General features: G+C 47.4%; 1 protein-coding gene across 4 annotated transcripts; it reads right to left on the bottom strand.

Moving 5' to 3' along the window:
* Nucleotides 1-15,739: 15,739 nt before the first annotated feature.
* On the bottom strand, nt 15,740-116,038 carry CADM3 (cell adhesion molecule 3). 4 transcript variants are annotated; one of them, XM_079957618.1, is made up of 9 exons: nt 115,605-116,038; nt 47,127-47,267; nt 40,724-40,876; nt 39,964-40,101; nt 39,555-39,725; nt 38,043-38,133; nt 36,145-36,314; nt 32,404-32,529; nt 15,740-30,630 (listed from the first exon to the last, which is right to left on the bottom strand). In XM_079957618.1, exons 1-9 carry the CDS (start codon nt 115,684-115,686, stop codon nt 30,482-30,484), a joined length of 1,221 nt encoding a protein of 406 aa, XP_079813744.1. In that variant the 5' UTR covers nt 115,687-116,038; the 3' UTR covers nt 15,740-30,481. The 4 variants fall into 4 exon arrangements, with proteins under 4 accessions (XP_079813744.1, XP_079813745.1, XP_079813746.1 ...); XM_079957619.1 differs by having other exon boundaries at nt 15,740-30,600; nt 115,605-116,037; XM_079957620.1 differs by lacking the exon at nt 32,404-32,529 and having other exon boundaries at nt 115,605-116,037.
* Between the last annotated feature and the right edge of the window lie 9,248 nt (nt 116,039-125,286).

Below are 125,286 nucleotides of genomic sequence, written 5' to 3'. Positions count from 1 at the left end.
GAATTAAATGTATGCCACCTTGAGCTCCTTGGAGGAAAAAGGTGGGATAGAAATGCAATAAATAAATAAAAATTAAAATACCACCACATTGTCATGGGTAAATGCCCCAAACAGGCAGCATGTTTCTGGTTATTATCACCAGGAATGGCAGAAGGGAAGACTGGAGGGTTGAACTGGGCAGTGTTGGGTGGGATCCACAGCCCCAAACTTCCCACCCTATTCTTTGTGTTTGAAGAAGCATTATGGGGCATTTCACAAAACATTCTCCCCCCACCTGAGGGGGAGTGGGGGACGATGACTGAACTCTCCCAGCAGTCCAGGAGAGCCTGACAAGGAAAACCCTCAGACGATTTCTCAGGCAGGAAAGGGAGGCATTTTGACCAAGAGCAGGTGGAAGTCTGTGCCAAACAACTAAAAGGGCAGGCTTGTATGTGCTTGTGATTTACTCACAGCAGGTGGTGGGCAACTTGCAGCCCAAAGGCCATGTGCAGCCCCTCAGCCTCATTATGCAAAGCTCTCTGCCCAATTTCCAAAGCTGTCAGTTCAGACTTCAGGGAAAGGGGAACGTTTCCCTGCCCTGGCAGCCCACTGGGTGGGGAAGAGGAGAGAGTGAGGGCAAGGGAGAAGAGCGAAAAAAGAGAGGCAGCAAGAAAGGGGAGGCAGAGAGAGCATGCAAGCGAGGAAGGAGGTGGAGGAAGGAGTGAGAAGGGAGGAAGGAAGGAGGGTGTGGAAGAAACAGAGGGAGAAAGAGACAGGGTGGCAGAAAATGCTAGAGAGAGTGGAGTGGCAGAAAGGGTGAGGAAGGGTGTGGCAGAAAATGAGGGGGGGAGAGTATAGAATCATAAATGACCCACAAGGATCATCTAGTCCAAACCTCTGCAATGCAGGAATCATTAGGAAATGTCTCAAGAATGGGATACTGTTTTTCATTCCACTTCCTTGATACAGGAGACATAGAGTTAACCCGAAAAAGATTCGAGTACAGTATTTTCATTGCCGAAGAATCGATGCTTTTGAATTCTGGTGCTGGAGGAGACTCTTGAGAGTCCCATGGACTTCAAGAAGAACAAACCTATCCATTCTTAAGGAAGTCAGCCCTGAGTGCTTACTGGAAGGACAGATCCTGAAGCTGAGACTCCAATACTTTGAGAAGAGAAGACTCCCTGGAAAAGACCCTGATGTTGGGAAAGATGGAGGGCACAAGGAGAAGGGGACGACAGAGGACGAGATGGTTGGAAAGTGTTCTCGAAGCTACCAGCATGAGTTTGACCAAACTGCGGGAGGCAGTGGAAGACAGGAGTGCCTGGCGTGCTCTGGTCCATGGGGTCACGAAGAGTCGGACACGACTAAACAACTAAACAACAACAATTTCACACTAACTAGGAGCCCTCATGATAGCTTCCCAATAGTAGCCGATTGCTGCAATCGAATGCCCATGTATTGAACTTTTGCACCCCTAAAAAAAGAAAGGAAAAGTGGGTACCTTTGACCACGCTTGGGTCTGTGCCTCTGTCTTGCTGCTCAATGGTTGCCCACACATGCCCTAGAGCACTGGACGTGTGGTCCCCCCATGCCCGGGGGATCTTAGTGGTACCTTTGGCTCCTCTGCTCCGCCACCCCCTACCCCCCTCGGGCCTTGGCCTGGGCCTTCCCTGAGCCAGCGTTTTATTATGGGCACTATTGAAATTCATGTTGAGCAGCGGAGCGCAGCCGAGAGTGCAGCCGGAGCACGCCAGACGCTAATGCTGCGCAGCCGAGATTGATAGAGGTCTGGAGTTTAATAGAGCACCCTCGCTTTTCTTTTGTCAGCCGCGAATGGGTTCCTCAAGGTCCAGGCGGGAAATTGCTTTTGCAAAGGGAAGGAGAAGAAGAAGAAGAAGAAAATGCACGCACGCACACACACACACACACATGGGCGCAGTCACAGCCAGAAATTCAAAACACCAAAAGCGCAGAGATAAAGAGCTACGCCAAGGCTGGCGGTTCCTCCTCACCCCCAAGGAGGGGAAGAGATTAAGGAGGTGGTGGCAGGCAAGTGAGCTGAAAATGGGCGCTCCCGTCCATCTCTGCAGAATACCGTGCAAGGTTGGTGCTTGTTGTGCAGAGGCCGGTGCAGAGGCTGTCCTTGGATGCCTCTTTGATCACAAAATCAAACAGGGGAGGGGGCTCAGCTGAGCGGAAAAACACCTGCTTTGTATGCAGAAAGTCCCTGGTTCAATTCAAGGCATCTCCAGGTAGGACAGGGACGGTCCCCTTGTCTGACACCCTGGAGAGTCTCTGCCAGTTACCAAAGTAGGTAGACCAATAGTCTAACTCACTGTACATTCTTAATATTTGCTGATGAGCTCTTTTTGGGAGCGCTGGACCCCGGCTGATAGATATTTGGCCTTCGTTCCTGCCTGGCTCTTGGTTCTGAATATCCCCAGTTGCCAGATTAAGCGAAGAGAAGTTTTGCTTATTGCTTCAATATCTTGCCTGTCGTAAATGCCTGGATCAATTAGATTTCTTTATAAGGAAACAGGAGCGGTTCTCTAGTAGCGCATCAGCATTTTGCAGACATTGTGCATTCCGATTTTGAATGGGAAGGGGTCTCGCCGTCACCATCCCAATTTGAAATTCTAGAATTCAGATTTGCCTGCGTTCAAGTGTTTCTGTGAACAAATAGGACCGGGATCTTATTTGAACGAAATCTCAACTTCTTAGGATGTGGTGTTTATTGTGTACTAGAAAAGTTGTGCTGGAGAGACTTCTGGATCAGACCAAAGACTCATGAGGTCTAGCATCCTGTTCTCAGGATTGAGAGCCAGTGTGGTGTAGTGGTTAAGAGTGGTAGTCACGTAATCTGGGGAACCGGGTTCGCGTCTCCGCTCCTCCACATGCAGCTGCTGGGTGACCTTGGGCCAGTCACACTTCTTTGAAGTCCCTCAGCCCCACTCACCTCACAGAGTGTTTGTTGTCGGGGAGGAAGGGAAAGGAGATTGTTAGCCGCTGTGAGACTCCTGAAGGGGAGTGAAAGGCGGGATATCAAATCCAAACTCTTCTTCTTCTTCTTCTCACAGTGGCCACCCAAGTACCACAATGCGAACCCACAAGCAAACCCTGAGGGGAACAGCAATTTCCCCTCTTGTGATTTCCAGCATGACAGTGGAAATCACAGCCATTGTGCCTGGAAATTGTTCATAGCCTTCCCCTGCTTCCTGAATCAGTCTAATCCTCTTTCAAAGCCCTCCACATTGTTGGCCACATCTAGTGGGAGCGAGTTCCATAGTTTAACTAAGCCCTGCTTGAATAAGTCCTTCCTTTGGTCTCTTCTGAATTTCCCAACTTTCAGCTTCGCTGGATGACCTCAGATTCTAGTCTCATGGAAGAAGAAGAAAAACCTAGCTCTATTCACTTTCACCACAGCATGCAAGATTTTAAGGCGCCTCTTTCTCACCTTTTTTCTAAAGAGCCCCAATGTTGTAACTTTTCCTTACCCTTTAATAATTTTCTTGCCCTTTTCTGAATGTTTTCCAGCTCTACAATACCCAGAGGCGGCCAGAACCATACACGATATTCCATAGATTGGTATAAAGACTTGATGAAACCAGCAGTTTGGTTTTTTGGTCCCATTTCTAATGATCCCCAACATGGAATGGACTTTGTTCACAGCTGCTGTGTTGTGGGGTGACATTTTTAGCAAGCTTGACCCCTTGATCCCAAGGTCTCATCGGTCACCTCCAGTTCAGACTCGACTAATGGATATATGATGTTACGTCCCATTGTACCTCACTATATGCCCAGGCTGAATTGTATTCACCATTTTACTGCCCATTCTGCTGGAGAGATCCTTTTGGAGCCTTTCACAATCCCATCTTGTTTCAATGTTCCTGAACAAAACTGGTATCGGCAGCAAACTTGGGGGCCACACTGCTCACTCCTAACTCCAGACCATTTGTGAGCAAGTTAAAAAGCACACATCCCAGCAGTGGCCTAGCTGGGGGGAGGGGCTGGGGGGTGTTGCCCCAGGTGCGTTTTTTTGAGGGGGCGCAACCAGGTGCCCCCATGGCAGGGGAAGCTGGGTCTGGCCTTCAGGGCAGGGACAGCGGTGACAGCAGCTCCTTCCCCTAAGGTTCAATCCGTTTGTGATTGATTGGTGGATAGAAAAGTCCCCGTGAGAATTTGCCAGCAATATTTTAGCATGAATGCATTGTGGTAGACCCACTTTTGGAGGCAATGTTATCTAAGATGCACAGTTTTGGAAAGCAATTTCCCCCAATATAATGCATCTTGTCATAGTTTAATGAATGTGTATGCATTTTTATGCCGGCGTTACCTGCGCACATGCATTTTTTGCACACATATCTTGACTGGAGAGCTGCATTGCAAAATTCGGAGACGTGCAGATTTCGAAGGATGGCTGCGGTTCAAATCATTTTTGTTTTGCAAAGTGCAAATCGGGCAGGCTTCCCTTTCCATGCAGACTGAATGGGATTTCTTTCCCTTTGCCCCTTTTAGCTCGACCCAAATGTTTGTACCGGGATCCCTGTGGGGTTGTGGTCTCTTCCAACTCCACGATTCTATTAACTCCCAGCCAGATGCAGTTGGCTCCCTACTTCCTTACCAATTTGATTTATTCTTTTTCTCTGGAGAGGGGGAACTATTTCTCAGCCTTAATCCTAACTTAGCCTGAGGCTCTCCTGCCTGCTTGGAATTGGGCCTTCCTTTTTAGTCCTTTTCCCCACCCTTGGCTCCCTTCACTGCACTAAGCCAGATTTGCTTCTCTTAATCTTTCCCTCCAGAACCAAGTCCCTCCAGAACCCTTATTATTTCGGTAGGTCTCCCCACACTCCCTTCCGCCTGCTGCAGTCTCTCTCTCTCCCTCTCTCTCTTTGAACTGCCTCCATCCTGTCAGTCGTTGCCAATAATGAGATGCCCAGAACACACTATGCACAGTGCGTGCGATGCGCTCTCTCTCTCGCTCACTCGTTCACACACACACATCCCTGCCTCTCTCCCAGGTGTGGTTCAGCTGCAGAGAGATGCGGTCTCTCTGCCTCTGTGCTCTGGAACGTGATGGTTCGGCACGTGCCGCTTCCCCGGCTGCTTTGACAGGTCGGCATCTTCGTCCCCTCCCAACCAGCCTTCCCTCTTTGCAACGCGATGCCTTTTCCTCTCTCCCTTGCACCCTTCCCTCAGCACCCACAACCTTCTTAGCAAGCTTAGAAGGCTGGATAAATTGGCACAGGGGTGGGGAGACCCTAGCATCACCCCAAGCCTCTCTACCTGGCCCTCGGGACTCGCCACACCCCTCCCTAGTCCTGCGTCACACCCTCTTTGAATGTTTTGGCCTAGCTGAGGGGCCGGCCTGTCCACGAGGCAGAGGGAGGCAGCTGCCTCAGGCGGCAGAATCCAAGGAGAGCTCCCACAAGTTTGACAGGGTGAAATCTGCCACTACCAGAGGTGGCATTATTATTACAGTCGAACCTTGGAAGTTGAACGGAATCCATTCTGGAACTCCGTTCGGGTTCCAAAATGTTCGAAAACTGAAGCGAGGCTTCTGATTGGCTACAGGAAGCTCCTGCAGCCAATTGGAAGCCACGGAAGCTCCATTGGACATTCGGGTTCCAAAAATAGTTCACAAACTGGAACAGTCACTTCCGGGTTTGCGGCATTCAGGAGCCAAAACGTTCGAGAACTAAGCTGTTTGAAAACCAAGGTACGACTGTATTATTATTATTGTTGTTGTTTAGTTGTTTAGTCGTGTCCGACTCTGCGTGACCCCCTGGACCAGAGCACGCCAGGCACTCCTGTTTTCCACTGCCTCCCGAAGTTGTTGTTGTTATTATTATTATTATTATTATTATTATTATTATTATTATTATTGGCCCACCCTTCCCCATCAGGTCCCAGGGTGGGTCAAAACAATTTTACTTACTTATATGTTGTATTTATACACTGCCTTTTCTTCCAAGGTTCTCTCCCTCCTCATTTAATCCCCACAACCACCCTGTGAGGTAGTTTAGGCTGAGAGGTAGTGACTGACCTTGCAGTGAGTCTCATGGGGAAGTGGGGATTCGAACCCTGGTCTCCGAGGTCCTAGCCCAACACTCTAACCCCTGCACCACATTAGTGCAGCAATGAAATAACTGACTCCAGTTCACAGGAACTTGGGGCAGAGCTTCCAATGTGGCTGCCCCTTTCTGTGGAACAGCATCACTGTCGAGACGTGATATGAGTGGCCCTAGTTGTACTTTTTTGGGGGGCGGAGGAAATGAAGACATTTATGTTTCAACACACTTTCCCAGGAGAGAGAAAAAGAAAAAGGTGTTTGTGTTAATTACTTTAAAAGCTATATGTTGTAGTGGGCTTTCTTTAAACTGTTTATAAAGCTTCCAGTATTTTTAGGGTTGTTGTATTTAAGGTAAAAGACCTTGAGAGTCATGGGGAAGGAAACCAATTTGTAAATTAACAAGATGATGATGATTTAGCAACATCTGCCTTCGGTTTAACAATCCCTGAACTTATTTTAACTTCTGATTGACTTACACAGTCAAGGGGTGAACCTGAGGTTGCAAAGAGTTATAGGTACGGCTGCGACGTTTAATCGATTTAGATGAATTGATCGGAAACATCTCGATCAGCTAAAAAGCTGCCCCCAATTAGTTTTGCTTGTTTGCTTGCTTTTGAACCTTATTAACGACACAAGTCCTTACAAAAAGGCCAGAGAGCAAACGCCAACGAGCAGCAGAGGTGTCCCTGGGGGTTTGCGAAACCAACCCTTGATAGGGGCACAAAAACCACCTATCAGACTATGGCGTGTGTGTGATGTTTACGTGTGTGATGGAGCGCTGCCGCCATCGTGGCAAGATCCTATGTAGGCGAAGCTTCCCATTCTTCCCATACTGTGGCACAAAGGCACCCAGCAAAGTTTTGTGGCTGGGTGGGTGTGCTGACACAGCTCCTAGCAAGGGACCCTAGACATGCCATCTCTTGCACAGGTACATTTGCAGAGCCTCCTGCGACAGCCACAAGGCCAACACACAGTTCACCAGCCTGCTTTGTGCTTCAGGATTCTTGTCTCCAATCAGATGCAAACCTAATTGATTATTTAACTTTCCATCCTCATCAACTGATGGCACAAACTTCAGCATTTCTGCTTAGAAGTCCTGCTTGGACTGGCTGGCTGGCTAGCTGGTCCTCTGCTGGGGGTGGGGGCACACTGAGATCAGAGGCAGAGCTACCGGCACCCGGAGTGGTGCAGGGGCGGGGCTAGCTGGCCCACAGGGATGGGGCTAGCCATCCACATGGCGAGCGCCCCTAGCCGCCTGCTGCCTGCACGGCGAGTGTTTGGGGCACCGCTAGCTGCCCACGGCAGCATCGTCCCTAGTGGCCCGCCGCCTGCACAGTGAGCTGGGTGGGGTGGGGGTGGCACAGCAATGTCACCCACTCTTATGGCTGACACCCGGTGCGCACCACACCCCTGCACCTGCCTTCCTTCGCCAGTGACTGAGATGCCTCTCAACTCAAAATTCTATGATTTAAGGACTCCTGTTGGACAGTAGAAGAGGCTGCCTCAGGAGGTGTGCGTGGGGAGAGATCTCTCCTTTGCCTGACAGACTTTGAGAAGACGTCTGAAGGCACCCCTATACAGTGGTACCTCAGGTTACATACGCTTCAGGTTAAAACTCCGCTAACCCAGAAATAGTGCTTCAGGTTAAGAACTTTGCTTCAGGATGAGAACAGAAATCGTGCTCTGGCGGCGCAGCGGCAGCAGGAGGCCCCATTAGTTAAGTGGTGCTTCAGGTTAAGAACAGTTTCAGGTTAAGTACGGACCTCTGGAACGAATTAAGTACTTAACCCGAGGTACCACTGTATAGGGAAGTTTTTAAGGTTTGTTGGAAGTCTCCCAGTGTGGCAACCCTCTCAGATGGGCGACATATAAACAATGATGATGACTGTTGTTGTTGTTATTGGTAGGTTGAAACAATCGCTGTCCTTGAAGCAAGTCCTCTGTCCAGCGACAGGTGGAAAGAGATTAAACAGCTCTGTCAAGACAGTCTGTTTGAAAGAATTTCAGAAGTAATGGCTAAGCTACACCCTCCTTGGGCGTAAACAAATGAAGTTCCTTTTAAAAGTGCCTCGTCCTTACTTAGACCCTCTGGGTCAGGGGCGAGGAGTCACAGGCTCCCCTTCTCCTGCTTGTAACATCCTGCTAGTAGTAAACAACCACACTACCATGAACAGTTAATACAAAACCTCTGCTGGGATTTAGCCAATAACACACCCTAGCACCCATCCCTACGTGAGGGAGCTTGTTACATCAGTGTGACCATTTCCCTTAACAGACCAGCATCTACCAGTTTGGGCATGTTTTTGGAGCCGAGAGATGCCTTGTAAATTACCTTCCAATCCACACCTTGGTCCGGGAGGAGCAGATCAGGTCAGTTTGCATTGGAATTCACAGGAAGCAAAGCCCTTGAGCATCTCTCGTATAAAGTACATTGAATGCCTGGTCTCTGTATCAGATGGTGTGTTCAGCCCCAGCCTCAGGAGGATAGCAGTGTCTTTGCTGCACAAATAGGCACTTAGATGATGCAACTGAGAAGTGTTGACCTTGTTTTGCTTTGGCACGGTCAGCAAAGACATCCGTGTTCATGAGTTGGAAAATTCACCCCTTCCCACTAGCGAACATGGAGCACAATCTGCAGACTACCCCATTGAGCTGAATGGGTGGGGGCAATAGCCGGCCTCTTGCACAGCTACCATTTAGTGATGTGCACAGGGGTGCCCAATCCAGTTCAGGGCCTGATCCAGAGTGACTCCACTTTGACATACCCACCCTGAACTGGATCTGAGCCAGGAACTGAGTTTAATCATGGTTAATTAGATATGTGGTCGAGGGAAGTAGCCTGTGTGTATCTCCTTCTCTCCCCTTTCCTTGCAGCCTAAATCCGCCCCCTGCTCAGTCACTTTGCAGCCCTGGATCACTCTGGGCAGATCTGAGGTGAGCCAGAGTGATCCGGGGCTTCCTCATCCTGATGTGGCCAGATCTCAGTTGCCAAGCGTGCCTTCCTCTTAGCACATTTCTCCCTTGCGTCCTGAGTTCCAGCATCTTGAAAGCCCATGACACCTTTGGTAAAAGCTGTTCTGCAATTGGAGCGCTCACAGGCCAGTGTTTCCCAGTTGTCAGTGTTTATACTACATTTTTTTAAAGATTTGCCTTGAGACAGTCTTTAAACCTCTTTTGTTGACCACCAGCATTACACTTTCCATTTTTAAGTTCAAAATAGAGTAGTTGCTTTGGAAGACGATCATCAGGCATCCGCACAACATGACCAGTCCAACGAAGTTGATGTTGAAGAATCACTCAAACTCAGGACGCAAAGGAGAAACATGCTAAGAGGAAGGCACTCTTTGCAAATCCACACCGTGATCAACTCCCGCCTGGAAACCAATGTCCCCACTGCGGAAGGACGTGTGGATCCAGAATTGGCCTCCGCAGTTACTTATGGACTCATTGTCAAAACCGTGTTTATGGAAGACTATCTTACTCGGCTACGAGTGATTGCCGAAGAAGAGGAGAAGACCACGTTGGCCTGACTTGGTTCAGGATATGGGATTTGGCCAGATCTGATGCAAAGCCCTACTACCATTCTTGAACATGGTGAACTCTTTTTCATTGGAGGTTTTAAACAGATGTTGGATAGCCACATGTCAGGGATCCTTTAGTTGTGATTCCTGCATTGCAGGGGGTTGGGCTAGATGACCCTTGGAGGACCCTTTCAATTTCACAATTCTATGATTCTGTGATTTCACCTTGGATCTGTGCAGGATAACTTTCCAGTGCAATACCATTTTTTTGTGCTGAGGAAGGCCTGGAGCTGGAGCTGACCCACAATTTCCCAGGAGACATTTGTTTTTGCAAAAAAATCAGACCACGTTCAACCATACATTTTGCTAGATGTAATACAGCAATCACTTAACTCAAGTCAACTTAATATTGCTTTTTTTACCCGCTCAGTCACGGATTTTATTCCTCCTCCCTTTTTATTTTTGTAAGGATGTCAGAGAATTCCGCTGGAAAAGGAATTGCTGCGGTTTTGCATCTTTGTGGTCAGCTGTGGAAATACAGTCCAGCCGATATGATCAGTATTTGTTCAGGTGGTTTTTAAGTCCATGGATGATACATAATTAATGACTTTCTTTACATTGTTTCAGTGTTTCCTTTGCATTGAAATGAATGCAGACTATTGTAAATACTTACGTAATAGTGGGCAGTGAGAAGAATAACATAGTATCTGACCAAAGCTGAACTGCAGCAGAATGGAAACGGCGCCAATTGTGACGAATACGGGATGGAATGGAAATTGCAGTCTTCTTGCATATTGTGTGAGAGATAAAGAAATGGCCATTTGCTTATGATCAATTCTTGCACATTTGTTATAATCAGTAAAAATCTTGAAGCAGGAGGGAAAAATCAATGGGCTTGAGTTGTGGCTATTGAATAGGATTTACTTGGATGTCATCCTCTGCCCCAGTTCCATGACCAGAGTGACCACCTACCCCTTATTCCTTGGTGAGACCATCTCTACCTCAGAGGCAGAAGAAGAGCAGGGATAAACCTGATGGATCATGTCAGTGGCCCACCTAGTTCATCATCCTGTTCTCACAGTGGCCAGCCAAACACTTGTGGGAAACCCACAAGCAGGATTCGGGCACAAGTGCCCTCTCCTCTCCTGTGGTTTCCAGCAGCTGGAATTCAGAAGTGTTGCTGTCTCCAGCTGTGGAGACAGAGCTTAGCCATCACAGGGGCAGTTGTAATAGTCATCTCCTCCATGAATTTGTCTATTCCTCTTTTAAAGCCATCCAGGTTGGTGGCTGTCACTGTCTCACATGGGAGCGAGTTCCATAGTTCAGCTATGTGCTGTGTGAAGAAGTAATAATAATAAGAATTTATTATTTATTTCCCCAGCCACTCTGGGCAGCTCCCAACATAATATTAAAAACACGATAAAACATCAAACATTAAAAACTTCCCTAAACAGGGTTGCCTTCAGATGTCTTCTAAAAGTCAGATAGTTGTTTATTTCCTTGACATCTGATGGGAGGGCGTTCCACAGGGCGGGTGCCACTACCAAGTAGGCCCTCTGCCTGGTTCCCTGTAACCTCATTTCTCACAGTGAGGGAACCGCCAGAGCTGGCCCTCAGGGTCTGGGCTGAATGATGGGGGTGGAGACGCTCCTTTGGGTATACTGGGCCGAGGCCATTTCTGTTACCTGTTATGAAACTTCCAACGTTCAACTTCATGGGATGGGCACGAGTTCTAGTGTTACGAAAGAGGAAGAAAAACTTGTAAGAAAACCAGTTGTCCCGTCACAACTCGCTCTGCCCTTTGAGGCAGGGAAAGCAGTCAAAGAAGACGGCAGGGTAACATGTATAATCCAGATATATTTATAGGTTTTATCTTCTGAGATTAGCACAGGATATTTAGAAAGGTTATAAAGTAACATTGACATTTGTTGTAATTCATTTGTTCTCCTCCCCACACCCCTGAAAGTTTTATGCACATACAAGATCACAACACAACAATCCAAGACCGCCATCCTCTCTTGTCCCCACTGCCCACCCAGAAGAAGATTTTGTGTGTCAGTGTGTTTTCTTTTTCGTTTTAGCTCAGTACAAATATGGCTTTTGTGTAAATATTGGGAGAGTCTAACTCCAACTAGGAAGCATAGAGAGCCTGTTCCAGTAGGGGGCGCCAGTTGCCACAGGTAGAGGACAAGACGATGTTTCAACTAGTCCTGTTTCTCATTTCCACCCTCCAGCCTGCCTCTGCTTCTCTGGGAGAAAAGGGAAGACCTAGATGTGAAGCATAAGTAAGTTATTATCCTCTGACCCATCTTGCCTCTCATCAGCCCTATGAAAAATTATTCTAGGGTGTGCATGTTTTTCTCTTAGCAATTATAGCACTGCAGCCATACAGATGTCAGCCTTGCCTTTGGACACAACCTGGTGTGAATAAGAAACAGAAACTGAAAAGAGATTTATGCAAAAGAGCAGGCCTGATTCTCATCAGCAAAGTCCTCGGGCTGGTAGTCTGTCTGCTCCCCACAGCAAACATAACCAAATGGTGTCTTTTTATTCCCCTCTCCCCAGAAAAAAAATTAAAATGGCCTGCTATTTTTTTGGCCGACGCTAGAAAACAAATGAGGTGGAGATTGTGGAACTTCTGGCGTTGACTGACAGATCTCATGGCAAAGCAGGAGGGGTTCAATGCATCTCTGAGCATAGGTGTGGTGCATACATTGCCTCCCCACAACCCCCCCCCCCAGGAGTCCTTGAAACATGCAAAGATCCCTTCCATGTTTGCCACATAGAGACGGGCATTCCAGGGTTGGCACTAGTGCTTGACATTATTGAGTATCCGCTGAGGCCCCAGCCAAAGCAAGGGGTGCCCACTGCCACCTCCATCGCAGAACCTCCCAACCCTGCCGCCGCCACTTCCTGTCCACTCTCCAAGAAAGAGGAAGGAGAAAATGTGGTGTTTCCTTTTGCCTTGCTCCTGCCCTTTGGCCAGAGAGGTGGGCTGGCCTCAGAGTTAAAGACTGCCTCCTGGTGGCATCTTGCTCAACATCCCCCCTCCAGAAAACAAGCAAACATTGGAGCATGTTTACTGGTCAATAATAAGACATGATGTGTCTTCCCTTTGCTTTGGGATAGCACACCCTGGAAAATCTCTGGTCGATGCACCTCAGGAATGGGGAACTTTGTGCCGTTGTTGGACTCCCAACTCCCATCAGCCTGGCCAGTGGTCAGGGATGATCACAGGAGCTGTAGTCCAGCAACATCTGGAGGACCACAGACTCCCCATCTCTGATGTACTTGCTCAAAGGGTGTATCAAAGACTGCAAAGCATCCTAAGGTGGCCAGGTAAGCGCAGCTTTGGTGCTAAGTCAGGGCGAGAAAAATACCTAGTGTAAAATGATGTGCAGACCTTCAGTCTGAAGAACAAACACATCCATGGGCATTGCTCCCTGGTTCCAAGAATGAGTCCCTGCTTATATGTTTCAAAAAGCAGAGTGGACCCCCAAAGTAATGTACCCCTGCCCCCATCACACCTGGCAATGTTCATAATATGCACCTGCCTAAGGGCATGCACAACTGATGGCAAAATGTTTGTGATCATGAAAAAGTTCTAGTATCCAAACTTGCAAATATTGCAGGATTCAAGCAAAGGGGATCTTAGTAGGGAGGCACAACCTTGGAATCAGACCAACTTTTTTGGGCGGTGGGGACTTATGGAAGCTACATGATTGGAACAGGGTGCGAGGACTGCCTACCAGGACACCATGGATCCGGAACAAAGATCACAATGGACGTTCACTACCATCCCCTTTGTGTCCTACTTGCAAATTTCTCTGGTTGATCTCTGTTGAATAAAAATGGATTTGCTCCCCCTCCCTCAACAGGTACCCTCTAACATCCATCAGCCCCGGCTTGCATGGCCGAGGGTCAGGGGTAGTGGGAGTTGCAGTGCAAAACCTTTGAAAGACACCAAGTTGGGAAAAGCTGAACCAGGTGCACCTTAAGAAGAGTCTTGTTGCTGGATCGAGCCAAAGGGGACTTCAGTGTCCTCTTCTCAGTGGCCAACCAGGTAATTCTAGAAAACGTGCAAGCAGTACATGAACACACTGCCCAACTTGTGATCCACAGCAGCTGGCATTCAGAAGTATACTGCCTCTGACAGTGGAGGGAGGACATAGCCATCATGGCTAGTGGTCATTGATAGTCTTCTCCTCCATGAATTTGTCTAACCCCTTTTGAAAGCCATCCAGGTTGACGGCCATCATCACCTCTTCTGGGAGCGGATCACGTCACTGAACCATGTACTGTGTGCCTGTCCTGACTCTCCCAACAAGGTATCCCCAAGTTCTGGGATGATGCGAAAGAGAGAGAAAGGCCTCCCCATCCACTTAATGTTCTTCTGCATCCATCGCAATAATCGCCACCCTGTTGCTTAAATAAAACCACAACCACCACCCACTGAGCAGAAGAAAATAGAACGCATACGCAGACTTCGGGTAATCTGCACTGTCAGCCCTACTCAGAGTAGACCCATTGAAATTCATGGACCAAAGTTAGTTCTGTCCCTTCATTTTGATGCGTCTACTTTGAGAAAGACTGATGATGCATGTAGCTTATCTGGCTCAACATCGCTGGGACCGGCTTTCTATTCAATCAAAGTTGGGTTCTTGCCATTTGCCTTTGAGTCACCAAGCCTATGTAGACTTTCTAAAGCTCTTCTAGTTATCCAGCCAGGCTGGGAGGTTTACAGAGAAAAAACAACACCCTCAACAATGGGCTTTGAGCAAACAGTGACAAGAGAACTGATAAAAAAAAAAACAGCCACGGTATGGCCGCCAGCCTTCGTTTTCCCCAACCTAAGCATTTCCTTTCTCCTGCTGTCACACGGCGGGTTCCATCTTCCTTGATGATGGGGCCTGTTATCCGTGAAACAGAAGCCTCGCTCCATTGGAGTGTCACTGGCTCCAATTCCCCCTCAGCTGCCCGCCTCCCCTAGTTTTATAACCAAAGTCTGGAATCTCCACTCCTAGCTTGCAAATCTCCCCAGCTGAGAAATTGCAGTGGATATTATTTTTTCTGTATGTGTGTGTGTTGCAGAAATACATACAAACAACAGGCATGCTTGATATAAAATCAATGCACCACAGGCTGGGCCAAAGCAGACTCGACACAAACGAGTTCATAGCCTCTGGCAGGTTGTGGATGAAGAAAGAAACACGGTTGTGTCCCCGAAACAGCCTGATTCTCATATCAAAGCCCATGGCTGCAGGCCTTTGCACATACCCATGCACACACACATCAACAGCTTGCCCTGTATGGCTGGTGCCCTTTGAGACTGGTAGGGCAGAAGGCAGGGAGTACAACAGTAGGGGGCGCCAGAGTGAAGTACAGGCAGAGCCAATTTATTCCAAGTCTTGCCCCCAGCTCCTCTCTGCTAAGTTTTGCAAAGGCAACATTGAGACTGAGGAGGAGAAGGCAGATAAGCAGCTCCCCCCCCCCCCACTAGCTGTACTGGTTATAAGGAAGAAGGCAGGCAGCTCAGGTCTGGCCAAGGGCAGACTGAGGTTGGTGAGGCAATGCTCCATTAGCTGCAGTGGACCAGCCTCCACTGTGGGCTTCTGGAGTGCCAGTAAAGTGGTTGGAATAGCCTCTCCAGTTTGCAAATGTTTACTGGAAGCTTGAAATCCTACGACACATCTTATTAGAACTGCAAACACATTCACATGCACATCCACCACCTGAATATGGGTAGAGGGCATGAGGCGTCTTGTGTTCATGGGTGTGCAATCATGTGTATCTTGCACTAGCGTTGAGGCGGATCACAGAGATTTCAACTTGGAAGGAAGATCCATCATGACACATATCCAAAGGAACGATTTTTTGTTGGGTGAGTTTTGATCTGTACGAGGGCTTCCCAAACTTAGGTCGTCCGCTGTTTTGGGACTACAACTCCCATCATCCCTAGCTAGCAGGACCAGTGGTCAGGGATGATGGGAACTGTAGTCCAAAAACAGTGGAAGACCCAGCAACTCTTCCATCTCCTCCTACTTCCCCAAAAGAGACACCATTAGAAAAGAGAGGTCAACTATGTACCAAGAGTTCCCCCAAAAGATGAGAAGAGAGTAGGAAATGCATTGCCCCTCCCCAAAAAACGGACAAAGGAGGACACCAATTTGCATATGTTAATTTATGTGTACTTATGCAAATTTAGAAAGAATCACTATAATTCAAACAGAAAGAAAATACATCTTAACTTAGTGGGGAACAAGAATTGGACCAGGTAGCCTCTGTGATAGCTCAGTTTGCAGTCTAGGTGTTCAGTGTTGAGGCACAACTGCAAGACCTCCCCCTTCTTAAATTGCTTTGGGTTGTCGCCAATGTTAGCCCTACTCAGAGTAGACCCAGTGGCATCCATAGAGATGGCTAACTTAGGTTTCTTAATTCTGATGGCTCTACTCTGAGCAGAACTTCGTTGGACACCACCTTTTATCTACAAGCTGGACTTAAGACCAGACAGCTGCTCTGCCAGATGACTCCTTCAAAGAGAGGACCACCCTCTGTAAAGTAGGACACACAACCACCTTGTAGTAAAGAGGTCAATGTGAAGAGCCCTGCTCAAGTGACACCCCCAAGGAATTCGAGTCATAAGCCAAGGGTGGACTTTTAGCCTGAGGGCTGCCAATCCTTCCGGGCAGTGAGGACCAAATGCCAGTGGTGGGCGTGGCCAGAGGCAAAAGTGGCCAGAGCAACAACATGCACCGTGCATTTTACAGTAGGCAAGATTCTGCACACGCACAACTCACACACCCCTCCTCTCTATCATCCTTCCAGGCAAGCAAGAAGCATCATCAGAGTCCAAAGACACATCCCAGCCAGGCAAAAACACTCAGGTGCAAAGCTGGGCCAGAGGGGTGTGGCCCAGAGAAAGGGGACGTGGCCTGGGATAAGTTCTGGGGGGCTGCATTTGGCCCCTGGACCTGAGGTTCCCCACCCCTCTGTTAGACATACGGCATGGACATTGACCATTAAGGAACAAGGGCAGACAGATCTCCTCGTTGTGATCCAGAGAGTTGTGTGTCTAGGCCTGCTCCTGTTCACCCATCACTGTGGCTTTGGCCATCTGCTCCTAAGCTACTGTCAAAAGTGAAGGATACTGGGGGGCTCCAGTTGGGACACAAAACAGCCAAGTGAGTTTGGGTGAAGCTAATTGAGTTTTGGGGGACCCTTGGGCAAAAGGTCTTCAGTGGGTTCCCTTCTAGAGTGGCCCAACTCTTCCTCCTTGCAGTCACCACCTCCAGGTCACCTGCCTTTTTCTTCTAAGGCCACATTCGCACCATGTATTTAAAGAACTATGATACCACTTTAAAGAGTCAGGACTTCAACCCCCACAGAATTCTGGGAGCTGTAGTTTGTTAACGGTGCTCAGAATTGTTTGGAAACCCCCTAGAGCTACGATTCTCAGAGTGGTTTAACAGTCAGTCCCTCTTCCCAGGGAACTCTGCAAATTGTAGCCCCGTGAGGGGAATAGGGGTCTCCAAACAACTCTTAGCACCTTCAACACACTGCAGCTCCCAGAATTCTTTGTGGGTGGAAGCCATGGCTGTTGAAAGAGGTAGCGTAGGGCTTGAAATGTTTGGTGGGAATGTGGCCTGAGTCCAACCGATTCAGCTCTGTAGACCAGGGATAGGGAACCTGTGGTCCTCCAGCTACTGATGAACTCCAACTCCCATCAGCCCCAACTGGGATGACCAGTAGTAAGAGGTCAATTCTGGTTCAGCAACACCTGGAGGGCTGCAGGTTCCTCACACCTGCCCTAGATGGAGAGGTGAATGGAGGTCGTTTTCCTCACTGCAGATACTGCTTGCTACTTGACAGTGCGGTGTAGCAGTTAGGGTGTTGGACCAGGACCTGGAAGACCAGAGTTCCAATCTCCACTTAGCCATGTAACTTGCTGAGTGCCAATGAGCTATTCACAGCCTCTCAGCCTGACCCACTTCACAGGGAGAGAACCTTGAGCCGTTTGGAGGAGATGTGGAATATGGGTGCCATAATGAGAATGAAGTAGAATAAAGCAAGCGGGTGACTAGGTAACAACAGCAGATTTTAAGAACAGTAGCGATATGGGGAGATGTCTGGTTGTTAGTGGGCCCTGCGCTGCGACGGGGGCCTTGGCAGGTGCCCAACTGTGCCAATCTGTGATGCCAGCCCTGGGGCCATTGGGATAACTTGGCTGGGTAGTTCTACACGTTCCTAGACTTCTAAAAAGTGCCAAGAGCAGATCGGCTCCAGAAAGTGTGATATACAATGATTATGAGAGCCAATGGTGGTGTTGGACTAGGACCTGGGAAATCAGGGTCCTAATCCCCACCCAGCCATGAACCTCGCTGTGTGATCTTAAGGGGCCAGTCAGAATCTCTCAGCTTAAGCTACCTCACAGGGTTGTTGTGAGGATAAAATGGGGAAGAGGGAGAACCTCATTTGCCACCTTGAGCTTCTTGGAAGATAGGTAAACTATAAATATAGTAGTGCTACTACTACTAATTATGCATACTTTTAAAAAAAGTAACATATATATTCAAGAAGGGGAAATGTTATTCCGATGACTAGAAAAATAGTACTGTTTTCATAGAACCATAGACTTGCAGGGTTGGAAGGCACCCAGGAGTCATCTGGTCCAACTCCCTGAAATGCAGGAACCACCGTTTTGTGGACTTTGCAGATCCATCATATAGAAATGGTAGGATCCTTCCCCATATGTTGTCTTTTTGCCATGTGAATGTTATCGATCAGTGATTTTCTTCCTCTGAACATTAAAAACAATGGGCTGTGTTCAACTAACGTTTACTCAGAGTAGACACATTGTAATTAATAAGTCTAAGTTAGCCATGGCCATTAATTTCAACAGGTCTACTCTGAGTAGGCCTGGCAACCCAATATTTAAAAGAGATGAGGTAGGGGAAAACTCCAGTCTGCCTTTAGGCTATTCGTTCATTGTGGGATTCAATCCAGAGAGCTGTGTCTCATATTCTTGAAGGCTTGTGCATGACTAGTGAATCATTGTGCTCATTCCCATGAGTGACAGATTCCCAGGCTGTAGGACTACCTGATGTTGAGGTTCAAAATTGTGGACTGGCTTGTAGCACAGGGATTTGACAACCACCAGGTAAAAGAGCCACCTGGTGGCTAAGGATGGAGTTTGTCCCATGGTCCTACAGAGGGAGGGAGACTGTAGGAAGTAAGTCATTGCACTTTGTTCTTCACTAGCCATCCTTGTTTGGAGGTATCTTTCCAGCTGTTTGAAGGGTTGTAGTTCAGTGTTAGAGCATCTGCTTCCTATGCAAAGGTCCCAGGTTCAATCCCTGACTGGGGAAGATTTCTTGTCTGAAATCACAGAAAGCTGCTACCTGTCAGTGTGGACAATACTGAGCTAGACAGACCAGTTGCTTCTCTGGGCACCTCCAAATGTTGCACCACTCTTTAAGAAGGACATATAGAAAAAGTGGTTGACAGGAGGGCCACAAAGAGGGCTCAGCAGGATGGAGAAAATAAGCTGTATGAGGAAAGAGAGCAGAAGCTGGGCATGCTTTTCACACAGAGAAGAGAAGATTGAGGGGAGACAGCACTCTTCAAAAACCAGAAGGGCTGTTATGCAGAAGAAGGCAAAGATTTGTTCTCTACTGCTTCAAAGGGCAGAACATGGGCTAATGGGTTTAAGATGCAAGGAAGTAGGTTTCAGATGAACATTTAAGAGAGATTTCTTGATGGTAAGAGCAGTTCCACCATGGAACCAATGACCAACGAGCCTCTTGAGAAGTTCTACCATTGGAGTTCCTGCTTAGAACAGGAAGTTGGGCGACTAGATAGCTTGCCAGGCCCTTTTCATCTCTATGGCAGTATTCTACAGTCAAGGCAGAAGGCCACTCTGTCACTGTTGCTTTATGGTTAATCTATGCTCCGCAAGTGCAGGAAGGGGCAAAATCTTCAGTCGTCCATTAGTGGGGAGTCCTTTGGTCTGTTTGCTGTCTCTGTCTAGGAACGAAACCCAGCCACATTCAAAATCCAGCAACATCTCCCACTTCTGTCGCACAAGCATGGAATCTGCCATTTTCAAGATTTGACACCGGGATTTTAATTTTCGACGGGGATGTGCTTAACCTCAAAATAGTTCAAGAGGGAGTTTAGTGGCTTCCTGGAATCTCCTGGGTGTTTTGGTTTGATATAAAATCTCATAAGCCGTCAGCTGCCAAGGTCTAAATGCCAACGTGTGTCAGCTATCAAATACTGCCAAACGTCAAATACTAGCAAAATGCTCTGTCATGGATGATGGGTGGAGAATATGAGAATGTTGCAGAGATCCCAGAAGAGGGTTACACAAACGTATTTCAACATATAATGAATTGCCTCCCTCCCATTACAAACTGAATCACCCACTGCCAGGGTTTGCCCTCCCTGAAGTCTTGGGCCTGCTACTATTAACATCAGGAGTCGGGGAACTTTTTCAGTCTAAGGGTCGGGTCCACAACTGGCCCAGTTTGGTAGTGCCACTGACCTGTCAATCATCTTATGTCCTCTGATGCCAGGTTGTTCAAATTTCAAGTCAAGCGCAGGCACAGATTATCTCCGATCTCACCACCCATCTAGAAATAAACCAGGCAGAGGGCCTTCTCGGTAGTGGCACCTGCCCTGTGGAACACCCTCCCATCAGATGTCAAGGAAATAAACAACTATTTGACTTTTAGAAGACATCTGAAGGTGGCCATTCAGAAAAAGAAATACTGTCAAAGGGCAGGCAGAAGCTTATCTCTGATCCTAGTGCTATGGTGGTTAGTGCTAAGATCAGAGATAACAGATCTTTGTGCCTGGCATCATAAGATGACAGATACCTGACAGGTAGGGATGGGTGAATCTATCAATTCTAGTTTTTCTCAGACCTCATCCACATTTCTGCTTGTCCTGTACCTAGAAAGCACGGAGTCTGAGCAGTTTTCCCCTTGCTCTGCTCCTCTCCCAGGGAAAACCCACTCTTCATCTCTAAATCGGAGCAGACATCAATCAGGAGAAAACCCAAATTGCCATTTGCTCTGATTGAGTGCTAAAGAGTGGTATTCCCCAGGGAAAGCAGAGCACAAGAGGAAGTGTGGGTAAGCCCTCTGTTTCTCATTTTCCTGATCTTAAGTTCAGTTTTCCACATTTCCACATTGCTTTAATAATAATAATATTTTTTATTTATACCCTGCCCTCCCCAGCCAAGGCCAGGCTCAGGGTGGCTAACAAGCAATAATAAAAACAAGTTGAATGAATACAACTTAAAAACAAGATTAAAATACAACATTAAAATATTGAAACATTAAAATATTAAAATGCAGCCTCATCACAGGAGGAGAAAGGAAAAAGAAAGAGGGGGAGGGAATCAAATTGGCTCCAAGCCAAAGGCCAGGCGGAACAACTCTATCTTACAGGCCCTGCGGAAAGAAATCAGATCCTACAGGGCCCTGGTCTCATGAGGCAGAGAGTTCCACCAGGCTGGAGCCAGTGTTGAGAAGGCCCTGGCTCTGGTTGAGGCTAATCTAACTTCCTTAGGGCCCGGGACCTCCAGGGTGTTGCTATTTATGGACCTTGAGGCCCTCCGTGGGGCATACCAGGAGAGGTGGTCCCGTAGGTACAAGGGTCCTAGGCTGTGAAGGGCTTTAAAGGTCAAAACCAGCATCTTAAATCTGACGTTGTACTCCACCAGGAGCCAGTGCAGCTGGAAAAGCACTGGGTGAATACGCTCCCATGGCAGAGACCCCATGAGGAGCCTTGCTGCAGCATTCTGCACCCGCTGGAGTTTCTGGGACAGTTTCAAGGGCAGACCCGCGTAGAGCGAATGACAGTAGTCAAGCCTGGAGGTGGCCGTCATATGGATCACTGTGGCCAGGTCGGGGTGGGAAAGGTAAGGGACCAACTGCTTGATGCGGCGAAGGTGGAAAAATGTCGCCATTTTTTTTTTTAATTGAAAAGGTCCTCCTGAAAATTTAACAGCATTTTAATGCAAGTTTCCCCTAATATACATGTTTGTACGCAATTTTAAACAATAGCCACATTTTTGTAAAGCAAAGTTCCGTAATATGCATTTTGGTATATTATTTTCACTAATATATGTGCACACTTTACTTGAGAAAATGCATTTTTGTACACACTACTTGGCCAGAAAACTGCACTGCAAAAATTCAGAGAAGTGTGAATTTCAAAGGATGGCTATTTTTCAGTTTTTGCATTATGTGAAGGTATTATGTGAATTAGGTAGGTTTCCCTTCAATGCTAATTGAACCAAATTTATCCTATCCCTACTGACAGCTGGCAGGAGCGAACTTTGGTCTGTCAAATTTCAGCCGTGACCTGTGCGATACCAAAACCTAGCACTGCCACCTCTCACCTTCCATTCTGCTCAATTCACTATGTCATCCTTGTGATGCCCTGTGACCCCCCCCCCCAAGCTCAGTGTCCAGTGTGGTAGAACTGGTCACACTGCCCTAAATCAGCTGCTGCAGCTGGGTTTGGATTTCCCCAAATGGGATTGCTAATCGGGCCAACAGGACTGAATTTTCCCATCCCTGATCTACATAATAGCTCCACTTTTTAATCTGTACGGCTCCACCCAGGCTCCATTTCTTGGCCACACCCAACATATAACAAAGGGAAATGATTGAGGAACTGGATTATAAAGAAAATGGTTTTATATACTCCGGAAGTAAGTATGGAGCTGAAGAAAAAGTTCAGGGGCTAAGCATAAGTGAGCTCTGATGGCACTTTTTTTTTTTTTTTTGAAATGAGAAAGCAGATAGAGAAGCATGATGAAAGGAAAAAGGGGACACAAAAAGAAACTTCCGCCATATGTAAAATGCCTGCCCAGTTTCTCCAAAGCAAGCCAGATACAGATGTACAGTTAGCCTGTGGATGGAAACCACTGAATGCCACACCCCTGATCTGAATAGCCCCACCTCTCAGATGGCTTAGCCCCACCCTCAAATCTGCATAGCTCCACCCACATTCTGTTTCTAGGTGTGATCCCAGCATATGGTGGAATCTTGGGCTTTAAGGGTGTGTCAGAGTGCATGCTGGGAATTGGAGAAGATAGGTTAGGTAGATCAGGAATGAGGAACCTTTGGTCCTCCAGATGCTGTTGAGCTCTAGCTCTCATCAGCTCCACCCAGCATGGTCAATGGTCAGGGATGATGAGAGTTGTAGACCAGCAACATCTGGAAGGCCACAGGTCCCCTAGCCTGGGGAGAGAGCAGGAGAGACCCCTCAAATCTTGTCAGATGTCAAGGCCGGTATTTGGTGAATATTCAGAGAATATCCAGTGAATATTTGACACAAGATTATTTGAAGGTGAGCAAATCCATTTCAGCTCTTGGAGAATGAATCGTGTAACTCCAAAAATGACACCAACATAATTTTTTTAAAGTTATTGGACAACAGGCCGGGAAACACCATTGAGCTGAATCTTTCCACGCTCAGCTAATAAAATGGTCAATAAATCTTTGTAGCTTTGCAATTTAACAGCTTGTCTCTAAGGAACGATGTCGTCCCTGTGTTTGAATGATATGTCAAAACAGAGACAATATTGGCATGTCTTTCTCTCTCTCTCTCTCTCTCTCTCTGTGTGTGTGTGTGTGTGTGTGTGTATATATATATATATATATATATATATATATATATATATATATATATCTCCTGTGAATGACATAGTAAGGCCTATCACACCTCACAGAGTTCTTGTGAGGAAATAAATTTGGGGGAATAAAAATGTGATAAATCACAATAATAAAAAAAAAGTAAGGTTAGTCATAGTCAGGGACACTTTTAAGTTGTTGCTGCACCCTTGGCGAGATCAACCAAACTTAATTTCTATGCCCTCCTTTTCACCAATAAATATTTCTGTACAGTGATTTGAGGAAGGGCCTGGTTCAATCTCTGGCATCTCAAGGTAAGGCTAGGAATGCCTGTAGGCTAACCGAGAAAGGTGGACCAATGGTCTGACTCTGTATAAGGCAGCTTCCTAAGTGTTTAAAATGTCTGAAGAACAATCATTACCCCACTGCCCACATCAAGGGAAATAATAGGACAACTTTGTTGTTCTGCATTGGCCAGACCCCTTCCGGAGTATTATGTCCAGTTCTGCTCAGCACAGTTTAAGAAGGATATTGACAAGCTGGGATGTGTGCAGAGGAGGGAGACCAAGATAATCAAGGGTTTGGAAACCAAGCTTATGAAGAACGGTTGAGGGAGTTGGGCAATGTTTAGCCTGGAGAAGACTGAAAGCTGATACGATATCTGAAGGGCTGTCCAATGGAAGATGGAGCAAGCTTGTTTTCTCCTCTTCCAGAGGGTATTAGGACCAAAACCAATGGATTCAAATGGCAAGAAAGGAGATTCCAACGAAACATCAGGAAGAAATTTCTGAAGGTAAGAGCTGTTTGACAGTGGAAGAGACTCCCTCGGAAGGTGGCAGACTATCTTTCAATGGAGGTTTATAAACAGAGGTTGGCTGTCAGGGGCTCTTTAGCTGTGATTCCTTCTGCACGGGGTTGCTCCCTTCCAACTCTACAATTATATGACTCTGTGCTATGATCACAGTTCAGTTTTACATTTCAGTTCACTCCTGTAGCGGCTGCATGAACTAGAACCTTTGACTCTGTTTCTTGAAGGGCAGGACACATGAATTCCACAGTATCACAGTTCCCCACAAGCTATATCTTTACAAATCTGAAATAACCTTGGTACTAGTTCATATGAGTGCAGTTATAGAAAAGTTTATACAACAGGAGTTACCTGCCTGGTTTCTTTTCATTGGCTCATTCCAATGTTTTCTATGTGAAAGAAACACAAGGCACCTGTGTGTTTCAAAAGTTTAGACGGCACACTTTTGATTTGAACGCTCCTAACAAAAAGATTTCAGTTCATTTTCCATCTGTTACAAAGACCTGCCTGAGACAACCTCCCTGGACAGGTCTGTCTTATCAAAACAAGGTTTGCCAAGCTGGTGCCCTCCAGATATTTTCGATTATAACTCCCATCATCCCCAGTTCAAAACATCTGCAGGGCACCAGCTTGACAAATGCTGTTGCATTAAAGCAGCAGCAACAGCAGGGTGCCTCCAATCCTACTCAGAGTAGACCCATGGAAACTAATAGACATGGTTCACTTAGGCTTGTTCGTTTTAATGGGCCTACTCTGAGCAGGACTTTGCTGGACACAACCCTGTGTCCATGCATCCCATTTTAAATGGTGCACGAGGGGCAGTCAAGTCGCCGAGGCTTTGTCGAAATAATATTCCAGTTTGCCTGGCAGGAGGACAGAAATCGAAGCGGCTTAGTCACCCAGGGGAATTGGGAGGGGAGAGAAAAGAACATTGGAGGGTTAAACGTGAAGGCATGACTCCGTTGTCAGTTCAAAGGAGGTGACTGCTTGCCAAGTGCCAGGTTAAAAGGGAAAAAAATGCTAAAGGTTTTGTCAACATGCATGTTGGCAGGCAAAGCTTCAAACGACAAGTAATTGTTTCGTGCTGGAAGAGACAACAAGGGCTTTAAAACTGTTGTTAACCCTGCTGAGCTGAAGATATCACCTTTAATTAGTGCAACGTAAGAGCCCCATCTCTCTCTCTTTCTCTTACACACACAGAGATAAAATTCCTTCTCTCTCGCTTTCTCTCCATCACGGCTCATTGCTACAGCACATGCTGCCTTGCCCCAGGCTCAAACACCCACAGCATCTCCCGGTGGGGCTCAGAATATCCCCTCTGAAACCCTGCCAGTCCGTGTAGGCAATACTGAGCTTGATGAAGACAGTATAAGGCAGCTTCTCTTGTTCCTATTTAATACAGTCCTTTCTCTGGAAACATGACTAGAATCTTATTTAGAAAATGGCCGCAGTTCAGGGGCAGAGAATTTGCTTTGCATTCAGAATGTCCCCAGTTCAATCCCCAGCATCTCCAGGTAGGGCTGGCAGAGACACACCTGCCTTAAATGCCAGATAGTCCATCAGCTCCAGCATGCTGGTCAGTGTAGACAGCACTGAGTTAGATGCATCAATGGGTTGACTTGGTCAGGTTATTCTGCTTTCCTTCTCACGTGCACAAGGCAAATTTCCCCCAGCCAGACAAATCTTCTCACATGGATCAGCCACATGGTAATCCAACCTAATCCATGATCTATGGGGTGGCATCCAACTAAATATTGTCCAGAATAGACCCGTTGACATTAATGGACTTAAGTTAGCCATGTCCATTAATTTCCATGGGTCTCCTCTGAGTAGGACAAACATCGGCTGCAACCCCAAATAAATAAATAGATCCCACCCCGTGCTGAAAACTCAAGATGCCCAGCAGTTATAGAAAGGCAGACCTCGTGTTAGAACCTCCATGTCCAGGGGCAGTCTAGCTCTAAAGATCAGATATGGGGAGGATAGGGAAGAATAGAGGGGAGTCTACTGTCTTGTAGGCTCCCTGAAGGCCACTGACATTGATACAGCCTTGATTCCATCTGCAGAGGTGCTGATAATCTGTTCAGTCACCAGGCGAAAGAAGGGAGCAGGGGAGATCCCACAGCGCACTATGGCTCTGTGGATGTTGTTGGACTCCTGCTCCCATCATCCCCTGCTGGCTGGGGCTGATGGGAACTGGGGGTCCAACAACATCTACAGGGATCCATCCATGGCTGGGGTCCGACGGAGCGGCGATTTTGGTGGTGGTGGGGAGGTCTCAGTCATTGGCTTGATCAAATCGAAGAGCCAACACTTGCATCAAATTTCCAATCAGTTCAGAGACTGGCAGAGGCAGGAGCAAGATTCCCACCACTTCAAAGTAATGCACTTGCAGGAGGTTGGACTAGGTGACCCTTCCAACTCTACAAGCTTGTGATTTTATGATTCACTGCAGGAACCCTGGGAAGTTCCCACCTGATGTCAGCTTTTGAGCAGGTGAAGGTGGACGTGATCCATAAAAGGCGGGGGAAGGTTGTGCTGTGGACTGTGCTTTGAAGTCCCAACAATCAGCTGATTGTTGGTGCTTCAAAGCACCCATCAGTGCTTGCAGAGCAATGTGTGGTTTTCTTTAAGCCCCCAACAATCAGCTGATAAAGTTTGCCTAGCCTTGCATCCTCCTGCCTTCCTTCTCCCTGAGCCCCACTTTCCATAGGCACTTAAGAAGGTCCTCTTACACCAGGAGTAGGAAACTGGATCCAGCTCTTTACCTATCTTCCCTGCCACAGGCCAAGTTTGCCACACCTGACATCACAGGTGAGACCCATTTCTGCCTGCAGGGTTTTGAAATCAAACCATACAGGTGCAAATGCAACCAGCTGATCGTTGGCGACTTCAGAGGATTGCACGCAGCTCTTGCTGCAAGCACTGATGACCAGGGTGCTTTGAAGCCCTGGTGATCAGCTGGTTGCCAGGATTTTCAAAACACAGCTCATAGCACAAATTCCCTGCCTCCTTCTTGGACTAGGCCCATCTTTACCTGTCCAAAACCTGACATCAGGTGTAGGATAGGTGGGCTTAGTCTGGTCAGAACAGCCTTGCAGGCCAAATGAGAAATGCTTGCAAACTCAAATAGGCCCATGGGGCCAAAGGATCCCATCGCTGCCCAAGACCAAACTGTCTGAGACGCTAGTTCTGACCTTCAAGGGACCCTCAGCCAGAGCAGGATCTGGGCCAACCTGCTGACTTCTTAACACCTGACAACACCAATGTAACAAACTTGAGAACTCTCCTCGAACTGACCACCAGTCCATCAGCTCCAGCATCCTCTAGTTTGTTTCCTGTTTGCCGCAGTGGCCAATCAGGTGCCTCAGTCTGAAAAGTCCACCATCAACCACCAGGGCTTGAAGGCAGTAACCCTCATTTGCTACAGATCCCCAGCAACTGGATATTTAGAGGTAGCCTGCATCTGAAGATGAAGGAACCATTCCTAACCTCTGTGGCCGGTAAGAACAAAAGAGGAGTCCTCTTGAGTCAGGCCAGATGTGCATCTAGTCCATAAATCTGTTCCTACAGTGGCCAATCAGGTGTTTTAGGAAGGCCACAAGTAGGTCATGAGGTCAACAGCTCTCTCTTGCTGCTGCTCCCAACCAACCCTGACTCCGATCCTAGGAGTAGCATATAGTCATCAGGACTGGTACCCGTTGGTTGTTTTATCCTCCATGAATTTTGTCTAATCCCCTCTTTCACAGCCATCATCGCTACACCATGCCAGAAGTTCTGTTGCATTTGCTTTGTCCTGAGTATGTTGCCAATCAATATTGCCAAGTTATCAAGAGGAGAATACATATGCTCACTCCACTGGAAGAGTTGCAGTTCCACAGGAATGTCTGCAACAACTCTGACAACAGAAAGTTCTCTGCACATGCTCAGAAGCCCTTTTCTCCAGCCAGCCCAGTTGTCAAGGACAATCACCAGCTACGTAGCCTATCTTAGGTGAAACCTGGACCAACAGTATCTTCAAGACACGACATTGCAAGCTGGAAAGTGGTGTTTGGCTCTGTGTTTGAGATGAAATGTGTGAACGTCACAGAACTACAGAAGAGCAGCAAAAGAAGCTATCGCTGGGACATGCTTTCTGCATGCATGTTCATTGCACTAAATACTTTGAAAAATAGACAGATGTGAACTCACAGAGCTAAGGCAAAATATTTCACCTATCCATGCCAATTGTTGTGTTAAGTGTTCTGCTGCTACACTATTTCCAAGAAAACAAAAGAAAAGAAAAAAGCAGGCACCTTAAAACTCGAAAGGCCTACCATTTTCATGGCGAGAACAACTGCCCTCCCCTCAAAGTCTGCTTTTGTTTCATTTTACAATCCATCAAGTTCCTGGCCCTCCCTGAGGTTTTTGAGGAAATCTCAAAAAAACCATGGCAGTAGTTGTGTGTGACAATTGTGTCTGTGTGTGAGTTGGGAGGGAGGAGAGGCTATTGTGACAGAAGGCAAAGTGGAAGGAAGAACCAGAGGCGGTTGTTCTTTTAGAGATCACAAAGCAAGATTTCATGATTTGGGGAAGGGGGGGGGCAGTGGTGGACCCCCACCCTCAAGTTTTTATTGACAGTGGAAAGGCATTAGTTTATCCCTCTGTGGCGGTGGTGAACAGGGCATCTGAATCATTCGCAAGGCGTGCAACCTTCAGATGTATGCCTGTGAGGAAGAAACACTGTTTCTGATTGCAGTGTTGGATCCAGGCTTGAATTAATTTGGCAGGGTGTGTATTTGTGTGCATGTTGAAATAACCGCAGCTGACGCTCCCCCCCCCCCCCCACACACACCCTGTGGTCTAATCAGTAGCAAACACTGGAGATTGGGGAACTGTAATTGCATCACTCAATAAATCTTGCTCATTCAACTTTCCCCACCAATGGGCTGATGGTACTAGAAGCTGCCCTTGAGCTATGGGGCACCCCCCTGGAGTGCCTTGCTTCCTCTCTAACCCAAGGAAGACACAGGAGGGTAGCAGGTACCCTTTTGCACTGAGAAACCGGGGCTCCAAAACAAGAGAAAACCCCAGCGATGGGAGTCCTCTCTCTTAGAGCGGCCCCCTTAGAAGCACTAGGCTCTCGAATCCCCCCCCCCTCGTGACTGGGAAGCATAAAAGACACCAGGGAAGCCTCAAAGCAAACTCCCCCTTTCTTCTTCTTCTTTTTGCCATGGGTTTGGGTCGGGACTGCAACTGGCTAGCTGGCATCCCTTGGTACACGGACCACACAACGACATTCTCCTCTCCAAACAAAGAGACGCAACCGGAGGAACGAAATCTCGTCGAAGGATAAAATCGGCAGAGCTTTTCATAGCAAACCTGCCCCCCAAATTTGAGCCTTTCCTTCATCAGCCTGGCTCCCAAATGAAGACCATCACAGAGGAAGGCCTGAGGAAGTCGGAGGCAGCATGGAGGAAAGTTCCCTTTGCTGTGTCCACCTCCTCTTCCAGTAGGAAAGGGGGGGGGGCTTTCCAGGCCCTAGAGCCGGGGCCCCGATTTTGATAAGCCCAGCAATCCCTTGCTCAGAGTTCAGCCCGCCTTGCTTGACCCCTAAAATGCAGGATTAAGGGATCTCCTCCCAATGTCCGTTCTCCCCACCCCAAACACAAGCGGATTTGATCCTTCGACTTCAAAACAGAAAAAGCAGAACAACTCTAAAGGAAAGCAAGAGATACACCATCCGAACCCCCCCCAACAAACCCCTACAGTGCCCCCACTTCAAGACATTCCAAACATAAGGGAACGAGAACAGAGGTTTTTCTCTTTTTTTGTAAAAAGAAAAGAAAAAAGACTCAAAAACAAGAGTACGCCATCGAAAAAGAAGATAAAACAGCCTCAAAAGGAGCCGGAAGGAAGGAAGGAAGGAAGGAAGGAAGGAAGGAGGGAGGGAAAGAAGGAAGGAAGGAAGGAAGGAAGGAAGGAAGGAAGGAAGGAAGGAAGAAGGGAGGGAAGGAAGGAAGGAAGGAAGGAAGGAAGGAAGGAAGGAAGGAAGGAAGGAAGGAAGAAAGAAAGGTATCATCACTCACTCTCCAGGTCTGTGTTTAGTGCGATTTTGGCAGCCGCAGATATGTAGGTACAAGCAAGCAGGAACAAGGGGTTTTGAGGGGTTCTCAATGTTCGGGTGCGTGTCCCCCCCATTTAGTAACAATGTTTTATACAAGTTCAAAGAAGCATTGTGAGCCAAGCTGATCTTCTTTCTCTCTCTCGTTCCTCCTCTGTCCCATCGCCGATCTCGGTCCCCCACCATCATCCCTCTGTCTGTCCGTCCATTCCTTCCTGGGCGCGAGAGAAATTCCTTTGACATATTGGTTGGGTGGGTTCTGTTGTCATTCAGTCGAGGTTGGGTTCCGATCCGCCACTTCCTCCTCCTCCCCCCTGCTGCCCGGCCGCCAGGCCCCACCCTCCCCACTCAGATGAAATACTCCTTCTTGTCATCCCCACCAGTTTGACCGCCCTCGGCGTTGATAATGGCTGTGTCTGCGTCTGGGGCGTCGTCCGAGCCTTTGGCCTCGTGGGTCAGGTAGGTACCTGCATAGGGACACAGAAAAAGAGAGGAAGCTACCGGATGGGGTCATTTGGCTTGGAGCAAAAGTGGAGCTTATTTAGGATGGCTAAGTAAAGTGGGAAGGGTCTGTACCACCACAAGGGAACATGGGTCTTGCATGGTTCACCCAACTACACCTCCAAAAGACATGGCTTACATGCAGAAGATCAGAGGTTCAGCACCATGGGCATAGTCAGGGGCAGCAACTGCCCCTCTAAACCAAGTAAGTAAATAAAAAATATTTAACCAAAATTAGAAATTTTAAATCAGAACCAGTGAAGGCGGTGAAGGTCCTGTGTGAGTGTCTGGAGGCGGTTGGAGGATGGATGGCGGCTAACAGATTGAGGTTGAATCCTGACAAGACAGAAGTACTGTTTTTGGGGGACAGGAGACGGGCAGGTGTGGAGGATTCCCTGGTCCTGAATGGGGTAACTGTGCCCCTGAAGGACCAGGTGCGCAGCCTGGGAGTCATTTTGGACTCACAGCTGTCCATGGAGGCACAGGTCAGTTCTGTATCCAGGGCAGCTGTTTACCAGCTCCATCTGGTACGTAGGCTGACACCCTATCTGCCTGCAGACTGTCTCGCCAGAGTGGTGCATGCTCTGGTTATCTCCTGCTTGGACTACTGCAATGCGCTCTACGTGGGGCTACCTTTGAAGGTGACTCAGAAACTACAACTAATCCAGAATGTGGGAGCTAGACTGGTGACTGGGGGCGGCCGCCGAGACCATGTAACACCGGTCTTGAAAGACCTACATTGGCTCCCAGTACGTTTCTGAGCACAATTCAAAGTGTTGGTGCTGACCTTTAAAGCCCTAAACGGCCTCGGTCCAGTATACCTGAAGGAGCGTCTCCACCCCATCATTCTGCCCGGATGCTGAGGTCCAGTGCCGAGGGCCTTCTGGTGGTTCCCTCATTGCGAGAAGCAAAGCTACAGGGAACCAGGCAGAGGGCCTTCTCGGTAGTGGCGCCCGCCCCGTGGAACGCCCTTCCAGCAGATGTCAAAGCGATAAACAACTACCTGACATTCAGAAGACATCTTAAGGCAGCCTTGTTCAGGGAAGTTTTTAACGTATGATATTTTGCTGTATTTTTGGTTTCTATGGAAGCCGCCCAGAGTGGCTGGGGAGGCCCAGCCAGATGGGCGGGGTATGAATAATAAATTATTATTATTATTATTATTATATAGAAATGATCACAATATTTGAAATGGAAATGATGTTGTGGCGCATTCTAGTGACCTGACAGAGCGATAGGCGTGGCTTCCACGAACTGACCAATCGCGTCACAGGTAGCTCGGTTCTGGAACAGGACAGGTGGGTGTCTTGCTGCCCCAACATAAATCCTGGCAACGCCCACATTCAACACCCCCTTTCCCAATAACTCCAGCTAGATTTGGAGCCCAAGGGCCACGTTTCCTTCTGGAGAACTCTTTGAGGGCCATATGCAACTGGTGGGCAGGGCCAGAGGCCAAAGCAGGTAGAGCAACGAATGCAATTTTTAAAATCTTTGTACTGTAGGTTAGTTTCCGCACAAACAAACACACCTCTCTATTGCCTATCCAGGCCAACATTTCAGACATTTCCAAAAGCCCTCAAGGAAGGTGTGAAGCAGGGCTGGCGAGGGGAGCAGCCTGAGCAGAGTGTGGATGCAGCTGGAGAAGGGTATGTGGAGTCCCAAGGGCCAGATAAGAGATGCTTGGAGGGCCGCATTCAACCCTTGTGGACTACCCAGCCCCGGTTTGCAAGACGCAGAAAACATTTGTGCAGGTTTGAGTTGAAGCCTACCTTTGTGCCGGATCAGGTAGTGACCCAGAACTATGAGGAGGATAAGGAGCAGGAAGACAATGACAGCCACTATTCCCCCAATGATGGCGTGGTACGTGCTCCCACTGTGGGTCATGGGGCTTGCATCTATCCAGAGGGAAAGGAGAAAAGGGAAAGGAGAAAAAGTTGGCTGAGAAAAAAGTTAGCTGAGAAGCGGCCGAGAAAATCCACATATCTCACTGAGTGGCTTTTCCTTCCAAACACCCAAACCAGAGCAGTCGAGGCAGAAGCGGGAGAGGGATGAGGCCAGGAGGAAGGAAGAAAGCAGAATATACAGAGGGGAAGATGAAATACTCCCCATGCTGGCCACAGTGAAATTCCCTGTCCTCCATACCTTTATTACATAGTTTCTGTCTGACGCTGAAGACACACTTCTTTACTCTAACACAGGGCTCAGCAAGCTTTTTCAGGACCATGTGGGGGGGCCAGACGATATTTTTTTGGGGGAAATGAACAAATTCCTATGCCCCACAAATAAACCAGAGATGCATTTTAAATAAAATGACACATTCTACTCATGTAAAAACATGCTGATTCCCAGACCGTCCGTGGGCCGGATTGAGAAGGCGATTGGGCCGCATCTGGCCCATGGGCCTTAGGTTGCCTACCCCTGCACCAGAGATACAGGATTGCATCCGGTAACTTTTGTGGGGGTTAAAAAATAAGACACCAAAGCAATGTACAGTGGTGCCTCGCAAGACGAAATTAATCCGTTCCGCAATTTTCTTCGTCTAGCGGTTTTTTCGTCTTGCAAAGCAAGCCCATTGACGGATTAGTGGATTAGCGCTATTAGCGGCTTTTAGCGGCTTATCGGCTTAGCGGATAAGCAGATAAGCGGCTTAGCGGCTTAGAAAAAGGGGGAGGGGAGGAAAAAACCCCCGCAGGAACTCGCAAGACATTTTTGTCTTGCGAAGCAAGCCCATAGGAAATTCGTTTTGTGAAGCAGCTCCAAAACGGAAAACCCTTTCGTCTAGCGGGTTTTCCGTCTTGCGAGGCATTCGTCTTGCGGGGCACCACTGTAATCAGTATCATTGTGGTGTAGTGATTTAGGACTAGGACTTGGGAGAGAAGGGTTCAATTCTCCACTCAGCCATGAAAGTCACGTATAACCTTGAAGCTTTTGAATGGTTTCGGTCTGACGTTCCTAATGTTTTCTGTCTTACTTATCATTACCATGTTGAAGGGCAACTGAAAGCTGTAACTGAATAATAGGCCCCACATAGCAATAGGTCTCTGTTTTCTCCCAAATACATGGAAACAGGATGCTCTGCCATAATGCCTTGTTTGTGGTGGACTTGTACTTAAAGAACGTGAGGTCTGGAGGGTGGCAACATGAGAAGGGGCCTTTTCTGTAGTGGCTCCTCAGTTGTGGAATTCTCTCCCCTGGGAGGCTCACCGGGCATCTCCATTATATATTTTTAGGCGCCAGGTGAAAATATTCCTCTTCAACCAGGCCTTTGGCTGATTAATATCCCACAGCCTTTTAAATGTGTCTATGGGAGCAGGGGAGTATTGTTTTGTTGTTTTTGCTTTAATTCTTTATCTTGTATTTTATTCTGTGAAGTGCCCTGAGATCTTGTGACGAAGGGTCGTATACAAATTTAATAATATATATACACACAAATATATAGCCAACAATAGTTTGTGATATTTCTATAGCAAGCAGCATATAAATTCCCTAAAATAATTGTGATTAAAACAATGACTTGTGATATTTCTGTAGTAGCCAGTAGTATATAAATTGCCTAAATAAAGTAGTAGTAGTAACAATGATAAGTAAGTAAATAACTATGACTATTTCTGCAGCAACCAAGCATCATGCAGGAGAGAGCAATAAAGTGACCCAAGTATTAGCAAAGCCATTCTTATTCCTGAATCTGGAAAACCAGCCATGCAAGATATGGATGCAAGATAGGCCAGGCCACAGACCCAAATATAAGACAGCTAAATCCTCGGCTGAGAAGCCTCAGCAGGTGGCTCCCTGGTGGCTCCCCCTCCCCCGCTCCTATCAATCAAGTGCCTATCCAGAACCCATGGGGGGATTATTTGGGAATGAAGATGCTCACTCAACACAGCAGCCTGAGTGAAGGGGTTAAGTGGTTGCTATGGCGACATAATCGGTGGACCTTTAAAGGTGGAGGACTAGCTGTGGGGTGAGCAGACGAGGTGCCGGCAAGGCAGAGAAAGTACATTTGGCTCCAGCATATGGGGGCCAGCACAGTTTGGTGCTTCCATGTGTTCAAAGCACTTTGCACGTGCTATCCCGGAATCATAGAATTGCAGAGTTGGAAGGGACCTTGAATGTCATCTAGCTCAACTCCCTGCAATGTGGAAATCATACCATCTTCCTTACAACAAGGTGGGTCGGCATTATGATCCCCGCCCATAACGCAGATGGGGAGACTGAGTCCAAAGGGCTACAGCTTGCCTTAAGTTACCATGGCAGGATTTGAACCAGGGACTTCCTGATTCTTAGTGCAGCCATTTAGCCACCATGCTACACCAGGGCTGGGGCTGCTAAGAAGTCTGCAATCAGTTCAGAGTCTGATAGTGCAGGAATCGTTTAGGGAGAAAAATCACACACACACACACACACACTTCAGAGAGCACTTGATTGATGCGTCCTCGGGAACACAACCGCCTTTGGCCTCCTTCCTGATGCCACACTCTCAAGCGGTTATTGTCGCATGCAGCGAAATTGGTCGAGGCACTAAACACACATGCCAGATGCGCAAATCCCTTTGCTCCAAAAAAGAAAAAGTCTTGTCTCATATTTCCCCCATCAATACTGCATTTCAAGAGACTTTTTATGTATCCCACCTTCCTCCGAGGAATCAGGCTTTCCTGCCTTTTAAGCAAACTGACAAACAGAGTCAACTGTTGCGGTTTTGTTATTTTATTAGGTACTTTTGCATTGTTCCAGATTAATCTTTAATGGCCGTTGCATTGTTTCCGATGAATTTTTAATGAAGCTTATTTCAAGATTATATAATGTCAAATCATATGTGTATGTGTGCGCACACACACACACACACACGAGATGTAACACACCCATGCTTTATTTTTATCTTATCATGGTATGCTCTATTCATATGGTGTGCACAAGATAAGACAGCAAGGAAATTGAGATTAACATTTTCGTTTGATTCCCTTCGAATTCAACATTTTGGCAATTACTGTGGTATTTTCTTTTCAAAATATGTAGAAGTAGTTGTTAGACCTCAGGAATATTCGTGCTCCATGCTTGCATTAATGTTGCATAATACTTCTCCCCACCCCCAGTATCCCCCTCTCTCTAATTTTGCCTTCTGTAAATGTTTCATTTTCTTATAGTTTTAAAAGTTCAGTAAAAAAATATATGGACCCCCTGACACATAGGCAGTGTTATAAACTCAGATATATAAGCTAGGCTCACTTGGTAGAGCATGAGGCTCTTAATCTCAAGGTCGTGGGTTCAAGCCCCATGTTGGGCGAAAGGCATTGCAGGGGGTTGGACTAGATGACCCTCATGGTCCCAACCCTACAATTCTATGATTTAACGCTGTTTCCCATTCTAGGCTGAGAAGAAAAGAGTATTATTACAAAAATATAAGAAGAGCCTCCTGAGACCATGAGACCTGTTCCCACCCTGGCCAGCAATCCTGGGACACACAAAGAATGTAGTCCTCCGACCAGCAGAGGGTGCCGTGAAACAATGCTCACCATGAACATTCAGGTTGTATATTGCCGTGGAGATGCCCATAATGCTTGAGGCATAGCAGATGTAGGTCCCGCTGTCGCTTTTGTTCAAACTGTCGAAGACGAGGATGTTGTCTTGGGCCTCGGCTAGGGGCGCCTGAGCTCCCTGCTTCTCCCACTTGTATTCCTGAGGGCTGTGAGGGAGGGAAGAGAGTTGGTGAGAGTCAGCAGAGCTTGGGATCAGAGGGATTGCACATCGCCCTTCAATGATCTGGAGGCCCCGGTCTATTGGGGGATACAAAGCTGTTCTAGGCACACGGTGAAACAGCAAGGCCTCGTCTTCTTGCCTAGGTCTGGCTGGGACCAACTGGTGCCCAGCAGTGGAGGCGGGTCCATTTGGGCAGAGGGGACACTGCCCCACCAACCACAGTTTGCTCTCCACCTGTCTGCTTTCCTGCTTCCAACAAATCAGGAGATGGCGCAGCCTGCCAGGTTCCTCCCCCTCAGTTTCCAGGTTGCTCTTGAAAAACTCAGCAGGGAGGAAGAGGATGGAGACAAAACAGTCTAGTTGGTGCTGCCTGCCATTGGCTCTGGCTCTACCAATCCCAATGGGCTCCAGAAAAGGACCTTTTTTGGAAATAGCTCCCCCAGTGTGGGAAGCCCCTTTGAAACAGCCTCACTAGGTAGCCTCATTTTGTTCTTCTCAGTGCCACCTTAGGCTTCTTGAGATAATTTAAACATTGCTGGTGTTTTCAGCTCTCCCTGGTGGCTTCCGTTCAGTTATCTAGTTTTGTGCTGGAGTCGTTTTTCATGATTTTATTTTAGAGCTTCTCGTTTGCTTTTGAGTAATTTTTTTGAATCATTAAAAAGATCAAAAGGACATTGTTAATGGGGTGGTATACACAGGATAAGACAACTTAGAGAGCAAGTGTGGTGCAAAAGCTGGAGTGGCCCTGTGAGACCAGGGTTCGAATCCCCTACTCAGCCATGGAGCTCACTGGGCGAGCCTGGGCCAGTTACTGCCTCTTGGCCTAACCTACCTCACAAGGTTGTTGTGGGGATTAAAAGAGGAGAGAGAGAGAACCATTGACGCCACTTTGAGCTGCTCAGACAAAAAGGTGGGATATAAAATTCCATAAATAAATAAATTTAACTGATTGTTTAATGACCAGTAAGCAGAGCACATTTGACCCTGATGTAAACCACCTAGGAGGTGGGCCGGAATAACATGATCAAGTGAAGAGCAGTGGCTAGTATTCATTGGGACTGGTATGACCAAGAGGTCAACAGTAGGCGGAGCCAGAGCCAAGGAGAGGCGGAGCCAACTCACCTTGGTTTTGCCCCTATAATCCTTTTCCCTTGCTGAGTCATATCCTCCAACATTTCTCTGATGAAAATAGGGATGTCCTATTCAACAATAATTATAATTATACCCCACCCACCTGACTGGGTTGCCCCAGCCACTCTGGGCCGCTTCCAACATATAGGAAAACATAATAAGACATTAAACAAACCTCCCTACACAGGGTTGCCTTCAAATGTCTTCTGAAGGTTGTATAGTTATCTCCTTGGCTCGGGGGTTGCATACCTGCCAACTTTTCTCTGATGAAAATAGGGACATCCTAAGGAAAAGTGGGACATTCCAGGATCAAATCAGAAGCTTCTGTAAATCCGGGACTGTCCCTGGAAAATAGGGACACTTGGAGGGTCTGCGGAGTTCTATAAAAGCAGACTAAGGAGGAGGAAGCTGGCTGGCAAAGCAACCCCCTGGACTGGATGTGAGTAAAGAGGTCGGCAGGTGGGGGCTGGCTCAGAGCAGACTGAGGTTGGTGGGGCATTGGCACACAGGCCCTGATGGACCAACCTTCACTGCACACGAGGTTCTTTGCCGTTTACGCATCAGAGGAGAGAAGGAGACTAACATTGGGTTGCCTCGTCCATCGCAGCGCAGCCTCAGATTTTGTCCTTCTCGTGGGCTGTCGGGATACGATTTGATTTCAGCTGTTGGCTTGTCTGGGGAGAGAGACAGAGGAAGAAAGAAGGGAAACTGCTGTCATTGTCACAACCAGATCCAGCTTTGACCTTTGATTCGGTGGTGGAGCATCTGCTTTGCATGCAGAAGGTCCCAGGTTCAATCCCCAGGTAGGGCTCTTGTCTGAAATCCTGGAGAACTGCTACCAGTCATTGTAGATCAGGGATGGGGAACCTGTGGCCCTCCAGATGTTATGGGATCCCCCCAGCAACCATCATAGAATCACAGAGTTGTAGAGTTGGAAGGGACTACGAGGGCCATCGAGGTCAACCCCCTGCAATGCAGGAATCTTTTGCATCTCATGCTTTAGCGGCTGAGCTATCCCAGGTCCTTCTAAAAGAAAAAGCACTGAATTCTCTGGTATAGAAGGCAGAAGAAGACTCCAGTTCCCATCTGCCTCACCAGCATGGCCAGTGGTCCAGCAATGTATAAAGGGCCCCAGGTTTCCTATAGTTGTGGCAGGAGAAGCCAGGGCTGGGGGACCTTTGGGCTCTCCAGATATTGCTGGACTCCAGCTCCCATCAGTCCCAGCAAGGTGAGGATTGATGGTGAAGAATGATGGAAGCTGGAGTCTGACAACTTCTGAAGGACACCAGATTCCCCATCCCAGCTTGTTGTTCTTTATTTTTCAATTATTACCTTTACACCCCAACTTTTCTCCAAGTGGTGCACACATTCCTCCCCCTCTCCATCAACAACCCTGTGAAGTAGGTTAGGCTGAAAGGCAGGGACTGGCCCCCAAGATCACTCAGAGAGCTTCACCAGCAAGTGGGGATTTGAACCCTGGTCCCCTAGGTCTTAGCTCAGCACTCTAACCACTCTAATCTTATCTAATCTTAGCCCTGTTAGAATATTTCCATTCCTCCTTAAAAAGGGAACAGGCTGTTGTGTGTCACAAGCCTGCTTACTTCCTGCACAAAGGGAGTTTCTGTTTTGTATATAGCTTTTGTTCTGGCGTTTTCCTCGACATGGATGCAAGCAGTCATGCTTTTCCTTTGTTCTGACCAACATTGAATAAAGCTGTAAATATGCTCTTCTGGGTGAATCTTCTGTTGTGGAAACTCTGCGAAAAGGGCGTGCATGAGTCTTGGAATGTGCCTGAGGCTTGTGTCGCTAATTGACTGATGCTGTTCTACAGGAGACTGAGAGATCATCTGGAGACGATGTAGGCCGGCCTGATGGCCTTTGTCTCCCTGGCAGTATCCCAACAAGCCCAACACTCTAACCACTGCCCAACACTGTTGAGGTACCAGGGATTGAACCTGGGACATGCTGTTCTCAAAGCAGATCCTCTCCCGCTGAGCTATGTCCCCCACTCCTGGGTCCTAGCATCAACCAGGTTGGGCCACCTTCATTTCCTTTGACCCCCACCTGCCCACTCCATTGCCCACAGCTCACGTACAAAAGACTGCTAGCTTCTGGGAGGTGGACTTGTCAGAGTTCTGCAGGGACTCATGGTCAACTGTGCAGGTGACCTCCACGCCATTGTCCTCCTTCCCGACGGTGAATTCTACGCGGCTGGTGACCGTGAACGTCTTCCCGTTAGCATCTTCTTCCACTTCCGAAGGTTCAGCTGTTTGGGGGAAGATGGAGTAAGAACGGCTGAGTGGCCACAGGGAACTGTGGCAAAGAGAACAGTTTAGATTCTCGACCAAATGAAAGAATCGTTCCTTGGTTCATCCAGGCTAGGTCGCCTGGAAGCAGTTTTCGACTCGCCACGGGTGATTAACCACCCCCCTTTTAAGTGATTGATTCAGGGGTCAGGGGACCCCGAATTGTCAGAGGGGCAGAGCTGTCCCATGGCCTCATACCTGAGAGCAGCTTGTCCCCCTTATGCCACCGGAGCTCAGCAGCCGGCTTGCTGCCGGAAGAGAAGCACGTCAGCTGGGCCACGTCTCCTTCTTTAAGAGGATCGGAGTAGCCAGAGATCTGGGGTTTTTGTGGGATTCCTGCGAGAAGGGAAAGAAACCTGGGACACTGAGGACTAGTGACTTGGTTGGAGAATCCTCAGCTACGTAGCAACCTTCCAAGACACTGGAGATGGAAGGCAGTAACACACAGGCTTAGTGTCTAGTTAAAAAAAAACCATAAGCAACCATCGGCCGAAATTCTCTGCAGGAGTGGAGCAGGACCACTCTATCCTTTCGCATTTCTATGGTGCAACCCCTCTGTAGTTCCCAGAGTCAGACTGTGCTTTTGGCTTCTACCTCCCAGCAGCCCTCTCAGCCAAGGACCCTTGAGGTTGCACATCAGGTCTAGCCACCCTCGTCTCTCTGCTCTCTTTTCACTGTCCCTTAGTAGCTCCATGATTATTATTTTTTTTGGGGGGGTGTCCCTAGACTTAGCACCCACTCCAAGAGGCATCCTAACCTGGAAGATACAGGACATGCAAACTCAGAATTCCCTTATGCTGCCACTGAAATTCCTGGATGCTCTGGGAGAAGTGGAAGCAGGAGTGCGGCTAGGGCAGGAGGCCCTCTGCTAGGCTTGGGGATGCTGGCCCCTGCCTGCCTTCACTACCCTCTGGCACTGACTGGCCTTGCCACCCCCTCCCTGCTCCCCTGGCCTCACCCAGCACAGTGACGATGGCCTTGGCGGTCCTCACAGGCATGGTGAAAATGGAACAGGTGTACTCGCCCTCGTCTGCCAGGGTCGCATTGTCGATACTGATGGTCAGCTCGTTGGGCGTAGACCTCTCCAGCTGGATGCGGAGATCTCTCAGCGCTAGGAGAGCAGAGAAAAAGGAGCGTTGCAAAATGGGTGAGTGAGGTTGCTTTAAGAAAAGCTAAAATAGCACATGGTAATGGTTTCTAATACTGAAATTGAGGATGCCCCTGTTGGAGAAACTCACCTTTCTGTTTTCTGCTTTTTGTGGGATGTGAAACACAAGAGCAGTCAAGTACAACATTCCTAGAGTGAACATGTTTACACATGGAGAGGAATGTTTGTTCATCCAGCAGGTAAACTTCCTGTTTCCTTCTGGGCTGGAACAGACTTCCTCTGCATGTGACTAGAGGTGGGCGTGGCCTCACCTGTGCAGGTAACGACAAAAACACAGGCCAGGGCAGCCACCTTTCTCTTTTTTTGACTACGTGGATCGAAGAAGCAACATCTGCTTAGCCAAAGATGCTCTCTTGGCTTCCAGCCAAGAGAGGACAGGGACTGTCTCCTTATGAGATAGTTTCCAGGTGTATGTTACTTTTCTAAGCTAAGTCTGCCTTCTGGGATCCGATTGTGAACAGAACGCGAGTAAATTCTTTTTATACTTTTATAGAAGACTGTGTTGTGTCTTATCTTTTATAAGGGAATAAGGGGGAAATACCAGGACAGTTTAAGGGACGCAGGTGGCGCTGTGGGTTAAAGCCTCAGCGCCTAGGGCTTGCCGATCGAAAGGTCGGCGGTTCGAATCCCTGCGGCGGGGTGCGCTCCCGCTGCTCGGTCCCAGCGCCTGCCAACCTAGCAGTTCGAAAGCACCTCCAGGTGCAAGTAGATAAATAGGGACCACTTACCAGCGGGAAGGTAAACGGCGTTTCCGTGTGCGGCTCTGGCTCTGGCTCTGGCCAGAGCAGTGATGTCATGCTGGCCACGTGACCCGGAAGTGTCTCTGGACAGCGCTGGCCCCTGGCCTCTTAAGTGAGATGGGCGCACAACCCCAGAGTCTGTCAAGACTGGCCCGTACGGGCAGGGGTACCTTTACCTTTACCTTTTTACCAGGACAGTTATTATAAAGGCTTTAGCGAGCCTGAGCAAACGCATCCGCTGTAAGTTTAAAAGGGGAATGTTACTCTGCTAAATTGTGGAACTTGTTAACACAAGTTGGAAAGACTATAATCAAATAATATATCCTCTCCTGCATCCCTGAACATTCCTACACTTTTAAAGCCTGATATATTATTATTGTTAGCTATTTAATGCCCCAAATAGGCTTCTATGAAAAAGCTATAAAGGTGGTTTCTCAGTAACTTCCTCTCTTGGAAATGTTGTAGTCATAATTGCCTATGGTAGTCTCTAAGTTACTCACCACAGAATTCATAGCTACCACGATAACATGAGATAACTGAGAATGGTTATCATTAGAGGCAATGGGCTGCATTAATTTCAATAGGTCTACTCCAACTTAGTTGGAGGAGGGAAGAAAGTGCCTCTTTGGAATATGCAGAAAATATTTTTTATTTTTTAAAGAAAGGAACTACAGAAAGAGGGGGAAAGGAAGTGAAGTTTTGAAATGTTAAAATGACTGCAAAATTATTGAAATGCATAAAACTGCATAAAAATCATAAATATTTTTTTCCTACAGCTTTTTGGAGACAGTGCGTTCTGATGGTGCGTGCAGTGATAACGTGAAATGGTAAGAGATGAAGAGTTCTAACCATTACACAATACTGCTGTTCAATGACAATAATGTGATAGGGAACCTGTGGCCATCAAATATGGTTGGACTCCAACTTCCATCAACCAGTGATCACAGGGATGATGGGAGTTGTAGTCCAACGGCATGTGAAGGTTCACTGGTTCCCAATCAGGGAGGTCCAGCGCCGAGGGCCTTCTGGCGGTTCCCTCATTGCGAGAAGCAGAGCTACAGGGAACCAGGCAGAGGGCCTTCTTGGTAGTGGCGCCCGCCCTGTGGAATGCCCTCCCATCAGATGTCAAAGCGATAAATAACTACCTGACATTCAGAAGACATCTTAAGGCAGCCCTGTTCAGGGAAGTTTTTAATCTGTGATATTTTAGTGTATTTTTGGTTTTTATGGAAGCCGCCCAGAGTGGCTGGGGAAACCCAGCCAGATGGGCGGGGTACAAATAATAAATTATTATTATTATTATTATTATTACAGAATCCTTACTCTTTGCCCTTTTTAAAAAGCAAGTCAAAAGGTTTCTTTCTTCCAGACAGCCTGTTGATCTCCACATTTTACTCCCTTCTGTTTTTATGGTCCTGACCAGCGGCTTTAAAATTCCATTTTAACATTGTGAGTTATCAACAGTGTTTTAAAATTACTACTAAAACACTATTAACAGTGTGTTCATGCATGTGTGCTTGCCTGCCCTGCAATTTACAGAATTAAAATCAATATACTTCCCCCTCAGATATGTAGGACTGGGCTTTTAATCAATAAATCATATTTCAGATGACAGCATCTCTAAAATTCACCAAATTAGCTCCATTGTCCTCAGCTCTGGGGCATCCACAGCAAATCCGACTACTTGATCTGTTGCAAATTTATCTTACTTAGACATTAAATATATAATTTTAGCTTGCTCATCACGAGAATCAGATATATGGACCTAGTGAGTTTCCTCCTGGCACTCACATTATCATCTTTTAGGTGTTAAGCAAATGCATTTTCATTTTCTCAGTCTTTAAAAAATTGCTTTTTAAAAAAACTTTTATTGCAAATGCCGTAGTCTCATGGGAAACAAGTTGGGCCTTTTGTGCTTATTTAACATTCCGAATACTGTATTTTTGCTTTATCTGAATTGGTTACCACAAAATGACTGCTGAAGTTGCAGGGTATAAATTATGGAAAACAATAAGCAGCAAACAAGCAAACAAATTGTGTTGCACTTGTGACACATTGACAGCTCGGAAAGGGGGGGGGGAAAGGCTGATATGTTAAATCTCCTCTTGCTCTTCTTGACTGTTTGTGCTGCTCTTTCGGCTGAGAAATACCCAAATTTTTATGGGAAAAATTTATATTCATTATTGGCAGGGAGAACCAACTCCCTTCCAGCTGGAAAAAAAGAAATGTGTCTGTGTTGGTCATTTGGAGGCAATTCTGAATCGCCGCAGGTGAGCAGGAGACTGAAAATACATATGCCTGTTTTATGGATTCTCCCCAGACTTTGAGGGCTTTAGAGGAACACTGTTCTCTGTGCTGTATCATTTACCTGGGTTCATTGAGGTTCCAAGGACATAAGCTAAAATCTTCTCTGCTTATCAAGGACAGTCCTTATTTTCTGCCTCCTGTTTCTGGTAATTCACCAGCTCTGTTTTCGCCTTCAGGGGATGCCTTGCTAAGAGGTTATGAATACAATTTCTGCCCCTTGCCTGACTACCGAGGCCGCATGCTTGCAAATCTCAGCCTTAAGTGGAAATGACATTTCCAAGCTTGCCTGCTGCTGGGGGAGGGGGAAAGGTTTGCAAGGAAGGAATTAGGACCTTGCCAGGTTCCTTATGGCGGCAGCAGAGTCCAAACTCAGAACTGGGCTGATGATGCGGAGAGTAAGGTAAAGGTAAAGGCAGTGGCGTAGCGTGGGTTGTCAGCACCCGGGGCAAGGCAAGTAATTTGCGCCCCCTAACCCGTGGATTTGCGCCCCCTAAGCCGTGGATTGCCCTAACCCCAGATGTTGCGCCCGGTGTGGCCGGCCCCCCCTGCACCCCCCACGCTATGCCACTGGGTAAAGGGACCCCTGACCATCAGGTCCAGTCGTGCCCGACTCTGGGGTTGCGGTGCTCATCTCGCTTTATTGGCCAAGGGAGCCGGCGTACAGCTTCTGGGTCATGTGGCCAGCATGACTAAGCTGCTTCTGGCGAACCAGAACAGCGCACGGAAACGCCGTTTACCTTCCTTCTGATGCGGAGAGTATATGCCCATATATATATATATATATATATATATATATATATATATATATAATGTCAGGGAACTGCCATCGGAGCCAGAGGAGGAGGGAGGGCTCCAGAGGGATTCCGGAGAGCGTCCCAGGAGGGAGAGAGGCAGCCCATCTTCTGGGGAAGGAAATCAGCGTAGCACCAGTGGAGAAGGGGGGCAAATGGGGGAATCGGCGAGGGGGCTCCATGACTCCTCGCCGGAGACCAGCAGGGAGAGCACGGGTCCTCCGCTGCCCACACCCTCCCTGCGCAGAAGGCTTCCGCGCAGGGAGAGTAGGTGGAGACTAGGCGTCAAAGAGCTTCTTTGCTGGAAGAAGTTCAAGAAACGGCCACTGACGGATTCTGCCAGCGATTGAGACAGCCACGGATGAGTGGCTGTCCGGACAGAAAGGGTTCACGCAGGTAACCCAGCCAAGCGTGGCACCGATTTACGCACAAGCAACCCCTAGAACCATTACAGCAAACATTTTATTTGCATAGTATAATTTCAAACCGAGCCAGTGGGGCATTTGCTCATTACTAATTGTGGTTTCTCAAATTTATTTATTTGAAAGATTTATTACTTGCCCTCCGCCACAAGCTCCCAGGGTAGGTTCCAGCACGTAGGAAATACAATTTCAAGGAAGATAAAATAAGTGTAATTGTAAAACCCATAAAACTGCTCCAAAATGGAAAAGAGTGACATGAATTCAGCAAAGCAGGTGGGCACAAAACCCAAAATGTGCATGTTAAAAACTGTACATCTCTGTGGGGAAGTGCAAGAAAAGCCTTGTTCTAGGATCAGGCCAATGGTCCTACTAGGGCATCACCCTGTTCTCCTAGTAGTCATAGAATCATAGAATCATAGAATCATAGAGTTGGAAGAGACCACAAGGGCCATCGAGTCCAACCCCCTGCCAAGCAGGAAACACCATCAGAGCACTCCTGACATATGGTTGTCAAGCCTCTGCTTAAAGACCTCCAAAGAAGGAGACTCCACCACACTCTTTGGCAGCAAATTCCACTGTTGAACAGCTCTTACTGTCAGGAAGTTCTTCCTAATGTTTAGGTGGAATCTTCTTTCTTGTAGTTTGGAACCATTGCTCCGTGTCCGCTTCTCCGGAGCAGCAGAAAACAACCTTTCTCCCTCCTCTATGTGACATCCTTTTATATATTTGAACATGGCTATCATATCACCCCTTAACCTCCTCTTCTCCAGGCTAAACATGCCCAGCTCCCCTAGCCGTTCCTCATAAGGCATCATTTCCAGGCCTTTGACCATTTTGGTTGCCCTCCTCTGGACACATTCCAGTTTGTCAGTGTCCTTCTTGAACTGTGGTGCCCAGAACTGGACACAGTACTCCAGGTGAGGTCTGACCAGAGCAGAATACAGTGGCACTATTATTTCCCTTGATCTAGATGCTATACTCCTATTGATGCAGCCCAGAATTGCATTGGCTTTTTTAGTTGCCGCGTCACACTGCTGGCTCATGTCAAGTTTGTGGTCAACCAAGACTCCTAGATCCTTTTCACATGTACTGCTCTCAAGCCAGGTGTCACCCATCTTGTATTTGTGCCTCTCATTTTTTTTGCCCAAGTGCAATACTTTACATTTCTCCCTGTTAAAATTCATCTTGTTTGTTTTTGCCCAGTTCTCTGATCTGTCAAGGTCATTTTGAAGTGTGATCCTGTCCTCTGGGGTGTTAGCCACCCCTCCCAGTTTGGTGTCATCTGCAAATTTGATCAGGATGCCCTTGAGTCCATCATCCAAGTCGTTGATAAAGATGTTGAATAAGACCGGGCCCAAGACAGAACCCTGTGGCACCCCACTAGTCACTCTTCTCCAGGATGAAGAGGAACCATTGAACCCTTTGGGTTCGGTCAGTCAGCCAGTTACAAATCCACTGAGTGGTAGCATAGTCAAGACCGCATTTTACCAGCTTCTTTACAAGAATATCATGGGGCACCTTGTCAAATGCCTTGCTGAAATCAAGGTAGGCTACATCCACTGCGTTCAGATGCTCATGGCGAGAACATAAGAACTCAAACACAATAACACTCCACCCAGCCATGGGTATTCAAAATGGCCACCCATGTTGGTGGGCATCACTGCTTATTGTGGGAATGAATTTCTAGAACCCCGTTTCCTGTGCTTCTGAGGGTGATGGAACAGCCAAGTGGGACCTAAATTGTTATCCATTAGGTAGCCTGTTTTAATACTGTGCAACACTTTGGTGAGGGGATGATGAGGATTTCTAATGGGAAGGGGACTGAGAAAGAGCACAAATCAAGAACAATGAATAAATTCAGCACCCATCGCCAAAGACAGCTCCAGGCACCTTCTGCCCAGCTCAAGACCCTGATGGAATGCAGATTCTCTACCTCGTTTCTCCCCGAAGTAGAGCGTCTGTTGAGCAGGATTGGACCACTGTAGGGAGGAGTCATCAGGGTCTTCCACTTCACACTGGAGGAGCACCTTGGAGCCTGCAACCACGATTTCATCCGACGTCGTCGGCTGGCTCCCTGCAGGAAATCAAGAGGGATGTTGAACATAAAAAGAGAGAGAGAGAAGGGTGGGGTGGGGTGGGGAGAGACGCTGAACAACCTACCAACATAAATATATGCAAGAGCCTAGTTCTCATTGAGGTGTGTCTGGGGCTCTAACACTTTGGGCTACAGCAGAAAGTTCACATCACAGAATGTCTCCCCCATACAAATTAAGTCCCCTGCACAAGTGAAAACTGTCATGTTAGTGAAAAGCTAAGCTTAAAAAATCCATCTCCCTTCACATGCAAATTCTATCAACACCCAGCAAATGTGGAGGTAATTATATATATAACTTTACACACACACACACACACACACACACACACACACACACACACACACGAAAAGGATGTTGAAATACCATATGGACACCCTGCAAGCAAAACTGGGAGAAATGCGGGAGGAATGTTCATTGCCCTTATAACTGCTCTGCGAAGAAATCAGAACAAATGCTCACTAACACAGCAACCATCCTCCCAGCCCCTCACCACACCTGCAAGCTTTGTGTCGGCAAGTCAGGATGAATGCTCAGTAAACAGGTCATTTGGAAGATCCCAAAGGTGCCAAACAGTCAAGAAACACGATGAAGAAGGAGTTACAGATAGGTAGCCGTGTTGGTCTGCCATAGTCAAAACAAAATAAAAAAAAGTGTGCATGCACACGAAAGCTCATACCAAGAACTAACTTAGTTGGTCTTTAAGGTGCTACTGGAAGGAATTTTTTTATTTTGTTTTGACGAAGAAGAAGAACAACAGCCTGTCTTAGAGGCTTTAGGCCTCTGGGCTAGTTGCCAGAATAGTGTGCAACAAAGCCAGATTATTCCTTCTCCGCCTTTTCTCCTCCTCCTCCTCCTCCTCCTCCTCCTCCTCCTCCTCCTCCTCCTCCTCACACAATCATAGGATTGTAGAGTTGGATAGGACTCCAAGGGTCGTCTAGTCGAACCCCCTGAAGTGCAGGGAACCACAGCTCAAAAATCACAGACAGATGGCAAAAATTGTGCTTGAGCTTGCTTTCCCACCATTCCTTCTTCCTTGTCTCTTTTAGATTTGCGAGCCTGATGGCTGGGAACTCCTTTAGTGCCAATTTTTGTAAGCTGCTCTGGGCCAATGGTGTGTAAGTGCTGCAAATAAATAAATAGTGGCCCCTTCCCAATGGAAAGAAACCCCGCTTAGTTCCCAAGATTTCACCAGGCATCAGCCAACCACTCTAAAGCCTTGCCTGACCATCTTAAGGACTAGAAACCTGAAGCGATGTCTGCCTCCAGGTCCAGGTTCTGGCAGTTGCACAATGGCACAACCTGTCTCGAACTGTGCATTCCCCAGTGAAGAACAGCTAAGCAGCATACTGTTGGGATCGCTCCGTCAGTGGAGCATGAGACTTTTAATCTCAGGGTCGTGGGTTTCAGCCCCACACAGGGCAAAAGATTCCTGCATTGCAAGGGGTTGGACTAGATAACTCTTGTGTTCCCTTCCAATTCTACAGTTCTATGATTCTTTGAGGACCCATCACTGCTGGGTCCTCCCTGGGGGGAAAAAAAGGACACTGAGCAATGTACTGGAAGTTTCCTTGCTAAGCCATCAGCAGCACCAGTAAAATAAACATATTTTAAGAATGTGCTTTCGTTGCCAGCTCCCCTTCTCAAGTCGTTGCCTCTGTTGCCTCTGGGCTCTGTGGGCGTCTCCGCTAAGCACATTCCATCCCGCCTCATTGGCCGGGGTTACGGCCTCAAGTTCCTCCCCACCTCTGCTCTGCCCAAAGAACCCAGGCAAGAAACGGCTGGAGAATAAAATCACCCCTAGCGCACAGCCTCAGCTGCCTGGCAAAACAGCAGCCCCTTGTCCTGTGTCCACTTCCCCCACGCAGCCAAAGTATGCACAGCAGTGGCATTTCAGCACATGGCTGTGGCACAATCGACCACAGCATCAAAATCACTTTGGTCAGGGCTGGATTAGGACTTTTCGGGGCCCATAGCACTTAAAAGATTTTAGAGCCCCCATATAGGGTATATCTAATTCAAAACATAAACAACAATAAATTGTAAAGTAAAATTCTATTTTTGAAAATGAAACGGAACTTACAGTCAGGTGGGAAACAATGTTTGTTTTTGTAGACTTCCACTTTATTTATATTTGACCCCCCCCCCCGCAATTACATAGTCTTTGATCAGATCCGCAAAACTAATCTTATGCAATGCATCTGCTTCTATACTTAGTTGTGATAAGGCATCCAGCCCACCTTGTTGCCTAGTTGCTCCGCTGGGATTTAAAAAATATAGTTCAATTGAGAAAATGAACGCTCAGCTGAGCCACTGGTGACCATTAATGCTAAAAATCTGGCAATGGAAAATTTCTGTGGTGCCCCCCACTTCCCTCTGATGCCCTGAGCACCTGCTTATTTTGCTTAATGGTTAATCCAGCCCTGGGAACAATTCAGGAATGTACCTGAGCAGGTATCCTGATTTGTAAGGATGCATCAAGAGCTCTGCTGAACTATGCCAAAAAGCCCATGGAGCCCACAGAAAGCTGCCTTACCCCAAGCCGGGCTATTGGTTTGTCCAGCTCAGTGTTGTTGACACTGGCTGGTAGCAGCTCTCCGGGGTTTCAGGCAGGGAACATTCCCAGCCTTACTTGGAGATTTCGGCGATTGAAACCGGCACCCTTCTGCATGCAAAGCAGATGGCCTACTGAGTTACAGACCCTTCCCAACACGGGAAGGTGCCTTATATTCAGTCAGGCCTTTGACCCATTTAGCTTAGTCCTGGCAGCACTGACTGGCAGCAGCTCTCCAGGATTTTAGACTGGGGTCTTTCCCCAGCCCTGGCAAGTGATGCCAGGGATTGTGTCCGGGACCTTCTGCATGCAAAACAGGTTCTTCTGACCACTAAAGCATTTCCCCATCAAACTGCTTCCCTCAGAAGTTGGCATGGCACACTCCAACAGCCAGCCAGATGCCTCTTTGGAGGCTGGCAAGCAGGACATGAATTCTGCAGCCCTCTCCACACAGTCGTCTCCTTCCGCACACGTTCCAGCTTGTCAATAGCCTCTTTAAACTGTGGTGCCCAGACCTGGATACAGCATGTCTGGGGTTTCGGAAAACCTGGAGCCTGGCCTGCCAGTGTGGACTTCACTGGCTCATGGTCAAGCAACCAGCCAGCATGGCAATGGCCCCAGCAGCAGAACCTCGTCAGAGACAAGGTGGTGTTCCTGTCAATTCCATATAACACTAGCCGTAAAGGATCTACACTGACTCCTGGTATGTTTCCAAAAACAATTCAAAGTGTTGGTGCTGACCTTTAAAGCCCTAAATGGCTTCGGCCCTGTATACATTCCACCCCTTTCATTCAGCTCAAAACTAAGGTCCAGCTCTGAGGGCCTTCTGGTGGTTCCCTCACTGTGAGAAGTGAGGTTACAGGGAACCAGGCAGAGGGCCTTCTCAGTAGTGGCGCCCGCCTTGTGGAACGCCCTCCCATCAGATGTCAAGGAAATAAACAACTATCTGGCTTTTAGAAGACATCTGATGGCAGATCTGTATCGGGACTTTTTAAATGTTTGACGTTTGATGTTTATATGTGTGGCTGGTGCACCCAGTCAGATGGGCAGGGTATAAATAATAAAATAATTGTTGTTGTTGTTTTCTGCTCAAATAAGGAGGGTTGAGGAGTATATGGAAGGAGGCTGGAGGTGTGTGTGTGTGTGTCTGTAGAAACCTCTGGCTTTTGCATGGGTGGAATGTCACTTTCTGTACAAAGGTAAGAATCAGATCGGTGCCTGTGCCCATCTATGCCTCTGGCTCCACCCACCATGGGCAGATGGCCCCTGGAAGGCTGTCCACTAGGGAAGGTGGCCCTCAGCCCAACAAAAGTTCTCTACCCTGTTGCAACACGTGAGCATACTCTTGGTATCCTGGTTCATAAACCATGTGTAAATTATGGGCGACGGGCCAGAGGAACTACAGCGAGACAGAGCACCTAAATCCTTGAAAACAGCCTGTACTAGAAACCATAAACTCGTCTCCCAGTAGGGAAAGGAGAGACAATCAATTCTGTTCATATTTAAAGGCAAAGATACCTAATCCCTACTTCCCAAAACAGTACACAAACTGAAACGCATCCCCTCTTTGAAATTCACACTTCTCCGAATTTTGCAGTTCACTTCTCCAGCTCAGCACTGTGTACCTGGGCCCATCACAATGCACACAGGATGATGATTTATGTTTGCTCTTCCTCCAAGGAGCTCTGTGTGGTTTTTGCACAGTTCTCCTCTCCATTTTATCCTCACAACAACCATGGGAGGTAGGTGAGGCTGAGAACAAGTGACTAGCCGAAGACCACCCAGTGAGCTTCATGGCTAGGGCTGCCAATTCAAACACTACAGTATTTGAAATATGGCAGCCCTATTCATGGCCGAGTGGGGATTCTGGTCACCCAGGTCCTAGACCGACAAACTAACCACTACGCCATGCTCGCTCTCTAGTAAGAAGAATGTACCCAAATGCTTTGTACCAGTGGAACTTCCTTTGTAAAAATGTGTAGATAGGCAAAGTTGGGTACAGTGATGGAGAAATTTGCATGAAAACGCTGATGGATTTCCATGACGACTTTTTTAAAAATCACAAACTGATGCAGAGAACTACAGTAAACTTAGGACTGTAGAAATGAGGAACAGAGAGAAACTGAAATGGACATATTTCCCTTCTTCCCTGCTGAGTGAATCTTTGCTGCCCAATGTTTAATCCTCCTTGCCCAAACGCAACCAGGCTCCAGTCTATTTTCTGCTGTCAAATCTCATCCCCTTTTCTCTGCTCTTCGGTTGCCATGGAAAAGAATTGATCTTTATATCATCTTCCGAAGAAAAACAGTGCCTCTCCACCCCCTTTGGAAGACGCCACCAATGCCCCATGGCTGTCAATCTTCTTGACTTGCGTCTAAAAGGGACAAGGGGGACCCGGGGAGCGTGTTCCGTATGAAACTGGGTCAAGGGGGAGCAAATGAACCAAACCCCAGGTGCATTGTGGGGGGGAAACCTGCGCCATTTGTTTTCAGAGAGAGAGAGAGCAAAGGAGCAGAGCTCATTCAGGTGCTCTGCCCCAGGACCTGTTTTTATTATTTACGACCAAAAAAAGTGCCTGTGCTTTGGATGGAGAATATCTATATATTGCGGGGAGCCCATTATACCTCCTCCAGTGAGCAGCCTGCCTGAGGGGACCTGGGCTGCTCAGCAATGGGGGCAGTGAGCAGATGGTCTGTTCCAGCATGTTGAATAATGCTGGGCTTTATTTCCCCCAATAGGACAGAATGGATGGCCCCCTTGGTGGTTTTGGCTGTTCGCCGCTGCATCTTAGATGGCAAAGGGAAAAGCTCAGTGACAGAGCATTTGCTTTCCATGCAAGAAGGCCCAGATTCCATCTCCAGGGAGCACATAAACTATGGAACTCTCTCTCACAGAAGGAAGTGATGGCCACCAAGCAACCGAGATGGCTTTAAAAGAGGATTAGACAAACTCACAGAGGAGAGGGCTACCGAAGGATACCAAGCCATGATGACTATGCTCTGCTCCACAGTTGCTTCTGAATACCAGAAAACACAAGAGGGGAAAAGGCTCTTGTGCTCAGATCCTGCTTGTGAGTTTCTCACAAGCATCTGATTGGCCACTGTGAGAACAGGATGCTGGGCTAGATGGGCCATTGGCGTGATCCAGTAGGCTCTTCTCCTGTTCTTAGCTGCTGCCAGTCATTGTGTAGACAACTCTGAGCTAGACTGACCAAGGATCTGACTCCATATACAGTCATACCTCTTGTTACATTCGCTTCATGATACGTTTTTTCAGGTTGCGTCCCGTGGCAACCCGGAAGTGCTGGAAAGGGTTGCTTCCAGGTTTCGCCACTCACGCATGCGCAGACGCACAAAATGACATCAGACGCATGTGCAGAAGCAGCGAATCGCGACCCGTGGGTGCGCAGACGTGGGTTGCGTTCCTTTCAGGTTGCAAACAGGGCTCCGGAACGCATCCCGTTCGCAACCAGAGGTACCACTGTAAAGCAGATTCTGAGGTTACCCATTGACTCTAGTTCCATAGAATTCATTGGGAGTCACTTCAGTTGGATATCTCAGTGGGCTGGAGCGTAGTGCTGATAATGCCAAGGTTGCATGTTCATTGCCCGGATGGGACAGGTGCATATCCCTGCATTGTTGAGCGTTGGGCAAGATTTATCCTCATGGTCCTTCCGACTCTATGATTCTACTACAGTCATACCTTGGTTCCCGAACGGAATCTGTTCCGGAAGTCAGTTCAAGTCTCGAAAATGTTCAAAAACCAAGGCGTAGCTTCCGATTGGCTGCAGGAGCTTTCTGTACTCAGTCGGAAGCCATGGAAGCCACATCGGACATTCGGTTTCCCAAAAAACGTTCACAAACCGGGACACTCATTTCCGGGTTTGCGGCGTTCAGGAGCCAAAACGTTCGAGTCACAAGGTGTTCCAGAACCAAGGAACAACTGTAATTGTTTTTAATGATTTCCCCCTTATCGTTTTAGCTGTTGTTATTTTTATCTGTAAGCTGCCTTGAGTCCTTGTAGGGAGAAAAGGCAGGTTAACAACAACAATATCATCATAAATTATTTCCAACAATAAGGAACATGTTGATCTATACAGGGAAGGAGTGCTCAATGTAACTCCCCCAAAGCAGGATAGCTTGGAGGGGGAGCCAAAATATATTATATTGGTGCAGCTATATATTAATTACACCCACCTTCAGTCCTTGGGACTGGAGAGGATAAGGCTGCTATCAATGGGCACCAGCCAATATGGCTGTGTTCTACCCTGACTGTTGGCGGCAGCATGTGCCTCTGAAGACCAGCTGCTGGGAATCACTGTTGTCATTTCCATTCCACCTTAAGGAACAGGCGTGTGGAATTGTTGCATGTCACGTGTCTGTTTACATTCCAGCACAGTATGCTGGGAACTTCCGTTGTGTGTATAGCTTTTGCTTTTAGCTGTTCTCTCTGAGACGACATGAGAGATAGAGACGACATGTTTCTTTGTCCTGATTTATGATTAATAAATCTGTAGTTGTAGTATGCTTCCACAAGCCTCGTGCCTATTCTGTGTGCGCAGTTCGATCTGCTGATAGTGTGCCCTGGCTTTGAAGCCCGGGTCGCTGATTTACATCGGAGCAGAAGTGATGGTCTTCGCAGCAGGACGGGTGGAAGGAGATGGCCCAGCCGGGGCTAGCCAGCTGGCTTTTCCCGGCCCTCTGCATGCTGACAATCACAAGTGGAGAGTGTTGCTCTTCTGCTCACGATCTGCTTGGGGGCTTCCCATATAGGCCCCTGGCTGGCCCCTGTGAGAACAGGAAACTGGATGAGATGGGGCCCCTTTGCCCCAATCCAGCAGGGCTTGTCTTACATTCTTAATGGCTGGGTAGAGTGGGAGAGAGAGAAGGAGCTTATTTAAAGAAGCCATTTGAAAACAACAATAACCAACAACTTTAAATGGTTTCTTTAAATAAGCTGATTCTTTCTTCCAAAACACACTCCAAGTTTCACCCTCTATTTATTTCACATCCTGAGCTTAAGAACATAAGAACCTAGTGGGTTTTAAATGAGGGTCAGGCATGGAAACAGCCTTTTCCCCTTGGAATAAACTTGACCAACTGGAGATTGGATCAAATGTGTCTCATGCACAACGGGGAGAGAGATTTTTTAATGATGCTGGGAAGCAGCAAAAGACCAGCACGGATCCGGAAGGGCAGAATGTGAAAGAGAAGGAGAGAAGGAGGGGTGGAGGAGTCATAATCGATGTGGAGGAGGGAGGGGCCAAATCAATACAACCGGGGGCTGGTGGGGCGGGTGGGTTGGGAAAATACCTCCAGAGGAAGAAAAGGAGGCAGCAAATGAGAGGAACAATGCAGCAAATAGCAAAGGAGGAGGAACAATAGCGACTGTGATTTAATTTATTTTTTTTCCCAGGCAGCCAAGAAAATCCCAGGGGTTGATGGTCTGAAACCACGACAAAACACTATTTGTATCGCTGTTATTCTTTGCTATAGCGACATAAAGCAACCAAGCGTGGACAGATAAAACAAAACAAAAGGCAGGATGCCCCTAAGGGAGGTGAAACTGTCACAGGCAAACAAAGACACATGCGGCAGCCGAGGGCGTAGCCGAGTGGCCTGGGCTCAAGGATACGCGTGTGTGTCCTGCTCACAGACTCCTCATCGTGGCATCTGGTCGGCCCCTGGCAGAACAGGATCTGCATTATGATGGTGCCCCTTTGGTCTGATCCAGCACTCAGGCCCTATTGACCTTCTTCTTCAGAAAGTCTCCCATGTTAGCTGGTTTCATCTTCTTGCCCTTTCTGCAACCAAAATGGCCCTGTCTGCAGGCTTCTTGTGGCCATCTGGTTGTCTATCCTGGCCACTGTTAAGATACCATGGATACAGGATGTGGTCAAAACCACTGAGCCTCTTGGGTTTGCCAGTTGGAAGGTCGGCGGTTTGAATCCCTGAGACAGACTGAGCTCCCGTTGCTCTGTCCCAGCTCCTGCCAGAAGTAGTTTAGTCATGCTGACCACATGACCCAGAAAGTGGTCTGAGGACAAACGCCGGCTTCCTTAGCCTGAAAGCGAGATGAGCGCCGCAACCCCATAGTTGCCTTTGACTGGACTTAACCATCCAGGGATCCTTTAGCGACCTTTTTACCATGGATAGCTCAGTCGGTAGAGCATGAGACTCTTAATCTCAGGGTTGTGGGTTTGAGCACAGGATGCAACCCATGGTCTTCAAGCCTAAAATAACTCACAGGGTGGTTGTGAGGATAAAATGAAGACATGAGCAGAAGCACCATTTATGCTACCTTGAACTCCTGGGAGGCAGGATATGAATGTGATAAATAGTAGACGGAAGGATAAGAGCATGAGACTCATAATCTCAGGGTTGTGGGTTTACTTATATTAATTTATAGGTTTTAGTCAGGAATAGAATATTTTTACTGAACAAATGTTTTCACTGTTAGTGTCGTCTGATAATGTTTCTCTCCCTCCCCACCCAATATTATATCTTCAGAAAATAAAATAAAACAAACCCTGCCAGATTACATTTCTCCCAGTCATGCGATTCCGACTGGGGACCTGTGGAAACTGCATGCTTGCCTGGCACTGAAGGCATGGGGGGGGGGGGGAGAGCATACAAAAAAATGCCAAGGGAATGGAGCAATGGATCACAAAGCATTTGGCTTAAGATGCCGGCAAGGCCCGGAACGGAGTCCTGCCCGAGGCGACGGCTGCCAGGACCTGCTTGCATGTGATAACAGCTGCCCCTGACAAGGAATGCAAGCAGAGCGCTTTGGAGCCAGTCCAACTGCTGTTCCCTGGGGATTGCAAGGCAACTGTGGACACCCTGCAGGCGGCGAGATGCTATGGATTTGCTCTGCTCCAAGGGCAGTGGAGCAGACGCCTGCTCATGAGACAAAGGAGCAGGAGAGAAGGAGGGGGAGGCTGGAAAATAGGCCGCGTGTCCTACTTAAGAACATAGGTAGCTGCAGTATACATACCTTCCAAAATTTCTCCAATGAAAATTAGGGATGCCCTATTCTTTATTATGGGACGCAGGTGGCGCTGTGGGTTAAAGCCTCAGCGCCTAGGACTTGCCGATCGAAAGGTCGACGGTTCGAATCCCTGCGGCGGGGTGCGCTCCCGCTGCTCGGTCCCAGCGCCTGCCAACCTAGCAGTTCGAAAGCACCTCCGGGTGCAAGTAGATAAATAGGGACCGCTTACCAGCGGGAAGGTAAACGGCATTTCCGTGTGCGGCTCTGGCTTGCCAGAGCAGCGATGTCACGCTGGCCACGTGACCCGGAAGTGTCTCCGGACAGCGCTGGCCCCTGGCCTCTTAGGTGAGATGGGCGCACAACCCCAGAGTCTGTCAAGACTGGCCCGTATGGGCAGGGGTACCTTTACCTTTTATTCTTCATTATTATTATTATTATTATTATTATTATTATTATTTTATTTATACCATGCCCATCTGACAGGGTTGCCCCAGACACTCTGGTAGCTTCCAACATATATACAGTGGTACCTCAGGTTACATACGCTTCAGGTTACATACGCTTCAGGTTACAGACGCCGCTAACCCAGAAATAGTGCTTCAGGTTAAGAACTTTGCTTCAAGATGAGAACAGAAATCGTGCTCTGGCGGCGCGGCTGCATGGGGAGGCCCCATTAGCTAAAGTGGTGCTTCAGGTTAAGAACAGTTTCAGGTTAAGTACTTAACCCGAGGTACCACTGTACATATAGTGTGTGTGTATATGTGTGTGTGTGTGTGTTTTTGTAGCATGGGTTGCCAGTGTCTAGAGCCACACGGACGGCAGGGTGGGTGGTTAGGGAAACAGATGGAGTATGCATGCACATTCAACTGCCTAATAGCATCTGTGTCACCTGGAAGATCACAACCACAGAGACAACATAAGAAGAGTTGTTCTATTGTCCGGAGAGGTCACTTCCTGGTTCGCATGGAGAAGCTGTTTTCAATGGAGCCCAGCGACGGAAGCATGCAGCTGTATTGCGGTAGCACCGGATGTTGAAATGTTGTGCTCCTAACCATTTTGTTACGCGGGTGGCACTGTGGTCTAAACCACTGAGCCTAGGGCCTGCCGATCGGAAGGTCAGCGGTTCGAATCCCCGCAATGGGGTGAGCTCCCATTGCTCGGTCCCTGCTCCTGCCAACCTAGCAGTTTGAAAGCACGTCAAAGTGCAAGTAGATAAATAGGTACTGTTCCAGCGGGAAGGTAAACGGTGTTTCCGTGTGCTGCTCTGGTTCGCCAGAAGCAGCTTAGTCATGCTGGCCACATGACCCAGAAGCTGTATGCCAGCTCCCTTGGCCAATAAAGCAAGATGAGCGCTGCAACCCCAGAGTCATTCGTGACTGGACTTAACTGTCAGGGGTCCTTTACTTTTACCTTTCTAACCATTTTGTGCCCCAGGCAACCACCCCTGTGGTCCTCCTACGCTACACCACTGTTGTGCACCATGTTGTGTCCTCAGACATCCGACTATTGACACCCACCAAAAGGAATGGTGTGGAATTCCTACAATCACAAATTGCCTAAAGGAGGAGCAGGAGGAGGGAAATATGCCAGTCTAAAATCCTGGAATTTGCTTCCAGTGAGTGTAGTACATTAGGAGGGCCACATAATCTTCTGTGCAACCTTCTGAGGGCCACATGCCAGTGGTGGGCACGGCCAGAGGGGAAGGTGGGAGGAGCAACACAGGTGTTTAGTTCTGTACCAGTATGTTAGAGTTTTTTTCTCTAGCCTCCATTCAGGCAGGCAAGAAGCATTACAGTGGTACCTCAGGTTACATACGCTTCAGGTTACAGACAGCGCTAACCCAGAAATAGTACTTCAGGTTAAGAACTTTGCTTCAGGATGAGAACAGAAATCGTGCTCCAGCGCCGCAATGGCAGCAGGAGGCCCCATTAGCTAAAGTGGTGCTTCAGTGAAGAACAGTTTCAGGTTAAGTACGGACCTCCGGAATGAATAAAGTACTTAATCTGAGGTACCACTGTATCAGAGTTCAAGGACACAATCCAGCCAGACAATACTCTCAGGGTACAGCCAGCAGACAGTGCTGAGGACCAGCCAGAGAGACCTGGAGGGCTGCATTTGGATCCTGGGCCTGAGGGTCCACAACCCTGGTGCTGATAGCGCTGAGTTAGAAGGACTAATGGTCTGATAAGGCGGCTTTCTGTATTCCTATTAAAATCAGCCCCTCATTCAAAACAATGAGGACCGGGACCTTCATTTAATTTTAGTAGAAATGTCAAGCCTTGTAGTGAGGCATCTAATCATAAGCTTGCATTTTTATTAAAGCTTATATGTTTAATCAGGGCTTGTATTTTAAAAATGAGCTTAAAATGTTTTATGCCAGGCAAAAGACCAGCTGCCTAGAAGAACCTTGGCAATGTTTTACTCCTAGACAAGGGGCCCCCTGATTTATAGCAGAAAACAACTCTCAAAGTCATAAAAAGGGAATTACAGGCTGACAGCCAAGGTTACACTGACCCTACAAATTAAGGGTGGATAAATAGTAAAATGAGCCATATCTTCTTCCTAAGGTTAAGAAGGTCAAGAGCAGTGAAAAAGCATCTAGCTGGCAGAAAGAGAACATTTTGGGAAATCTTTTCTAAAGCTGTTTCTTTCTTAAACTAAGATCCTTTTAAGATTTCTTTTCCTTTTAAAAGGTTATTTATGTATTAAATATATTAGCTTAAATATAATTATGCAAAGGATTTAAGAAATGCTAGATTCTTATTTCATATAGTTGGAAGAGATCACAGGGGCCATCAGCCACCAGACCCCCCTTGCCAAGACAGGAGACGCCATCGAGCACTCCTGATATATGGTTGTCAGGCCTTTTGTTTAGAAACCTTCAAATGAAGGAGATCTCAATGTTGATGTGAACTCAAAATCCTTGACATATGCATAAGATAAAAATTCAAGATTAACTATCTGTTTTGGAAGGCAATAGGGCAAGGAGGGCAAGAGGTGAGCTGGTAATTAAGATTCCTTGTTGAGACACATGTAAGATATATTACTACTTATTTGTCATTTATAGATAGAAGAATATATAGCTTTTTGATTTCCATAATAGGGCAAGAGGAAATGGGTGTATCTTTTGTGATTGGTTCTAGCAAACAGCCAATAGGAATTTCAACCAGGCTGATTGGACAGAGGCAGCCACAGGAGGAGCAAGGGGGCTGGATTAAGGAAATATAAGTGCTGGCCAGAATGGCAAGAGGCCAGGCCAGAGCTTGGTAACCATATACCACTGTGCCTCATATTTATTTGTCTGACAAATAAATTACTATTTTAATTTCTCTATTGCTGCGTTGAATATTTCATTCCAGCTAAGCGTTAACCACAAGCAGGGTGCTACAGTAGTACAGCACATGCTTTGCATGTAAAATGTCATGGGTTAAATCCTGGGCATCTCCAGTTTCCTGTCTAAAAACTAAAAGCTGCTGCCAGTCTGTGTAGACAATATGAGGCTAGATGGACCAATATCTTCCTTTGCTCCTGCTTTGTATGGGCTGAAACAGGCAGGATAAAGGAGGAATGAGCAGAGGAGGGAGCTGACAGGATCAGCCGAGAGGCTTCCCTGGGTGAGTGACACAGTTCAGACCGAAGAAGAGCGTTTTGTCGATTTTCTTCATCAATGTTTCCCTCCACGTACAGAAGAATTTCCCTTTCTGGAACAAAGTTTCCCTCCAGACTCATGTTAGAGTTGTCAGGTGACATTTTATGCCATAATGACACAAAATAAGTTGGGAGGGGGAATACATTTTTTTAAAAAAAGCATTGCAACTCATAACACAGGTTAAGAACATTAGGGACTAGATCTATTTTCGCTTAGAGGTTATTGCTTAGCTATATCAGGTCAAGCTTTTTGTCTACTGAGGACAGTATTGCCAATTCTGACTGGCAGCTGCTGTAACTGGAGATGCTGGGGGTTGAACCTGGAGCCTTCTGCATGAAGAGCAGGTGCTATACCGTTGAGCTATGGTGCTTCCCCCAAACGGTACTTAATTTGCATGGGCTGGAAGTGGGCGGAGCAACCAATGCAAATATTTTCTTTGTACAGTAGATTAATTTGTGTACACATTCACTGCTCTCTACCCTCCATTCAGGAAAGCCAGAGGTATTATCTCTTTCTTTCTTTCTTTCTTTCTTTCTTTCTTTCTTTCTTTGTTCTCCATCGTTCTGCCCAGACACTGAGGTCCAGCTCTGAGGGCCTTCTGGTGATTCCCTCGCTACGAGAAGCCAAGTTACAGGGAACCAGGCAGAGGGCCTTCTCGGTAGTGGCGCCCTCCCTGTGGAACGCCCTCCCACCAGATGTCAAAGAGAAAAATAACTAGCAAACTTTTAGAAATCATCTGAAGGCAGCCCTGTTTAGGGAAGCTTTTAATGTTTAATAGGTTGTTGTTACTTTAGTGTTTTGTTGGAAACCGCCCAGAGTGGCTGGGGAAACCCAGCCAGATGGGCGGGGTATAAATAATAAATAATAATAATAATAATAATAATAATAATAATAATAGTTGTTGTTGTGTTTGTTTGTTTGTTTGTTTTCTATACTGGCCTTCACCAGATGACCACACGACCGTTTACAACATAAAAACATAAAAATACATACTTTGACCACAAACAAAAACAATAACGCCCCTTACACACAGTTTAAAAGGCCACAGACTATTTAATTAACCAAAGGCCTGGGAGAAGATAAATGTATTTGCCCGGAGCCTAAAGATATGTAATGAAGGCGCCAGGCGAGCCTCCCTGGGGAGAATTAAAGGAACCAAAGAGGGTGAAAAGCAGGGCTGGTGAAGGGTGTGGCCCAAGGAGAGTCTCAAGGGCCAGATAGAGAAGCCTGGAGGGCCACATCTGGACATCTGTCCTAAGATTCCCCACCTATGTTTTATGGCAGGGAGGAGGAATCTGTGACAACTCCCATCACTCCTGGCTATTAGCCACACTGGCAGGGCCTGCTGGGAGTTGGAGTCCAGTAATATCTGGAGAACCAAAAGTTCTCCAACTCCCTGGTTTATTAAGCACATGTTGGGACAAAACTCCAAGAACTTCCCACAAGAAAAATGTGTGGCAATTGGTGGTGCAAACACGCACCAGTGCTCTAAATATCTGGGTAGGTAAAGGTAAAGGGACCCCTGACCACTAGGTCCAGTCATGGCTGACTCTGGGGTTGCGTCGCTCATCTCGCTATATTGGCCAAGGGAGCCGGCGTACAGCTTCCGGGTCATGTGGCCAGCATGACTAAGCCGCTTCTGGCAAACCAGAGCAGCGCACGGAAACGCCGTTTACCTTCCTGCTGGAGTGGTACCTATTTATCTACTTGCACTTTGAGGTGCTTTTGAACTACTAGGTTGGCAGGAGCAGGGACAGAGCAATGGGAGCTCACCCTCTTGCGGGGATTCAAACCGCTGACCTTCTGATCATCAAGTCCTAGGCGCCACCTGCATCCCAAATATCTGGGTAGGTTTGTCTAAGTCAGCCTTTCTCAAACTTGGATCCCCATATATGGTTGGACTACAACTCCCATCATCCCTAGCTAGCAGGACCAGTGGCCAGGGATCATGGGGGTTGTAGTCCAACAACATCTGGGTAGTCCAAGTTTGAGAAAGGCTGGTCTAAATGAAAATGTTTTTAGCTGGCTATGAAATAAGTACAGTGAAGGCACCTGCCTGATATCAATAGGCAGGGAGTTCCAAAGTGGAACACTAAAAGATTGTTTTCTTACAAATGTGAAGTGGGCATTACGTGGCACTTGCAATGGTGCCAGTTCCTCACATTGAAGTGACTGGGTCAGCTAAGAAGATCGCACAGGTACAGTGGTACCTTGGGTTAAGTACTTAATTCATTCCAGAAGTCCGTTCTTAACCTGAAACTGTTCTTAACCTGAAGCACCACTTTAGCTAATGGGGCCTTCCGCTGCCGCTGCGCCGTCAGAGCATGATTTCTGTTCTGATCCTGAAGCAAAGTTCTTAACCTGAAGTACTATTTCTGGGTTAGTGGAGTCTGTAACCTAAAGCGTATGTAACCTGAAGCGTATGTAACCCAAGGTACCACTGTATACTGGTCCTAAGTTGTTAAAAGGCTTATACATAACACCTTGAACTTGGCCCTGTAGCAAATCGGCAACCAGCGCAGACCTCCAAGCACCAGTGTCAGCAGCTGTGCCGCAGCATTCTGCACTACCTGCAGCTTCCAGATCAGGAGCAAGGGTAGCCCCTCTTAGAGTGCACCACTGCAGTAATCCAAATATTATCACTTTCCCTCCTAGTCCTTCAAAGAGGCTTACAAGTGTTCCATAAAAGCCACATCAAAAAATAAAAGGGGAAGGCACGTCAATTAACAGCCTTAAAAACACCGTTCCAAAGTCAAAAGCTCCCAAGGCTGCAAAAAACTTGATTGTGGATTTTATTTTATTTTTTAAAAATACATTATAAAGGTCTTCAAATGACTTGATTTCCATCAGCTGCCTAGACCGCTGCTCTAGCATAACTCAGACATGCCCATTTGTCCATCTTACCCTGACTGCAGCTTTCAAAACAAGCCCATTCAATAAATCACAAGTCATCACAGTGGTATGGAATTCATCCAAAACTCTTGTGCCTTGTCGGATATGCTGCACGAGAGCCTTCATTCTGACTGTCAGTCAGCGGCAGGATCCCCTCTTCCCCCACATCCATTAACCGTCTCTGTTTTAGCAAATTAATTAATTAACTAATTACTATAAATATTACAGTCTCTCGCTATAGGTGATGGTATCTAAGATGACAGTTTTCCTTGACTAATTAATACAGACAAATCATTTAGTCTTTGGAGGGAGGGGAGTCTTAAATCAAGATGCTGCTATCGGCTCCATGCAGCCTCTCAGAGGGGTCAGCTCCCAATCACTTCCAAGGAATAATCCATGTTTTTAAAAACTGTGATTAAATCAGCAGCTCGGTTGTTCCCACTTAACAGCTTCCGATGAACGCCTTAATTACAATCCAGCTGAATCCTCTGTGTTTCAGCAATAACATTTTGCACATATATAGTGCTTGATTGTGAAGCTGAGGCTCCAGTACTTTGGCCACCTCATGAGAAGAGAAGACTCCCTGGAGAAGACCCTGATGTTGGGAAAGATGGAGGGCACAAGGAGAAGGGGGCGACAGAGGACGAGATGGTTGGATAGTGTTTTCGAGGTTACCAGCATGAGTCTGACCAAGCTGCGGGGGGCAGTGGAGGACAGGAGTGCCTGGCGTTCTCTGGTCCATGGGGTCACGAAGAGTCGGACACGACTAAACGACTAAACAACAACAACAACAGTGCTTGAGCAGGGTGGGTGGGATTTGTGGTCCTCCGAATGCTCCTAGACACCAACTCCCATCTGCCCCAGCCAGCATAGGGTGTCGGATTAGGATCTGGGAAAGACCAGGGTTTGAAACCCCATTTGACCATGAAGCTCACTGGGTGACCATGGCTCCTGAGAGTGGTGCAGCACTAAAAACTGCTAGCTCATTTGCAAAGCTAAGCAGGGTCCAGTATGGTTAACAAATCGGATGGGGGACCCCTTGTTGAGACGCCTGCATTGTGGAGGGTTGGATTCTCAGCCTAACCTTCCATGCAGGGGGTTGTGTGGACTAAATGAGGAGGGGGAGAACCATCTACACCACCTTGAGCTCCTTGGAGGGAAAAGTGTGATATAAATTCAGTAAATAATTACAAGCGGCCCGGGACAATGAATGCTGTGCTCCAGAAACATCTGGAGGGTCACAGGCTCCCCTCCCACCTCTGCTTTCGGATGTTCAAAGCACTTCCCATACATCTGCACAACAACCCTACGAAGTAGGTCATAAGGCTGAATGAAATCACTGCCCCCGGGCAATTAGTTATGGCATTTAGAACGCTGAACAAATCAGAATGAGGGCAGAATTAGGAGGCAATGCTAATTCAGCCCAGCACTCTCTAATCATAGTGGATGACCAGATGTTTACAGGCAGGGCTGGCACAAGCCCTACTCTATGGCTCATAAGAAGGTGTATATTAGTCAAAGCTGCTTACAGAAAAAATGGGCAGAAATAGGCATTAAAATTCTGGCAAGTTTTCACAACGATTTTTTAAAATGCGAGGAACGGAATTTAAGACAAGGGGAAAAAGAGAAATGGAGGAAAGCTGAAATGGACCGATTGCTCCATCTATTGCGGAAGCTGATATAAACAGCTTACTTAGGCCACCTAGGGTGTTCAGGGTAGAGAAGAAAGATTTGAACCCAGGACTTTCTGGTCATAGCTCAGGTTGCAAACCTAGGCACGCTTGCTGGGAAGTAAGGCTATACCACCTATGCATTATCACATGGGAGTCAGCCCTATTGGACTCAGTGTGAATTAGACCTGTGTGTAAACATGAACAGAATTACACATGACGCTACAATGCTATCCCAGCATCCCACAAAATATTGGATTCTAACATACCTTGATGAATATTCAAATGTTCTACACACACACCCCAAAGCAAGCAAATATGCAAATCACATCCACTCACAAATGATTGCTTCTGACCATAGAAATTAATATCTTTTAATTCTAATAAATCAAATCCAGCACCTCTGGATATTTGGAACAGATGATTTTGGGAATGGATGAGAGTGCAAATGTAAGTCAAGGTAATTAACCCATTTCTTTAGCTTATTTTTCTTCCCAGCCCTAGATATAAATTATGACGACAACTGGACACAGTATTCCAAATGCAGGTGCACCATAGATTTGTACAATGACATTAGGATATCAGCAGAATTTATTTCCAATTCCTTTCCTAATGATTCCTCGCATGGAACTCTCCCTTTTCACCACTGAAGCCCACGGGGCCAACATATTCCCCGACCTAACTACTATGACCCTATGATCTTGTTCTTGGTCAGTCACTGCCGGTTCAGACCCCAGGCTTGTATATACGAAATTAAGATTTTATTTTTCCTCAATGTGCATCATGCTACACTTACACTGAAATGCATTTGCCATTTTACCGCCCATTCATTCAGTTTGGAGAAGTCACTTTGGAGCTCTTCACAATCCTCTTTTCGTTCCAAGGACCCTGGACAACTTAGTACCATCAGACACTTAGTACCATCAGCAAACCTGGCCACTTCATTGCTCACTCCAAATTCTAGATCAGGCATCCCCAAACTCAGCCTTCCAGCTGTTTTGGGACTACAACTCCCATCATCCCTAGCTAACAGGACCAGTGGTCAGGGATGATGGGAATTGTAGTCCCAAAACTGCTGGAGGGCCAAGTTTGGGGATACCTGCTCTAGATTGTTTATGAACAAGTTAAAAAGCATGGGTCCCAATACTGATTCTTGGAGGACTCCACGTTCTCAATCTCTCCATTCAGAGAACTGTCCATTTATTCCTACTCTCTGCTTCCTGCTACTTAAGCAATTCCTGATCCAAGGTGTCTCCCCTGCCACCGCACTAGGACCATGGACTATGCTTTTCAGTATAGAGCAATTCAGACTCTTGTCAAGCTGATAGGGTTGTCAGAGAATTCCATCAAAATGGGAAGCTGTCCCGGAAATTGCATCAGCTTGCGTGTCTGTCTGCAAACAGGAACGGAAATCAGGTAGGCAGATGTGATCGGTATCGGCTCTTGTCATTTCCTCCCCCCGCCCCCCCCCAAATCTGCTATTCACTGTCGTTATTTATTTCGGTACATCATGGATGCCTTTCTCCCCTCCACATAAAAAGAGTGGTGTGGAATCACATAGCAATCACATAATTCATTATGTTATTAAATTTGGCCACAGTGAACAGTGAGCCGAATAGCATTGCTTTTGCAGAATCCAAATAGAAGCAGAACGGAAATGCTGCTGAGTGCGGAACATATGGGGTGCAACGGAAAGCAATGCCTTTTTACATCCCTGCTAGCCTGTGGCTGAAAAAAGCACACTGGAAGAGTGGCAGATGAAGCTGATGGACTATATGCAACTGGCCGAGATGACTGGTAGAATCCGTGACCTGGGAGAAGAGAGGGTTGAGGAGGACTGGAGGAAATTTAAGATTTATTTACAAAAATATTGTAATTTGGTTGAATGCTAAGAAGGATGCTAGATCATAAATAATTGCCTACCATTGAATTAGATCTGATTTTGACGCTAAGTGAGATTAAGGAAAATATAATTTTTTTGGAGAATTGCTAGATATTATTTAAACGAGTGGAGATAAGATTGTAAACAAGAGGGTAATTTGCTTGAAAAATCTCTTTTATGTAATGATGTAAGTGGGAGCAGGAGATGTGAGGGAGTCCAAAGATGTAACAAAATTATGTTACGATATAAGTAATGTTGTTTAATATTTACGTATTTGTATTCAAAAAACCTTAATAAATTTGCATTAAAAAAGAAAAGAAAAAAGCAAGACACCAGCTTGTTCAGTGGCTTCGTGAATGTAACCATCCCGCCAGACTGGTCTAACTTTCCCCTTACTTGCAGCCTAACACAGTAAAGCACATTTATTCAGTGGACCAATGGAGAATGAGAATGTAAGAAGAGAAGGGGAGCTCTGCCCCCTGGATCATCTGCCTGGGGCATCTGGGGCATCTGTGAGAACACGATGCTGGTCTAGATGGGCCATGGGCATGATCCAGCAAGCTCTTCTTATGTCCTTACATTCCTCCCAGAGCTAATTCTAAAAGTAGAAAGGAAGGCATGCCATTCTGAGCCCTCCTCAGTCAGCGAAATGACAGCACTGCCTTTTGGATCCCAGCATTATTCAGAATAGCAACTGTGTGAATAAGCCGAGTGGGAAAAATGCAAATTGCATTCCTCGAATCTGAAATAATAATGAAAAGAAAAAGAAAAAACACACTGGAAAATGCTGTTTGTTTCAGCACTGCTCAGAAAGCCGTTATTGAAATGGTAAATAATATGATTGTCTGGGTGTTTCTCCAGACACTTAATCTACCCTGCTGCCATTCCCCGAACTCACCCCAATTTGTCAATTAGCTGCTGCTGCTGCTTTTTTAGATGCCATGACGGGCGCAAAGCATGGTGCAGCCTTAGATAAGGGCAATCTGCCGATTTACATAATGGCATTGTAATATTTCCTCCACTGTTCTCCGTCACCCACCCTACCTCCCTTATGCATCTTAATGTTCCCTTCGCTTTCCTTTGGAAACCATAACCTTATTCTCAGTTAAATTCTCCATTTTGGCTTGGGGTTCTTGAGGCAGAAGAAAGACCTTCCAGGGAGGAATAGAATTGGGGGTGGGTGGGTAATGCAGACCCCAGAAAATTTCTTATTTGATGCCTAGCTAAGCCTCCGATTTTTTTGGGGGGACGCAGGTGGCGCTGTGGGTTAAAGCCTCAGCGCCTAGGGCTTGCCGATCGAAAGGTTGGCGGTTCGAATCCCTGCGGCGGGGTGCGCTCCCGCTGCTCGGTCCCAGCGCCTGCCAACCTAGCAGTTCGAAAGCACCTCCGGGTGCAAGTAGATAAATAGGGACCGCTTACCAGCGGGAAGGTAAATGGCGTTTCCGTGTGCGGCTCTGGCTCGCCAGAGCAGCGATGTCACGCTGGCCACGTGACCCGGAAGTGTCTCCGGACAGCGCTGGCCCCTGGCCTCTTAAGTGAGATGGGCACACAACCCCAGAGTCTGTCAAGACTGGCCCGTACGGGCAGGGGTACCTTTACCTTTACCTAAGCCTCCGATTCAAAGGTCTCCAAGCAGGACCATCTTCTAGGGTTGGCATTGTCAGGCAATCACCAAGCCCTGTTGGGCCACTGCCAAATTCCTGGCACCCCCTAGCCCTGTTTCATGGAGTCACAGAATTTTAAAGCTGGAAGGGACCATGAGCCTCATCTAGTCCAACCCACCCCCCTTGCAATGTAGGAATCTTTTGCCCAACATGGGGCTCAATCCCACGACTCTGAGATTAAGAGTCTTCTGCTCTTACTGACTGAGCTATCCTTCCATCTACTACTATTTATCACATTTATATCCCACCGTTCCTCCAAGGAGCTCAAGTTGGCACATATGGTTCTCCTGCTCACCTCTCCCTTTTATCATCACAATCCTGTGGGTTGAAATTAATGGACCTAAGCCATCTTTGTTAATTTCTGGGGGGCCTGCTCTTAGATAGGACAGGCACCCCACCCATTATGTGCACTTTCCAGAAACAACGGAAAACCTTTTTATTCCCACAAGCTTTTCCATAGGGATAAAAAGGTCCCTGCCATGGGTGCCTGTTTTGCATTGGTTTTAAATTTATCTGCATTTATTTTCTGTGTTGCTTTGAATTGTTTTTAAGATGCTTTTATTGAGTTTTGTACATTGCCTTGAGACATGTGTGTGGATGATGATGATGATGATGATATGCTCCAGATGGACCCACCATCTGATTTAGCAGAAGGCTGTTTCTTATGACTCAGAGGACTGTCCCACCGAAGTGAAGGTGGGGGGTTTGCTTGTAAAGGATTGCCCAGATTAAGTGAAAGAAAACACAGAGCCAAACACACACACACACACACACACACACACACACACACACACACACACGAAGCCCTGACCTTAATCTGTCCTCTTAATTCCCCAGGCTCCATCCATTTGCACATTTAGGTCAATCTATTCTCAGCATCTCTCTGGGAATCCCCATCCTCAGCCCAGATGTTGCTCCAAGAACACAAATGGCACAGTTTCACTTTGCGGGGAGGTTCTGTTGAAACCTTGTGGGGTGGAGGAGAGTGCTGGGGCTCAGAGTTTGGGAGCTGCCCCTTGGAACTGCTGGGGAAGATGTGGGGTGTAAGGGACCAAAAACAGAGATTCATCCTGCCACACCAGGGTCTCAGAGCCATCTGGAAAGCACCCTATTGGCTACCTTCATTCTAGATCAGTGTTTCCCAGGCTTGGGTCTCCAGCTGTTTTTTGGACCACAACTCCCATCATCCCTAGCTAGCAAGATCCGTGGTCAGGGATGATGAGAGTTGTAGTCCAAAAACAGCTGGAGACCCAAGTTTTGGAAACACTGGTCTAGATCAATGACTCCCCCAAGATACCTTTGACAGCCCTAAAAAACCTTCTGATGTTCATGCTGTCCATTATATCCTGGACACTCCTGGAATCTGACTGAGGGGAATTGCAGCTGGACCCTGCACACTTTATAGGTGGCCAAGAGTCTGGCCTTTACAATATGGGAAGGATCAAACAGCTCCCCCTATTGGTTGGAGGACCTTTCTTCCTTTGCAGCAACTGAAAGAGGCACTTCTACTTGGAGGGAAAATAGAGACTAAAGACACAGAAATCTAGGACTCCTGGTTAGAGCTGTTTGCATGATATTTTCACTGTGGGGGCTTTTCTGGAGCCTCCCCCCTCTCAATATATTCTCTCTTCTCCCCCAAACACATTTTTCTTTGTTTATTTTTATTTTTGGCTTAGATTACAGGTGTCTTCTTTTCCTTACAGTATTATGAACTGACATGCTTTGCTGCTGTGGTCTTCTTTTTCCTACATTGTTCATGTTTGCTCTTTGCAACATAAACAAACATCAACATCATCATTATTTTTAAAAAGCACCTCCATTGGCTTGTTGGCTTTTATGTCAATAGGGAGGACAGGCTTCTGCAGCTGGTAAATGAAGAATGACATAGCAATGTGAGAATAAGAGTCTTCAGCGATGTGGAATAATTGAGAGGGAGGGGCCATGACTCTTGGCATCAGCACCGGGGTTGGTGGGTTATCAGCCCATCCCTATTTCCATGTGTGAAAGGTTCACAGGCTCCTCCTACTGGTGGCCCTGACATCCTCCACCAACCATCTGGCCCAGGTACTATTTCGGTGATCAGCGTAATGAGGGTTTTCTCGCCCATCCATCCTGCCTCCCACCTCCAGTTCTGCGGTCCTGGTTTGTCAGTGAGGAATGCAGCTTCAAAAGAGCTCTGGTGCTGACTCCCACAGTCTTGACTATAGGCATCTTCCATTCCTGCCATCCCACCCACCCACCCACACGGAGGCTGGCGTTCTCTCCCCATCCCCTCTTTCTTTTGTTTGTTGTTGATAGCCCTGCAGCTAGTCTAGTGCCGATATGACAGCTCCCACATCCCAGCCAATTTGAATTAATTATAAGCACTGGGCATCTGACAGGTGCCATAGCGAATGCGGCGCACAGAATCCCAGCGAGCCCCACATCTATCTCTGTTCCTTTCATCTTCCTTTGGGCTTGTCAACAAAGAGGCAGCATTGTTATCATCCCAAGGAAGAGTTCTGTGGAAGAAGAAAAAACCCACATACCCTTTCATGCTTATTGGCTTCTTAAGAGTCCTAATGAGATGCAATTTGGCTGGGAAGGGTTGGTCGGGGACTTTGGAGATGCAGGGTTAGCTCCAAGCCCAGATTATGGGTTGCATCCAGTGCTAGTCATCCAATCATCGAATTGTAGAGTTAGAGGGGTTCTCAAGCATCGTCTAGTCCAACCCCGTACAATGCAGGAATCACAACTAAAGAATCCCTGGCAGATGACCACCCAACCTCTGCTTAGAAACCATCAATGAAAGAGAGGCTACCATCTTCCAAGTTTGTCTGTTCCACTGCCAAACAGCTCTTACTATCTGGTAAGGTCTTTCTGATGTTAGAATTTCCTTTCTTGTGATTTAAATCTGTTGGTTGGGGATCCTCCCCTCTGGAGCAGCAGAAAACAAGCTTTCTCCTTCTTCCATGTAGGAGAACTTCAGATATTTAAAGATGGCTATCATATCCCCTCTCAGTCTCCTCTTGCCCAGGTTAAACATACTCAGGTCATTTTTTTCAGCCAGAACTCAGTTATGGCACCTCTTTCTCTAGCAAAATAGTACTGAACATACCCAGCTCCCTTGTCCTGGTCAGAGAAGACCCACTGGAGTTAATAAATAGGTTGAACTTAGGTTCATCCATTTCAGTGAGTCTTCTCTGAGCAAAACTTTGTTGGATACCTTATACCTTAAAAGAATTGTAGAGTTGGAAGGGCCCCAAGAGTCATCCAGTCCAACTCCTTGCAACGCTAGAGTGTCACAGCTACAGTATCCTTGACACAGGGACACCCAGTGAAGGAAGGTCCACCACCTTCAAGGAAGTCATTGAATCTCACTGGGAGCTCAGGGAGAAAAGAAGAAGCAAGCAGCCATCCCTTGGCATCTTGGGAGTGGGTAGAGATGGGGGTATAGACCTGTATACAAAGCAGGTGTGGGAAGCCCTCTTCAACCTGAGGGCCATGGTCCTTTCTGGGGTCACATGCCAGTGGCAAGCAGAGCTAGTGGCAAAAGTGGGAGGTGCAGTCAAACGTCAGCTTTAACTTCACACAGAAGTCTCTCCCCAGAGAGGCTCACCTGGCACCTTCTCTGCCAGGTTTTGGGTTCAGAGCCATTTTTGCCCCAAGCTTTTGGCCTTAAGTTTGAAGAGTTTCTAAGTATCTGTGGCATCTTTTGGTGGGGCAAGATCAGCTGGGCCAGACTTGTATTTGTTTTAAAGGTTGTTAGTGATTGTACTTAATGCAAGTTGGTGTTAATACAGCTACTTTCTACACACACACACACACACACACTCATTCTGACAAACAAGCATCCTGTGTGAGCTTCACAATCTGAGCAGGGGTTCAAAAAGCTGCTGCTGGACTTTGTGAGACCCCATTTAGCCCAGCGTCCTGCCCTCGCAGAGGCCACGAAGATGCCCATGGGAGGGCCTGAGAGCAAGAGTAACTCTCCCCACCTGTGACTCCCAGCAACTGCCTCTCAGAAACATATACAGCCTCCAGCAGCAGATGGAGAATTTAGCCATCCTGGCTAGTAGCCACTGATCACCTCACCCTCCATGCATTTGTCTAGCCCTCGTTTCCGAGCACAATTCAAAGTGTTGGTGTTGACCTTTAAAGCCTTAAAGAGCCTCGGCTCCATACACCTGAAGGAGGGTCTCTACCTCCATCGTTCTGCCCATACGCTGAGGTCCAGCACCAAGGGCCTTCTGGCGGTTCCCTCACTGTGAGAAGCAAAGCTACAGGGAACCAGGCAGAGGGCCTTCTCGGTAGTGGCACCCGCCCTGTGGAATGCCCTCCCATCAGATGTCAAAGAGATAAACAACTACCTGACATTTAGAAGACATCTGAAGGCAACTCTGTTCAGGGAAGTTTTTTATGTGGGACATTTTAATGTATTTTTAATCTTTGTTGGAAGCCGCCCAAAGTGGGTTGGGGTACAAATAATAAATTATCTCTTGCAGTAATTCCATAGCTGCCTGAAGAAGTACTTCCTTTCCATAGAATTGTAGAGTTGGAAGGGACCCAAACGGTCATCTCTAGCCCAACACCCTGCAACTCGAGAATCGCATCTCAAGAATCCCTGACAGGTGGCCACCTCACCTCTGCTTAAAAACCTCCCAGGAAGGAGAATTCATTGCCTTTGGTCAGTCCTGATGCAGCCTCCCTGCTCTCCGGAGACTCTAATGCAACCCTAGCTATATGTATGCGTATATATAATAGTCCAGTAGCACCTTAGAGACCAACTAAGTTTGTTCTAGCTATAAGCTTTCATGTGCATGCACCCTTCTTCAGATACACTGAAACAGAAGTCACCAGACCCTTATATATCGTGGGAGGGTGGGGTGGGGTTTTTCTCAGAAGGGTAGCGGGAGATGGGTGATTGACTCAATGGGTATGGTAAACCAGTTGACGACTGTTAACGACTGCAGCTAGCCCTACGGGAAAAAGCAAGGGATAGTATTGCAGGTGACCAAAAATAGGTTTAGCATGTGCAGCTATGTGTGTTTGCATTCACCAGCTCTCTGCTAGAATGGCTTCCTGCCCGCCTTGCAGGGCCTTTTTTTGTTTTGGCAGGTTCGGGAACTTGGCAAACCTCCCCCGCCCCCCCCAGCCCTTCCCGAGAGGACTCGGCCTCCCTGAATAAAGGACTCTGAGCTAATTGCCATGAGATCACCGCTTTCTGACCTGAGGTCTCCTCCGCCCCTTCGGTTATGATGCTACCCACTGCCTCCCACTCCGCTGAGTCACACACACTCCTTTCGCAGTCCTCCCAGCCACTCCGAAGCGGTTCACACATCGAGATCAAACGAGCCCAGTGGAGACAATCCATTCAGGCACCAGCGGGAGGGTGGCGGAAGTGCCGCCGCCGCCGCGCCATCCACAATGGCAAAGCTTTTCACAGCGCCCAGGCAGTGTTAGAGGACCAGAGATGCCTCCAGTTCGAGCACACGGCTTAATCGTCACAGCTGCCAGAGGTGCTGAAGTTAACACTACGAGGTGCAAAGTGACGAGGTGGGAGGTGTTTGCTGGAGAGCTGCTTAACTCTCATAGAATCATAGAACTGCGGAGCGGGAAGGGACACTAAGGGTCATCTAGTCTAGCACAACGCCCTGCAATGCAGGAATCACAGCTACCTGACAGGTGGCCATCCCACCTCTGCTTTAAAAAAAAAACTCCCAGCGAAGGAGAGTCCATCACCTTCCAAGGGAGTCTGTTCCACTGTCAAAACAGCTCTCACTGCCAGAAAGTGCTTCCTAATGTGTCATCGGAATCTCCTTTCTCGCAACTTGAATCCATTGGCTTGAGTCCTACCCTCCCAGAGCAGCAGAAAACAAGCTTGCTCCATCTTCCATGTGAGATATTTGAAGATGGCGCTGTGGGTTAAAGCCTCAGCGCCTAGGACTTGCCGATCGAAAGGTCGGCGGTTCGAATCCCTGCGGCGGGGTGCGCTCCCGCTGCTCGGTCCCAGCGCCTGCCAACCTAGCAGTTCGAAAGCACCTCCGGGTGCAAGTAGATAAATAGGGACCGCTTACCAGCGGGAAGGTAAACGGCGTTTCCGTGTGCGGCTCTGGCTCGCCAGAGCAGCGATGTCACGCTGGCCACGTGACCCGGAAGTGTCTCCGGACAGCGCTGGCCCCTGGCCTCTTAAGTGAGATGGGCGCACAACCCCAGAGTCTGTCAAGACTGGCCCATACGGGCAGGGGTACCTTTACCTTTTATCATATCACTTCTCAGTCTCCTCTTCTCCAGGCTAAACATATGAAACTCCCTCAACCGTTCCTCATCAGGCTTGCTTTACAGACCCTTCCTCATGCCTTGGTAGCTCAGTCAGTAATGCATAAGGCTCTTAATTTCAGGGTTGTGGGTCTGAGCCCCACGATGGGTGAAAGTTTCCTGCCTTGCAGGGGGTTGAATTAGATGGCGCTTGTGGTCCCTCCCAAGTCTATGATTCCATCTGGGTCACTTTCCTCTGAACACGTTCCAGCTTGTCAATATCCTTCTTAACCTGAGGTGCCCAGCACTGTGATGCAGTGCTCTAGGTTGGTTCTAACTACAGTGTAGTGTAGTGGTTAAGAGCGGTAGACTCGTAATCTGGGGAACCGGGTTCGCGTCTCTGCTCCTCCACATGCAGCTGCTGGGTGACCTCGGGCTAGTCACACTTCTCTGAAGTCTCTCAGCCTCACTCACCTCACAGAGTGTTTGTTGTGGGGGAGGAAGGGAAAGGAGAATGTTAGCCACTTTGAGACTCCTTCGGGTAGTGATAAAGCGGGATATCAAATCCAAACTCCTCTTCTTCTTCTAAACAAAAAATCTGCCCCTTTTTCCCTTATGGGGTATCCAAGAGCCTATATAGAGTCCTTACATAGGTTCCCTATTGGTAGGAGAAAATAACAGAGGCCAACCAGAGAATATTGAGAAGCAAAGCAGCTAGTAAGCCTGATCTTTATTGCTCTATTGCAACAGGGTGCTCCCCTCACATGCAGAAAAGGAGGAGGAACCCAGAACAAAGGTGTGCCTGCCCTTACAGTATATAGAAATTTTAAATTCCCTGCCCTGGAGCTCCACATAACCAAGGCAGAATAGGGAGATACAATTACTTCCCTTGAGCTGGAAGCTATACTCTGCCCCAGTCCACTTTCTGGTTTTCCCCTTGGCAATCCCTTCCCTATAGCTGCATCATACCAAGGACAGGCTCTTGTGCTCAGATCCTGCTTGCAGGCGTTCCATAGGCATCTGGTTGGCCATGGAGCAAACAGGATGCTGGTCCAGAGGGGCCACTGACCTGGCCCAGCAGGTGCTTCTTTTATCTTTTTATGGGTCCCCCTGTCCCAGCGTTGTCTACTCCAAGGCTAGCTCACCTGTGGCCCTCCAAATGTTCTTGGAACTCCAACTCCTACCAGCTCCAGCTGGGTGACCTTGGGCCAGTCACAGCCTCTAAGCCTAACTTACTCCCAGGATGTTTGTGAGGAGAAAATGGGGAGCGTGGGGGAACAATGCCTTGAGCCCCTTGGAGGAAAAGGTGGTTTTCAAAAAGGCGATAAACAAAAACTCTGCACGAATAGAAAAGAATTCTGGCCCTGTTCTGAAATGCTGGTGGATGCCTCTTCTTCCCTAAGCACAAGCCCACCCTTTAATAGGGTATTCCCGTTTGAAGGAGAAGGCATTGGGGACTTACAATGTCACTGTAATAAATGAGTGAGTTGTTTACCAATGTATTGTTTTGCAGCCATTAAAACGGGTGCAGAGGCAAGCTCACATCACGGCGCTAACATATTGATTTATTTTGAATATTTTTACCCTCTTAATCTTGGCAATTCCCGAGGCAGCTAACGAAATATAGCATCACAATGAAAGCTTAACAATAACAAATCAAGTGATCAATATGTGCAGTTCAAAAACAGCAGCTCCAGCATATCCCATGAAAAGCAGGAGAAGCTGCGCCAGCCTTAGATTCACATACCCACCTCGTCAAAGAAGAAGAAGATGATTAGCAGGCTTTATGAATCATGGCATTGTACAGTCGGAAGGGACCACAAGGAACATCTAGTCCAACCCCTTGCGATGCAGGAACCTTCAAAAGGCTTCATTCATTCTTGCCCTCAGCTCACTTTAGAAGGTGGGGAAAAGTGATGAGGAAGAGCTTGGACCAAGCTCTTAGGAGGTTGAGGAGGGTCCATATGGGATCAGATGGTCCTTCATGAACCCTCAGGGCAGAGTTTTCCAAACTTTTCATGTTGGTGATACACTTTTTAGTCATGCATCATTTTGCAACACTGTAATTCAGTTTTACTAGCAACCCAGAGGTTAAACTAACCCCTTTCCAGGGAGCCAGCATGGTGTAGTGGTTAAGAGCAGTGGACTCGTAATCTGGTGAACCAGGTTCGATTCCCCGCTCCTCCACATGCAGCTGCTGGGTGACCTTGGGCCAGTCACACTTCTTTGAAGTCTCTCAGCCTCACTCACCTCACAGAGTGTTTGTTGTGGGGGAGGAAGGGAAAGGAGAATGTTAGCCGCTTTGAGACTCCTTCGGGTAGTGATAAAGCGGGATATCAAATCCAAACTCTTCTTCTTCTTCTTCTTTCCGGCCCTGGGAGGAGCACAGGGAGCGTCACACACTGCAGCCGGTGTACTAACGTGTCTTGACACACAGTTTGGAAAGCTATCACATGTCACCCTGCAGAAGCCTCCTTTACGTGGACTGTGTGGCAGCACCCACAAAATGGCAGCAAGGACAGCAGATTTCTCTTCCAACAAGCATTTGGCTGATTAACATCCTGTGGCCTTTTAACTGTGCCTTTGGGAAGGGGGGTTATTGGCTTGTTTTGTTCTTGTTTTCTTGTGTATTTTGTGTTTTCCTTTTGTATTTTTATGTTTCTGAACTGCCCTGTGGTCTTTGGATGAGGGTGGTATACAAATTTAATAATAATATTAATAATAGTAAATACATTTTCCAGAGGGAATCCCTGGGTTGGGGGAAGAAGTCCTTCTGCAATTTTCATGTCTTTTTGAAACTATTTGCATCCAGCATCTCTCATTTGCCACACGCTCTTGCCTGTCATTTCACTCTCCTCTATTTCATCCCTTGTCAAATGATCCCAGTCAGCCAGGGACAACAGACTGGATATGATGGAGTTCCAACAGTTACAGACATGTAGCCAGACATATTTTCTGTGTGCTGATGTTAAAGACATGTCCCCAGCCTCCCCCTCCCCAGAAAAGAGGAATTGAGACATGCTTTTGGAGAGGAAGGGATTCCACCCCCACCCCGCTTTTTAATGAGCTGGCTTACTGGACTAAGTGGCTGAGCACCCCTTTTTTGTAGTGTTAAAAAAAAAAAGCTATGTATTGTAGTGTTGTTCCCATGGCACTCTGGGCCCAGGAAACATCGCTTGGAGGCTGCCTCACAAATCCTACAGCCAACACCTGGATGATTTCAAAGCACAAAACAAAATACACCCTCTTGGCTATTTGGGCCTGCTTTAAAACCAAGGTGAAGCAAAACACAAAGACCCCCCACAAAACTTCAGGGAAATTCAATTTCTCTCCACCACGGAGTGCATTGATGAAATAAGCTGGGAAAATTAAACCCAGCAGAGGAAAGACAGCGCTTCCTGCTTGGCGATCGTAGCTACAGAGAATCGAGCAATTCCTCAAACAGTTTGCAATGCTATTTCCACTCCCCCTCACCCCCCAAAAAATATCATCGGAAGGGGCACAAGCCCTTTGTATTCTGATGAAACTGTTGCAAACCTGGCTCCTCTCCACATCAGTGTTGGCACAGAACGGATAAAACCGGAGTGCATTGGATGCGGTGAGAAGAAACCACTGCAGGGCATTTTGGAGCAGCAAATACATTTCAGCTGGAGTGCAGGGATCCTGCCCCCTTGCCCCCTATTTTGTGCAGGGAGATTCTGAGGTTTCCACACACTGATGAGGTGGGGGGGTCGGGAGAGGCTGCCTCTGCTCACAACCTCCCTCCACACTCTCCTCCTCTTCACTGAGCGCGCCCACCCTCAGGCGTGACCCAAATCCGCTGTTCGGCCTCGAGCAGCTCGCAAGGCTGACAGCTTTAACTAACAGATGGGAGCGCTGAAGCTCCCTTCCCCACTTGCCAGCTAGATTTAATTAAAAGAGCTCCCTGGCTGTAACCCACTGGCCCTTGACAGAATGGGGTCACGGCAGCGACAGGGATGTAAGCTCGTCTCCTAATGCAATGCGGGCCTCAGCCACGCTGGGATTCCAGCACCGAAGGAGCAGAAGGGGCACAGAGAAGGTGGGGAAACGCAGACCCAAGACCCTCAGCAACAAAGTGAGACCTGCTGCTGGAGCCAAAGTTCCCCCTTTATATATTTGTAGAAATATTCCTATGCCGCCGTGTCAAATAAATATTGGGGTGATGTACAAAGTTAAAATAGGGACACGGGTGGCACTGTGGGTTAAACCACAGTGCTTAGGGCCTGCCGATCAGTAGGTCAACGGTTCGAATCCCCGCGACGGGGTGAGTTCCTGTTGCTCGGTCCCTGCTCTTGCCAACCTAGCAGTTCGAAAGCACATCAAAGTGCAAGTAGATAAATAGGTACCACTCCGGCAGGAAGGTAAATGGCATTTCCGTGCGCTGCTCTGGTTTGCCAGAAGCACTGTACGCCGGCTCCCTCGGCCAGTAAAGTGAGATGAGCGCCGCAAGCCCAGAGTCGGCCATGACTGGACCTAATGGTCAGAGGTCCCTTTACCCTTTACCTTTACAAAGTTAAAACATAAAATACAATTAAAGAAAAACAAAAAAAGTCCAGAGAATCATTAAAGTGACTTGCCAGTGAAAAATAAAAAATGAACAGCTGCCAAGGTCTGTTGGCATTTTAAAAAAAGTCCCCAAGTGATGTCTTCTCTTTCAGAGGCATTGTGATGCTGAGTACTAGTTCCTGGGAATCACAGAATGCTCTTGAGCTCATGCCCTGCTTGCAGGCTTCCCACAGGTTTGTGTTTGGCCCCTGTAAGAATATGATGGTAGACTAGATGAGCCATTGGCTTGATTTAACAGAGCTCTTCTCAGGATACCTGCCAAATCTCTGCAGAGGCCAAGGGCAAGATGACACCCTTTCCACTCCAAATGTCTGCAAACACGAAGGCTGGCAAAATCAACCCTGGAAATATCAACCCTGCCATGTGGGAATCCCTTGCAGACGACCAAAGTGCCTGGAAACAGGCAGTCAAGTTGTGTATCCATAGTGATCAGAGGAGGAATGGCCGCTGGGAGGAGTGAAGAGAGATGACTTGCCTGGGTGTATCTGCAGCAGCACAACCGGTTGCCTTCATCTGCCCCAACTGCAACAAAACATGTGTCTCCTGGATTGGTCTCTACAGCCACAGCAGGTGCTGCAACCATCCAAAGGCTTGACCTCACCCCCAAAGGTGTACTCCTTCATTGTCTTCTAAGACAGACAGACGCCAACAACATCAAAAGCCATCCAGACTGGCCACTGAATCACATTTCAACTCTAGCAATTGGATGACATCTCTGTCCCATCAGAGGGCAGGGCAGGCTGCATGACACCCACAGTTCCATCTGTTCCGCAGCCCATAGCACCTGCCCCACGAGGCAGCCCTCTTCACTGCCTACAATGGTAGGGCCAGCCCTTCTTAACCCACCTACGATTTGTAGCAACTCAACCCCTGTTGAAAGCAGTGGGATTTCAGCCAGTAATGACTAATTCCAGTCTAGCAAATGCTTTTTGGAAATCAACAGCACGTCTGTGAATCTTGATCCTCATCACAAACACACAAACAGGTCACACCTGGAACCAGAACTCGGGAGGTGTGGGTCAGTGTTCAGAACAACGCTAACCAATAATAAAAGAGCAGAATGGGGGCAACTGACATAGCCCTTCCCCCAGTTCCCATGAGGCACAGGGTGTGGGTGGGTGGAAATCAGATTGTGATGTAACCTCTGGAAGCTCTAGAGATGCGCTGAAAAAAATAAGTCAGGGAAACAACCATCACTGTTTTGCCAGCAACTGTTGCCAGGGATGAGCTGCTGGCACCTGCTTGCCATCTCCTGGGGATGGGGAAACACCTGCCAGACTGGGTTGTGTACCAACCAAACCATGGATTGTTCAGCTGGAGGGCAGCAGCCTCCTTGCCAAGCAGCCAACGTGCCAGTGGTGGGAAGACCAGAGGCTAAAGTGGATGGAGCAAGTAATATAACTGTTACTTGTTGCACAGTCTACACACACACACCCCTCCTCCATCCAGGCAGGCAAGGAAGAAGCTCAAGGGCACATCCCAGCCAAACAAAAACACCCAGGGCATGAAGCAAGTCCAGTAGGGTGTGGCCCAGAGAGAGGGCCAGACGGAAAGGATGGAGGGGCCACATCCAACCTCCAGGTCTGAGGTTCCCTATCCCAGCCTATATTAAGGGTCAGAAGAGCAGCCTAAGACTGGGCCAAAATCTCACCCATAAGAACCTGCTAGATCAGGGCTGGTGGCCAGTTCTGGTGGCTGGTTGGCCAGTTCTTATGGTGGCCAACCACATGCCTATTGGAAGCCCACAAGCAGGACTTGAGCCCAAGGGCCCACTCCCCATTCCTGTGGTTTCCAGGAACTGAGGTTTCCGCCAACCCTCCCAGTTCCCCCCAAATATTCTCCCCTCTGCAAAAAAGGAGTATTTTTTTCAGGAGGGGAAATGCAGTAGGCGGGGAGCTGTGGGGAGAGTTTTACATCACTTTACACACTTCCCTGTTTTTTCTAAACCAAGCTAGCCCTCCTCCCCTCGAAGTTGTAACCTTTCTTCATAGGGAAATTGCTCCAGCCCCTTAAAACATTTCAGTTGCCCTTTAAATCTGTGATCTGAAAACCTGAAATTTTATCCTGCTGGTTGGGCGGAAATTGTAATAATGCAATTGTGTGTGTGTGTGTCTGCATCGTATTTATTAACTAATAGCAAAACAACTTAATTAAAACTCACACTACTAATCAAGTCATTTCTTTAACTCTGAGTGGCATTCCTAGATGCAGAACATTTACAAGCTTTTAGAGGCTCTTAATATTTTTAGCTGCTTTGAATTGTTTTAAAGGTCTTAAATATGTTTTTTGTTTATTTTTAATGGCATTGTTTAACCACTTTGGCATTTGTCTCCCTGGGCTCCATTGGGAGGAAGGTCAGGTTAGAAATTTAATACAAATGCTAACAACAACAACAACAACTTTAAAAAAAATAAAGTGCTGGTACTCATATATTGGTAAAAGTGTCATGGGTGCCACAAATAATGGCTGCCATAGGTGGCAAAAAACATGGATGGTACACTGTACTGGTGAGCACCATCACAAAGCACTGATATTATATTGTTATTATATAATAATAATAGTTCCTATCATCGCCTTAGTACTCTCTGGTTTAAATCCATCCAGTTGTCTGAATGATGCTTCTCCTATGTCCTGGTTCTCAACCCATAACACTGTTCTGCTGGTGAATTTCACTAGGGTACCCAGCACACCTTTGCTGAAGGATGGAACACACTGCTAAGATGGACCATGGCTTTGACCCAACATGGCAGCTCTTATGTTCTTCACCATCAGGTGTCCAACAGAGGGAGAAGGTCATGGACCGACAGAGGTTACAAATCAGAGCTGTCAATGGAGATGACAAAGAAGTGGAGGGAGAAGAACATGAAAAAATGGCTTCATTAGTTCTCCAATGAGCGGCCTCTAACAGCATTGCAGAGAAATGGGACATGCCGGGTTGCGAGCATCAGCCGAGTGATGAAAAGATTGGAACAAAAAAAAGAAAAGGAAAGATGGAGCACTGGAAGATGGAGGGAGAGAAGCAGCAAGGTTGGCAGGCAGCTGCTTGAGGTGGCTGAGACTGTCAGAACCATGGACAGCTCCTTTCATCTGGGAGCTCCCAAATGCAAAGACCTAACACAGAGATGGCGGAACCTGTGGCCACTCAGATGCTGTTGGGACTCCAAACCCCCAGCCAGCATGCCCAATGATCAGGGATAATTGAAGCTGAAATCCAACAACATCTGGCAGGCCTCTGGTTTTCATAAGTGGTATGCACCCTAAAAGGTGGGCTAGAAGTGGTGGCTGTGAAAAAGACGACTCCCTTTGATATATTCCACATATACCGTAATTGCATAATTCTAACAGTCTGTTGTTGTTGTTGTTGTTGTTGTTGTTGTTTGCATTTATATACCGTACTATACCCGGAGGTCTCAGGACGGTTCACAGTTATTTTTGTAACTCAAAATAACTCACTGTTACCAGTACTAGCAGACCAGACATTTATTCAGCAAATGCACATGTGGCTTGGGCTGCATATATAGAGCTCCACCCACCCACCATGACCTCTTCAGTGTTGCTGGTGATGTTGCCACCACTGCAAGTCTAGGCCAGAGGGAAGGGAGCAGTAGAACAGGAACATGGTCTCACCAGTGTGTGTGTGTGTGTGTGTGTGTGTAAGCAGAAGCATTCTGATCCCATCAGGCTCTTGACAATGTTGTTGCGAGCACAGCAGAATCCAAATATTTGGAACGGGGCTTGCGAGAGGAAGGGGGTGAAATGAGCTGTTGTCTCATTTTGTTTTCAAAACAGGCTCAAATTTGCCAAGTCCAATTCGAAAGTGAGCCAAAGAGAGCTCACACAAGCCTAATCTTTGTTTTAAAAAGCTGTGTCTCTGTACTAGGATTAGTCATTCTAGCCAATAAGGGAGCATGTTGCGAAGAGGATAGCATCACACTGCCATGTAACCAATCAAATTTGGCTATGTGATGACATCGCAGAAGGCATTCAATTGAGACTGAGGGTAATGATTCCTAGATCAGGAGCCAAACACTTTTGACTGAGGTGTGGGGCACTGCAGAAAACGCACATGCATACATATCAGTCTTGGTTCAACTTCATTTTTGACATGTTACGGCTCTGTTTTGAGTCATGGTGGGGCCGGGGTTTCAGGTTTGGGCAAGCAGGGCAAGAGGCAAGGCTTTGCATGCACCTTGGCTAGCTCCATGCAGGGCTCCAGCTTGAGACTCCATGAGAGCTGAGCTAAAATGTTGTATCAGCACTGGCAATCCCCAGGCTGAACCTTAAAACAGGAGATAAGGTTCTACTGAGCAGCTAACGCTGTTTTCCACGATCAAAGCCTCTTCATTTAAAGGGGGCTCGGCCTGCTTTAGCAGTCAGTCTCTGATGCAGCAGAGGAAATCTCAGTTCTACCAGGGCTTCTGAGCTGGGAGTGAGACATGACCTCCCTGGACCAGAGAGGTACTGGCACAATGGGCTACTCTGCTGCAAGTGCTTCTGTCTTAGAATGGACATCCGGCACTGGACCCAAGGGCAGTTCTATAGATTCACAGAACTGGAAGGAACCCAAAGGGCTATCTAGTCCAACCCCCTCCAATGCATCTCCCACTCCAAATCCACAGCTCATTCCCCAAAGAGGGGAGTTCGGTGACAGGATCATGACAGTTACAACAGACTTTTTCCCCTTCTCAACATTAACTTGGAAATCAGTCCATAGGCACCAAACTAGTAAGAGCTACAGAACCCGCATGACAGGTTATTCCACATCATTAAATTTCATGTAAGTATTGTTTGGGAATTTGAGAAATAAGGTTCAAAACTTCTGCTGGAATCTTAGGGTGATATTCAACTTAGTTTTACCCCAGAGCACACCCACTGATAATGAATGGACACGACTAAGTTAGGTTTGTTAACTTCAGTAGGAATTGTCTACTGCTGCTAGCAACAACACGGTGATCTGCTCAATTTCCCACCAAAAGAGGACAGTTTAACAAGGTGTGAAATGCCGCAAAGATGGAGAAATTTCTGCAGTTAGCAGAATTAAGAGATGCAAGACAGAAATAAAAAAGCAATTTGAAGATACACGGTTCCCCTTTGTCAGTTACTGGAAGCAAATGTTTAAACTGGAATTATTTGACACCGAGATAATATAATTTTACGTCAATAATTTGTTATTTGATATAGATCTTATCAAAGGCTTTAACAATTTATTCATCCATTTAAAGTCACCTTTTTACAGATTTAATAGAAATGTATATAGATGGGACAAAAGGAACATAATTGTATAGATAAAAATAAAGTATAAATAAAAATTACATTATTTTAATGGAGATTATATCAAAGGCTTTATCCATTTAAAATGATTTATTACAGATTTAATATCAATTTATGTGCTTACAACTGAAAGAACATTTTCTTTCTCTGTATGTGGTTGTTCCAATTAATAACTACCCAAAGCAGACCCATTGAAATGAACAATTTTGGGGTCTTTTGGGCTGGTTTTTAATTGAAATATGGCAACCCTATCCCAGAGAGCTGTGTAGACTGTCCTCAAATAGATGGAGCCCGATTATTTGACCCTGTATAAGGCAGCTTCCTATGTTCCAGTGACCACCAGAGCTGGCATCATTCCAGAGCATCGTGATGGTGGTTGTCGTGGAGGAAATGGTGGCCACAAGGAGGGGGAATGGTGGGAATATCTGGAGAAAATTCTGCAAAGTGATCTTCTGCTACTCTGTATGCGTGTGAGAGAAAAATGATACACCTGGAAGGATTTCTCAGAAAAATGCCCCCAAGAAAATTCAGCTGTGCTGTGGAAAATAACCGGAGGGAAGTGTGTGAGAGAAGGCAGGCGGAGATAAGGAAGTTCAAAACAAATCTCTTTATGGTTGCCCCATTCTGGAAGGTTTCGTCTTGTCGCCAATGCTCCTGCCCCAATGCTCCTGGTCTCTGCAGTCATGCTCAAGAGACAATGCATCATGGTCTCAGTCTGAAGCGAGGTGAGCATCACCACACTGCCTGCTTCCCTCATGAATATTCAGAGGGTGGGTGAATGATGCAAAGGAGTGCCAGGGGTTTAATTAAGAAAACATTGATCCTTTTTTCTGCTTTTAATTTTTGCAAAGCACAAAGGAGGGTGAGGGAGAGGCTGCTTTAATTGGACTGTGCTGGGTGACCTCTGAAACGGACACACTGTTTCCCTGTAGTGTGAGGCCCAGAAAACTGATGTAGGAAGAAGGCTGGATAGATACTCAGGCTAGAAGCAAAGCCTTGGGCAGGCAGTGAGAGGACTCTGTCTTGCTACCCAGTGGTGGGGGAAGCTGCTTGGGCACCTGGGGCAGGGTGCCCAGGGGCAGAGCGAGCTGCCCATAGGGGCAGGGCGCACCGCGGGCCTCTTTCTCTGCTTCTGACACATCCTGTGTCTCTTCCCCCCTCTCTGACTGCTTGGGCTCCTCCCCTTCCTCCTGCCTTGCGGGTGGCACAAAACACCATAAATCGCTGGCCCCCTCACCTCTTCCACACACTCGCCAGAGCCCTGACAGAGCTATATGCTCACACTGCCTTGCCCTAGTGATGGGACAGCCTCCTATGCCCCAACATTATCAGCCAACAACATCCCATCCTATTCCAGGGTCCTTCAACCTTGCACTCCCAGATTATTACTGGACTCCAACTCCCATCATCTCCAGCCAGCCTAGTCCAATAGTCAGGGGTGATGGGAACCGTCAATCCATCAACGTCTGGAAACCAAGGTTGGAAGAGACACTGTTACACCCCTTTATTTTGGCCCAGCCAAGTCTACAAGCGACTTCCAGGCTCTCGGAATGCTCTAAAGCACTGTGGCATCTCTGTCTCATTTTTACAAAGTGCAATCCCCTCTGGGGATGATGCCAACGGCGATGTGGAAAAGAAACATGTATCACCTTCTGAAAAACACACACACACATGTTGTCCAGTGGGAGAAACCTTCCCCTGTAACATCAGCGAGCCCTTGCTTGGAGCCACTTTGGCATGACACAACAGCTCAGCAGGCTCACGGCGCCAGGACAGAAGTGGGCTACGTAATGCCAGGGAGCTGGGGGAGCTGAAAAGCACGGTCACATGTGCGTATTTCACCACAGGATTAGTCTTTGGCCTTCCCCTTCCTCCCGGATCCTCCAGCGTGACTCACCAGCTGCTTCTCCAGCAAGAGCTGACAGGGTGTCCTTCCAGCCATATCAGCGCATGATGATTCAAAGTGGCTTGGCAGCAGCAGCGCTGGGCAGGGGCCCATGTGGCAGCTGGAGCAGAGCATCGCCCAAATGAAACAGATCTTCATGCACCTGCATGCCCAAACTGCCCCAGATGTTGATATTTGGTCATTTTCAGTGCTAAAGAAGCTTTATGTATGTTAGGCGTGGTGACACTTGCTTTTTTTCTGCTCTAGGGCCACTTTTCCTCAGGGTGTGATCTGCCTGGGGCCGTACAACTCCATTGCCAGAGGCAGTCTTCTTCTGAGTACCAGCTGCTAGAAACCACAGGAGGGGAGACTTGCTGTTGTGCACAGGCACTGCTTACAGGTTGCCCATTAGGGATGCTGAACTAGATGGGCTACTGGCCTGGTCCAGCAGGCTGTTTAAATGCTTAACAGTGGTGGGTCAAGTTAGAGCCCAAGGGAGGCAGTGCTACCCCTTTCTGTCTCTTTTGGACACCCCCCCAATTTATTTATTTGTGGGATTTCTAAACCTTGCCTTTATATCCTGCCTTCCCCCTGAGGTGCTCAAGACAGCATACATGGTACACATCTCTCCATTTTAACCTCACAACAACCTCATGAGGTAGGTTAGGCTGGGAGACAGAGACTGGTTTAAGGTCACTTAGTGATCTTCATGGCTGAGGGGGGATTTGAACCCATTTCCTACAGTGACACCACCAGATGCATCTGGAAAACCCACAGAGCTTGAAAGGTGGGGAGGGAAATCTGTGACCCTTAGTGGCCAGAATTCAGAGGCAGACTGCCCCTGAATCTAGAACTTCTATAAAGGCATTGAGGCTAGAGCCTGATAAACCTCTCCTCCTCCATCAATTCATCTAAAGCCCTGCTTAAAATATTCTAAAGTAGGAGCCACTTCACCCCTTGAGTCCCAAGCATTGGAGTTCTATAGACCTAGCAAGCCTACAGAAGTGGAGGTAGAGAGAGATGGAGCAGGACTGCAGGAGATTACCTAAGTAACATGTGGAAAACCTCAGGTCCTACAGGCCCTTGGGACTATCCACAGACCACACCCTCTTATTGGACCTGCCTCACACCCTCCTTTCACCTGGTTGGAACATGAATTCTGAGAATGGCTCTTGCTTGGCTGGACAGGGAACAGAAAGGAGTGCAGTGTCTGTAGAACCTATAATACTGTACAAAGGTCCAATCCACATTAATCACTCCATCCACTTGTGCCTCTGGCTCTGCCCACTATGGGCAGGTGGCCCTCGGAAGCCTGTCCAGAAGGGAACTTGGCCCTTGGGCTGGAAAAGCTATGATCAAACATTCGCCCAAGAGAAAGCCCAGCAGCTATGGCTATGGTGAAGAGGCAGAGTGAAGTGCATCATGCCGGTGTCCCTGGCTTGGCATGTATTAGTGGAAACAATATGCAAAAGTGTGTGCACTGGGGAAAATTGCATACAATAATACATACATTAGGGAAAATGGGCATGCAATTGCATACAATATTTCATGTGGGTTTAAAAATGAATAAATCACAAACTGATGCAAAAATGAGAAACTGAAAGAAATCAAAATTGAAAGGTTTGCCCACATGTACTCCAGAAAGGAGAGTTTTCACCTTCCAAATTAGTCTGTATCTGTTTTCTAAGGCAAGGGGTAAGGAACCACAGGCCTGTGGGCCACATGTGGCCCCTCTAGGCCTCTCAGAACTCTCTCCAAGCCACATCCCTCAAAAGAAGAGAGCATGGGCCTTGGGGTAAAAAAATGTTCCCTTACCGCTGGTCAAACATCTTGCCACAGCTTCCTGTCCCTTCCCCAAAAATGCCACCTGAGGCAGCTGCCTCACTCCACCCAATGACCAACCCGGCACCAAGTCTCAATGTTGTAGGCCTCACCTCTACCCTCCACACATCTCTTGACATTACAGTTTCTCCGTAAATGTTACTCCCATTTTAAATTATTTTTTTTAAAGAGCCTTTTGTATGCCCGCCCCCTATTTGTAGCTCTGTATGCACAGCAAAGAGATGTACAAATTACGGGGGAAGCCTGGCATGAGGCCCTCAAAAAACTTGCCTGGAAGGAAATGTAGCCTTCGAGCTCAAAATGGTTCTTGTAAGCTGCCCCTCCTGGTTCAGTTTCATTTGCAGATTTGAGGCACATCGCCTCTACTCCACCATCCAGGTCGTTAATAGAGAGCTCCTAATTGCAGCGCCTTAAAATTACAGCTTTGGCCACCTCCTGCAAGTTCGTGAAAAGGTTCACTGCCAAGGCTTGTGCGTGATGACCAAGGCAGAGGAGAGGAGCCAAGCTGCTCTCTCCGGAACACTGCAGTATCAGCTGATTTTGTGGTTCAGCGATATTCAAATTGCTCGCTGCCATCCGCTCTCTGGTTTTTTTGCTGGCGGGTCCTTCATCAGGTGATCTCCAGAGACAGCATCAGATGCTGCGGGGAGAGGAGAGCAACTGGGAGCTTGTGCGAGGGGAGAGCTGGAGGATTTGTAAGGTTTACTGCAAAAAAAGGGGGCAAGTCTCCTCCAGACCTAATTGAATGGGTTCCAATTACGAGACAGGTGGATTTCTTGACTGCACATAAGAAAGAACTTATTGACACAACAAGCTAGGGCTATTCAAGCCCTCTTCCCTTCAATACATTTTGGGGGCTAATTGAGCACCTCAGATGGGGAGCATCAGTTCTTTGAAAAGAGCAAAGCTTATCTCCTTTACATCTACAGAATGTTGTCTTCTCAAACTCCAGTTAAACATGCAGTCAGCATTTCCCCCTCCTCCTGAATGAATAGAATCACAAAATTGTACTGGAAGTGACCATGAGGCTCATCTAGTCCAGTGATGTCCAAACTTGGCCCTCCAGCTGTTTTGGGACTACAACTCCCATCATCCCTAGCTAACAGGACCAGTGGTCAGGGATGATGGGAATTGTAGTCCCAAAACAGCTGGAGGGCCAAGTTTGGACATCACTGATCTAGTCCAACCACCCTGCAGTGCAGGAATATTTCACCCAACATGAGACTCGAACCCACAACCCGGAGATTAAGAGTTTCATGATCCACCAAATAAGATATACCTGAACTCTTTCAAACAGGGTTTAAAACCTTGATTCAACCTGTGGTTGATGGCTGGGATGGGTGGGCAGAGGATTGGTGAGTCTCTTCCTCGTCTCTCCCCTTCCTCACCACGGACCACATGTTTAATTTCAGCTGCTCTCTCCTCCAAGTGTGCACTTTAAATAAAAAACAAAACCATCTGTAGTCATAAGGACTAGAAACATTACTCTTTTCAAAGAACTGAAATTGGGTGAGCCTTTTTTGTGGGGGCATGTTTAAATATAAAGCACTGAGCCAATTCATGGATGAATCACTTCAGCCAAGGATCACCTGCTGTGACTTCAGAATGAAAGACTGGAGTAAGTGGGGCCTTTAAATTTTTTTTTTTTAGAAAGCACAGCAAGGGGGGTGTTCAAAGGCAGTCTTTCCCAAAAAAATAAAAAGCAGTTTCCCTCAGAGACAAGCTTATTTGATTGTCCCTGCACATAAAGAAAGAAAACGCCCCCCCCCCATCCACAATATACCGGTAAAAGACAGGCAAGAGCTGTAAGATTCAAGATGGGGGGGCTAAATCTTTGCACATCCCGCGAGTTAAGAGCAGAGAGCCCAGGCATTCTGGACCGCCAGGCGGGAGGGGACATGTTCCAGGAGAGCAGTCAAGCTGGCAGATCCGTGCCACGCCTAACAAGAACTAAACGATTGGAAAATGGCTAGTAATTAGCAATCGATAGGCAATTAACAGGAGCGGAGAGATAGCAGGTGTTGGAAGGAGAAAGCGGAGGGGAGTGGGAAGAGGCTCCAGCTCCACTCCGCAGTCCTTCCCTTGTTGATTCAGCCCCAAAGCTCTCCTTCGTTCAGGAAACGGGAAAGAGAAAAACCCTCCTCGTGCAACTTGGCTGTTAATTCATGGAATTGACTGCAGCAGTACAAGGGAATTGACGGCCACCGGCTTACAAGGCTATTAAAGAGGATTTGGCAAATACGCAACTACGCTACCAGCAGCCGGGCTTGCTTTTAGTATTTAGAGCCTTAAACAACTTGGGACTAGTCTATCTAGAGCAGGCACGTCCAACAGGTAGATTGTGATCGACCGGTAGATCACTGAACGTCTGTGGTAGATCACTGGTAGATCACTGGCTCCCCCCAAAGAAGCCCTGCACCCCCAAAACGGGGCTTTCTTCATCCCTAAAAAAGCTCCAAAACTCAGACCTGAACCCCCAAAACAGGGTTTATTTCCTGAAAAAAGCTCAACAACTTTGATCTGAACCCCAAAAAAGGGGTAGATCACTGCCAGTTTTCAACTGAGTAGATCGCAGTCTCTTGGGAACTGGCCACCCCTGATCAAAGGACCAGCTCATCCCATATATCCCTGCCCACCATCTCCGCTCCTGAGATGGGTCATGGCTGAGAGCACCACGTGATCCCGAGGTGTACTTCAGTTTTTACTAAAAAGAAGGCTTTTAGTGTTACAGCTCCAGCCCTCTGGAATAGTTGAAATTAAACAGGTGCCCAGGATCTTGATGTTTAAGCAACTACTGAAGTGTGTGTTTAAGGCTTCCCCTGAAGTGTGACCCAGTCATTTTCGGAAATAAAGAACTTCCCAGTTGTAGAAATTGGTTTTAAAAAGATCCTGTCTCTTAGGTATTTTACCACATTTTATTTTATTGCAACCCCCCTTTGATAGCTACTGGCTCTGAAGTGGTTTCTAAATCTATAAAATAAATAGATGCCGAGAGGTGGTGAGGTCCATTGATGGGTATTAACTATAATAGCTACAAGAAACCTTCAGTTTTATAGGTGGTCTACCATTGACTATCACTTGAGGGTGGGGGCATTAAAAAGCGAGAGAGATGTTCCCTTTGCACAACACTTATGGGTTTTGAAGGAACAGGGGCTGGCCACTGTTGGAAATCAGAGGTGAGGCTATTATTTCCATTTGTTCCAGAATGGCTCTTCTTGTGTTTAATTTATTCCTTTTTAGAAGGAAGGAAGGACAAAAGGGAAAGTTATTTTTCACAATTTACTTTCATCTTTACTCTCATCCAAAGAAGAAAGAGAGCTATCCAGGGTACTGAAGTCTCCAGTCCATCACAGGAAATGTTCTGCCACCTCTGATTTGCACAGTAATATTGTGGAGAAACTTGAGGGTCTGATATGTGAGTGTGTGTGGGAGAGAGAGAGAGACCTGTAGAGCAGGGTGGGCAATCTTTTCCATCCTGAGGGCTGCATTCCTCTTTGGGCATAACTGTAAAATTCTGTGTTGTAGCTATAAGCATTGCATGCTGAACTCTTAGAATCCAGAAAGCAAAATCATCAGAAGCAGTTAAACAGTGTGTGTGTGTGTGTGTGTGTGTGTGTGTGTGTGTGTGTGTGTGTATCTGATATATACATATATCAGAATAAGTTAACCACACACATTGCTCGAATTGCTGAAGCATGGGTTGTTGGGGTGCCAAATTTAATTTTAAAAAACAACAACAAATTGCTACGAAGCATATTCTTAAGGATGTCATGCTAAATAGGGGAAGGGTCCAGAGCTCAGTGGGAAAGAACTGAAGTTTTTGTTTCTTTCTTAAAAAGAAAAGAATCAGATAAAACAGGGGTACCCAACACTCTCAAAGTTGTTGGGTTCCAATTCCCAACAGCCCCAACCAGTGCAGCCATTGGGTAGGGATGGGAGTTGTTCTCCAGCAAATCTAGAAGGCCATGGGTGCACCACTCTTCTCGTAGATGCATGTCCCAGACAATCAGGTTTCACATATTACATGTAAAGCAGTGAAGGCAAAGCCTATGGCTGCCCTGTGTTGCTGGACTTCAACTCCCATCAGCCTTAGCAAGCATGACCAATAGACAGGGATGATGGGAGTTGTGGTCCAACATCATCTGGAGGACATTGCATGGGCTACCCCTGAGACAGGAGGTGGCAGAAAAGGCTGTTTTTTTGCCCAAGACCTTGGAGAACCACTGTAGTAACAGTGCTGGAATAGATGGGCATCTGGCCTCACTTAGTGGAAGACAAACTCCTGGGTTCCAAATGAGAGACAATAGCTCAGTGGTAGAGCATCTGCTTTGCATGCAGAAGGTCCCAGGTTCAAGCCCCACCAGTGTCTCCATAAAAAAAGGGCTCACAAGTAGCAGGTAACGCAGGGTTTCCCAAACTTGGGTCTCCAAGCTGTTTTTGGACTACAGTTCCCATCATCCCCAACCACTGGTCCTGCTAGCTAGTGATAACAGGAGCTGTTGTCCAAAAACAGCTGGCATGAACAAGCTCTCTCTTCCTGAGAACACAGAGAGTTGCTGCCAGTCAGAGAAGACAATGCTGAGCTAGATGGACAAATGATCTGACTCATCCCCACAACAGCTCCCAAGAAGATCTCTAGCTTGCCTCTTTCTGGATTTTGAGAGAGCGTGTTAAAAGCAGAAGGAGAAACCTGATCTGCTTCCCTCGTCATCAACAACACTTCCCTGCCAGTGGCTTGGCAGATAGACATCCTGGCGGAGAGTCCCTATTGTGTTTACACTTCTTTTTACACCAATTAGCTGAACAAAACACAGCGGCGTTGCAAGCTGATCCAAGGGAAGAAGCCAGCCATGGCGGCGGCGGCGGTGGTGGTGGTGGTGGGGAGCTGGCATGGCATCCACCTGGAAGCCAGCACCACCTGCGGCAAACGCACTCAGGCCAAGGTCAGGGCTTGGACTGGCAAGTGGGAAGCTCTGTCTGCAACCCTGCACCACCCACTTTGTCTCAGTGTTTTCCTCGTGTATCTCATTGGGGAGGTGGATGGGGACTAAAGTAGCATGTGTGGTCACTGCCTGTCATTGACTCTGACTCAACTTACTGCTGGGGCTCCCAGCTTGATGCCCCACCAGTCCCAATGGGCACCAGCCACCACTGGATGATGGGAGATGGAGTCCAGAAATATCTGGAGGCCCATAAATTCCCCATTCCCTGCTGCATTCCCTCGTTAGCTTCAGAAAGTAGCAAGCCAGTCCTCTGACCCTGCTCAGCATGGACGTGTGGCCCCCAGAAGCTTCCCCTGCATGGAATGCGGCCCTCAGGCTGAAAAAGGTTCTATACCTCTATTTTTCCTGCCAATCTAGCAGTTCGAAAGCATGTCAAGTGCAAGTAGATAAATAGATACTGCTCCGACGGGAAGGTAAATGGCGTTTCTGTGTGCTTCTTTGGTTTCGCCAGAAGTGACTTAGTCATGCTGGCCACATGAACCGGAAGCTGTACGCTGGCTCCCTCGGTCTATAGAGCGAGATGAACGCCACAAACCGAGAATCGTCAGTGACTGGACCTAACGGTCAGGAGTCCCTTTACCTTTACCTCTGTTTTATTGAATTTCTAGGCAATGCCTATACTTTGGACAGCTGAATATCTCTCTCTCTCTCTCTCTCTCTCTCTCTCTCTCTCTCTCTCTCTGTGTGTGTGTGTGTGTGTGTGTGTGTGTTTGCTGGTATATTTGGATAGTGATGAGGGGTACCTCCAAGCACAATTCTCAAGCAGCACTGAGGGTTAACAAAATCAGAGCGACTGTGCAGAAGAACTTCCTTCCATGCATCATTATAATCTGATTTTGCTGACACTCCCCCAGATAAGTGCTGGATTGTGAGTCTCATTACCGCAAACCAGACGCAGCACCGCCATCCATCTCAGATGGCTGAAATTGACTGGAGATTGGGGAACCTGTTTCAGCTCATGCACCTTTCTGCTGGCAAACCAAGACGAGATGGGTGCCTATCTGAATCCAAATGGAAGCATTCACTCCCCCTCCCCCGAGTGAGTTAGAAAGGGTGGAGGGAGAGAAGGATAATTTCCTGTCTTTTGTTGTTTGAAAGCTTAGAGTACAAGCTTAGGAATGTCTATTCAGAAGCAAGTCCCACCGAGCTCATAGGAACACAGAAGGTTACCTAATACAGAGTCAAACCATTAGTTCATCTAAATCAGCATTGTCCACACTGAAGTGGCCTGATATTGCTTTCAGCAGCCATGGATTCCCCCAAAGAATTCTGGGAACTGTAGTTTGTTAAGAGTACTCAAGAATTGAGCACCTCAGAGGTGCTGGAGCTGAGCTCTGGTGAGCTCTGGATGAAAAAAGAAGAAGTCCCGGTTCAAAGTAATATGATACTGCTATTGATGTATAGTGTAGACAGGGCCTGAATGGAAGTGGCTCCCTTGGGTTTCAGAAGGTGGAAGATGTTCTCAGATACCGGGGATTGAACCTAGAACCTCCTGCCTACAGAGCAGATACTCTGTCACTGAGCCACAGCCCTTAAAGGTACTTCCTACCAGATAAATGTGTATAGGAAGGGTTGGGAACCTCTGACCTGTGGGCCAAATGTGACCCTCTTAGCTGGCCTATGGGAACCCACCCCTGCCCCTAGCTCCCGTAGGCCAGAGATTTCCCACACATAATGCGGAGTTGCTCAACACCCAAGATTGGGATGCTGGTGAGGTCATTGTACGATATACCCCTTCACACAAAAAATGCAGGGAGGGGTTTTTGTAGTGTTATGAGAGGCATAGGGAGAGAGAAATGGAAACCATTATCTGTTAGCTTATTTATTGCATTTATATCCCAACTTTTTCTTCAAGGTGGCATACATTGATTCTCCCCCCTCCTCATTTAATCCTCACAACAAAGCTTTACATTTAGAGCACCATTTCCAACACAGCGAAATAAAAGATAGCAGCTGCAAGTTATTTCCAACACCTTATTAAGGCATAAGACTTTTTTTTTTTTACAATACATATTTATAAGCTTAGGTAGGTCAGGCTGGCAAGGGACGTGGGTGGTGCTGTGGGTTAAACCACAGGGCCTAGGACTTGCCGATCAGAAGGTCGGCGGTTCGAATCTCCGCGACGGGGTGAGCTCCTGTTGCTTGGTCCCTGCTCCTGCCAACCTAGCAGTTCAAAAGCATGTCAAACTGCAAGTAGATAAATAAGTACCCCTCTGGCGGGAAGGTAAACAGCATTTCCGTGCGCTGCTCTGGTTCGCCAGAAGCGACTTAGTCATGCTGGCCACATGACCCGGAATCTGTACACTGGCTGCCCCGGCCAATAAAGCGAGATGAGCGCCGCAACCCCAGAGTCGGGCACGACTGGACCTAATGGTCAGGGGTCCCTTTACCTTTACCCAGGTCAGGCTGAGAGGCAGCAACTGGCCTACGGTCACCTAATGAGCTTCATGGCCAAATAGAGATTTGAACCCTAGTCTCCCAGGTCCTAGCACTCTAACCACTACACCATACTGGCTCTTGCTATGCGGCAGCCATCATTGCCTACACCACAGTATTCAGGCTTCTTTTCCACTAAACTGCAATGCCCCACATTATTTTTTTTTAAATTATGTTTTTTAAAAAATTATACCATGCCTGCCAACTGAACTTCTCGAGGCAGCTGGATTGCATCCCATGCTGGTCCTACTCAGAGGAGACCCACTCCCCACCCATTGCTCCCAATGGATCGACTCAGAGCAAGCCTTGGCTGGAGTCAGCCCAACACATTTTACACACCATAAAATAGACAAGAGGGGTTAAGGCAGGGCAAAGGTACATGTTTCCTCCCCACACTTTATAATGTCGCAAAAGCTGAATCTGCAGCTGAATCTCCTGGCTTGGAACTGGCCATTGAAGTAGCTCAAACATTAGGTCCTCGGAGGTCAGAGCTTACTCACTGGTTTGCTACCACTTCTGTCTCTCACAGCTCAGAAGCTCTGGTAAGTAGCACATGCAAGAGGCACTGGAGCAGCAAATGTATTAGTCAGAAGGCCCTGCCCCACCCCGTCCTCAGATTTTACACACACACTCCGACACCATCAATTTGGGCCATAACCTCACCATACATTTAAAGCACTGTGATACCACATTTAAAGCACTATGATACCAATTTAAACAGTCATGGCTTCCCCCAAATAATTCTGGGAACTGTCATTTATTAAGGGTACTGGGAGTTATTAAGGAGACCTTTATTCACCTCACAGAGCTACAGTTCCCAGAGTTCCCTGTGAATAGGGATTCACTCTGGAAATTGTAGCTCTGGCAGAGGAACAGGGGTCTCCTCACAATGCTCAGCACCCTTAGCAGCTCCCAGGATCCTTTGGGGGGAAACCACAACTGTTTAAAGTGGCACAATTGTGCTTTAAAAGTACAGTGCGAAGGTGGCTTAGTTCCCGCTTTTCCTGGCTCTACAATATTCTGGAGGCAACGTCTGAAATCTTTGAGTAGAGACCAAGCGTGGTGCAATAAATCCATTGTTAGTGGCAGTCTGCGGACTCTTTGTTTTGTTTTCTCATGCTACCCTCACTGGTCAAATAACTGTTTTTGTAAAGTTTTTTTGTTAAAAAAGAAACCTTCACATATATATATTTTGACCACAGGCAATAAATATGTGTGTGTACTCCACAGATGACAACAGCTCTGTCATAGCACCTGCCATGCCTCTGGAAAAAAGCAATCCAGCACCCAGCCTCTCTGCCTGTGGTGGTGCTTGATCCCTGAAGTTCAGGGGAGTGGCCTGGAGATCAGTGGGAGAGCATTTGGTTTGCAGGCAGAAGATCCCAAGTTTAATCCCTTGCATCTCCTGGTCGGACCCCCCAACCCTGCCTCCAGGGTTGGAGAACTGCTGTCAGTCAGCATAGGCCATACTGAACCATATGGACCAATGATGTGACTCAGTAGAAGGTCTACATTCTGTCGGGCACTGGCTGGACAATGAGAATCCCCTAGGGAAGCCTCAGCAGAGGAAGGCTCTGAGGCAGGGAGAGGGTGGTGGGACATGGGAGACAGGTCAGAGAATGAAGGGGAAGCAGAATGGTTGGATGCTGAAGAAGCAACAGGCTTGGGTGAGAGAGAAGAAGAAGGGGCAGAAAGCACTGAGGACACAGGACAGGCTGCTGAGGAGGAGGTGGGGACCGAGGCTGCGACAGATTCACAGGAGTCTGCTGGTCCTAATGCATTCAGCTCCCCCCCCCCCACCTTGTCTCTAAAGCCTCAGACTTTTGCATGTAGCAGAACAATAAGCCCAGAGGTCTCAGGGGGCCCCACCTGGTGGAGTTTACAACTACAGGGAAAACAGCTGGGTGGGGAGGAGGCTTAAAGGAAAGTGGGAGGCCTAGACCATAAGTTCTGGCAACTTCTTCATTGGGGCCAGTCTCACCTTGAGTTTCTCTGTTTGTATTCCATTTCCCTGAATAAAGAATAAACTTTGCTGCTCATTTCTGAGTCTCCGTGCTGACTTGCAACCAGCCCTGACGCATTCCTATTCGATATAGTCCTTTATCCAGAACCATGAGGGCCAGAAACTTATCTGGGGAATGGTCTTAGCTGGGTGGAAGAGCCTCTGCCTTCCATGTAGAAGGTCCCAGGATCAAATTCAACCCCTGGCATCTCCAGGTAGAGCTGGGAATGGCCTCTCCCGCAAACAGTGGAGAGCTGCTGCCAGTCAGTGTAGACCATACTGCGCCAAATGGACCAATGGTCCAACTCTGTATAAGGCAGCTTCCTATGTTACTACACCACCATGCATTTGCAAATGGAGTCCAAAAGTTAAGTCACAACGGTTGTGTGATTTGTCTCAGAAAAAGACTGGAAAATATATTTCGGTGCAATCACTCAATCATGGAGGGATTTCAATTTTTTTGTGGGGGGGAGACAGGCTGGAAATAAAAGCAGCTGCTTCATCCACCCGCCTATCCATCCAGGGAATGTGAACGTCAGCAGAGCTATGAATGGCAGAGCGTGTAGGTTCTGCCGCTACAAAACTCAATCTCTTCAGCAAACAAGTTCTGCTGGGAAACTGATGACTCCAGGGAAAGGGCAGGGGGAGATCTCATCGGACTGTCATTACTCCAAGCTAGGATAGGGAAGCAATGCCTGGAGCTAGCAAAATTGCACTTCCACTTGGAATGAGCCATGTCTGAGCCAAGCAGGCTCTGCCCCCAGGTTTAGATCCCAGGTGTGTTTAGACACATGCCAAACATCCAAAAGCATGTATGTTTTCACTCACACACACACAAAAATCCCTACAAACTTGCCTTGGATTTTGCTTTTAGCTGCGTTGGTTCATCTCAGGCTGGGCTGAAGGAGAGGCTGTGAATAGCCGAAGGTCACCCAATGCAACAAATGAACAAGTGGAAATCGAAACCCTGGCCTCCAAGATCTTAATCGAAGAATTCTAACCACTTTGCCACACATTGGGTCTCCCCCCCCCTCTGCCAGGTCAGTTGGGTTTTTGCATAGTGGAAACAGCAACTGTGTTGGCTGAGGACGGCTGCCATTTTGCATCCCCCACAATGCTCTGGGGGCCTAGCAGCATTCCAAGGCACTGTAGGGGATAGGGGGAACCAGTCCCCACAAAGAATGATGGAGAACATTCAGAGAAAATTTGGCAAAGAAAATTGCAGGAATTGTTTCAATATTTTTTTGGCTCTAGTAGGAATCCTCTATTGTCTTCCATTGCCTCGTTTATTTAACTTCTGGATTTTGTGCAGAGAGTTTTCAGGTGCAGCCTGCTACAGCATTTGGTTCTGGCATGTCTTGCTGCACACACACACACACACACACACAAACACACATGTGCTGATTTCAAAAGAAAACCAGCCTTGGTGTGATGGTCCGCATGACTGCATCCAAATTCTTTTTGTGCGTGTGTGTGGTGTGCAGGAAGCGAATGAACTGGGAGCCAAGGCCAACTGCACATGCTCAATTTCTGGAATTACATGGCCGAAACTCTCCTCGTTAAAATGGGCATTCCACAAAGGAGTGGCACACATGGTACAGCGTACCAGAGAAACATTAAAATAAACGGGGTAGAAGTAATCCGCTTGTCCCTAGTGTGCCGTAAACCACAGGGAAAACAACCCAGTCACCTGAGACACAATGATATCAATACGCTTGTGTGCTGCTCAGCATTAAGCAAATCCACAAATGCTTGTATGCTAGCTCTCTCAACCCCACCCTGTCTCTCCTCCAGGACGCACCACACTATGAGCCGGAGAACCTTGCCTTTCATTACCACCCAAAATATCTCAGTGCTTCCCAAAGACCCCAAATCCAGAGTGATGCCTAGACTCTGGCGCAAGAAGACAGACATACCCTGTGAACATGCTTGGGGAAAGATTGTTTTCCTTTCCGGAAATTGGTGATTTCCCATTGATGCTAATGAGACTTACCAAGATAGCTGACTGGTCACTTTCAGCTAGCTTGGGCCTGGTATTCAGCAAAAAATAAATGTCGTTCTCAAGCACTGCATCTAGGAATGCCATTATAAGCTCACTGTGGAGCCCAGAGGTCCTGGGAACTGTTCTCCAAGGCCTCAGCCAGTTCTGCTTTGTTCCCACAAGGAACGAAGGACCCTTTTCCTGTGTATTTTATGCCCTACTCAACTACAGAATGTTGGACAGAGTGGTGGGCAACAAGGAAGGCAGTGTTTGCTGTGAAAATGAGGCATCTAATCATAAGCTTGCATTTTTATTAAAGCTTATATGTTTAATCAGGGCTTGTATTTTAAAAATGAGTTCAAATTCATAAATGTTTTATGCCAGGCAGAAGACCAGCTGCCTAGAAGAACCTTGGCAATGTTTTTCTCCTAGACAAGGGGCCCCCTGATTTATAGCAGAAAACAATTCTCAAAGTCGTAAAAAGGGAATTACAGGCTGACAGCCAAGGTTACACTGACCCTACAAATTAAGGGTTGATAAATAGTAAAATGAGCCATATCTTCTTCCTAAGGTTAAGAAGGTCAAGAGCAGTGAAAAAGCATCTAGCTGGCAGAAAGGGAACATTTTTGGGAAGTCTTTTCTAAAGCTGTTTCTTTCTTAAACTAAGATCCTTTTAAGATTTCTTTTCCTTTTAAAAGGTTATTTATGTATTAAATATATTAGCTTAAATATAATTATGCAAAGGATTTAAGAAATGCTAGATTCTTATTTCATATAGTTGTAAGAGTTGTAACTATCCTGAAATTAAGTCAGCCACCAGCCCCCCCCCCTTGTTAGACAGGAGACGCCATCGAGCACTCCTGATATATGGTTGTCAGGCCTTTTGTTTAGAAACCTTCAAATGAAGGAGATCTCTCAATGTTGATGTGAACTCAAAATCCTTGACATATGCTTAAGATAAAAATTCAAGATTAATCATCTGTTTTGGAAGGCAATAGGGCAAGGAGGGCAAGAGGTGAGCTGGCAATTAAGATTCCTTGTTGAGACACATGTAAGATATATTACTACTTATTTGTCATTTATAGATAGAAGAATATATAGCTTTTTGATTTCCATAAAAGGCAAGAGGAAATGGGTGTATCTTTTGTGATTGGTTCTAGCAAACAGCCAATAGGAATTTCAACCAGGCTGATTGGACAGAGGCAGCCACAGGAGGAGCAAGGGGGCTGGGTTAAGGAAATATAAGTGCTGGCCAGAATGGCAAGAGGCCAGGCCAGAGCTTGGTAACCATATACCACTGTGCCTCATATTTATTTGTCTGACAAATAAATTATTATTATAATTTCTCTATTGCTGCGTTGAATATTTCATTCCAGCTAAGCGTTAACCACAAGCAGGGTGCTACAAAAACACCCCTGTCAAAGACTCTGGATGGTGACTCATAATGATGATGTCACAGGGATGGTGACAAGGCCATTGCAAGGTCTACAGACCCAACCCAGAGTTTGGATCAATTTTCTAAACAGGCAAAGGAAACTGATCCAGTTTACTTCAGCTTAAAACTGCAGTGGATTTGGATGAGTTCACCCTCCACTACAAATAAGATGATTAAGAAGAGCCTGGCTGCTGGATCAGGCCAAAGGCTCATCTAGTCCAGCATCCTGTTTTCAGAGTGGCCAAGAAGATGCCTCTTGGAAGTCTGCAATAGGAAGACCTGAGCACAGCAGAAAATCTCCCCACTTTGATTCCCAGTGACGGCTATTCGGAGGCATAATGTCTACGACAGTGGAGGCAGTACTGTACATAGGCATTGTGGCTAGTAGCCACTGATAGTCCGACCCTTCGTGGTTTTGTCTAATCCTTTTTTGAAGCCAAATAGTTTACAGCCATCTCTGCCTTTTGTGGGAGCATATTCCACCCTTTAACTCTGCCCAGGTTGAATGAGCAAAGTAACACGCTCTGCAGTTTAATTGCAGCAAGAATACCAGCAGCTTGTGAGTAGCTTTATACAATAATCTTTTCACTGACAGATCGACAGGTTTAGCAGGTACGGGGGAAGGCACAGAAGCCAGCCCACAGGCAGCACAAAATCCACCATCACCATTCGCCTAACCACTAAATGAGTCTACCATTTTCCTTTTTTTGAGCAAGAGAATGCAATGTATGAATTTGTGGGCTGCGGGTGTGGGAGCTTGTATCACAGCAGGCCCACCCAAGCACAAGGAGAGAGCAAAACATACACCACATAGGCCTCTCATTCCAGAAAACCATTTCTTAGAAATGTCTACAGGGATGCTCTCCATCCTTGCTCCAGAGATCTACCACGCTGCTGTGTTGTTGATGGAATAACAGCTCTTTTGCAAAAGCCTCAATATGAGCAGCTAACTGCATGTCAGGCTCCCCACAGTGGCTGCCAGCCAGCCACATAGAGATTTGCTGCTACTGAAAAAGAGGGTGGTGGAGGGGGGGGAGGGGAGAATAGACAGAAGATTGGCCATAATCTGCTGAGCCAAAATTGGAGAAGCTCGGGTTTTTTGCCCCTGTGTAAAGGTGAAAAGGACAAAGTTTGATGTCCTTCCCAGAAGCCATGAAGAATATGCTGTTTGGTGCAGAATGCTTGGTGCAGAATTCTTTTCCTTAGCCTTTTTTTTTTTTTTAAGCTTCTAGATCTCATGATTCTAGGGAGGCTTGCATAGTATCAAGAACGCTGCAGGACACTTTCCTGCAAGCATTCCGCCCCCCCCCCCCCCCGCAAGCATGTCGGTGCAAATGGAGGAGGAAGTGACGCAACAGGACAGCTGGTAAGGACCTTATACAGAGTCAGAGCATTGCTCCATCTAGCTCAGTACTGTCTACACAGACTGGCAGAAGCAGCAGCTCTCCAGGCATGAGCCCTTTCCAGCTCTACCTGGAGATGGCAGGGATTGAACCCGGAACCTTCCACATAAGCCGACACTCTGCCCCTGAGCTACAGTGTGATGCAGCGGCCAAAGCATTTAGTTTGCCTGCGAGAAACTCAAGTTTAAATGTTCCCCCTAGCCATAAAGCTGATGGGAGATAGCATTAAACAGCTGCTTTGTGAGGCTTACCAGATAACTGCTGCATAAGTACCTTAAAATAAAATAGATATATAGTGTAGAATGCTGCAGCGTGATTGCTGACAGAAGGGAGACCGTGGCAGCATATTCCTCTTGCGCTCAGAGATCTGCGCTGGCTGCCAATTTGTTCCCTGCCCATATTCAAAGTGTCACTATTAAATATACAAAACCCACAACAGCTTAGAGCCAGTTTACTTGAACAATCATCTTTCCCTACGTGCACCCACTTGGACCGCTTCACTCTGTGGAACTGGCACTTTCACAAGCGCCATATAATGTTCATTTTGCATTAACAATAAATCAATATTTTAGCATGGCAAGCAGCAGCTACGGACTCTCACTGGAACTCCTCGCCTATTGACTTAGGCAGGCGCCTTCACTTGGCTGTTTCCAAGGTCTGCTGAAAACTTCTTGTTTAGGTAAGCCTACTCAGACATGTCGCCTTGTGACATTTATCTGTTTTTAAAATCCATTGATTTTATCTACATGTTGATCATGTTAGTCTGCTCACTGCTTTTTAAAGGTTTCCTTCGATTTGCTACTTCTAATGAATAACATACACCATTTTACATAAACCGTTTAGAGATTTTAGTTTTTGATTTAGCACTCTAATAATTAATCACACACAAACAAAAGGTCTCTGAACCTGATCCAACTCCATTCAGAGACACAACAAGCTGCCGGACTGAACCACTGGTCTCCATTTAACCTACCTCACAAGGTGGTTTTGAGACTTTAAACCCACTCTGTTCTTCTTAGAGGAAGGGAACATTATAAATGTAACTCATTCCATACAAAGATAAAAATCAAAATTTGGGCAATGAAAATCCCATTCCCTCCAACATTTCTCCAATGAAAATAGGGACATCCTTTGCAATAATAATAATGTTATTATCTATACCCTGTCCATCTGACTGGGTTTCCTCAGCCACTCTGGGTGGCTTCCAACATATATAAAAACCTAATAAAACCTTAAAAAATTATGGCTTGGGGGCCGGATAACTCCACACACCTTCCAACATTTCTCCAATGAAAATAGGCATGTCCTAAGGAAAAGCGGAACATTATGGGATCAGATCAGAAACCACGACGGCTGCTGTAAATCCGGGACTGTCCCTGGAAAATAGGGGCACTTGGAGGGTCTGAAATCCTTCCCACAAAATGGAAAAATCTGGAAGGTAGAAGAACCTAACAGCACTGCCAAAGTCCCATCTAATCCAGCCCACTGCTCTTGCAGTCAGCCAGATGTCCATGGGAAGCCCACAAGGGTAGCCTGAGTGCAAAACCACTCTCCCCACTTAAGATTCCCAGATACTGGTGTTTATTTTTATTTTGTTTAAATATATTTTTATGAAAGATTTCTTAGTTTACAAAAGCACGTGCATTGTCTCCTTTTTCAAGGTGTCTTTTCTACAGATCAGTTTCATTTGTTGTGAGACATCAGTGTTACATACAGTGTTAGGTTAGGAAGAAAAGGGGGAGAGGGAATGGTGAGTGGGATTGGGTGGCAATGATTCTATTCTTCTACTTAGTCTATGTGTGGGGTTTTGTGTCAGCATCATTTGTGTGGGTTCTCTTACTATTAACTTGTTGTATTTCTTGGGTGGTGAGAGAGGTTGGAGGTAGCCTAGGGTGTGGTTGGTTGTCTTTGACTGGCTGTAGTGCAAATTGTTTTTTGAGAGCTCATAACCCACCTACTCTCAGCGGCCAGAAGCATCATAGCCAGACACTGGAGAGACCTGTCAGGAGTAAGCATGGACCAATGGTATCAAATAGTATGGGAAACAGCCTTATTAGAAAAAACTGACCAATAAACTGAAACTGACCTGGGGACAAATAGAAGAAGATGCCTTCACCCCAGTATGATTTCCCTTTATCACACACACAGCCCAACAAGACAACAACAAAAATCCACTGACAACATACGAATCAATCTGGCTAACCAGATACTGGTACAGTGGTACCTTGGGTTACAGACGCTTCAGGTTACAGATGCTTCAGGTTCCAGACTCCACTAACCCAGAAATAGCACCTCGGGTTAAGAACTTCACTTCAGGATGAGAACAGAAATCGTGTGGCGGCAGTGGGAGGCCCCAATAGCTAAAGTGTTACCTCAGGTTAAGAACAGTTTCAGGTTAAGAACAGACCTCCAGAACAAATTGAGTTCTTAACCAGAGGTACCACTGTATTTAGATGCATACTTCCTCCAACAGCTCAAATAAAATGTAGCCATCCTCTGGCTAGTAGCCATTGACGGCCCAGACCTCCAGCTAATTGGCACAGCCCCCTTTTAAAGCCATCAATACACATCGTGGGAACAAACTGTACAGTTTCTTCTTTGCAGCTTGTGAAGAAAATTCTCCTCCCTCAGTCCTGAATCTTCAAACGTTCAGCTTTGTTGGATGGCCCCGAGTTCCAGCATGACGAAAGAAAGAAGGAGAAACTCCCCCCTGTTTGTTTTCCTCCATTCCATTTTACGCAGCTCGACCAGGTCTCCTCTGACCTACCTTCTCTCTAAACTGAAAAACGCGCAGAGATCCAGCCATACCGCTCACAGTCCGCTCTCTCTTTCCTTCGCTTGCCTGATGCCCCTGGAGGAACGTAGGTTTAGGGGCCGGGGAGGGAGCTGCCCGCCCCCCTCACCTCATCTCCTTTGCCCATTCCAGTTTGCAAAACTGACAGCTTAAATCTCATCAAGAGCAGAAAATACATTAGCCAGCAGGGGGTCATGATGGGGAGAGGAGGGGTGTACCTGGGAATTCAAAGTCTTGATTTAATCCACTGCCCTCTCTCCGCCTTATGGTAATGAAGTCTAAGTCACAGGTCTGCATTTAAAGGGGAATTGGGCAGTGTTTTCCTCTCAGAGGACTGTGCCCCTTCACACAGCACCGCTGTTAAGAGATCGGTGTTTAGAGAGCTGCTGGGCAGTGGAACAGACTCCCTCGAAAGGCGCTGGACGCTCCTTCAATGGAGGTTTATAAGCAGAGGTTGGGTGGCCATCTATCAGGGTCTGTAAGAATGTAAGGAGGACCTGGCTGATGGATCAGTCTGAAGGCCCATCTGGTCCAGCACCCTGCTCTCGCAGTGGCCAAGTAGAGGCCCCAATGGGAAGCCAACAAGCAGGGCCAAAGCCCAACAGTAACTCCCCATAATTCCCAGCAAGAGATATTCAGAGCCATGCTGCCTCTGACAGTGAAGGCAGAGCCTCATAGCCTCATTCTCCATGAATTGGTCAAATTCTCCAAATTAGCAGCCATCAGCACACCTTGTGGGACCACGTTCCATAGTTCAACTGTGTGAAGAAGGACTTTCTTTTGTTTGTCCTAATGCTTCTGCACATGTCACAATGGCTATGCCCGGCCTCCGTGGTTGAAGGCAGCAGGCCTCTGAACAGATCCTCCAAGTGCCCCTTGTTTTCCAGGGACAGCCTCAGATTTACAGCAGCCCTCCCAATTTGATCCTGGAATATCTGGCTTTTACTTACCACGTCCCTATTTTAATCAGAGAAATAAAAGTTGGAGAGTATGGGGTTATGCGACTCCTGAGCCAAGGAGATGAGTAACTTCTAAACAACCTTTAGAAGACATCTGAAGGCAGCCCTGTATAGGGAAGGGTTTTTTAAAAAAATAATAATAACCTTTAATTATGTTTTTATATATGTTGGAAACCACCCAGAGTGGCTGGGGCAACCCAGTCAGGTGGACGGGGCATAAATAATACAATTACTACTACTACCACTACTACTACTATTGTTACTACACTATTATTGTTATTATGGAATAGGACGTTCCTGTTTTCATTGGAGAAATGTTGGAGGGTATGCTCTGGTATGCACTTGCTGGAAACTGCAGGAGGGGAGAGTTGCTGTTGCACCCTGGTCCCGCTTGTGGGCTTCTCAAATAGGCATCTGGTTGGCCACTGTGAGAACAGGATGCTGGACTAGATGGGCCCCTTTGGCCTGATCCAGCAGGGATTCTCTTCCTATTTTCTCACTTGGAATTTGGAGGTAATTTTTAAAAAGAGAGCAAGACTATCTGAATAATAATAATAATAATAATAATAATAATAATAATAATAATAATTTATACCCTGCCGATTTGGCTGGGCTTCCCCAGCCACTCTGGGCAGCTTCCAACAAAATATTAAAATACAGTAATGCATCAAACATTAAAAGCTTCCCTAAACAGGGCTGCCTTCAGATGTCTTCTAAAAGTCTGGTAGTTGTTGTTCTCTTTGACATCTGGTGGGAGGGCGTTCCACAGGGCAGGTGCCACTGCCGAGAAAACCTCTGCCTGGTTCCCTGTAACTTAGGTTCCCTGTAACTTAGAAGGCCCTTGGTGCTGGACCTCAGTGTCCGGGTAGACATTAAGAAATGTCACTACTCCCAGACGTTCAGAACCGGCAGGCTCCAAGCCAGACTGTCACTGCCAAACAGCAACTTTGCTCTGCAATGGTTTGTGGAAAGGCAGGGGATGAGGGGGTGGAAAGCCTGGTAGAAGAGAGGGCTGTCGTTGCAGATTCCTTGATCCCAGTGATATTTGCTCTGCATCATTTCATTAAAGGTTGGCTTGTTGTGTGGTGTGCGGCTTGACATTGTCATACAGTTGCTGAAAAACACTCTTCTGTCTGGAGGGTTAAGTGGGTAACAGAGAAGCCGACCGTTTTCAGACCCACCTGCTAAACCACACTGAATACTGAAGTGCCGGAAGGGTGGAGTTCATAAGCAATTTGGCCACTGCAAGATGCACAAATTCCAGCTACATTTGCAGCAGGAAGAAAGAGGCATGTTTGTTTAGGCCCATCAGCAGGGATAGGGCATTGCAAGGAGTGGGGGATACCAATTTTTGGACAATCAAAAGAGCAAATGTACAGTATTGACTTTTGGGAGTGGGAGATTTAAAGACAGTTCTTTTTACCTGGTGGCTGATAGATATTGGCTGCAGCTCCCTTGAAATTTGGAACTGCAAGGGTATGCGATTGGTTTTACATGTTTGGGGATGTGCTGCGATTTCTGCATTGCAGGGGGTTAGACTAGATGACTCTTGAGGTCATGTTCCAGCTCCTGTGATTCTGTGTTCTAAATCAGGTATGGGGAATCTTCAGCCTGCCAGGCATTGCTGAACTACAACTCCCAGCAAGTATGGCCGACTTCTCAAAGTTGACCCCTGAAAGGGGAAGGAGGAGGGGTCTGCTTTCTGAAGCACTTAAAGGTCTAGAAACTGGAAGGAAGGAAGCTAAATACTGGGAAGGGGCCAGGAGCAGCCCGGGATTGGAGTCCTGGCGGCACAGGCGTTGGCAAAAGGAAAACTTGGCTGCTCCTTCCTCTGGGCTCCCTTTACAGCCTTCTGCTGCTCCTCTTGCAACTTTGGTAGCTTGTCTTAATTGAGGCACTCTCTGTACTGACTTAATGGGAAAGGCAGATGGATCAAGAGAAGGAGCAAAGAGAGAGAGAGACAAATGGAGCGATATGGGTTGGGAGGCAAATAAGGAGTCATCGGAAGCCCGATAAGCAAGCCTGACAGAGAGTAACAGAGATGTCCTGAAAGCACCTCTTCACTGCTAAGTCCACAGCCTTTATCCGTACCTGACAGTGGAGATGAGACAAGAGCTTTGCTATATATGCCATGAAAAGTAACCCCCGTTCAGCAGTTTTTCAAGGGGTGCTGTGGAAAGGAGTTGGCCCATTCAGAGGAAAGGCGTTGGCCCATTCAGAGTAAGGGCAGTGTTAACCCAGGAAGAACCACTTCCTCTCTCTCTCTCTCTCTCAACTGGCTATGTGACTTCATCACATAGCCAAAGTCAATTGGTAGTCCCGCATCATTTTATTTTATTTTGAATATTTGCAAATAGCTTGATTCACTTGGTCTCGAAGCGGTGTGTGAAATATACTGAATGTTAGTCCTGCTCCAAATGCTCTCATTGTCTTTCACAAAGTTGGCCAACTTCAACCCACCATTTTCAATCAATCTACTCTGAGCTTAATTAGATACAACCTACCGTGGCTGGAAACAAACCCCCACAAACCAATTAAAAAGAAATCTGCATAAAAACCACCATCATTAAGTACAGCAGCAGCATCAATAAAAACTTTGAAACAAATCAAGGCAGCTAAATTGTGTGTCCTCTGGACAGGCTTGTTGAAAATGCCACCTCCTGAAAACTTTTCTAAAACAATTGGGGGGGGCTGCCAGGTGTCAGTAAGCAGGGCATTGCAGAGCACAAGTGCTGTCCATGTGGCCCCTGATTGGCTGAGATGACACTGCCTGGAAGATGCACACACCCCTCAAAATAAAATGGTGAGGAAGCAGCAGTTGGTGTGGCCCCTGATTGGCTGAAATCACACTGCGATCCTTGATTGGCTGGAATCACAAACCCTGGAAGATGTACACACCCCTTCAAGTAAAATGGTGCAGAAGCAGCAGTCTGCATGGCCCCCAATTGGCTGGAATCACACTGTGATCCCTGATTGGCTGGAATCACACTGCCTGGAAGATGACCACACCCCTCCAAATTAAAAATGGTGCAGAAGCAGCAGTCATCAACCAAACAGGAAAGGGGTTGGGACATCCCCCCCCCCATAAATTAGCATTCACTCTAGACTGATTTAGAAAGCATGGCCCCATCACTTAGATATAGAGGTGAAAGAGGCAGTCCTCTTTTGGAGGACAGAGCTATCCTAGGCCTGTCTCGTCCACAATTGCCCTCAACCTCAGGACCTAGCCAAGAAACAAGCCCATGTCGCCGCTATTCTCTCCCTCGTTTCAGATCCTTCTCCTAGAGTCAATACAGACTGAATGTGACCTTGTTCTTTCTCCCACAGAAAGGACAAGAAGAGCCCTTCAGAATCCCATTGGCTCCAGTGCTTTGTTTTCTGCCTCTGTGGTTTAGATGTTTTGTTCTAGGGTTTTTGGGGTTTTTTCCCCCTGAAGGCTTTTGGAGACGTGCCAAGAGGAACTTGCTGGAACATTCCACAGTACAGAATGGCAAGAGAGGGTGGGGAGAGACACAGCTTGACAGAAGTCTAGACCCTTCCATCTAGCCTGGAAAAGCTATGTGGAACAGGAGAGGCAATCTGATGGCCTCAGGGTGTGGTTGGACTCCAGTTACCCTGATGCCTGGCCACTGGCCATTCTGACCAGGGATGATGGGACTTGCAGTCCAACCACTCCTGGAGAGCACTGGGCTCTTCCACCCTAAATAGCAATGAGGGGAAATTCAATTCCATTGGCAGTTGAAATCAATCCTGCCTCATTTTTCACTTCCCAAAAGGATAATGCGGACCAAAACCCAGGCACCCTCTGAAATTTGTGCTTCTGCAAATATTGCAGTGTTGTTCTATGGCGAAGTGCAAAAGCAACTTGTGCATCATGGTGCATATATTAATGAAGACAATGGCAAGGAAATGTTTTATATTAGGGGGAAACATGCTTTAGGAAAAATTGCATACCAATAAATAAATAAATAAGTGTGTATCTAAGGAGAAATTCACACTAAAATGCTAAATTTTCACTACTAACTTTTTTAAAGAAAAAAAAAGGGGGGGGGAATCACAACCCCATGTGGAAATGACTGAACTGCAGCAAAATGAAAAACCAAAATTGATGGATTCGCCCAGCTCTATCTGCTGTGTTACAGAAAGGGAGGCAGGTTGCTATTGTGTCTTCCCTGGGGGGTTGCCAGAGGCCACGGGGGATAAACAGGAGACTCGGCTAGAAAGATCTTTGGCCCAACCCATCAGTCTGCCTTCATCTGTGCTTAAGAACAGAGCTAAGCCCAGTGGCCTTGATGCAAGATGGATTCCAGAGCTCTAAGGCATTTAAGTTCACCTGTCCACCAAGGTGCTCAGGTTGGTTCACGTGGTCCTCCCCAACAATCCTGTGAAGTAGGTTAGACTGAAAAGGCAGAAACAACTTTCCTATGTGTAGAAATTAAACAAGTGATGTTGCCAAGTTGTCTTCCACTCTCAAGCTCCCTCAGCTTAGATGACAGGAAACAATAACAGCACAACAGGCAGAAAATCAACAGGTGACATTCTGTTACAGTCCCACACCAGAAAGCCAGGTCTGTTTAACTTCTGCTCATTCTATGACCGCTAAGGGCAACATGCTGGGAAGGAATGACAAAGGGGGATCTGTTTTGAATAACCGGTAACCTTTGTGTGGTTGGACTAGATCCCTTCCAACTCTACAGTTCTATGATTTTATATAAATGCATTTCATGCACCAGTAGCGTTTAACCAAACCAATCCGGTAAGGCGTGTCCCTGAGCCCACTTCCTAGTATTTCCACTAATGAGGAAAAAGAAACTGGGGTGATTGACATATACTTGGGCAAATATTTCATTCTCCTTTAGTCAACTGCTTTAAATACCTTAAAGCTATAAAACGATACCCACTTGGTTTAGGAGTTAAGTCCCACTGGGCCCAGCATGGCTTACCAGTACTTGTGAGTAGGCATGTATAGATCATATTGAAGGTAGTCTTAAAATTATTGGGTCAACCTACATTTTGTGCATTGCACTTTCATGCCCCTTGCCCTGCAGTGGATTAAGTCGTACTCCTACTCAGAGTAGACCTATTGAAAATAATGGAAATGATTAACGTGGCTCCACTCATTTCAGTGGGTCTACTCTGCTCAAATGCAGATACAGCCCTCAGACTTCCACATACATATGCAACACAAAATTCCCAATGGCCACGTTGTACATTCTGCATGTTCCAAAAACAGTGAGGATTAAAGGACTGATACCATCACTGTATATTTTTGAATGAAAAAACAACATGTGCCCAGATCATAATATTATTATTTTCTACCCATCCTTTCCTCTGTATCAGGGGCAGGGAACCTGTCGCCCTTCACTTGTGGACTCCAGCTCCCATCAGCCTCAGCCAGTATGGATGATGGGAGTTTGAGTCTAACCACATTGGGAGGGCAACCCTTGCCATAAAGCACCATGAGTCAATCATGTCAGGTGACAGATTCTAATGCTGGCGTTAGATCTCCCACCTCCACTTGTAACCTCTGTGTGTGACGTGAGAGCAAGTCTTGAGGGCTGCAGCTCAGTAGGAGGGCATGTGCCTTGCACACAGAAGGCCTTGAGTTCAATCCATGCCATTCTGCAGGTAGGGCCCTTGGGAGAGTCCCCTAGTCTGAAATCCTGGAGAGCAGTAGCCTGTCGGTGTGGACCAAACTCGGGTCCCCAGGTGTTTTTGGACTACAGTTCCCATCATCCCTGACCACTGGTCCTGCTAGTTAGGGCTGGTGGGAGTTGTGGTCCAAAAACAGCTGGAGATCCACAATATGGAGTTACCAAGTCGGTGACTTGACTCTGTAAGGCAGCTTCCTATACTCCCATGTCCTATGCATAAAAAGGAACCCACCCGTGACAAATGGAGTCCACCAGCAACACATTGATTCTTGCCAGATGTTCCTCTCTCTCACACACCCTTTCCTTGTCCTAGGCTAGCTTCCCAGAACAGTTTTATTGAGCTACTGGTGGGCCACCCCTGTGTTCTGTGTTGGGTCGGTTCCCTGTTGCGCAAACCTAATTCAGCAAAGTGGATTCAGCTGCACTCACAGCAGTCTGTCCTGACAATCTTAAACAAGATCGGCCAGTGGTCTGATTCATTAGCTTCCTGGATAGCTCAGTCAGTAGAGCACGAGACTCTTATTCTTAGGGTTGTGGGTTTGAGCCCCATGTTGGGCAAAAGCTACCTGCATTGCAGGGGGTTGGACTAGATGACTCTCAGGGTTCCTTCCAACTCTGCAATTCTATGATTCTATAAAGCAGCTTCCTATGCTGGCAGGCCAAGAATGCTTAAAGACGGACCGGTTTGGGCTAGCAGGCAGGCACCTAGTTATGATCAACTATGGAGTTTTCTGCATCAAGATGTGGCAACAGCCACAACAGGCCTGGGTGGCTTTAAAAGATGATTAGATGCATGCATGCATGGAGGGTAAGGCTCCCAGTGGCTACTAGCCATGGTGGGGCAGTGTCCTGTCTCCAGGACCAGAGACAGCGTTGTCTCTGAAGATCAGTCCCTGGGGAAGAACAGCAGGAGGTTGGTGGTAGGCATCTCAGAGGGATCTGATAGGCCACTGTGGGTCAATAGTTTGCAGGACTAGATAGGCCTTGGGTCCAATCCAGCAGGGCTCTTATTGGGTACTTGGGAGGAGGTTGGGGGAAGCAAAAACAAGGAACAGTTCTAAGAGCCCCGCACTGCCAGAAAATCTTGGACTGCATCCCAAAGAAGACATTGTAGGCTTGCTAGCTGCCCCATCAAACACGACACCCCTCCCTTAAAAAATGGATTTTTGAAGGCCATCAGCATTTCTAGCATACTGCTGGGCAGATGATGGATGGCAATCCATCCCAACCAGCTGGAGAGAGAAGGGGACGGTTGGCATCGAACGGGCACTCTGCATCACCTAAATCAGTCAACGGCAGAAGCAGGCTGTTCTCTTCTGCAGTCCCAGAGTGCAGTCTGGCCAGATGCTCCCGCTTTTAGCAACCCAACGCCCCCCAACTGCCCCCCACAGTCCAATCCAGTAGGGAGCTATTAAGGATGTACTCAGAGGTGGGGGGGAGGCCCTCCCTCTCTGACCTACATAACCGCAACACCCTCCGCTCAGCACAGCAGCACCACAAATGAAGCGCCTTCTCCCCTCCCATTTCTGGGGTGTGGGTGTGCAGCTGGCAGCCCCTCCAAAACACTTCATCCCCCACCACCCAACCCACATAGCCAGCAAAGGACCTGCAGAAATAGCTCTTCATCTCTGTGCAGGCAGCTTTTCCAAGTTGGTCAAGCTCAGAATCCAACAGGGGAAGCTCAGTTCTCTCGTCCTCTCCAGCTGCCTAGTTGTTGCAATGTGGAATATTATTTTTTTCCTCCAACCTTCCGTACTGTTCTGCCTTGGCCTTCACTGCCAGTGTATTTGTGTGTGTCTTGTTGTTGTTTTTTTTAAAAAATGCTTGTAATGTTACAAAACAACAAACCGCCCAACTGAAGCCATATGCACCTTTGCAAGGAGACTCCTACTTCCCACTGTTATGGTCATTAATGTCTACTCCTACTTTTGCAACATGCCATCGCTGCCTTTGCCCAGAACGGCAACAAGACAATAGATAGACGCCCTTGTTAGCGCCCCGCGCTCCCGCCCCCGCCCAGTCAAGACCGACTGCCTTTCCGGGAGCCTCCAAAGGCAACGGCTCTACTTTGCCAGATGCACGGATGGGGCGAAGCAACGGCTGGCGCGATCGATGTCTGGGTGGGATGGAAGCCATGTGCTCTTATTTATTATTGCCTGGCCCCTCCCAGGCCGGTCCCCCCGCCCTAGTGTCCCCTGTCACTGCAACATCCGAGCTTCCAACTCCTTGGACGCCACTGCGGCCAGACTTCAAGGAGGGGGCAGAGCAGTTGTTGTGATTAAAAAAAAAAAGGATGGAGAAATTGGCTCAGCCACCTCCTTGTACAAGAATCTGCTGCTCGCCCACCCAAACAAAGCCAGCGACGCGACCTGCAGGCGGCCCTGCCGGGTGCCAAGCCCACGCCGCCTTGGCAAGAGGAGGCTAGCGGAGCCGGTGCCATCGCCCTCTGCCCCTCGCCTTGCCAGCCTTGCGTCTGTTGCTGCGGCAGCGTCCCTAGCCAGCCAGGCAGCCAGCCCCACTCGGCTTGTTGATGTTGCTGGCAAAGCGAAGTACCCACCCACCCAGCATCGCCTCCTTTCTTCCGCCACCCACCTGCCCCTCCCCGCTCTTAAGCGCCCGCTCACTCCCAATGTGGGTGTGTTTGCATACATTAGATCTGGCAGCGTTCCTGCAGCTTTGCCACCCCACCCCAGACACATCAACACAGCAGTCTGGGCGGCTGCCATCCCCTCTTATTCCCCACCCAGCGCCCAGCCACCCTTCTCTCTCTCTCTCCCCCACCCTCGAAAAACAGAGTAGGGACCCCTTTGGCTTCCAGGGTGTCCCGGCCAACCGCCTTGCCCCGTTATTGGACAAGGATGGGGACATCCCTTCCAACGCCCTTTTAAAACAGGTGGGCCGCCTATTAAACGGGCCATCAGTTCATCCCAGGAGATGGGCTTTTATGGTGCGAGAATATCCCTTTTACAGAGGGAGGGAGGGAGGAAATCAGGCAGGTTGCATTCGATGGGGGGGGCACCCCTTCTCTCGAAAGAGCCAGGCGATTGGCACATTTTGGCACACTGGAGTCGGGAGACTGGCACATTTTATCGCACGCTCCCAGTAAAGGATGAGGGACCGTCTTTTGTGGGATAGCGAAAACCAGCAGCCTCGATTGTCTTAAACGCGGAAACCCACCGTGACAAAAAAATAAATAAATATAAACATCCCGCAGCCCCACAAGCCACAACGGACGGTGCGGCGCTTTCGCGATAAATAAATAAAAATATTCCGCACATATGATGCGCATCTATAGGTTCCCACCGCAGCCCCGAGCCACGGAACGCGATCCCCAAAGACCCTCTTGGCTGTTTAACCCTTGCCATCCCGGACCTTCCTTTGTTTCTCTCCCCGCGCCTTTAAAATATATATATATATCCAACACAATAATACACATCGATGCCTTATCGCCCACCACCACATCCTCAATCCGCTCTCCCCCCCTTTTTTTAAAGTAAAAAGGATGCCTCTTGCTAGGCAGAAACTCACGATCGTGAGACAGGTTCCCTTGGCTGGCGGCGATCAGGAAAGACCCCAGGAGGATTAAGACGTTGCAAGCCGGAGAGAGCATCTTGGGGAGGGTGGGGGGTCCCGTTGGTTGCCTTCGGGGGGGAGGGAGGGGGAGGAAGAGGGAAGAGGAAGGCAGGAAGGCGAAGGGGGAGAGGAGGGGAAATCGTCCTCTTCCTGGGTTTCTAGCAAACTTAAAGTCCTTCCCCCTCCCCACTGGGGGAAAAAGGGGGGAAATCAACGCTGGCGCACTGCCTCCTTAATTCTCCCCGGTGGATCCCTCTGTCTCGCTCTCTCTCTGGATCCAAACCGCAGTGGCACAAACCCCAAGCTCGGAGAGAGGCGGGCGGGCGATCGAGCGAGGGGCCAGGCAAAATAGATGCTGCTGTATTGACTAAAGAGGGAGAGAAGGGATGCGGCAGTAGCTGGGATTAAATAGAGCACCAGGGCGAGACCATTCGGCCTCGGAGGAGGGGGGAGGACGAGGAAAGAAGAGCGGGAGGGAGAGAAGAGGAGAGGTAGGAAAGAGGAGAGGGGAGGGGAGACGCCAGCCTCCCCTCCCTTACCCCACCCCCTATACCAGTACAAATTTAGGAGGGTTTGGGGGGGGGGGCTTGGAATGGAACTGGAGAGAGGGGTCAGGAGCTTGCAATGTTTTGCACCGGTTCCACCCCTCCCAGTTTCAGAGCTTCCTCCCTGCAGGCAGGTCTAGCTGGGTACCCACATTCTCTCTTGTTGTCCTCCCCGCTCCCCCTCCCCCCTTTTAGAGCGGAGTTGGTGCAGTCCAGATGGCTCCGTTCCCCCGAGGGAGTGGAATGCTGTTGCTGATATCGGGGCTGCTGCTGCTGATCCCCCCCAGGGTTGGATATTGGAAGAGCAGCCCTCCCCGTCGTCCAAAAAAAGGGGGGAGGAGCCCGAGGGGAGCTCTTGTCCTGACCGCTGGGCGGCTGGCCACCTTGATGGCAAAGGACAAACAAAGCCACTTAGATCTGACCATAGGAGCCAACTCCTAGGGGCCGAGGGGTCTTCGCCCCCCAATAAAATATGTAAGGGGCCCCGCCCCCCTAAGTTGATAGTGTGAGTGCGTGCACAGTGCCATGTAATCGATTATGCTGGGTGGGGTTTATCTCCCCCACCCCAATATTTTATTCAGGTTGGCACCCTGGATCCGACCCTCTTCAGGCTGGAAGGTGCGACGTGTGGCCAGATTGAACCCACTAATTTGAAGCCAAGCTGAGGAAAGGTGTGTGTGTGTGTTGGACTACAATTCCCATCATCCCTGACCATTGCCCATGCTGGCTGGGGCTGCTGGGAGTTGGAGTTTAGCAGGATCTGACTGCCCACAGGTCCCCCATTCCCGGGTGCAGAAAACATTGCCTTCAGGAGCAGGGCCGGGCTTGCCTTAGGGCAAGGAGGTTATTTGTCCCAGGTGTCAAAACGAAGAGTCAAGTAGGGCTTGTTGCCAGATTAGCTGCAGCTGGACTCACCGAGGCTCAGTCTGAACTGGGTTGAGAGGCCTGGATTCAGCCCTTGAACACCGACAGCCTGACCCTGAGTGTGTTTGCTGGAAAGTAAGCTCCCACTGTGTGGGTACATGGCATACAGTGCATCAAAGGTAGTAGGGCTGGAGGGGAAAGACATCAGTCTGAAACTCTGAACTGCTGCTGCTCATCAATGTAGACACTGTTGAACTCAATTGGACCGGTGGTTTGGCTCAGTATAAGGCAGCTTGCAGTTTTTCTAAGTGTCTTCCTGTTCCATCCTTCTCCTACACTGGAGATGCAGGCCAAGAAATACAGTAGCAACCAGGGCAGGGCTATGTAAAAATCAGGAAGGAGGTGCCTCTACTATATGCAGACCTTAAGAGTTTGGGGGCTTCCACTGAGCTGTAAAATAATTCTACTACTACTACTTTGACTATTCATTTCTTAAGTGAGCAATTTCTTAAGTGAGCAATCACGTCAGTTCTGCCCCCCCCCCAAAAAAAATGTCCTGCCCCACCCTGACAAAAATCCTGGCTATGCCCATGCTTTCTGGATGCTCCCACTTTCTGCCTGCCCACATCCCTCGCGCCAAGCAACAGTGACCCAGAGAAGCTGGCATAGTAGCTCCGTCCCAGTCAGTGAGCCACTTCTGTTATTAACAATTAGACCTATGCACTGGGAGTTTTCTTTTTAAAAAAACCCTTTTTTAAATAATGAAAAACCATCTAAGAGTAGTCATCACCACATACGGTGGCAGTCAGTTCCGTAAGCTCATTAGACACCAGCTTCCTGTCTTAGACTTACTGCCCATCAATTTCAATGGGTTATTCTTACCTGGAGTGTAATGGGAGGGGAAGAAAACAAATTTGTTGCCTATCTGGGTTCTCCATCTTGTTACAAACCTCATCATGTCTCCCATCAACTGAATTTCTCTCCCTGAGAATATCACTGGGGAAATTTAAGGGAGGCAACAAAAAAAAAGAAATGTGTAAGACTCACAAAATTTGGAGGGCGGGATTCACACCTCCCTAATATAGCTATAATAATATATTATATTATAATATAATATATAATATAATATATAATATAATAATATATTATATTATATTCACACCTCCCTAATATAGCTATAATATAGCTATGGGACGCAGGTGGCGCTGTGGGTTAAAGCCTCAGCGCCTAGGGCTTGCCGATCGAAAGGTCGGCGGTTCGAATCCCTGCGGCGGGGTGCGCTCCCGCTGCTCGGTCCCAGCGCCTGCCAACCTAGCAGTTCGAAAGCACCTCCGGGTGCAAGTAGATAAATAGGGACCGCTTACCAGCGGGAAGGTAAACGGCGTTTCCGTGTGCGGCTCTGGCTTGCCAGAGCAGCGATGTCACGCTGGCCACGTGACCCGGAAGTGTCTCCGGACAGCGCTGGCCCCTGGCCTCTTAAGTGAGATGGGCGCACAACCCCAGAGTCTGTCAAGACTGGCCCGTACGGGCAGGGGTACCTTTACCTTTACCTTTAATATAGCTAAGCGCTGTTCTGCATCACAAGTGGAAGCCTTTTATAAACAGCTTTTTATGTTCCCTAAGCCCCCCCAAAAGAACTACTGTTTCCCCTTTTCCTTTTCCTACAAGGTCACAGGAAAGAGGATTTCCCCCTCTAGATCTTCCTTGCTGGTCTCTACACCTGCAAATCCACACCGCTACTCTAAAAGCAGCAGGGGGGAGGCAGGATGGGGGGAGAGTAGCACACCCAGCGGTTGCTGAAGATGATCTTACTGCAACAAACCTCTGCGATTCAGCCCTAGAGCATCTGGAGCTGTGGGAGGAGGGTGGTGAGTGAGGATATAACAAACAACAATAAATAGCAGGAGATCTTCCAGCATGGAGAAACACACACACACCAGTGCATATCAGTCTTCAAAAGACGCAGGGATGCTCTCCTCCAGGCAAACCCCAGACGACAGGGAGAAAGCAAACACAGATATCACCACTATGGAGCAGAGAAAACTGCCTGGAAGTTTGCTCAGGAGTAAAGAAGGGACCCGTTGCATGGAATTCCCTCAGGGAGTAGAGAAATTCTCTGAGCAGTTTATTGGGGTGGGGGCAGCTGTGGCAACAGAACAGCTTCTTGATCTCCCAGTCCTCTGACTGACAGCTTGGCCAACACATTTTGCATTCTCTGGAACAAAGATGGGGAATCTCAGGCCCAGAGGTCCTTGAAACTCGCCCCCCCCCCAATGCCATGCCCCTTCATTGGCTCTGCTTCATTCCCACCTGGCTGTGGGTGCCCTTGAACTCAGACAGTGCCTCTTGCTTCCCTGGATGGAGAACACAGAGGGGTGTGTGCGTGTTGTGTAAAAACTGTGGACATCCATCTGTCTTGAGAGACAATGGAGTGTGCCTCAAGGGGTGAGGTCAAATCATAACATTAGCACCACCGAAGTGTACTCCGCAGGGTGTAAGCCTGGGCAGTGTGTATGGGGGTGGGCCTGGGATGCCTAGACGACAAGACCCTCCTCTTGACCTCAATGATGTGGTCCAAAGGAAAGCAGAGCAAGACATTTGGTACCAGCTGGGCTGCAGGAATTGCTGGAAAGAGGTGTACAAGGCACCACCCAACCATCTTAGGGACTCCACTCCAGATTTGTGAAGGGTCTTTTCTTCTCCCACAAGGCAACAGTTTAGGATCAGAGCTTTCCTTCTCCTAGATGGGATTCCTTCCCAAGTTGACAAGCCCCATCTGCCCCTCACTTCCCTCTACAGCACATGCAGAAACCACCTTCTTGACTGTCGGACCCAGTGTCGGCACATTTGTGGGTAGAGCGGGGCTGTTGATGTATGCAGTGGAGCCGGAGGGAAATTAAATGCTAGAAAGTGCCAAAGGCAACAATTCCTTTAAGAGGTAGGACGTCTGCAAAATAAAAGAATTTCGCAGGCAGGCTCCAGTATGAAACTGCTGCATGAGAGTTCATCAAGAAATTCAACGGTATTGATTTGGGCCTTAAGAGAGACGTGGGTTTCCTTTTGCACTACAGATGCTAAACTCAACATTGTCAGGCTGATTGTTTGGTTATTACCTGTGTGGATAAATGATATGATATGCACGATATAAATTTGATAAAGGGTTGTTTTAGTTATTCTTTCTCTATTCTTTTTTCTCTTTCTCATACAATTGTGTTTTGTAAGGATATATATATACATAATTTCTCCGTTTTGATATATTGCTTTTTATTATTTTCTTATTAAACAGTAAAATTCAAATTCATATATATGTTAAAAAAACTTTCAATAAAAATGTTATTTTTTAAGAAGGGAGACACGGGTTTCCTTTCCCACTACAGATGCTAAACTTAACCTTGTCAGGCTGATTGTTTCGTTATTACCTGTCACTGCCATTGCAATGGGTCACTGTGTATATTTTGCATATGTATTCCCTCTATGTGAATTGTTGCTCTCTTTCCTCTGTCCCTGCTCCTTTCAACTGGCCCTCCAAGTGTCAGCTCCCATCAGCATCACCAATCGTCAAGGATGATGGAAGTTGTAGTCCAACAAAATATAGAGGGTCCTGCTCCTGCCAGGTGTCTATAAACCTATATATCACGTGCCTATTGAAGTTGTGGCAGCCAACACGTTCATTTAAATTCAATCAATTAATTACTTCCATTCCCCAACTAAGGAGCTGATGATTTATCAACTCAACATTCTTTAAGAGCAGTTGACGGCTCTAATGTTTTTCCTATTGTGTCTGGCCCTGATGAAATCAGTAAATTTTTTGCCTTGGAAGCAGGAACCCACATATATCAATTCATCTCAGCAATCCTCATCCAATATTTTGCATATAGGATTCTAGCAATCGGGTGGGGAGGGGGCTGTCTTGGGGGAAGGCTTGACAATATTTCGGAATTTGAAATATGTTTTGCCAGGCCTGGTTAATCCAAGATAACTTACCCACTCCACTTCCCTACACACATCATTTATAATAATAGCAACCTCAGTTCTTCTAGTATGGATCTCTACAAAGCAAAAACAGCCCAATGAGGACTGAGCATGCTCAGTGAGCACAGAATGCTGGCTGGGGGCTGCATCCAAGGCTAACTCTGCTCAATCTCCATCTGTACTATACATTCAAAGCAGCATCACACCCCCAAGAATCCTGGGAGCTGTAGTTTGTTAAGGGTGCTGAGAGTTGTCAGGAGGTCCTGGCTCCCCTCGCAGAGTTACAATTCCCCGAGTTCCCTGGAAAGGGAAATGAAATGCTAAGCCACTCTGGGAATGGTGGGGCCCTGAATCATAGAACCATAAAGTTGGAAAGGACCACAAGGGTCATCTTGTCCAACGTACGAATCTTTTTGCCCAACATGGGGCTCGAACTCGCAACCCTGAGACTAAAAATTTCATGTTTTATGCGTGTCCAAATATTAGTCATTGGAGAGGCAGAAAAGAGAGCCTTGGCTAGCAGCATCCGCACAAGGGATCTTAACAACTGTCCAAGAATGCTGTCTGCTGACATCAGGCTTGCTTTAACCAGTGACTGCAAGTCCAGCCAGGTGATTGAAGGGAGAACTATTCCCCATGGAGTGGATTCAGGTCTGCACACAATATCCCCTTCCAAAGGCCAGACCTTGGGGGGAAATAGGCTATAGAATCAGGTTAAATGGAAGTTACACTAGATACAATCACAGGAAGAAATGCAGTTGGGCTGGGGGGGGGTACATTTTTCTGTCTGCAAAGCTCCAAAGGGCAGGAGAGGAAGTGAGTTGAGGATAGAAGTCTATGAATCTCTTGAGGTTGCTTTCTTCTGGCTTCTCGTTTTTCCCAATCTTAACTTCAGTTTCTCACCTTTCCACAGCAATTAGCAGGTTTTTCTTTTTAATAATAAAAAATCCTCATGAAAATTCATCGGCATTTTAGAGCAAACGTCTTCTAATAGATACCTATGTGTGCATGTGTGTAAACTGGGCACTGCAGTTTGAGAACAAGCTGAGACATGTACAGAGGAGGGTGACCAAGATGGTTAAGGGCCTGGAAAGTAAGCCCTCGAGGAGGTTTGGAGGGAGTTTGGTGTGTTTAGCTTGAAGAAGATGTGATATAATTGCCGTCTTCAGATATCTGAAGAGCTGGTCTGGCCAGCACCTCTACTGCTGCCCTCCAGTGTAATATAGGACTCTGCCAAGGCTGATGTTTCTATTTAAATGCCATTCTACCCTATTTCTATATAATAATAATAATAATAATAATAATAATAATAATAATAATAAATTTATTATTTATACCCCGCCTATCTGGCTGGGTTTCCCCAGCCACACTGGGCGGCTTCCAACAGAATATTAAAAACAATACAGCAGCAGACATTAAAAACTTCCCTAAACAGGGCCGCCTTCAGTTGTCTTTTCAAAGTAAAATAGTTGTTTATTGCCTTGACATCTGCTGGGAGGGCGTTCCACAGGGCAGGTGCCACTACCGAGAAGGCCCTCTGCCTGGTTCCCTGTAACCTCACTTCTCACAGCGAGAAGTCCCAGAAGGCCCTCAGAGCTGGACCTCAGTGTCTGGGCTGAACGATGGGGGTGGAGACACTCCTTCAGGTATACTGGGCCGAGGCCGTTTAGGGCTTTGAAGGTCAGCAGCAACACAAGGGAATATTTATTTGCTGGAAAAGTACTGGCAAGCCTATGAACTTCAGACCTGACTTGTGGGCTTCTGTGGTGGCTGTTATCTCATTGACCATCTTAGCACTGATTTTTCTTAGGATGCTGGGCAAGATAGGTCTTTTGGCTCCTTAGCCATCCCATTCCAAACAGTTTTACTAGCCACGATAGCTATGCTCTGCGCTCCTTGGTTTGAGGCAGCAACGCTTCTGAATACCAGTTCCTGGAAGCCACAGGAGGAGAGAGGACTCTTTTGCCCGAATCCTGCTTGCAGATTTCCCACAGGCATCTGCTTGAACACTGCAAGAACAGGATGCTGGACTAGATGGGCCATTGGCCTGACCCAGCATTGTGAGAAAGGGGAAGGGCAAAGCCACAGAAGGTGGCTGGAGAATCTGCATCCATTTACCCAGGAGAAAACCTTTGTCCTTGTTGTTTTCCATTTCCCTTGCTTCAGATTTTGACTTCAGTTTATGTGCCGTTCCACAGATACTAAAAATTGCAGTGCTAGGTATAATCTGGAGCAGAGAAATGATGGCACTTGGGAAGGGACATGTCCACTGGTTAAGAAGCTAACTACTTGAAATGCTTTATGGATTGAAAACTATAAATACATTTCTTCCCCCTACATTCAGCCTTTCCTTAGAAGGAAGATGCTCTAATCCATATCACATTTGTTACCCTGCACACCACCAGCTCTGGAAAGCTAACCCACTCATTAAGAGTACTGAGAGACAACCTACAAACCTACCAACATGTCTCCAATGAAAATAGGGGCGTCCTATTCCGTCATCATCACCATCATTTCATTTTTTTCTACCCCGCCCATCTGACTGGGTTGCCCCAGCCACTTGGGGCGGCTTCCAACATATATAGAAAATAATTGAACATTTAAAAACTTCCCTACACAGGGCTGCCTTGAGATGTCTTCTAAAGGTTGTACATTCACTTATCTCCTTGGCTCAGGGGTCGCATAACTCCATACCCTCCAACATTTCTCAGATGAAAATAGGAAAATCCTAAGGAAAAGTGGGACATTCTGGGATCAAATCAGAAACCGGAATGATGGCTTCTGCAGATCTGGGCCTGTCCCTGGAAAACAGGGGCACTTGGAGGATCTGAACCTATGGACTATGCAGCCGTGTGATTGCCATTTTTGACTTATAGCAAGACACAGTGCTGGCAGGTCAGCACTAAGTATGATTTTATTTGGTATTGATCATGTATGGACATTCAATTCTACTTCCCTCCCACTCTCATGTTGCATATGCTTCTAATCTGGGTGGACAATACAGTGGTACCTCGGGTTAAGTACTTAATTGGTTCCGGAGGTCCTTTCTTAACCTGAAACTGTTCTTAACCTGAAGCACCACTTTAGCTAATGGGGCCTCCTCCTGCTGCCACGCTACTGGAGCACGATTTCTATTCTCATCCTGAAGCAAAGTTCTTAACCTGAGGTAATATTTCTGGGTTAGCGGAGTCTGTAACCTGAAGCGTCTATAACCTGAAGCGTATGTAACCCAAGGTACCACTGTATTATATAGTGTTTGTTCACCAGTCACCAACTGACCAGTTCACCAGTCTTGTGCCGAAATGGTGAATGCAGAGTCATCTTTTGGTTTATGGCTATATTCTATTGGAGTTTGATCTGAACGGTCAGTGAAAGTTTTTTAAAAAACGTTATCATTTTCTGCACCTTTTCTGGATACCTACCAGTTTTCAGGTGGGTAGCTGAAATGTATACATCATTTGAAGCAGAGCAAGATGATGATGAGTATTATTTTGTTTCTATCCCATGTTTCCTTCAAGGAGCTCAATTCAAAATATATGGTTCTCCCTGCTCATCATTTTATCCTCACAACAACCCTGTGAGGTCGGTTAAGCGGTGAGTGAGGGTCTGGCCCAAGGTCACCCCTGAACTTCGTGGCTGAGTGGGGATTTGAACCCTGGCCTCCCTGGCCTCAGCCCAGCCCTCTAACCACAACACACTGGCTCTCTCGCAGTGGAATGAGAAAGGTCACCATCTTTCCCTTAACCTCAGGGAACAAAGCATTTTGTGCCAGCCCTGTGCAGTGCGCAATCACCTACCCAAAGACCTTCAGCTGAGCCCAAACAAAAGCAAAGGGTCTTCCTCCTGAGTCAACATGGCTGGGGATCGTGCTGCTCATTGACTCATTGATTAGAAGTATTTGAACCAAGTATTTTTTTTTAATGTGCTTGATTAAATCTGCTGGCAGATTTTACATTTCTGAAAATTTAATTTGAATGCAGGCCGTTACTTTAGTGCACCCAATTAAATCCGTTGGCAGATTTTAAGTTTCTCTTTTAAAAAAAGAGGAAAAATTGGTTGGATTACGTTATTGGAAACTGCATTTAGCGAGCACCACTGTAGAAGAAGCATTATGGAGTATTGCTATCTATTCATCTCGATTGTAAATAATGAGCCATTGGTTAAATGTTTTCCTAAGAGACGTATGTCATTCCGATCAGATATCTTTGCAGGGTAAGTAACTTAAGCCCTGTTATAATGATATACTGACTCGGGGT

This window comes from Podarcis cretensis, assembly GCF_951804945.1.
Source record: "Podarcis cretensis genome assembly, chromosome: 16".
NCBI lineage: Eukaryota > Metazoa > Chordata > Lepidosauria > Squamata > Lacertidae > Podarcis > Podarcis cretensis.
This window is presented reverse-complemented; position numbering and strand designations above follow the sequence as displayed.

Coding starts and splice junctions, on each gene's coding strand:
- CADM3 (XM_079957618.1), bottom strand. CDS start 115,686: ATGCTCTCTCCGGCTTGCAACGTCTTAATCCTCCTGGGGTCTTTCCTG. Junction 47,268..115,604: donor AGGGAACCTGTCTCACGATC/GTGAGTTTCTGC, acceptor GATTTCCTGCAG/GGAGCCAGCCGACGACGTCG. Junction 39,726..39,963: donor GGGGGACAAGCTGCTCTCAG/GTATGAGGCCAT, acceptor TCCCCCAAACAG/CTGAACCTTCGGAAGTGGAA.